Consider the following 144,179-nt stretch of genomic DNA (forward strand, 5'->3'; position numbering starts at 1 on the left):
TGTCTAAGAAAATATTTTGTATCTCTGGGATAATCAACTTTATCGCTTATATTTTTACCTAAAGTTTTATGATATTTTTAACACCTAAATTTCTAATCCACCAATAATATATTTTAATATATTTAATAATAAATATGCAATTTTTTGCAAGTTTTATTAAAGAATATGTAGAATATATTTTGTATAATATATTATTTATTATAAATTGAAAGTTCTTATTTCAGAGCTTCTTTTATTGTACCAGAAGGCTGTTCAAATTATTATAACTATATATTACACTTTAATATCTAGGGTGGAAAAACTATCCTCATCACTACCTTATTAACTCTCCTATTTCTTCCTTTCTTTCAGCTTCAGAATTCTAGTGGCATTTTTCTGGCATTTATATTTCATGATTATATTCCATTTCATTTAATCAAGCCCAGTGAATGTTCCTGTTGGGATTTGATAAAAATGGAATTAACTTTATTTATTAAATTAAAAATGATTTTCCTTTTTTTATATTGAAAATTGCCAATCATGGTTATGCTACCTGTTTCTCTTCTTTCGGGTCTTTGTTATATTTATATATTTTTTGTTATTGCAAGTGGTATCTCTTCTTGTCTGTATTAACACATAGTAATAAGTAATATAAACAGCAACAAATGGTAGCTATTCTTGTTAGATTATGAACACTGGAAGACAGAGACCACCTGAGATCATCTCAGAGACTGGTTACCATATAGTGTCAGAGTCCAAGAAGACTTAGTAGGGTGTTTATGCATAGGGGTGCCTGAAGTGGGTGCTCAAAAGAAGTGAGAACATGGATATTCTTGATGGCAGCCTGGGTCAGGGTGTCAGAGCCTGAGCAGAGGGCCCATATAGAGAGGGAACATGGCATCAGGAGATAGAACTCAAGCCAGGTGAGAAGCGCAATCATGTGAAGGGAGAGGTAGGCTGTTGCAATCAGAAGTTGGTTGTATAATGGAGACTGATTATATTAGTAGTTATATTTAAAACTACTGTAAAGTTATATTTAAAACTAGGAAAATATAACTATATCAGTAGTTATGTAGTTACATATTTAAAACTAGTTAAATATAACTATATCAGTAGTTATGTTTAAAACTACTGGAAAGTTATATTTAAAACTAGGAAAAGAGCAAGCACACAGGAATCAGGTTTCTGTCGAAAAAGGTATTAACAAGCAAGTAGACAATGGAAAAAAGTCCTCCTGTTGTGATGGAATTGAAAATATTGATGCAAATTTATAAATTATGATCAAGAAACAATAAATAGGTTATAGATAGATTTGAATATATATGTGTGTGTATATATATATATATACACACAAATATGTTTACACACATATATACACATACATTTCCTACTCTGTCCATGGAGAGTGCCTTAGAGTAGTAAATTCCTCATACCTAAATAGGCAGTTTAGCCTACAGAGCATGATGTATACTGTTCTTTTCCAAAAGTAACTAGGTTTCTTGAAGAAATGACTGAATTCACCAAGTTCAGTGAAAATAAGAGATGAGCCTGAAATATCTTTATGTACCAGAAAGTAAGGAGTGTTCAAAGAGTAGTGGGGACATGTCCAAAGGATATAGAAGTGAGCTTCAATGGGATCCTACTGACCAAACTTAGGGGAATGTGAGCCATTCAAATAAACAATGATAGCAAGAAAATGAGTCTATAAATATACATTAATATACTAATAAATGAAAGTTTGAATAGAAAGGGGATATTTACGTAACTTCAAATTACTTCTCTACAAAATATTTATTAATTATGTAAAGGGAAAAGTGTAGCCTCACAGGAAAGTCTAGAACAAAATAGCCTAAAGTTCCCCCAAATGCCCAAGTGTTGAAATAACTGCTATATATTATTGAAGGATATTATAATGACATGACAACTAAATGTAATACACAATTCCAAACCTGATGCCTTTACTATAAAGAATGCTATTGTGACAACTGGCAAAATGCAATTTAGATTTATAATTTATAAATTTAAATTTCACAATTGTTTCTTTCATGGCAATGTAGGAGAATGTCCTTGTTTATAGGAAATACACACTAAAAGAGTCAGGGGTGATGAATCATCAGATTGGCAACTTACTCTCATATAGCACATGAAAAAATGGAAAAGAAGTTCTAGGTATTGTACTTGCATTTTTTTTCTGTAAGTTTAAGATTGTTTAAAAATAAGCTTTTAAAATAAGTTCATAAGAAAGCTTTAAAATAAGTTTATAAGAAATAAAATATTGAACAATTAACCTTTTGCTATCAATTCTAAATTAACTGAAATTTGATCAATTATAAAAGTTTCATATGTATTTGAGCAGAATGGATGCCGTGTAGAGAGGTCTTTGTACAATACTTTTATACGACTTTTACTCATGTAATTCATATATTCTATATTCTTACAACTCTTTGTTTGGTCTGCTTATTATGTCTGTTTCTGATAAAGATGTGTTACTATTTTCCTTGAAATTATGTTTGTTTTGTTATATAAATTCTGATATTTTTAAAGTGAATACAAGTTCATGACTAAGATTCTTGGTGGATAGTTCTTTCTATTATTTATTACTATTAATGCATTTTGACATGCATTCTATTTTGCTTGTTGTAAATATTGCTGTTAATTAGCATTTATCGAGTAAAACTGTTCCACTTATTTCTCAGCTTCTGTGCCATGATATTTTTAAACAATATATAGATTTTTCCAACCTCTGTCTTTCATTGTCATCTTAGTTTTTTTTTCTTTTTTTATTCTGTACTTTAAGTTCTGTGGTACATGTGCAGAACATGAAGGTTTGTTACATAGACATGTGCCATGATGGTTGGCTGCATCCATCACCCTGTCATCTACATTAGTTATTTCTCCTAATGCTATCCCTTCCCAATCCCCCCGCCTCCTGACAGTCCCTGGTGTGTGATGTTCCCCTCCCTGTGTCCTTGTGTTCTCATTGTTCAACTCCCACTTTGGTTTTCTGTTCTAGTGTTAGTTTGCTGAGAATGATGGTTTCCAGCTTCATCCACGTCCCTGCAAAGGACATGAACTATCCTTTTGTATGATAGTATTCCATAGTGTATACATGCCACATTTTCTTTATCCAGTCTATCATTCATGGGCATTTGGGTTGGTTCCAAGTCTTTGCTATTGTGAACAGTGCTGTAATTGACATACATGTACATGTGTCTTTATAATAGAAAGATTTATAATTCTTTGGGTATATGCCCAGTAATGGGATTGCTGAGTCAAATGGTATTTCTGGTTCTAGATCCTTGGGAATTGCCACACTGTCTTCCACAATGGTTGAAGTAACTCCTACCAACAGTGTAAAAGCATTTCTATTTCTCCACATCCCATATTTGCTTTTTACTTTTTCACTTATGCTTTCTCTTTAACATGGTTTTTTCCTTGCCTTTTTCTTTTTTTCTTTTTTTTGTATCATGGGTTGATTGTATTTTATTTGTTCCCATTTATTTTCTATATTGCTTGAATGTAAAATATTCTACCTCCATTCTTTAATTACAATTAATTTTTCAATATTCTTAGTTGACTTAAATGACACTCTTCTATGGGCAAACATATCAAGTATTAATTTTGATTTCCCCCATTATATGTTACTTTTGTTTAATATTTTAAGTACAATTGTTTTTATGTAAAATTACTTATAATTTTTATGGTTTAGCAGAGCACTGACAAATTTTGGTAAACATGCCCACTGAATTTTTTGGTTAACATCTTTTTGTATTTTCTGTCTCCTTTTGATGTCAATCATCATTATTTGCCTATTAAAATTATTTATAACTTCAAAGTTAGTATTGATAGCACTTTTCCAATAAATTCTGGGCATACTCAGAGGGCTCAAAAATTGAGTCACTCAGCACACACGTTCTCAGCTGAGGTGGAAGACAATGCCCTTTCTCCCTGGTTTTGCTCTCAAACAGTAAACAAGTTTTCTTTTTGTGGTCAACTGAGTGAGAAGATTTTCATATTTTCTGTGTCTTTTTTGGGGGATTCTGGTTTAAAATGGTCTCTTATGCAAAGTGCTGAAATACTGCCTAGTCTTCCCAAGCACACGAAGGCTGTGATGTGCCATATGGAGAAAATACATGTGTTAGATAAGCTTCATGCAGTCACGAGTTCCAGTGCTGTTGGCTGCGAGTTCAATGTTAATGAATCAATAATACCGTACATCCAGAGAAAGGAAGAGAAAATTCACTGATCTGTATGTGAGACCACTCTGGAAAGTGCTAAATAACATCCATAGTCTGTGATGTAACTATTGGAAAGATGGAAAAGCAACTAAATATATGGATTCATGGGATGATGCTCTATTAAAAAGAGAAAAAGCACAGTGGACAGCATTATTGTGAGGCTGAAAGCCAGAGTCAAGAAATGTCAAACCCTTCTTGTGTATGCTGACTAGCTTCCATTTCTTAAGTTTCCGTAAAATGTTAAACTTACAAGAGAGGCAGTATCTACAGATCAGGAGGCTGTAAAAGAAATCTGAAAATACCTGCTAAGTATTATAAAGGAACAGATCATGTGGAAGTGCAGGTTGTTGACACTGATGAAGCTGGCTTGTTTTACGAGGATGTGGACAAACAAACCTATGCAATACAATCATGTTTTGGTTGATGAAACTGTGACCCGAAGCTCATAGGAACCTAACTCTGTATTTCCTCTTGGAGGAATAGTTCAATATTCACTTATTCAGTGTTCATAGCAATTTTATAGAATATACTGCAAAGAATGAGAAGTGACTATATTTTCTTTCCAAAGTAGATAAAAGAAAAAGTTAAACCATAATAATAGCAATTATTAGAGAGAATGATAATGTATACAAATTTCTAAACTCTGCCAGAGTTACAATATAATGTGATATAATCATGTTTGAAAATATTTTTGAAATATCTATTATAAAGTTGGAAAAGTACAAATACTATAATACAACATAGTTTTCTGTGAATTCCTATGTTCAATTTGTATACAGAGAGATACGGAATGTTTATGGTGCTTTTTTTAGTGGCAAAAAGAACAGCATAAATGACTGCATATAAGTGAAATAATAAATAAATATTGTATTTTTATATTTTATGGCACCTTGAAATAATTGAAATAAATATATGTTAACATATAAATGATTTATATATTATATATAGTAAATATATATTCCATAGAACTGCAGATTTAACTCAGTCAATTTAAGAAAAGTGCTGCCCCCTAATCAATGAACAATGCCATCTCTCATTGTTCAAATAATCAGGAAAATCAGCCTTACTGGTTATTTTTTTTTTTTTTTTAGATGGAACCTCGCTCTGTTGCCCAGGCTGGAGTGCAATGGCAAGATCTCAGCTCATTGCAATCTCTGCTTCCCAGGTTCAAGCAATTCTCCTGTCTCAACCTCCTGAGTAGCTGGGATTACAGGCGCGTGCCACCACGCCTGGATAATTTTTTTTGTACTTTAGTAGAGACGGGGTTTCACCATATTGCCCAGGGTGGTTTCAAACTCCTGAGCTCAGGCAGTCCGCCCACCTCAGCCTCCCAAAGTGCTGGGATTACAGGTGTAAGCCACTGCACCTGATCAGGCTTACTGTTTTTTTAAAATTCAAATCAACATGCATTTTATGAATCATTATAATTAACATCTCACTTCTGAAATCTAATTCTAACATAGATGCATTGAAGAGTGGCTAGGTACATAGATAGGCAGACAGACAGACAGATGGAATGGAAAGACAAGCATTAGTATATAGCATGCCTTAGATGAATAAGTGTTGGCCCTGTTATTATCTCATAACAAAGCCTTCCTCCTATTTGGTTCCTCTTACACTCTTTCAAGAGCTATATATTCTCCATCTGTGTCTTTGGTTGATGCCACAGAGCTTTATACACTCCATAGAGCAGTGCACCATCCTTTGGTTTAAGAAGAGAGGGAAGTGTGCATTCTTTTCTTTCTTCTTCTTCTTTTTTTTTTTTTTGTGAAGTGAGGTAAAGGTAATGATGAACAGAGTTGTGCTAAATAAAGAACAGACAGCAGAGTATATTTTTAGGAGGGAATGATTTTAGGAAAGAATACATATGGAATATTTATAGAATACTTAAAAATACTGAGAGACAGTGGAGGTTTGGGAGATTATTTTTTTAAAAAACGACCCTGACTGTATATTCTCTGGAAATCCAGTCTCTCAGAAATGAGAGTAACCTAATTCCTAGGGAATCAAGCTGATTTTAAGAAGTAATGAATTGATACTGAGACTATCTATAGACAATATGATAAAGGACACAGGAAAATAAAATGTTTCAATCAACCTCCCTTTAAAATGTTAAAAATTCAGGTGAAATAAACAAAGCACGAGCAAAGTATAGACATTGATGCCGATGTGCCTGTGTACTTTTATCCATCAAAGTGAAGTCATTTCATCTTAAAGAGGCACTGTACATCTTTACATGCATACCAGGAAATATAGATGGTAATATTCAGAAGGCAATTCGCTGGGCTAACTGTCAAATTACCTAACCTTTGTGTCTCTCCGTTTCATGTTGAATGATTTCCCTAAGGAATAAAGTGATACATTCACCCTCTTTCACTATTTGGAAGAAAAAAACTTCATCCAGGCTAATACTGAGTCTTAGAAACAAACATACAAGCAGGCAAATAAACAAAAACCCCTCATGTTATTTCAAAGCAAACACACTTTGGGAGGCCGAGTCAGGTGGATCACGAGGTCAAGAGATCGAGACCATCCTGGTCAACATGGTGAAACCCCGTCTCTACTAAAAATGCAAAAAATTAGCTGGGCATGGTGGCGCGTGCCTGTAATTCCAGCTACTCGGGAGGCTGAGGCAGGAGAATTGCCTGAACCCAGGAGGCGGAGGTTGCGGTGAGCGGAGATAGCGCCATTGCACTCCAGCCTGGGTAACAAGAGCAAAACTCCGTCTCAAAAAAAAAAAAAAAAAAAAAAGCAAACACCAAAAGTTTCACATGCTTACTATGCATAAGAGAGATGTTTACTGCTCACCATAATTCTCAGCAAACTAACCCAAGAACAGAAAATCACACACTGCATGTTCCCACTCATAGGGAGGTGATGAACAATGAGAACACATGGACACAGGGAGGGGAGCATCACACACTGAGTCTGTTGAGGGGGGCAAGGGAAGGACAGCAGGGGGTGAGAAGGTTGGGGAGGGATAACATGGGGAGAAATGCCAGATACAGGTGACGGGGGATGGAGGCAGCAAACCACATTGCCATGTGTGTACTTATGCAACAATCCTGCATGATCTGCACATGTGCCCCAGAACCTAAAGTACAATTTAAAAAAAAAGAGAGAGAGAGATATTTACTGCTCACACTCATATAATTTACCCTTTACTACTGGTACACTTGTAGACATGGTCAGTATCATCATCTTAAAAGTAAGGCATGCTAACAGAATTTGTATTTTTATAGCATTTTAATGATGAACACCATTTACATTATTTTCATTTGAAATATTTTTAAGTTCCAGAAAATAAAAAATTCTAAGGTTGAAAAATTAGTTAAAAAGAGATACATAATCAGATAAAATCTAATCAGCAACTACAATATGCAAGGCAGTGTGATAGGTCATTTGGGGATTCAAAGATAAATAAGATAATCTTCATAAAAATAATAGCTGTTAACTCTCAAGCACTTGCTCTGTGCAAGATATTTTTCTAGTGCTTTAAAAATATTCCTTACAAATAATTCTCTGATATAGTGCTCGGAAGGGTAATGTTACTGGCCCAACCACACAGCTAATTGTTGTTAGAGGCAGGGTTTGAACCCTGAGTTTTCACTGGTATGTTATATTGCCAATATCCCTAAACATGGAGAGCTTAATATCACATATTTTTTGATAAAACTAAATTCTCCAATACATTAGCAGAATTTAATAGTAGGACTAACAAAAGATGCCATTGATTCTAATTAGTAAAACATATGAACATATTTTAAAATATTTTTACTGTAAATGTTACAAAGTCAAACATAGAATTATGAAAAATCATTGGTACAATAGGATGGAAGAAAGGGTTGAATCAATAAACTCAAAGCTTTTTGTTGTTTAAAGCTTTGAAACTATTCAATTATTTTATGTTGTTTCCTATAGAGCTGCCTGCTAGAAATATCAAACAGGATTCAGACCTGCAGGCATTCCATTGATACAACTGTCACTAAAATTGCAAAGACTAATTTACATTAAATAGAAGTAGAATCATAATATTCAGTAGAATTTTTCTTAATGCCAACTCATGCTGGGAACTATGATCGCTTATTCAAATAATGAAGACAATGAAGAAGGGTAAGACTATCGAACATTTCTATTTCAGCATTAGTTTAAATGACTATTATAATTGAATATTTGTATGTATACTGAAATCCTTGGTGTTCTAAATAATACTAACATACTAATTTTTAATGAAACATGAAATGGTTAGGGTAAAAGTGCTGAGGACTCAAATTTTAGCCAAGATGTACACGGTGAACACATGCTTTGAGAACATTCTAAAGCAAGCACATAGCAATGATAGATACAAATATTTAAAAGAGAAAGTAACTGACATAATCATACTCAACAACTCAGTAAGTATCTCCATCAAATGTTGAACACTATGCAATCTGATGCTGGAACTCAACTTTAAAGGTAATGGGAGCTAAAAGTGACCTGCTGTACATACACACAAGTGCACTCTCTCTCTCTCATACACACACACACACACACACACACACACACACACACACACACTTTAAAGCATTGGTGGACTGGAACCAGGCTGTAACTTGAGAGTTTGGGTGTGCCTAAAAGCTATACTCATTACCTAGGACCATGGGGTATGAAAGCTGTATACAACAGGGAGGTTGGAGGGAGCAACATACCTTTTCAGCCAGACCTGGGATCTCTGATATTCTTAATATGAGTGCAGAAAAGTCACTGTGAACTGCCGATTTAACGTCAGCCCATAGCCAGACAAAGCCTCCTTCAAGAATGCAAGAGATGGAGGAGCGAGGCTTTGAACTGAGATTCCAAAACATAAACATAATCTGCCATGTATATGTGTTGCAAATATGTTCTCCTACTCTGTGGTTGTTTTTATTATACCCAAACTTCTGATTTTTGGTACAGTTAAACACTTCAATAATTTCCCTATAATTTGTGCTTTTTGTGTTTTGTTTGAGAAATTTTTCACTGCCCTATTCTATTTTTGTATTGATACATAATAGATATACATATTTTCAGGGTACATTTGATATTTAGGTATACTATATTGTGTAAAGATCAAATCAGGGTAACTGAGATTTCCATCACCTTAAATATTTATTTTTTCTTATGCTAGAAATATCTGTATTATTCTCTTCCAGATATTTTGAAATAGATTTTGAATAGATTATTGTTAATTATATAGTCACCCTACTGATCTGTCAAACACTAGGTATTATTTCTTCTATCTGATTGTATATTTGTCTCAGTCATACTCTATGTCTCCTTCCTGTTTCTGGTCTCTGGTAACCACCAATCTACTATCTCCATAAGATCTACATTTTTAGCTCCTACTTATGAGTGAGAACATGCTATATTTGTCTTTCTTGCCTGGCTTATTTCACTTAACATAATCTTCCTGTTCCATCCATGTTGCTGCACATGACAGGATGTCATTTTTTACGGCTATATAACATTCCAATGTGTATATATACTATATTTTCTTTATCCATTCATGCAATGATGGGCACTTAGGTTGATACCATATTTCAGCTATTGTGAATAGTGCTACAGTCAACATGGAAGTGCGGGTAACTTCGATATAGTGGTTCCCTTTCTTTTGGATATATACTCTGTAGTGGAATTGCTGAATCATATGGCAGTTCTGTTTTTAGTTTGTCAAAGAACCTCCATATTGTTTTCCATAGTGGTTGCAATAATTTACATTACTACTAATAATGCAGGAGGGTTCCCTTTTCCCCACATCCTCCTCAGCATCCACTATTCCTTGTGTCTTTGATGTAAGCCATTTTAAATGGGGTGAGATAATATCTCATTATGGTTTTGATTCGCATTTATCTGATGATTAGTGATGTCGAGCATTTTTTTATATACTTGTTGGCCATTTCTGTGACTTCTTTTAAGAAATTTCTATACAGATCTTCTACCCACTTTGTAATTGGATAATTATGATGATGATTATTATTGCTATTGAATTTTTTTGATCTCCATATAAATTCTTATTATTAACCCCTTGTCAGATGGATAGTTTGCAAATATTTTCTCCCATTCTTTGGGTTGTTTTTCACTTTGTTGTTTCCATTGCTTTGCAGAAGCTTTTTAGCTTGATGTAATTCCATTTGTCTATTTTTGCTCAAGTTACCTGGGGGTTTTCAGGTCTTATACAAAAATCTGTCCATACCAGTGTCCTAGAGCATTTCCCCCTTGTTTTCTTCCAGTAGTTTCATAGTTTCAGGCCTCAGATTCAAGCATGTAATCCATTTTGATTTGGTTTTTATATATAACAAGATATATGGGTCTAGTTTTACTCTTCTGCATAAGATCATCCAGTTTTCTCAGCATCCCTTATTGAAGAGGGGGTTATTTCACTAATGAATGTTTCTGTCAGCTTTGTTGAAGATCAGTTAGCTGTAAATACATGGATTTATTTCTGGGTTGTCTAGTCTGTGCTATTGGTGTGGGTGCCTATTTTTATACCATGTTGTTTCGCTACTATAGACTTGTAATATATTTGGAAGTTAGGTAGTGTGATGACTCCAGATGTTTTTCTTTTTGCCCAGGATTGCTTTGGCTATTCTAGTTCCTTTGTGGCTCCATACACATTTTAGAGTTGTTTTTTCTATTTCCTTGAAAATGACTTGGTATTTGACAGTGATTGCATTAAATCTGTAGATTGTTCTGGGTAGTATGGTCTTTTTAACTATATGTATATATGTATATATATATATACATACATATAACTCTCTCTATTTAATATGTTCATAATATACACATACATAGTTCATATATATTTAACCATGTATAGTTTACATATAAAAATATATATTTATTCAACAAACATTTATTTTATACATAATATAGGAATATACTATAATAGAAAGTTAAGATTTTAAAATGAGCAAAACAGAGTGTTAACCCTTAAAAAAGTCATAATTTACAGTTGGATGGAGGCTGGAAAAATAAAAACAATAATAATATGTTATATAAATAAATATTATAGAGTTACGTTCCTCAAATTTTTTTCACTATTGTTTCCTAGAGGAAATATTATTTTTATTTATTTTTTTATTTCTTTGGACTTAGGGGTACAATTACAGTTGTGCTACATGGATATATTGCTTAGCGGTGAAATCTGGGCCCTGCCTAGCTTGGTCACCCTCTAGAGGCTGAGCTGGGAGCTCAGACCATGGTGCATTCCACAGGACAGCCCATTGCTTGAGGCAGCAGAGGACTTCCCACAGAAAATAAAGATCAAGTGTATGTCCATCTGCATTGGTTGCAGCTGGCTTTTATCCCTAAGTGCCTCCTACTGGCCTGGAGGTTGAACGACACAACCCAATAGAAAATCCACTGACACCAGTGCACAGCATTAGGCAATGTACATTTTAACAATTATTCTTCTGATCTATGAGCATGGGATGTCTTTTCATTGGCATGCATCCTCTTCCATTTCTTTCATCAGTCTTTTGTAGTTTTTCTTGAAGAAATATTTCACCTCCTTGGTTTATTCCTAGATATTTTATATTTTTTGTGGCTATTGTAAGTGGCATTGCCTTTTTTATTTCTTTTCCAGCTATTTCAGTACTGATACATTGAAACACTACTGATTTTTATATGTTGATTTTGTATCCTGTAAATTTACTAAATTTGCTCACCAGTTCTAACAGATTTTGGTTGAGTCTTTAGAGTTCTCCAAATATAAGATCATGTCATCTGTGAACAAAGATAATTTGACTTCTTCCTTTCCAATCTGGATGCCCTTTATGCTTTCTCTTGTCTGATAAATCTAGCCAGGACTTACAGTACTATGTGGAATAAAAGTGGTCAGTGCATATCTTTATCTCACTCCAGATCTCTGAAAAAAACTTTCCATTTTCCCCCATTCATTATGATCTTAGCTATGGCTTTTTCATATATAGTCTTTCTTAATTTGAGGTATGTTCCTTCTATACACAGTTTTTTCAGGGATTTTATCATAAAGGGATGTTGAATTTTATCAACTGCCTTTTCACCACCTATTAAAATGATCATATGATCTTTGTTCTTGGTTTGTTAATGTTTTGAAAACATTATTCTACTGTCTCTTGGCCTGTATGGTTTTCAATGAGAAGTCTGTTTCTGGATAAATGAGAGCTCCTTTGTATGATATTTGCTTCTTTTCTCCTTTGTATGATATTTGCTACTTTTAGGATACTCTCTTTGTGCTTAATCTTTGAGAGTCTGACTATGAGATGCCTTGGGGTAGTCTTATATGGGCTCAATTTATTTGATGTTCTTTAACCTTCTTGTACCTGGTTATTTACAGTTTCCTTAAGTTTTAGAATGATTTTTGTTATTTGTTTCTCTCTCTCTTTTTTTTTTTTTTTTTTGAGACGGAGTTTTGCTCTTGTTACCCAGGCTGAGTGCAATGGCGCGATCTCGGCTCACCGCAACCTCCTGGGTTCAGGGCAATTCTTCCTGCCTCAGCCTCCTGAGTAGCTGGGATTACAGGCAAGCACCACCATGCTTGTTTTTCTATACGTTGCTTTTGTTCAGCTACTTCTTGAACACCAATAATGTTTAGATTTGAGATTTTGACATAATTTTATATATCTTGTAGGTGGTGCTTGTTTCTTCTCATTTTTTTTTTCTTCTCTGACTGTACATTTTCAAACAGCGTGTATTTGGGCTCATGGATTCTCTCCTCATCTTGATATGGTCTGCTGTTGAGTGTCTCTAAAAAATGTTTCAGTTCAGCAAATGTGTTTTTCAATTCCAAGTTTTCTGTTTGTTTTTGTTATTTCCATCTCTTTGTTACCTTTCTCTGCTCTGAATTGCTTTTCTCTATTATCTAGGAGATCACTGAGTTTCTAAGACACACTATTTTGAATTCTTAGAGAGACCACATTCCACCATCTCATTAGGGTCAATTACTGGTTCCTTGCTTTGTCTGCTTGGGGCACTCATTATTTCTTATTTGCTATTGTTTCTTGTGGATGTACATCTATGTCTCTGCATTGAATTATTATTTATTTATTTCAGTCTGTGTGGCTTGCTTTGGTTTTTATTGGATATATTTGATTAATTTTTGTTTTTTGTTTTTTTGTAATTTACCTGTTGATTTTTTTCTCACTAAGTTTCTGCCTCCTTTTTGGCACTGGATAATGCCTTAATCCCAGGTGTGCCTTAGCTCTAGCACACAATAGAGGGCTGCCTGTGTAGAATAGGAGAGGCTCCAAAGGGGATATCCAAGCAGTATGGAAAGGTTGTCTAGAGATTTGTGCCCAGGGATCTTGTGGAATGTATTTCCTGCAGTGTAGTGCTGCTGAACCACTACTGTGATTTGGCATCTCCTTTAGACAAGTTAAAGAACAGCTTCCAGGGCTGGAGTTAGTAGTTCTACCTCCCTCCTTTGTCTCTGACTGTCCTTAGGATGATTTCTTCCTTCAGGCACTCACAATGCTTCCCATGGGTTGAGGCAGGAACATATCTCCTGACAGGGAACTCAAAATTATAGGGAAGATGGTTGTTCACCTTGATCTCACTATTTCTAGTATAGAAATCATGACATGGGGGAATTTTCTACACTCTTGGTACCAGAAGATTAGAAGAAGACACATCACAGAAATGGAAGATTGATTTTCTTTTATCAGAGATTTTTCACTTCTCTGTTGTCCTGGAAACTGTCTCATCTTCATATTTGAATTCTGAGATATTTCTGGTCAAAATCTCGATAATGTATATTTGCTTTCCCTTATGGTGGAAGTAAAGCCAGCTTGCTTCTACACATCCATTTTGAAACCAGAAGTTTCCCGCCCTACTCTAATATGTTTTACACATAGAAATAAACCCACCTACTGTATCATATAAACTATGTAAAGAAAGTAATGACTAAAAATCAAACTATTGGGGATGTGGGGAGAGATTTTAGAACTTTTAAATAGTTCAGCAGGTAGAGAATCACTTCTTGCATAATTGGGATATGACTGAACAATTGAAAAAAAAGTGTAGACTATTTTCTCTTCAGGATACAGATGGCTAGCTTAAAGGGCACAAAAACCATGCACTTAAATCAATCTTTCATAGAATTTACCTTTTGGAATGATTTCAGCCTCTGTCCTTTCTAATATGAAAATTCACAAATAAATTACAGTTTCTACCCATTTATCTTTCATAAGGGAAGCCATTGGCTCAGTGGTATACAGAATTATTTTGAAATAATGCTGTTGGAATTGCAGTGTCTGAGAGTGCTTCAATTGCTGGATGCAGACATAAAAATGTCATTTAGAAACTGTACCTGTTTCGCTATTTTGGTTAATATTATTTAACAAATAGAGAATTAACTTTAAATTTCAAATAATATTTTGTAGCTATTAGAAGGAAACAAGGTTTTAAGAAATGCTATTTGTATTAAGAAAAATAAGAATTTAAGAAAATAAATATATTATTGCAAACTTTGTCCATTGAGGCAAACTGCCTGCAGTCTTCAAGACATATTTAAATTGCTAAGGCCCCTATCTTAATTATATGACAGTTCATAAAATCTTTTGAAATGTTTTAAGGCAGCTAAAATATCCAGCAGCTGCATACTACATCATAGATCTTAATCAGGTTGCTAATTCCTCACTCTTTTTAAGAATATGTTCAGTACTTTTACTCATATTCTTTCTTTCTTTTGCATACTTTTTAAATTTCATGCAATGGGACATTTTATTTGTGTAGTATTCTGCTAAAATCAGTATGAATTTATCACAAGAATAAACTAAAATGCATATTCATATGTAGGCTAATACTATCATGTTAAAAACTAATTAGTCATCTGTTTTTGCATGATGCCTACTTTATTCATTAGAGTGTTTACTATATTAATTATATTCCCTATCTAATAACTCCAACATGAGTATCATACCTCAGTCATGTTATGATGCTTGCTTTGTCTCCTTAGGCTGTGTTTTTTCTTGCCTTTTAGTATGCCTTGTGATTTTTGTTTTTGTTATTGATGAAAGTCAAACATAATAAATTAGAGTTAGGAACTCAGGAAAATAATCCTTTAGTACAGTGTGGACTTACAATAATTTGGCTATAAGTTGAATTGTATTTAATAATTATTAGGTTTGAGTCTTGAAATTTTTCTGCTGTCATTTTTGTTTCCTCTCTTGACTTTCGGCTTTGTTACGTACACCTACTTAGTCTTTGTCTTTCAGCTGTAATTCACTCTTACTGCACTTGAATCTGGTAGTTGTGACAATGAAACATGAAAGGGAAGGAGCACTCTGTAGCCAATTCAATCTGTCTTTCAGTGGACCCAATGAGTTTCATGAGAGTTTCCTCTTGTATAGTGTCCCCACCACCCATTAAGTAAAACAGAAAAGCTGGAAGAGCTAGAATAAGAGGGATGGCCTTCTATCACAGCCCTGGGGCAAGAAGCTCTAAAGCAAGACTCTGGTAAAGTCTTTTTCATTGAAGATTAGGCTTTTGCTATGAGGAATGTTCTCTGTATTTTAAAAGGATTACTCTTGCCCTCCCATGGTAGGATGTAAGTAGATATTTCCTGGATTTTCACTTTGAGAACCTGGTAAGATTCCTGGAGATTAAGATAAAATAGCAAATAAATATCAGAGCCAGGATTCAAATGGAAGTCTGTCAGATTGTAAAACATTTATCTTTCAACCAAAGGGGATAAAAAAGTCAACTCTCAGTGTATCTTTCTTTCAATAAAGCCTAGTTACACTCTTGAGAGGTCTCAGATAATTTCTTTATGTTAGTTTTATATCCCCAACTACAGTAAGTGGAAAGACAAGGTATTAGTATATTCTCATGTTGTTAATAAAGACATAATCAAGACTGGGTAACTGATAAAAGAAAAAGGATTTTTTTTTTTTTTTTTTTTTTTTTTTTTGGAGACAGTCTTGCTCTGTCACTCAGGCTGTAGTGTGGTATGCAATCTCGGCTCACTGCAACCTCTGCCTCCCAGGTTCAAGCAATTCTCATTCTTTAACCTCCTGAGTAGCTAGGATTACAGGCACATGCCATCACGCCTGCCTAATTTTTTTGTATTTTTAATAGAGATGGGGTTTCTTCATGTTGCCCAGGCTGGTCTCGAACTCCTGAGCTCTGGCAATCTGCCCACTTAGGACTCCCAGAATACTATGATTACAGACATGAGCCACCATGCCCAGCCAGGAAAGATGTTTAATTGACTTACAATTCTTCAGGGATGGGGAAGCCTCAGGAATCTTACAATCATGGCAGAAGGGGAAGCAAACATGTCCTTCTTCACACAGCAGCAGCACGGAGAACTGCAGAGTGAAGGAAGGGAAAAAGCCCATTATAAAATCATCAGATCTTGTGAGAACACACTCACTATCACGAGAACAGCAACATGGGGTAACCACCCCATGATTCAATTACCTCCCACCAGGTCCCTCCCACAACACAGGGGGATTATGGGAACTACTGTTCAAGAAGAGATTTGAGTGGGGACACAGCCAAACCATATCAGATTTAAGAAGAGACACATGCATACATGATTAACGTTCATCACTCTATCTTACAACTAGTTCCTATCTGTCTCTTCTTGATTGTTATTTAAGAAAATGAACTTTCTCTTATTGATTACAATTTCAAGACAATGAACAATAAGTGACTAATTTTCCTATCTCTATTAGTTGGATAACTGAATGCATATATTAAGCAATTAATTAAGAAATAACATATTATTGGCAAAGTAGATGGCTTTACAATAATGCTTCAACCTAGTATTAGGCAATAAATGCTAGCTGATTATAAATTGGTAAACAAAAAGGTAGAAAATTTTATTAAACTAGATATGTTATTTTGACATCTGAAAAAGTGGTAGTAATATTTTTAAAACAAAATTCCCATTTTTAATGTGTCCATGCATTTAGTCCATTTACACTTCTAACCCATTTTGGTGTCAGTTAGAGCTTTTTACTGGAAGAGTATCTGACTGATATGGAAAATAAATTTAATATTTAATATTTATGAATAATCTATTATATAAATCTATATTTATATATTATAAACTTAAGGATAAACATAATAAATATAAGTATAAATAAATGTCAAATGTAAATATACAATTAAATAAATGAAATTAAATCTAGAAAATAAATTATTTAATAAATCCAATATAATAAAGCTACACTGAATTTACCAACAGCTCAGTTAAGAATAGGAGCTTTTTAAATTTTTTAAATTATTATGTCTATACATACGAGGAACCTGTATGAATAGTCAGTCCTCTTAAAACATATTCCAGAAATGTGTTACCTAGTTAATTGATAAAGGTACAGCATGATATTATAACCCCAAATATTTACAAATACACCCTTATATTTGCTGTTTTTTTACAGAAAGAGGCAGACTAAAATTATGGCAAACTCCTCTCAGTCTTGGAATTTTGTTTTAAATCTTCAAATTCAATAAATGACTAAATTGAGTTTTAAAGCATGTTTATCTGTATGATTTAAACCTATCACTAAAATATGTACTTGAAAATTTGGACTATACAGAAAAGATTAATTCTCTAAAATGAATGTACTTTCATACTAGCAATAATGTAATAAAACAAGGTTTATTGCAATAGCATGGTTAATATGATTGCATACCAAGGAAAATTAATAACTAATTTATGAAATGTGTTTTGTTTTTATTAACATAAAGAAGATTTAAAATTGTTCTTAGCTTTAAGTACAACTTGTGGAGGTGAGTGATAAAATATTAGTGAAATATATCACACATCCAATCATATTAACTCTCTTTAAGGCCCAAGGTGACCACAAAGCAGCTGTTGTTTTAGAAGAAAAAATGAAACACTATAAAATAAAAACAAAAACAAAAACTTTGCTTTATGTTGGAGAGTCAAACTGAAGTGAGCTGCCTTTTTTGGAGACTAAGTTAAGGAAACAGGTAATTAATTGTGCACATATTAAAAGGCCAAAATAAATTTTATCATATATCCCAAAGATATAGAACTTTGTGCTTTCAGTCTTACATTTTAAAGTCAAGCTTCTTTTAGATTTGGGTAACTTATCAAGAAAATATCCACAAATCTCTAATGTTTCTTGTTGACATTTAAAACATTAATATGACTGAAGATGATAAGGAATACATGTTAAAAGGTGAATATGATTCTAGGAAGAATTTTATCAGTATTAAAAAAATAGTAAAAATTAACTTCTGTGGGGCTTTTGGCTTCCACTTGTGGTATATACATCTGGAAAGAGCATCATTCTCACTCCAGTAAAGAAAAGTTGGATAATCTACAAAAGCACAAATTTTCCTGAAGCTTTACACGGCAAATTACTATGAAATTTTGACTAAAACAAGTTACATGTAAATATGAAAAAAAAAAATTATGGATAAAATAAAATGCCCAGGGTCCATTGGGTTAGGGAAATAACACTAGACCCAGAAACAGGAGGTCTGTTTTGATCCAGGCTGTGTTCTAGGTGTGACCTTGGGCATTCTACAGCATTTGTGCCACCTTCAGCTGGTCCCCTTTCAGAGCATTCCTCTTTATTTTCAGGGAAGTTTTCCACTCTTCTCAGTTTTTCCATTGCTTTAAGATGCCTATATTGGCAATAATATGACTCTAGATTGTGTGTATATGCTAATGATAACACAAGCTGTAATATCCTAATTGATGCTTGCATTTGACTGCAATATATTCTAATTTGAATATTTCCCAAGTATATGGTTTTGAGTTTTTAACATTCTGTTGTATTTGTAGATTATTCAGAAAAATGTACGCCTGTATATCTTTCCCCAAATTTCATTTACTATATACCATTAGTAAATATTCATCCACTCGCCTCAGCCTCTCAAACTGCTGGGATTACAGGCATGGCCACCAAGCCCAGGTACAGATCACATTTTGATTACAGAAGAGCATATGATGAGGAAAGTGCTAAGAGATAAGTCTAGAGAGAGACTAGAGTATAACATACTCTTTTCTTTGACTAAATTAGAAATTGGAAATTTATCATAAAACATCAAAATTATGATAATGGCTTTAAGGCTTATAAAATTTGAATAACTTAACAAAGGAGTGACTGATGACATTTGGGACTCAAAGCTTATTTCTGTACTATTTTACGAGACTGGAGAAAATAATAATTAAGGTATGATAATTACCATATGTCCTTCATTGACATTCTGATAGCAAGGCCTGATGTACTTGATTATAAATTTTATATAATGTTCTGACCAGAAAGAAAGAGAAATCTGAAAGCTTTATCACCTTGGCTTTAGAACTGAGGGAAATAGATAACTTGAATGAGTTTTCTTCTTTAGCCCCTCTGCTGGCCCCATCCTAACACTAAACAAGTTGATACCACAAAATAGAAGAGAAATGATAGAAACATGCAGATAGATATAGATTTAATGTTATGTTCCATAAGAGCTAAAAGAGGAAGCCCACAATATTTTGGAAAAAAACACTATGAACAAACACTTTTAACATGTTAAGAGGCAATACTGCAATAGCAGCTATGTTGGGAGGTTGTTATCTGAGTTTGGGGAAATACCTCTTGTATGCCTTCTGATTTCCTATGCCCTACACATGGCATGGTAAGAATCCAGACATTCATGTCTGATCGAATGAATGAAACCAAAATTCCCTAGAAGACTTGATCACTGTTAAGAGAAACAATCTGAAACTTGGAAATAAGAAAAAAGATGATATGACTTTTCAACATTATGCTTAAGCATTGCCTAACATGTCTACCTAAAGATTATTTAATTCTCTAAAAGTATACCATTTTTATTACATTATTTACCATTTATTAGGACCAAGACTTTGTAAAGTTATATGTTCAATGGTTGACTTCTCTTCAGGAGAAAAGATAACAAAGAAAGGTTTTCATGCCCAGAAAGGCGATGAATAATTTTTATCTTAGAAAACATATTTCAGCATTTATTTTGTTGACTGTTTATATATAAACCTCCATTTATTGACTTTTTCTTTCAACAAGCTTTACTATGTTGCTGTTTCTCTCATTTGTGAGTTAAGACATTTTTAACACATTTACCATATAATTGGGTTGTATGTATGAGAATTATATTTTGAACTAATTGAAAATTATACTTTGATGGCATTAACAAAGGTCTGGGATCACAATGATGAAGCCAAAATGAGTGAAGAGTTAATAGACCAATGATTAGAAATAGAGATTACAGTTTCTGGTAAAAGTTTATTGTCTTCCCCACAGAAAACAAACAAACAAAAAACCTAATAAGACCATTTTATATCAGTCACTAGTCCAAGAAGAAGACTACATTATTGCCTTTACAGCAGAGACTAGTGAGGTCATATAAATAATGAAGTATTTAAATACCCATCTCTACCATATATACATATGCTATCTTGAAAATAAGCATAGTGAAAAACTCAAAAACAACATTGGTAGAACAATGAAAGTAGAACGGGGTCATCAGAAGAGACTGCTTAAATTACGGAATTGGACTGAGTTAACTAAAGTGGACCAAATTTAATTTTATTGAGTTATCCAGCTAGAGATGGTGGTGCTTATGATAAATATTAGATCAGTTATAGAAAAATTAAAGTCACATTTTCTTTGTTTATTTGAACAGCGAATGGTTTTGAGATATAACAGAAAAACCATACGGAGAAACAAAGATAAGTCTAAACTAAAGGGAATAAAATACAAGCTGTAGTGTAGCCATTAGTTAATTCAAATAAAAATTATTTATTGAGCACATACATCAGGCAGGACATTGTGCTTTGTGCTGTACAACAAAGATTAATGAGACCTCCAGCTTTCAACTAAGGAAATCTATTCTAGGAGATGTTCATGTAAACACAGAAATTAATATGCAGTGCACTGATAGAATTATGTATTAAGCAGAAAATAAGGAGTGATTAACTTTGTCATGTTACAGTAATAAGAAAAGCCTTCCTCAACAGGATGAGGTATGAACTGATTTCTAAATAATGAGTAGGCATATTTTAGAAAAATAGGGCACATGGTAAGGAGAAAATATAAGACCAAGGGTGTCGCCAATACTGGAATTTATTCCCTAATAACTATTTCTCCTGTGGTCTTGGGTAACTGTGGAAAGGAACAAAGGGCTTTTTAATCACAGCATCTTAGACTTTTTATAAATTACTGGTGACTAGGCTATGGGGGCCAGATAATTGCACTGTGTAGGCCCGAGTCAGAGAGTAAGACTTTCACAGAGTTTATATAATATTACCTTAAATAGACTCTATCTAGTTCTGTCTCTTCCCCTAATCCTGAGAACTGCCTCCCATAAAGGACAAGAGGAAAGTTTCTAGATAAATAGAACTTCCAATTACTATTATATTCCATGATTTTTGTCAACACTGTGCTTAAAATCATACTTTGAATATTAATATACCTACATACATATATCAGTGTTGTTAGGTTACTATAAAAAGTAGCATTTTACATTGTCAGAATCCATATGCTGTACAACACCAAGAGTGAATCCTAGCATAAACTATGGACTTTGGATCATAGTGACATGTCAATGCAGGTTTGCTGATTGTAACAAATATGCCACTCTTATGTGGGATATTGATAGTTTGGGATGCTGTATGTGTGTAGAGTCAGGAGTTACTTGAGAACTCTGTGTACTTTCCACTCAATTTTTCTGTGAACTTAAACTGTTCTAAAATATAAAGTCTGGAACAAACACATAAGATAAGTGAATAGAAGAAAACATAAAAAACTAATAGTAGATATATGTAAAGCAATTGATCAATGCTACCAAGAAAACAAAATTGTAGAACATTAAAATAATGAGCAACTAAATGCAGGTAATGAATCTATTTCACCTTCCTCCACCCCTCAGATCCAGATAGAAAGAAAAGCACTAGTATGAGCTAGTAGATCATATTTCTTCCAAAGATCTCATGCAGTCTTTCCACAAGGGGTTATATACAGAGTGAAGATAATGCAAAGACGACAAATAAAGACTTTTCTAATCATTTTTTAGGTTTTTAAAACTAAATACCTAAAGCTCCACCTCTAGCTCTATAACCGCATAGCATTTTTGAGCTTAATGTATATGTTTATTCTTCATAATTAGGGTGAAAGAAGTGTGAAGTTACTAGAATAATAGCATTTAGGAGAAATGTTAGCTTCTACAGTTGCTGTAAGACGTTCTTCGCCATCCACCCACAAAGCCTTATGTAGGCTTCTACTCTGATAAGTCAGTTTGAACCATGTAAAGTTGGAGAATTTCTTTCAGCTTTTTTGACTCCTTTCCAAAGACCTTTAGCATTTTATACTTTCAGTGGCAAGAAAGATGAAATATAAGTAAAAGACATTTTCTTTTCAAAGCCTAGAGCAACATGTGAAAAATACCAAATTCTCTTTTTCTCTGGGCCCGATCCTAGAATGTCTGGTCTTCCCAAGACAAAGTTCCCATCTTAGTAAAAACCTCTTCATCACAAACTCATTGTACTCACTAATTACATAGAGGGTTTAATACAAAGAAGCGATCTACTGAGGCAAGCCTTGTAAAAGTACCAATCCCATGAATATAACAGCCTTCAACCTCTTTGCCTCTGATACAAGTGACTCCTCCCAACCCTCTAATCAGATGCTTGCTTCAGCCTTGATTAATATCATTGAGCTAATGAAGAATAAAGGAAATACAGCCCTGAGCCCTCATTAGGCCAACAGTTTGGAGTTGATAGACTTACATTCTACTGCTGGTTCTTCAAGAAGCATACTTATCATTTAAGCATGTAGTTATATCATCATAAATAAACTAAATGTATTTAATCTATTTAATTGGAAATTGTAAAGCTTTATTATGCCATAAATTTGTCTGTAGTTTACTGTGGCTCTTAAGAAATAGCATATATATATAAAACATATGCCTTATTATTTGCAATGCCATTAAATAGTTATCTAATGTATTATGAGTCTACGGGTAATTTAGCATAATCTTTATTTTGCAGCATTGTTCCTTCACATTTTTTTCCAGTTACTTTTCTACATAAGCCAATAGGTCAAAATATTTTTCAAAATAAATTTTAGAAATGAGAATTTTTAAAATCATAAGAACTGTGGCATTTTAAATTTTTAATTGTAATTATCTGTTACGATAGTTGAACAGAAGAGGTAGCATTGCACAGATTTCTTTAACTTTTAATGAGCTTATGTATCATCAACATATTATTAACTTAGTAAACATAAGATATCACAGCATATATTAGTATTTTTTATGTCAACAGAAAATCTGTATTATAAAGCATATCTACATGCTCAGAGAGCAGATGAGCTTTCGAAGCATGTGTTCATTATTGAAATTCAAGAATATTTCTCCCAAAAGATTTTTTGGAAAATAATGTAATGCTGTAATGTGTTTGATGCCTCAAGCAAAAGAACATATTGTTTCAGAAAAACCAGATTATATTTGGGTTTCAGCAATCCTTAGAATGCATTGATTTGTATGCTGTTTATGCTTCAAAATCAGCCCATGAACTTTATTCCTCTGTAGTTGACATCACTACTGGCACACTCTTCCTCTGTGCTTCTGTTCTCTTTGCATGTAGAAATGAAAGGGGTTGGAAAAATATGCTAGGGAGCAAATTGTTTTTAGGAGAATATGTAATTTTTTTAGCACTCTCTTTGCTAAGTTCAAAATAATAAATAATACAGCTTAGTTTCTCATCTTCTCAGGGAAATGTGTGGCTTTCAACATTTTCTCAAAGAAATCTAATTCACAGCTTAGAAGACGAAAATTTCCCCTTCAAATATTTTCATATTTTATTATTTTTATCTTAGGAAGTAGGACTAATCATTTTTTACAAAAGTTTAGTGCTCAACCAATTTCATGGGGTTATTGGTTCATATCACAGATATAAAAGTGCAAGTGTTGGTTATTTCATCTTTTCTAAAAATACAAACCACTGTAGGTCAGATTAATGGCATTTGGTTTATCTCTCCAACACAAATACAGCTTGAGGACTACTGATGCATTTAAGGTTGGAGGTGCCAATTCTTATATAAAACCCTAAAGTTATTACTGTCTTCTTTCTATTGTATTTCCTCGAAATAAAATATTACCAATATTCACCAGAATGCTATTTTTTAAATTAAAAAGTACAGGTATTACTTCTTATGCTCCACACCTTTAAAGACTAATTCATTTATAGAAAAACACGGTGCTTATGACTGATAATAAAGCCATACCAAATCATGTTTTATTTATTGCAACTTATTTTACTCATGATTTCTATGTAATAAAATGGAAAAAGACATTAATAAATGTTATGACATCTCATGTTTACTAAGTTAATAACTGTGTAACTTATGAGAATTTAGTATACATCCCATGTTTGCACTAATAAGCAAAACAATGTAATGATTATAATTATAGATATTTTTATTAGACACTTACTTTCTGACCTTCAATTAAATATTTTACCCTGCACATTGTTGTATTGTTTACTTACAACCCTTAATTTCTTCTTTCCCTTCTATGTTTTACTGGGGGTGGAGTATATCTATGACACTTATTGATTCAGGCTTGGCCATGTGACTGCTTTGACTAATTGAATATGAGAAGACGTGACATTATGCCATGTCTCAGCAGAGGCATTAAAAATACATTTGTTTTGTTTTTCTACATCTCCCCTTCTCCTGCTTTCTATCTTGAAAACATCATGTTCTGAATAGTGACTACTCGTTAAGCTGGGGTTCTAGAGGGAGAAGACAAATGAAGCTTAGCTAAGCCCACATGAATTAATCTGAGCAAAACGTATTTTCTTATGTTAAGTCTGTGATATTTTGACTGCTTGGCACTCTAACAAAAGTTAAATAACATAGAAACTTATACTAGAAATTAGATGATGATAGAATAAAAAACGTCTAAAAATACATGTCTCTAGATCTGAACTTGAGACAGAATAGACATGGGACTCAGACCCATTCCCACTAATGTATTTTTTCATGCATACCCTCTAACCATCAGACCTTGTCCCATCACCCCCATACTCACTGAGATACTGTAAGTTATTAGAGAGACAGGATAAACAACATTCCATCACAAAGCTTACCCGGGACAGTGGACCCTACCACCCACAGGCACACAAGACCAGGAAGGTGACTGACCATATCCTTCCCCTCAGGACGAGATCACGATCCTTGCTCAGGGTGGATCTTATCTGTCATTTTCTGATCATACAACATATTGTTAGTATGATTTCTTACTGTGCCTGTGTACTCGGCACTCCACTCTGCACCTGTAATGATGCTTGCTTACCTCATAGATTATTCGTGTTATGCTCCCTAAGACACCACAAAGACCCACCCTTGGGGAGCCAGCCAGAGAACACTTGTCCGACACTGTTTCCCTTAAGCCCAACATTTCTGGGCATAAGTTTCAATAAATCTTATCTGGGAAAAATTTGTGTGGCCTTGTGTTAATTGCTATTATGTGGAGAGCCAAGAATCTCACACCAGTAAAAGTTGTGAAGTCACCCTCAATACTTCCCAGGTCTCCAAAGGGATTGAGACACTATAATCATTATCCAGGACTCAACTCCTATCCAATTTGTTGATGACCTCATACTTTGCAACCAAACTGAACAGAATGTTCTTATAGACTTCCTAATCCTTCTGAAGGTGCTGACCGAGCAAAGCTACAAAGCTTCCAAATCTAAACTTCAATGGGTACAAACAACTGACATATTTAGGCCACAAAACATCGCAGTATACTCAAAAACTCACACCAAAATGCCTTGATCCAATTTTGTCAATCTCTTTCTTAAGAACAAAGAAAGAAAAAATGAAAATTTTTAGAGGCAGCTGGCTATTGCCATCAATGAGTTCTTTATTTTGCCACCCTAGCAAAGCCTTTATATTTTCTCCACTCAAGTAAAACCTCAGAACACATTTTTTGGCCATCTGAGACACTGGCCTCCTTTGAAGCATTAAAATAAGCATTACCTGCACCCCCAGCTCTCGGTTTATCAAATTTTGACAAACCTTTTCAACAATTTTGCCATAAAATTGATGAGACTGTTGCTAGTATTCCAGAATAGTCTTTTGTCCCTCAAATACATTCTATGGCATATTTCTCATTTTGATCAACCCTGTGACATCTGGCATGCCTCCATGCTCGTATGCAGAAGCCACAGCTGCCACTCTGACAAAGCCAGTATTCTTATGTTAGACCTCCCTACTCACCTCTATGTCACCTATGCTGTGTCAGAGTGATTGCAAGCTCATAAACCACAGCACTTCTTTATACAATAGCAGACCACTGATGAACAGGTCCTATTAATAATTATCTCTCTCATATCATTGTAACACCCTGAACCATGCTATTCTATTATTCCTCCCCGATGATGGAAAGCTCATTCTATTCTATACAATTGCCTTATAGCTATATAAATGGTCTGAAAATTACAAAAAGATTTCTAAGGTACCTCCTGAGACAGTCCAGACTTCTGTTTTGTCATGGCTGTTATAAGCAGAATTCTCATAGAGACATAACTGGCTATGCCATAGTTTCCTTACATGAAACACTTGAGACAAATTCTGCCTTCTATTTAATCAGCCTGAGCCACTGGATCTAGACCTTATCTGAGCCTTGGCAAAGAGAACACTGATATTGTTCACACTCGAGATGTGCTTTGGAGTCTGACACTATTGAAAAGTCTCATTTCTGACCTCTGCTGATACCCCTATTACCAATGGCCATATAATTGCTACCCTCTTATGGCTTATTCATCTTCTTACTGAGGTTGCTTTTGTTTATTGCTGGCACATGCCACAGAGACTGACACTATATCTCTGGCGGACAACACGTCTGACAAAGTTGCAAAAATATGGATCCCCCACTCTGGCAATAATCCTTTTTTCACCCAGCTTACAACCCTGCCTTTAATACTGACTGATATCAATAATATTTGGCAGATGCCCTACATTGAAAAAAAAAGGCTCAAAGAAGATGCCAGACAATTGTTAAAAGGATTACGCATTGAACCAAATGGACTTCCTATAGACCCTTATCTTTTGATGTTTTGTGCTTCTATTTATTGCACATCAAATGGAACATATGTGTAAACAAGGGAAAATCAAAGAGCTAAATGACTTTTGATTTTGGGAAAATCAAAAGAGCTGGCTTTTCCCTGGAATCCACAAAATTTCTGATCAATGATTAGAAATCAATAGTTACTTGTAACTATTTCTAATTTTACTTGTAATTATTCTGATCAATGTATAAATGTATAAATGTTGCCAGAGTTCTGGGTATAAGCAGCATACCCCAGGAAATCCTCTGAGACCCACATTCCCCTTTGCAACACTCCCGGTGGAGTTTTTAGATTTCCCTCAGGCTTCAGGCTGCTCTCACTATAGGTTGACTATATCTAATCTGAAAATCCAAACTCCGAAATGATACAAAATCCAAAACTTTTTGAGTGTTAGCATAATGCTCAAAGGCAATGCTCATTAAAGCATATTGGATTTAACATTTTTGGATTAAGAATGCTCATCTAGTAAATATGATGCCACTATTTCAGTGTACAAAATGATCCCAAATCTGAAACTCTTCTGGTTCCACCCAAGCATTTCAGATAAGGAATATGCAATTCATAATTCATGATTACCTGCACAGTTAGTAGATGGACTGAATACTATCCAACTAGACATGCTGATGCCACAGTAGTAGTAAGGAATCTGATAATTGAGATAATTCTTCATTTTGGCATTACTTTATGGATTAAATCAGACCAAGGAACTCACTTTACAGAAGAAGTAAATCACATGCTCACAAAAAATCTAGGCTAGTCATTAAAACTCTATAGTCTTTACCATCCTCAGTCCTCATAGAGGTGGAACATGATCATTTAGACAGTAAAAGAATTATAAAAAACATCAATACAATAGACTTAAGTGGCCAGAGCATCACCCCGGACCCCTATCGAATCTGGAAAGCCCCAAACAAGGGACATGGATTAGCTGCTTTTTGATAGCTTTATGCCTATTTGCACCTCCAAACTTTTTGTTCCTGAGGTGACTGAACATTATGGGGACCTGGGTGAAAGGTTCAATTTTATGACTAGGTAACTAAAACAACTTGGAGCTTACCATAAACAGACAAAAACGTTATGGCCATTGTCTACCAACAAGGCTTGCTATCCCTTTTGACCAAAGTATACATCAAAATTTTGACACGAAATCATGCACTGTCATCTTGCTGGGAAGTACCTTATGAAGCACTACTGAACACCTACATTGCCATCAAAACAACAAAGAAATCTTTCCTGGATTCATGCAAGTCATGCCAAGCTAGACCCAGATCATCACTTCAAGGAAAATGCAAAGGCTATTCTTAACAATTGACTTCAAACTAAGATTTTCAGGGCCAATTCACAGGATCCCAAAGCAGATGACAACACAAAGTGGACTATTTTTTCCAATATCTTGGATCAAGAACTACCTTTCTACCTATTTTCCATTGATATCTTTCTCTTCTCTCACCAGAAGAAAAAAATGTAAATTAAAAAATTCAAAAACCTCATTGAGCTTTAAACAGAAACCTTCCTCTCTTATTTATTGATGGACTGTCTGGAGATTGCTACTGTATTTTTCTTCTGTTTCTCCACAATAAGATGTTTTCCCAACTGTGTCTTGCTTCAACTAACCCTTATGGCTCTTTTGACAATTCTAACACAAATCCAACACCTACCTGCACCAGTCTTCTAAACACTGACAACTTTAATCAATCTGAATTTTTGTTATGTTAACATATAGGTATACAGAAGAAGCTAAAAGTTTATGTTTCTGCCAATGTGAACACCTGGTGGACACAGATTGGACTGTACAAAAGGGTATGGCATCTACAAACAAGAAGACAAAAATCACTCCACATCTTTCTGGTAAACTGATTTGGCACTTGGAAACTTCTCATGAAAGCTCAAGTTCTATTCTTTGTTCAGGTGACGTTACTGAATGGACAATTTTCCCTTTCATTGAAAACAGAAATGGTACTGGAGCCTTTCTAAGTAAGATACCGTGACAACATTGGAATCAAAGCACAGGGTAATTTTAAGCCCTGGACAAAAGTCATGGATGGTTCTATTAGTAACTTTTAAGATACAAGCATTTGTCTGGTCACTGGGTGTCACTCTTGGATTATGGGCCATGCTAGCAGGATCTGGAATAGCTTAACTGTTCCTCTGATCAGGCTGCTTATTATACAAAATCATATGTGGGTAATCCAAAACTTTTTATTAACTTGGTTAGATAATAAAATTAATTTTCATTTCTGCCAAGATCAGGCTGTAGGCTTTCTCTAGCAAATATTTCACAACTTATTTTGCTCTTACATCCTGACAGAGACATATGTAAATATAGAAGCACAACTGATGACAGAGGTTGTGAAAGGCATCAGATCCCAACTTCATGAGTCACAGTTTCCCCTTTGATCTTGTTCATAAACAACACTAGTCTCTGTATTTTAAAGGGCAACAAAGTATACGTTAATAAAGTGTTTCTACCTAAATCCTGAGTGCAATGTGAATTTGGATACCTGGCACCCTCCTTCATCAGAATTCTAACTTAAATACAAGCCAAATAACAAATCTGAGCTCCTTTGTTCATAAGATAACACCACATGGATGTACTCAATGAAACATCATAGAAAATCCACTTGTGTATTATAGCTCCAACCTCTATTTAGTGATAAAGACCTTTTTTCCAAGTTTGGGAACATATGATTTGGATAAAAATGATGGTAGATATTTCCAAAGTACTAGAATCAATATTCAATAACACATAAAGTCTCTAGAAGCACTCCAATTGGGAGTTAATTTTACCTTCTGTTGCGCTCCAAGATTGTCCTATTCTGGATACACTGAATTATTCTGAATGGGACAATTTTGGAGTGTAACATAAGGTGGAACTTGTGCACTGATAGGAAAACAATGCTGCTTCTATATAAATCAGGCAGGAATTTTGTCAAATTCACATATTTTTAAAAAAAGGTTAATATTCTCCATCAAATGAATAAGGCATAGTCTTTAACTAGGCTGTCCTATTCCCAAGATGGGAAATAGGTTCAGTGGGGTATGAGGCAATGTGCTCAGATTTGTTATTTTCTGCTTATTCATCCTTGTTCTAATCTACGTTCTTCTCTCCCTTTGCAGACCTCTTGCTTCACAGCTTTTAATCAAAATCTTCTCTCTATAGCAATCAACACAGGTTCTCATTCGTAAAACTTCTCAAGACGTTTCAAAATGGAAGAAATGCTGAAACCCACAAAGAACCCTCGGGTTGGTATGATTGTTTTTAGTTGAAGACATTTGAGATTCAACAGATGCAGAAAAGAACCTTCTCAGAGCTTCCTTCATCTAACTAAAGGCAGCCACTTCTGAGAAATAAGGCTGCCATAAATTCTCTCTTGAGGGTGGCTTTACTCCCAGAAACAAGACCAAGGATAAATCTACCATAAATCCCCCTCCAGGGGGAAGATGAAAAGAGCATTCACACCTGCATAAACAAACGTTATCACAAACTTTCTTATCTTGTTTGTTCTTCTGAAAACTTACTTGTCCTTCCTAAAGAAATCCATTTATTTTCCTTATAGAAGCCTTTTCTCCCAGCTTTCTTCCCTGTTAAATTAGACATATAAACTTCTAACTTTAACCATTTAGGAAACTACTTCTTTTGTAAACTCTTTTATGCAAATAAACTGTTTTTTCTTTATCTTATTAATCTATATTTTCACAGAACACCCCTCCACCAAGATCCTGAATTTGAAACAGTGGAGGAAAAATTTTCCTCTCTAACACTTTTGTTCTGTCAGTGGCTTAGCTGGATTGCTAGTCTTCCTATTAGAAATAGCATTTTTCTTCTTCCAAAGTTAGTGTCTAAATAATATCCTGTAGAATTTTCTTTTTCAATAACCAGATAATACCTACCTTGACATCAAGAGAGCACCATGATCAGTAATTTTAATGACTTGGGAACATACTTTTAAGTATACATTGTTTTTCAACCAACATTGGAAAGGGAAAGTTCCAAACCATACTAATTGGACCTACATTGAACATGGTAAATTCCTCCTCACATAGTCGCTAATGGTTTGCTAGGACAGTAATGTCTACCTGTAATAGCTCTTAAAATTTATTTACTAAAATCTTTGGATTTTCTGGACCATCTTTTACTTAATATCTAAAAACCAGATTGCCAGGTTTTTTTAAATGCCTGGGTAAAATTCTGAAATAATAGCTTATTTCAATATCAGTAACTGCTGAGATTCACACTAACTTTTCTTCAGTTGACAAAGTAAACAATATAACTTCAGCAAAACTGGAAAAGAGAAACACCAATGTATAGGACCCAAAAGGATCCAGAAGGTTATAGAGTCCAAATTCCTTATTTTGTAAAGGAGGAAACTAAGGACAAAAGCACCAATGTGGTTGCTTGAAGGTTATAAAATGGCAGAGATTATATATAGTCTTTCCTTAGAATGTAGAGTGTGAAAGATTAGAGGATTTGAATATGTTTACATGTCAAGTGATTTTCTAAAGCTTTGGCTACTGATTTGGCTCTGGGTCAGCGTGGCCCTTTGCCATATCAAACAAGAAAAATCACAAACAGATGACTAACTTACATAATGCATTTCTTTGGTAGATAGGTCCTTGACAACTGGAAAGAGTGAATAGTGATTTTAAACATTGAATCTTCAGTGAAGAAGGTCACTGTGTGGATGCAGATGAGGAGAGTAATAAGATAATGTTGATAGCTTTTCTGACTTAGCATGCCTACAAGAAATCAGAATTCTGGGTGATGACACAGTCTGTCTATCTTAAGTAATCTTAACTGGGCATCAGGCCATGAATCTTGAAAACATAGGTTAAAGCTCTTTGAACATTGATTATAACTAAGAGCAGCTGACTTTCACTGCGCCATAAACTTCTTATGACTTTGACTCATCAGATGATTTAGAAAAGGTGTAGTAATTGAAAAAGAAAAAGAGGAAATATCGGTGAGTTAAGTCACTTGAGTCCCAGAGGAGAACAACTGAGCATTAATCAAATTTTACAATTTACATTTTGCATGCAGTCAAATGACCAATTTTTGACAGGATTTCAAATTCTTTTTTTTTCAGCATGGCAGAGAAAAGTACATCAGAACACCAGCAGAGCCTGAATACTTTCAACTCAGTTGAATAGTTTATGTAATTAATTATAGCTCTTAATAGAAATATATTCACTTTTATCTTGAAAAGACATCCTAGATTAAGGGTCAAAGTCCTATACCCAACACCTACATGATAAATGACTTTACAACATTAGGCATTTAGTCCCTAACTTGGCATTCTAACTCCTTCATCAGCACTCTTTCTCAAACCATTACTCAATGACAATTCAAGCCATATAAACTCCAACTTTTGTGATCTGAATGTCTATGCTTTGAGTTCCACTCTTTTACCATTCTGTCACTTTAATAACTATTATTATAGCATGCCCAACCCAAAGTGCACATCTTTTGAAACTTTGACTAAATGGGTAGTATGACAATATTTATAATAAACAATTAAAAGAGCATACTACCAACAATTGTATTAGAGCAAATTAGATAATAAAGAACAACTGGAAAAAATCTTGAAAGCACATAAATTAGGTAAACTGGCTCAAAAAGAGATGGAACATCTTAGCAGACCTATACTAAGTAAAGAGATTGAATCAGTCATTAGAAACCTTCCAACAAAGAAAAGCCCTGGACCAGATGTATTTACAGGTGAATTCTAACAAACAGTTGGAGAAAAATTAATATGCACCTTTCTTAAACTTTTCCAATAAGTAGAAGAGGAGGAAACACTTTCTAGTTCATTATATGAGGCTACCATTACTTGGATACCAAAGCCAGATAATAAAATAATAAGAAAATTAAATTATAGACCAGTATCTTTCATGAATATAGATGCAAATATCAATCCTCAACAAAATATTAGCAAATCTAATCTAACAACATATTCAAAGTATTATTCAACTCAATCAAGTGGGATTAATATCAGAAAACCAAGCGTGCCTCAATATAAGAAAATCAGTCCATGTAATACATTACATAAATAAAATAAAGGTAAAAAACAAACAGATGAACATTTCAATTGATGGAGAAGAGATATTCAGCAAAATTGAGAAAAATTTCATGATAAAAACTCTCAGAAAACTTAATAGAATAATTAGTCAACATGATAAAGGGCTCTTATGAAAAACACACAGCAAGTATTTTATTCAATGGTGAAAGTGAAGGCTTTACCCCTAAGAGTAGGAAGAAGACCAGAATGCCTGCTTTCACCATGGCTATTTAGCATGGAACTGGAAGTGCCTGCCAGAGTTATTACAAAAGAAAAAGAAAACAAAAGGAAAAGCATTCATGTTGAAAAAGAAAAAAAAAGAGGTGAAAGGATCCCTATTTATAGATGGCATGGTCTTATACCTAGAAAATCCCGAAGAACCTAGTAGAAATCTCCAATAGCTAATAAATGAATTCAGCAAAATTACAGTATAAAATTCAATAAAGAAAAATCAGTTGAGTGTCTATATGATAGCATGATGACCAATGAAAGAGAAAAGTAAGAAAGCAATTATCCTTGCAATAGAGTCTAAAGTAATTAAATACTTAGGAATAGCTCTAAACAGGTAGGTGAAATACTTGTATATTGAAAGCTATGAATATTGCTGAAATAAATTAAATACGACATGAGTAATAAAGACATTTGTGTTTATGGACAGGAAGACTTAACATTGTTAATGTGTTAATACCACATAAAGTGATCTACAGATTCAATGCAATTCCTATACAAATTTTAACAGACTTTTTCATAGAAATGGGAAAGAGATTCTCAAATTCCTATGGAATTTTGAGGGGCCCCAAATACTGAACTATATAAAGAAGAAAAATAAATCTAGAGGACTTATGTTTCCTGACTTTGCAATGTACCACAAAGCTATAGTACTTAAAACAGTATGGTGTTGACATAAAGACAAACATGTAGACTAATAAAATACAACAAAAAGCACAAAAGTAACCTTTGCATACCTACTCAAATAATCTACAAGGATGCCAAAACCACTCAAAGAATGAAAGGACAATCTTTTCAATAAATGGTGCTGAGAAAACTATATGTTCAAAAGAATGAATTTCGACCCTTACCCTTAACAACATATATAAAAATTAACTCAAAATTATCAAAAACTTTAATGACTGAAATTGCAAAAATGGTAGAGGAAATCATTGGGGAAAATCTTCATGACATTGGATTTGGTAATGATTTCATGGATATGACACCAAATACACAGGTAAGAAAAAATACAGCAAAGTTGAACTTCATCAAAATTAATAATTTTTGTTCATCAGAAAACACTATCAAGAAAGTTAAAAGATTCTAGTTGCTAGTATTTTGTTGAAGAATTTGCATCTATGTTCATCAGGAATATTGGGCTGAAGTTTTATTTTTTCATTGTGTCTCTGTCAGATTTTGTTATCAGGATGATGCTGGCTTCGAAGAATGAGTTATGGAAGAATCCTCCTCCTCAATTTTTTGTGAATAATTTCAGTAGGATTAGTATTTGTTCTTTTTTGTACATCTGGCAGAATGTGGCTGTAAGTCCATCTGGTCCAGGGCTGTTTTGGTCTGTAGGATTTTTTTTTAATTACTGATTCAGTTTCAGAACTTGTTATTGGTCTGTTTAGGTTTCTACTTTCATCTCAGTTCAATGTTGGTAGGCTACATTTCCAAGAATTTATCCATTTTCTCTAGATTTTTGACTTTATGTGCATAAAGGTGTTTATAAATGTGTCTGAAGATCTTTTGTGTTTCTGTGGTATCAATTATAATGCATATTTCTTCTATAAGTTAGAGTTGAACATGGGGTACACATAAAAATAAAAATGGGAAAGTAGACACTGGGTAATAATATAGGGGAAAAAGAGCAAGAGGAGCAAAGATGAAAAACTACCTATGGGGTGGGCATTATGATCACTACTTGAGCAATGGGTTCAATCATAGTCCAAGCCTCAGCATCACACAATATACCTTTATAACAAACCTGCACATATACAGCCTGATTCTAAAATAAAAGTTGAAAAAGAAAAAAAACGATGCTTACCATAAATTATTTAAATATTTTGCAGAAAGTTTACACAACTTATTTCCTACAAGTTTACTGTGATTTTTTTAGAGCCTATGATTGCTATGAATGATGGCAACTTATAAGGTGGTCACAGGAATAGAAGTGGATAAAAGGTGATGAAATTGAGACATGGAAGCCAAAACCAAAAGGATCATTTATTGGTGTGGTTTTGAGAGGTTAAGAGATGACGAGATTGATTCTGGCTTCTGCTAATGGGAAAATGCTTGTTTTTTAGTTTGTTTATAGAGAACAAGAGGAAAAAACAAAAATTAAAAAAAAAAAACGAGGATTTCCCCAACCCTGCAAAAAGTTAAAAGAAAACCTGTAGAATGAGTTAAAGCATGACAAATTAAATAAATGATAGAAGATTAATGTGTAGGATATATAAAACTCAACAATAATTACAACAAACAACAACAACAAAAGCCAAAATGGTCAAAGCACTTGAGAAACATTTCTTTAAAGATACACAAATGGCCAATAAACACATGAAAAGATGCTCAACATCATTAGTTATTAGGGAAATGCAAATCAAAACCAAAATAAGACACTACTTCATACCTACTAGGAGAGGAACTACCAAAAACCGTGAAAAATAACAAGTATTGGCAAGGACGTAGAAAAATTGAAACCCTCTTGCATTGCTGATGGGAGTGTTAAATGGTGCAGCCACTGTGGAAAACAGTTCATCACTTTCTAAAAAAGTTAAAAATAGAATAATCATATGACCCAGAAGTTTCACTACTAGGTATTTATTCAAAGTAATTGAGGAAGAGAACAGAAACCCATACACCAATGTTCTTAGCAGCATTATTCATAATAGGCAAAAGGTAGAAACAACTCAAGTGTCCATTAACAGAAAATAAATAAGCAATATGTGGTATAAAGACACAATGGAATACTATTCAGCTATAAAAAGAATTCTGGGAAGAAGTTCCAAGATGGCCGGTTAGGTGCAGCTCAGGATAGCAGCTCCAAGTGAAAGTGCAGAGGGTGAGTGGACGCTGCATTTCCAGACGGATTTTGATTGCCCACAGACCAGGAGATTCTCAGGAGGAGGAGCCCCACGGGTCACCAGGGAGGCTGTTTTGGCCAGCGTGGCTGTATTGCCTGCGCCCTGGCACAGTGGTTCCCGGGGCAGAGTAAACGGGACTATGTTCCCACTTTGCCAGCAAAGGGAGCTGAAACAGGGAGTCAGGCCAGGAGATTCCCGGGCAAAAAAGCGCCACAAATCTCAGAGCTGCGGTTTCAGCCAGCGCAGTGGGTTGCTGCATGAGAAATCACAAAGATCCTGGCACCTATTCAACAGGTGACCAGAACACCTGGGAAAGAGCTGACCATTCAACTAAGAAACAAAAGGCTCTGAGGCAGGGAGCCAGGTGATCAGGCCTGGCTGGTCCCACCCCCACAAAATCAAAAACAAAAACAAAAAAACAGCAATTGGAAACGCTCTGGGTTGAGAGTTTCACAGCAAGCACAGCTGAACCCGGGACAGTCCAGCTCTGACATTTGGCAAGGATCCTGCTGGGACAAAGCAGAAGAAGAAACTGGTAGCAACTTTTAGTGTTCAGCAGCTGCTGCAAGTGATCCCTAGGCAAGCAGGGCCTGGAGTGGACCTCAGCAGTCCTACAGCAGAGAGGCCAGACAGTTAAAAGGAAAACTAAGAAACAGAAATAATTTCATCATCAACAAATAGGATGTCCACTCAGAGACCCAATCAGAAAGTCAACAACTACAAAGCCGACAGGTGGATAAATCCACAAAGATGGGAAGAAACCAGTGCAAAAAGGATGAAAACACCCGAAACCAGAACACCTCTCATCCTACAAGGGATCACAACTCCTCACCAGCAAGGGAACAAGACTGGATGGAGAATGAGTGTGATGAAACGACAGAATCAGCCTTCAGAAAATGGGTAATAAGAAACTTGTGTGAGCTAAAAGAACATGTTCTAACCCAATTCAAAGAAACTAAGAACCTTGAAAAAAGATTTGACAAAATGCTAACGAGAATGGACAACTTAGAGAGGAATATGAGTGAATTGATGGAGCTGAAAAACACAACACGAGAACTTCGCGAAGCATGCACAAGTTTCAACAGCCGAATTGACCAAGCAGAAGAAAGGATATCAGAGGTTGAAGATCAACTCAATGAAATAAAATGAGAAGGCAAGATTAGAGAAAACAGGGTAAAAATGAATGAACAAAGTCAACAAGAAATATGGGACTATGTGAAAAGACCTAATCTACGTTTGATAAGTGTACCTGAATGTGACGAAGAGAATGAATCCAAGCTGGAAAATACTCTTCAGGATATTATCCAGGAAAACTTCCCCAACCTAGCAAGGCAGGCCAATATTCAAGTCCAGGAAATACAGAACTCCACAAAGATATTCCTCAAGAAGAGCAACCCCAAGGCACATAATTGTCAGATTCACCAGGGTTGAAATGAAGGAGAAAATGCTAAGGGCAGCCAGAGAGAAAGGTCGGGTTACCCACAAAGGGAAGCCCATCAGACTCACAGCAGATCTCTCAGCAGAAATCCTTCAAGCCAGAAGAGAGTGGGAGCCAATATTCAACATCCTTAAAGAAAAGAACTTTCAACCCAGAATTGCATATCCAGCCAAACTAAGTTTCATAAGTGAAGGGAAAATAAAATCCTTTGTGAACAAGCAAGTACTCAGAGATTTCACCACCACCAGACATGCTTTACAAGAGCTCCTGAAAGAGACACTACACATAGAAAAGAACAACCAGTACCAGCCACTCCAAAAACGCACGAAATGGTAAAGAGCATCAACGCAATGAAGAATCTGCATCAACCAACAGGCAAAACAGTGGGCTAGCATCAAAATGGCAGGATAAAATTCACACATAACAATATTAACCTTAAACGTAAATGGACTAAATGCCCCAATCAAAAGACACATACTGGCAAATTGGATAAAAAGCCAAAACCCATCAGTGTGCTGTATCCAGGAAACCCATCTCACATGCAAGGATACACAAAGGCTCAAAATAAAGGGATGGAGGAAGATTTACCAAGCAAATGGAGAGCAAAAAAACAGCAAGAGTTCCAATTCTCATCTCTGATAAAATAGACTTTAAAGCAACAAAGATCAAAAGAGACAAAGAAGGACATTACATAATGGTAAAAGGATCAATGCAACAAGAAGAGCTAACGATCCTAAATATATATGCACCTAATACAGGAGCACCCAGATACATAAGGCAAGTTCTTAAAGACTTACAAAGAGACTTAGATTCCCACACAATAATAGTGGGAGACTTCAACACACCGTTGTCAATAATATACAGATCAACGAGACAGAAAATTAACAAGGATATCCAGGACTTGAACTCAGACCTGGACCAAGCAAACCTAATAGACATTTACAGAACTCTGCACCCCAAATTCACAGAATATACATTCTTCTCAGCACCACATCACACCTACTCTAAAACTGACCACATAATTGGAAGTAAATCACTCCTCAGCAAATGTAAAAAAACGGAAACCATAACAAACAGTCTCTCAGACCACAGTGCAATCAAGTTAGAACTCAGAATTCAGAAACCAACCCAGAACCACACAGCTTCATGGAAACTGAACAACTTTCTCTTGAATGGTGACTGGATAAACAATGAAATGAAGGCAGAAATAAAAATGTTCTTCAAAACCAACAAGAACGAAGAAACCACATACCAGAATCTCTGGGACACATTTAAAGCAGTCTCTAGAGGAAAATGTATAGCACTAAGTGCCCACATGAGAAGCAAGGAGAGATCTAAAATTGACACCCTATCGTCAAAATTGAAAGAGCTAGAGGAGCAAGATCAAAAAAACTCAAAGGCTAGCAGAAGACAAGAAATAACTAAGATCAGAACAGAACTGAAGGAGATAGAGACATGAAAAACCCTTCAAAAAATCAATAAATCCAGGAGCTGGTTTTTTGAAAAGATCAACAAAATAGACAGACCACTAGCCAGATTAATAAAAAAGAAAAAGAGAGAATAACCAAATAGATGCAATAAAAAACAATAAAGGGGATATCGCCACAGATTCCACAGAAATTCAAACCATCATCAGAGATTATTACAAACAACTCTATGCACATAAACTAGAAAACCTGGAAGAAATGGATAAATTCCTGGACAGTTGCCTCCTCCCAAGCCTAAACCAGGAAGAAGTCGAAACCCTGAATAGACCAATAACAAGGTCTGAAGTCGAGGCAGCAATCAACAGCCTACCACCCAATAAAAGCCCAGGTCCAGATGGGTTCACAGCCGAATTCTACCAGACATACAAAGAGGAGCTGGTACCATTCCTTCTGAAACTATTCCAAATAATCCAAAAAGAGGGAATCTTTCCCAAATCATTTTATGAGATCGACATCATCCTGATACCAAAACCCAGCAGAGACTCAACAAGAAAAGAAAACTACAGGCCGATATCCATGATGAACATAGATGCAAAAATCTTCAATAAAATACTGGCAAGCCGATTACAACAGCACATCAAAAAGCTTATCCACCATTATCAAGTAGGATTCATCCCGGGGATGCAAGGCTGGTTCAACATATGTAAGTCTATAAATGTAATTCACCATATAAACAGAACTAAAGACAAAAACCACATGATTATCTCAATTGATGCAGAGAAGGCCTTCAACAAAATTCAATAGCCTTTTATGCTAAAAACCCTCAATAAACTAGGTATTGATGGAACATATCTCAAAATAATAAAAGCTATTTATGACAAACTAACAGCGAATATCATACTGAATGGGCCAAAAATGGAAGCATTCCCTTTGAAATCTGGCACTAGACAAGGATGCCCTCTCTCACCACTCCTATTCAATATAGTACTGGAAGTTCTAGCCAGAGCAATCAGACAAGAAAAACAAATAAAGTGTATTCAATTAGGAAAGGAGGAAATCAAATTGTCTCTATTTGCAGACGACATGATTGTATATCTAGAAAACCCCATCGTCTCAGCCCAAAATCTTCTGAAACTGATAAGCAACTTCAGCAAAGTCTCAGAATACAAAATCAATGTGCAAAAATCACAAACATTCCTATACACCAATAACAGACCTAAAGAGAGCCAAATCAAGAACGAACTGCCATTCATAATTGCTACAAAGAGAATAAAATACCTACAAATACAACTAACAAGGAACGTAGAGGACCTCTTCAAGGAGAACTACAAACCACTGCTCAACAAAATAAGAGAGGACACAAACAGATGGAGAAACATTCCATGTTCATGGTTAGGAAGAATCAATATCGTGAAAATGGCCATACTGCTCAAAGTAATTTACAGATTCAATGCTATTCCCATCAAGCTACCAATGACCTTCTTTACAGAACTGGAGAAAACCACCTTAAACTTCATATGGAACCAAAAGAGAGCCCACATAGCCAAGTCAATCCTAAGCAAAAAGAACTAGGCAGGAGGCATCACACTACCGGACATCAAACTATACTACAAGGCTACAGTAATCAAAAGAGCATGGTACTGGTACCAAAACAGAGATATAGACCAATGGAACAGAACAGAGGCCTCGGAGGCCATCTGATCTTTGACAAACCTGATAAAAACAATGGGAAAAGGATTCCCTGTTTAATAAGTGGTGTTGGGAAAACTGGCTAGCCATATGCAGAAAGCAGAAACTGGACCCCTTCCTGACACCTTACACTAAAATTAACCCCAGATGGATTAAAGACTTAAATGTAAAACCTAACACCATAAAAACCCTAGAAGAAAACCTAGGCAAAACTATTCAGGACATAGGCATAGGCAAAGACTTCATGATCAAAACACCAAAAGCATTGGCAACAAAAGCCAAAATAGACAAATGGGACCTAATCAAACTCCACAGCTTCTGCACAGCAAAAGAAACAGTCATTAGAGTGAATCAGCAACCAACAGAATGGGAAAAAATTTTTGCAGCTCACCCATCTGACAAAGGGCTGATATCCAGAATTTACAAAGAACTAAAGCAGATTTACAAGAAAAAAACAAACAAGCCCATTCAAAAGTGGGCGATGGATGTGAACAGATACTTTACAAAAGAAGACATACATGAGGCTAACAAGCATATGAAAAAATGCTCATCATCACTGTTCATTAGAGAAATGCAAATCAAAAGTACATTGAGATGCCATCTCACGCCAGTTAGAACGGCGATCATTAAAAAATCTGGAGACAACAGATGCTGGAGAGGATGTGGAGAAATAGGAACAGTTTTACACTGTTGGTGGGAGTGTAAATTAGTTCAACCATTGTGGAAGACAGTGTGGCGATTCCTCAAGGACCTAGAAATAGAAATTCCATTTGATCCAGCAATCCCATTACTGGGTATATATCCAAAGGATTATAAATCGTTCTACTATAAGGACACATGCACACAAATGTTCACTGCAGCACAGTTTACAATAGCAAAGACCTGGAACCAACCCAAATGCCCATCGATGATAGACTGGACAGGGAAAATGTGGCACATATACACCATGGAATGTTATGCAGCCATCAAAAACGATGAGTTCGCGTCCTTTGTATGGACATGGATGAACCTGGAAACCATCATTCTCAGCAAACTGACACAAGAACACAAAATCAAACACCACATGTTCTGACTCATAGACGGGTGTTGAACAATGAGAACACATGGACACCGGGAGGGGAGCACTATGCACTGGGGTCTGTTGGCGGGGAGTGGGGGGGACAGCGGGGGGTGGGGAGTTGGGGAGAAATAGCATGGGGAGAAATGCCACATATAGGTGAAGGGGAGGAAGGCAGCAAATCACACTGCCACATATGCACCTATGCAACAATCTTGCATGTTTTTAACATGTACCCCAAAACCTAAGATGCAATAAAAAAAAAGAAAAAAAAAGAATTGTTTTCCTACTTTATTGAAATAGAGTTTGCAGTTAAAAATGTTATGCATACACATATATATAGTGTATAACTAGAAGATTTAGTGTATGAATGTAATATATGAATACATTCAGAAATGTTCATCACAATCAACTAAACTAACATATATATAACCTCACTATATTTACTTTTTCGTTGTGAAAACAAGATTTATCTTAGTAAATTTCAAGTACACAATATTATGAACTATATTCATATTGTTGTACATTAGATCTTTAGAACTTAATTATCTTGAATAACTAAACCTTTGTACCCTTTGATAGGCATCTCTCCATATCCCTTTCCTCCAATCCCTGGTGAATACCATTCTAATTTTTGTTTCTATGGGTTTGACTTTTTCAGATTCCACATGTGAACCTAGGCTGTATTTTGTTTTTCAGGCTTGTTTCATTTAGCATAATACCCTCTAGTTTTATGCCTGTTGTCAAAAATGGCATGAATTTTTTCTTTCCTAAAACAGAATATTTCATTGTGTGTATATGTAGATATACATATGTATATCTACATTGTGTGTATATGTATATATATTTATAGAAATGTGATTATTTTTGTATTTTGATTTTATAACTTGCAATTTTACTAAAGGTATATTAGTTCTAACAGTTTTAAAAAATCTTTATAGTTTTCCACATATCTGATTATGTCATCGACAGATAGAAATGATTTTACTTCTATCTTTCAGATTTGGATGCCATTTCTTTCTTTTTCTTGTCTAATCATTTTGGCTAGGTCTTTCAGTGCTATTTTGAAAAGAATTAGCTAGAGTGAAAATCTTAGAATTTATCTATAAAGCCATCTAGTCTTAAGTTTTTATTTGTTAGGAGACATTTGATTATTGCTTCAATCTTCTTAATTTCTTTATTTGTTCTTGTTTTTTTATTTCTTCTTTCTTTCTTTCTTTCTTTCATATTAGGTTATATGGTTCTAGGTATTTATTCATTTATTCTAGCTTGTGCAACTCATTGGCATATGATTATTCATACTGTCTTTATCATCATTTTTATTCCTAAGACATCCATTGTAACATCTTCTCTTTCATGTCTGATTTTATTATCTGAGTGGTCTCTCTTTTAGTCTAATAAAGGGATTCTTTTTTCTTTTTCTATTTTTTTTTCTTTTTATTGTACTTTAGGTTCTGGGTACATGTGCAGATCATGCAGGATTGTTGCATAGGTACATACATGGCAATATGGTTTGCTGCCTCCATCCCCCTGTCACCTATACCTGGCATTTTCCCCCATATTATCCCTCCCGACCCTCCCCACCTACCGCTGTCCCTCTCCTAGTCCCCCCCAACAGACCAGAGTGTGTGATGCTCCCCTCCCTGTGTCCATGTGTTCTCATTGTTCATCACCTGCCTATGAGTGAGAACATGCAGTGTTTGATTTTCTGTTCTTGCGTCAGTTTGCTGAGAATGATGGTTTTCAGATTCATCCATGTCTCTACAAAGGACACAAGCTCATTGTTTTTTATGGCTGCATAATATTCCATGGTGTATATGTGCCACATTTTTCCTGTCCAATCTATCATTGATGGGTATTTGGGTTGGTTCCAGGTCTTTGCTATTGTAAGCAGTGACACAATGAACATATGTGTGCATGTGTATTTATAATAGAACAATTTATAATCAGTAATGGGATTACTGGGTCAAGTGGAATTTCTATTTCTAGGTCTTTAAGGAATTGCCACACTGTCTTCCACAATGGTTGAACTAATTTACACTCCCAACAGTGTAAAAGTGTTCCTATTTCTTCACATCTTCTCCAGCATCTGTTGTTTCCAGATTTTTTAATGATCGCCATTCTAACTGGCTTGAGATGGTATCTCATTGTGGTTTCAATTTGCATTTCTCTAATGACCAGGGATGATGAGCATTTTTTCATATGTTTGTTGGCTGCATAAATGTCTTCTTTTGAAACGTGTCTGTTCATGTCCTTCCCTCACTTTTGAATGAGTTTGTTTATTTTTTTCTTGTAAATCTATTTTAGTTCTTTGTAGATTCTGGATATTAGCCCTTTGTCAGATGGGTAGATTGCAAAATTTTTTCCCATTCTGTTGGTTTCTAGTTCACTCTAATGATTGTTACTTTTGCTGTATGGAAGCTTTGGATTTTAATTAGATCCCATTTGCCTATTTTAGCTTTTGTTGCCAATGCTTTTGGTGTTTCAGTCATGAAGTCCTTGCCTATGTCTATGTCCTGAATAGTTTTGCCTAGGTTTTCTTCTAGGGCTTACTTTTTCTAAATGCCCACTCTGGAATTGTTTCTTCTTTGCTATTTGTATAAGCAACTTCAGCAAAGTCTCGGGATACAAAATCAATGTGCAAACATCACAAGCATTCCTATACACCAATAACAGACTTAGAGCCAAATTAAGAACAAACTGCCATTCACAATTGCTACAGAGAGAATAAAATACCTAGGAATACAACTAAAAAAATATGTAAAGGAACTCTTCAAGGAGAACTACAAACCACTGCTCAATGAAATAACAGAGGACACAAACAGATGGAGAAACATTCCATGTTCATGGTTAGGAAGAATCAATATCAGAAAATGGCCATTCTGCCCAAAGTAATTAATAGATTCAATGCTATCCCCATCAAGCTACCAATGACCTTCTTCACAGAACTAGATAAAACCACCTTAAACTTCATATGGAACCAAAAGAGAGCCCGCATAGCCAAATCAATTCTAAGCAAAAAGAACAAAGCTGGAGGCATCACACTCCCTGACTTCAAACTATCCTACAAGGCTACAGTAACCAAAACAGCATGGTACTGGTACCAAAACAGAGATATAGATCAATGGTACAGAACAGAGGCCTCAGAGGCAACGCCACACATCTACAACTATCTGATCTTTGACAAACCTCACGAAAACAAGCAATGGGGAAAGGATTCCCTGTTTAATAAGTGGTGCTGGGAAAACTGGCTAGCCATGTGCAGAAAGCTGAAACTGGACCCCTTCCTGACACCTTACACTAAAATTAACTCCAGACGGATTAAAGACTTAAACATAAGACCTAACACCATAAAAACCCTAGAACAAAACCTAGGCAAAACTATTCAGGACATAGGCATAGGCAAGGACTTTATAACTAAAACACCAAAAGCATTGGCAACAAAAGATAAATATTGTACGATTCCATGTGTTTCACGCATTTATAATTAACAAATTCATAGAAACAGAAAGGAGATTATAAATTACTAAGAGTTGAAACGATTATTGAGGGGAAAAAAGGAGAGTTATTGTTTAATGGGTATGGGTACACAGTTTACCTTGGGGATGATAAAATGTTTGAAATGTTTGGGGGTATAGATAATAGTGAGGGTTGATGGCATTGTGAATAAATTATTATTATACTTTAAGTTCTGTGTAGATTGTGCGGGCTTGTTACATGGGTATACGCATGCCATGGTGGTTTGCTGCATCCGTCCCCCTGTCATCTCCATTAGCTATTTCTCCTAATGCTATCCCTTCCCAATCCCCCCACACCCTCCTATCCCTCCCCCAGAACCCCACCCCCCAACAGGTCCCAGTATGTGATGTTTCCCTCCTTGTGTCCATGTGTTCTCATTGTTCAACACCCACTTATGAATAAGAAACTATCATTAGAGTGAACTGGCAACCAATAGAATGGGAAAAAGTTTTTGCAATCTACCCATCTGACAAAGGGCTAAAATTCAGAATCTACAAAGAACTTAAAGAAATTTACAAGAAGAAAACAACCCCATCAAAAAGTAGGTGATGGATATGAAGTGACACTTCTCAAAAGAAGACATTTATGCAGCCAACAAACGTGAATAAATTTAATGCAACTAAATTGTGTATTTACAAATGGCTAAAATTACATCATGTTATATATACTTTTCCACAATAAAATGTAATTTATCAGTTTCATAAATATTGTGAGAAAAAATAATAGGGGGTACTCAACTTCAGTGAATAATTGTAGATGGTGTCAAGGTTATTTCTATTTTGTTCTTACCTTTAGGGATCTTCAGTCAAGTGAGGAAGATAGTTATATGTTAAAATAAAAAAGGGGCTTTTTTCTTTTCTGAACCTTGTTAATTCCAGACAATTCTACTATCATATCAATATCTCTATCCTTTCATGCTACATATTCCCTGCTTTATAGTTGAAACAAGGAAATTGGCATGTCGTATTCATTTGTGTATTAGACCCTTAAGTTAATCCGTATTTTGACTTATCTTTCCCCATTCAAATCTTGAAGTGATTATAAAGACTGATCTTGGAAATATACTGTAGAGGGTCCTTAGCTTATCACATCAAATTAAAACTGATAGCACTGAAAAAAAATTTGACTCCATACTGTACCCTAAGTTAAAATGTCTTATACTATCAGATAAATAGTTCAAAAAGAGTTATAGTCATACTTTAATTAGTAATTTTTCTGTCAACTATACAATATCACTGTCGTTACTCAGAAAATGGTCTCATAGTAACAAAATCCATAATTTCATAGCAACACTTTCACTTAAGTGTGGCATTCATTTTCTCCTTCTCTAAGGAATGGTATTACAGACTTTGAAAGTTCAACATAAAACTATCTTTATGTTTTGTGAACACTGGCATAAAAATTATCCTAATACGATGCCTTGTGAATATATAATCTGTGCCTATACACTGTGCCATCACTATATGCTTATGTGTTTATAAAATCTTTTCATTTATAATGACATATTATGCTCTAGAGATCATTACAAACCATGTAAGAAGATATTTTGCACATATTACTAACTTCAAAATAATTCAAAAGTACATTTTATTTTCTGGCAAAACATAGCATTTTTCATGATAAAGTAAAATATCTTATTATGCATATGTAAAAAATAGAGAAATACCCTGAATTTTTGAATAAGTAAACAAGACATATGTGCCATTGGCAAAAAGTATTCTGTTTAAGTTTTGGTTTATTATAATCAATGAATTAAAATAATTTTTAGCTCCCATATACTGTGCCTTATTTTGATGTTCATAATAAATCTTGAGGAAGACACAATATGTTGAATGCCTACTGAGTTGCTAAATCAAAATTAGATTTGTTTCAGTGTATTGTTATTGATAATTGTATTTTTGTACAAACATTATATAACTTCTGAAATCTTGTGGGAATTCATCATACATCTGATTTGCATCTTAGTAATTTACCATCAGATATTGACAAGTGTTTTAGTTGTGAATATTTCTTGTCTGATTTTTAATGTATTCACTAGAATAGTTTTGTGTACATGATGCTGACTACACAATAGTTAATCAATAAGTGGTTGCTGATTTAAATTCACCTTCTAACTCTAATCACCAGAATACCTATAAGAAAGCTCCATTCCCCAGGCATGTAAGAAAATATCAAGGTTACATTAATTTTGAAAGTGCTAATCTGGAATTGGTTTTCAGTTAATGAGGAAATACTTTATTTCTCTAGGCTTTCTAAGGTATTGGATAGTTTAAATTTGTTCAATTTACATATTTGTATATTTGATAATGTATTTATTTTTTATAAAAATGGGCTATAGATTTTCCTTCTAGAAGTAAGTTACATTATAACAGTAAGTTTATTTTCATTTTCACTGTTATATATCTAGCACCTATAGGAGGAATGAGTAGACATTCAATAAGATTAGCAAAATGAAAGTCTTAAGAATATATATTAAGAGTATAATTTCATGCTTTCTGTTTAAAAAACATCAGAAATATATTTCATACCATTCAAATAACTTCACTATGAAATGTAGAACACTGGACATCCAGACAAATTTATGCGCCCACACACACACATGCATGCACACACACACATTATTTTAAATAAATAAAGAAAAAAAATTAGATAGTGTCATATATCCTTAAGTAAATATGAAATTAGTAGAGGCTTCAATCAAAATTCCAATGCAATTCTTTCAGGAATTGACCACATTTTTGTAAAGCTCAAGGGGAATTTTCTTTTTTTCTTTTTTTTTTTTTTCCTAGAAAACAGAAAAGGCCCAGGGCCAGATGGTTCCACAGCTTATTTATTATTATTTTTGGAGAAAGAAAAAAAAAGAATGAAGGAGAGGAAGAAAAAGGAAGAGAAAGAGGGAGAGAGAACGGGAGTATTGCTTTATTGCCCAGGCTAGAATGCAGTCTAAAAATGAGAATTGAAAATCTCTTTTATGCCAATAATTGTACTTAACAATGGAGACAGGAAGGAATAAGAGAATGAATAAGGGAAGGAATTTTCTGGCTCAAGATCACTCTTTAAATTCATTTACGTCTCCTTTCATCCTAGATCTCATTAAAATAATATAATAACTATTTAAAGAATAAGCATAACAACATAGAAACATTGGAAGGATAAGAATAAACCAGAAGAAGAATGGAATACTGAAGAATTTCAGATAACTATGAATTGCATAAATTAATAATGAAACTCATTAGAACTGAGGAATTAATTTTACATAGGCAAAAAGGCAGACATCTAAAACAACTAAAATATCCCAAAATAACCTTGGAATCACAAGATCAAGTATCAGATAAGGACTGAGCGATTTGTCAAGGATGAGATTAGACCAACCATTGCCTGACAATCTGAGAGAATAACTTGGGTACTGTTCAGCAGGTAGCTAGAATAGTATGGTGGTGGTTAAAAACACTGACTTGGGAGTCAAATTAGGGGATTAAGTACTACATCTTCCACTTGTTATCTGTGTAAACTTGAGCAAATTGTATGATATAGCAAATTTCAATTTATCCATTGGTATATAAGGGATAATAATTGTTCATATGGAATTGTGAATATTGAAAATATTAATGAATGGAAAGTACTTAGAATGGTACCTGAAATAATTAAGTGCAGTATTAGTGTTTGTTCATGTTTTTATTTTAATGGGATTTGAGTTTAAACTACAAGCATGGCTCTCTGCAGCAAGAATTTTAACATAAGATACACCTAGACGGATCACTTGGGAAAGAAAACACAATACAATACCACGTAATTTAGGACTGCCAAGAGGGAAAGGATCTCAATCACCTAGAATTTAAAAAAACACCCACACGCCTTGCCCTAGTGGCACGATGTGCACCCTAATTATTAGGAACAAGTTTTCTGTAGCAAACACTTGAACTTCACTAAATGGTGAATAAAAATTCCTCCTCATTCAAATTCTCATCCATACATTTTAGGGATAAATATTATTCTGCTTATATGACAAAATATATTTACAATAAACAAAAACAAGCATTTTACTCTGCCTAGCACAAAGAAACTGAAATAGCAAACATAGTAAAGAGAAAATTAGCCCATGCAAATAAATAAAAATAAAGAAAACAGAATTATGTTAATAGATTATTGTGAAAAAAACCCACCAAATACTATTTTTAGAAAAAAGTGAATAGCACATTTGACTCAATCAATGTTAAAATAAGTGAGATAAAGAAAGATCTTAATTATTTTTTATAATCACCAGAGAAAAAATAAACAGAAAATGGCTAGTTCAAGAATTCCAACTATTCTTTAATATAATAACAAAATAATTGAGTGAATGGGCAGAGAAAATCATCAGTCTAACAGAAGGACATTTTCCATAATAAAATCTCCAGTCTTTGGAAAAAAGTTATTGTTTGACATTCAGGATTAACGAAATAAAAAAATTCTGCAAGAAGTCATATCCTAGTAATAGCAAAACTAAGAATTTGAAAAAAAATGAACATCATAAAAGCTTTTTCAGGAAAGGGGTGCGTTTACCCTCTAAAGGCAATGGTCAGTAAACTACAACTACAGACAACAGGCTGTATATTTTTGTAAATAAAATTTCACTAGGACACAGACACACCCTTGAATTTACTTACTGTCTATGGCTATTTTTACACTGCAAAGGCAGAATTGAGAACTTGCAACAGGGTCCATTCAACCACCCCTTAAAAATTCAAACATAGCAGATTTACCACCTGACTCTGAAGGAAAGTTTACCTACAGGGTTCTGAGGAAAGATAAATTAGGTGCAAGAAGATAATGAAGGAAGGCCTTTCAAGTTCTACAGAAAGCTTTGAAACTAGGGCAAAATAAACACAACATAAGTTGGAGATACATAAAGAAAAATTGACAAAGCCACGGTAAATTTGAGTGATATTAATAACTCCCTGAAACTAAAGGAAATCAGGGAAAATAGGTCAGTCTTCTCTATTAGATTCACTTCTGACACATGCCTTTGGTATGATGGTCTCTGATTACTTCTTGCAAACTACTGATATTTTGAGAATGAGATATTGTGCAGGACCTCAGCCATCTAATCCAAGTCTGTTGATTCTCTCTCCTTTTTTCTTAATCCCTATTTCTGGGGCATCTGAATTTTTCTTCTGTCTCTATTGTTATGTTTGGCAAATTTCACCAAATAACTGGATTTCTATGAGTGTCTCATGATGATTTTACCTCTATGTATATATAATCTATTCTGCTCACCCAAGAACAGATTCTCTTTGTTTCTTAAATATTATTTGGACACAAGTGGGCTAGAAATACCTATAATAGTCTAAGAACTCACGCTTAGTTCGTTCTTGAGAAAGTAATATTATTCTGTTTCAGTTTTCTGGGTCTCTGCTCTTTTTCCTTGCATTCCCTTCTCTACTCGGCCTTGTCCCTCAATGACACTCAGCACACTAAGAGGCTGATGTCCCCACATATTGTGATCTCATGTCAGTCATGGGTGCCAATCTTAACAGAAGTATAGGGGGGAAGGCAGGGAGGCACCATGTATTTACTGATTAACTGTGCTTTTTTAATAAAAACCTAACCCTTTGGAAAGCTTAACTTATGTCATTAAAAATCAATGAAATGAACTTTTGAGTTGTAAAATTTAATTTTCTCTTACTATGTAGTGTTTCTGAAATTTTGTTTTAAAAAAAATCCTATATAAAAATTGAGTCTATTAGATTGAAAGCTGGCTTCGAGACTATAAAGAAAACATAATAATAATTTAAAGTTTTAAGTTATAGGTCTAGCAAATCTGTGGTCTGTTTTTCCTTGGCCTCTTCATTAATATTTTACTGTATGAAATTTGAAGTGCTTTATCACATACCATAGGCTATATTGAAATAGGAGGTGTTTCAAGCAGTGTAAATGAGAGGAAAATAGTTAGAGAACATTAAGTATAAGGCAAAATGGCTAAATTTTTTTTAACTTACCAAATGGAGTAAAGGACCATTAACTATTGCTTTGAAAAGATTATAAAAGTAAGCTCCACTGAAAACCTTGGGTTTACTCATGGCTTGCAGATATGTGATGTATGAGATTTATTATAATTAGAGCTATAAGTTTATATTTTTTATAATATGGAATACATGCTGGATCTTATCTATTATATGGTTTATCCTATCTGTTTCTTATAACAACCCTAGGTAAAACCTTTTTTAATCTCTATTTTACCAATAAGTTCAAACAACTAGATAAAGATAAAACCAGAAATTGAATTTTAATGGTCTGAATCCAGAGCCCACCTTTTTAACCAGTGTTTATATACCTAGTATTAGCTCATATTATATGCATCACAGTTAATCCTTCTATGAAGGCAAACAAGTTTCACACCTAATTTGCTGCAATAAGTTATAGGTGTTGATATGGACTGAAATTTTTTGTCTCCCTAAACGCATACATTGAAATTCCAACTCCATTGTGATGAAATTAGAAAGTGAAACTTTTTACCAATAATTAGTTTGTGAGGATGGATCCCTTATGAACAGGATTATAAAAGGGACCCCAAGAGCCAGGCATGGTAGCTTGTGCCTATAATCTCAGCTACTTGGGAGCTTAAGGTGGGAGGATCCCTTAAGCCCAGGAATTCTAGGCTGCAGTGAGCTATGATTATGCCACAGCTCTAGAGCTTGGGGAGGCAAAGCGAGCCTGTCTCAAAAAAAAGAAAAAATAATAAAGACTTTAGAGAGTTTTCAACCTCTCTTCTCCTCTTTTTACCATGTAAGAACTTGTAACAAGAAGTTGTCAGTCTGCAACTGGGAGGCCCTCACCAGAACTTGGCCATGCTGTATACTGATCTTGGACTTTGAGTCTCCAGAACTGTGAGAAATATTAAGTCGGTACAAACATAATTGCGGTTTTTGCATCAACCTAATAAAAGAATGCAATTACTTTTGCAGCAACCTAATATATTTCTGTTGTTTATAAACCACTCAGTCTATGGTACTCTGTTATATCAGCCCAAACTGACAAAAACAGGTGTACAACAAGATGTTGAACATTGAGGACAACTTGAAAGGTTTCCAGTTGTCAGACTTCCTGGTAATGTATTCTGTCAATGAGAAGTACCCCATGGGTAGCAGAGCACGGCACAGGCAGATGAACACTCCATGATCTTTACAAACAGTGAGCAGCATAGGTACTTGCTGATACTCATTAATATTCTGGGCTTGGCCAGGGAAATGCTCTATTACCTAGATAGCTACTTCAACAATTGTAATAGATGCAGAATTCACTACTGCCCATTATTCACAAGGAACTGGTGATGCTGCTGAAGGGGTTTGGGTTTCAGGGCTCTGTAGAGCATAACAAGCAGGCCAACTGTCTCATGACACACATGGCTATGAGTGGAACTTCCAAGTCTCTATCTTTAAATATTGTGGACTGAAAATGGTGGGAGTCTATGCTCCCTCTTCTTGATTCTGGGTGAATTTGTGACTGTTTCATCAATAGAATAAAACAGAAGTGATGCCTAGTTTCTAAGCCCAGGTAATAAAAAACTAGCAGCTTATACTTTCCTGTCTCTTGGAATACTAGCTCTTGGAACCCAGTCATCATTCTGAGAGAAGTCACAGGATCTCTATGAAGTTGCCTACATGAATATAAACTAAGGACCCTGACTGACAGCATCTGGATGAGCTTCCAGCCAGCAACCAGCATCAAGGTGTCAGCATGTAAATGGTCTTTCTTGAAAATGGATCCTTTAGTTGCACTCAGGCTATTGAAACTGATACCACTGGGGTGGGGGGTGGGGGGGTGGGGGGAAATAAGCCATTCTTGCTGAACCCTACCCAAATTGCAAGTTTGTGAGAAAACTAAATTAATATTATTGTTTTAAGTTGCAAGATTTAAGGGTGGTTTGTTATGTAGCAATAGATAACTGGAACTAATAGTGCTGTTTAAACTCGCTCCAGAGTTAATTGCTCAGAAAGTATACAAAACTTTGCAAATAAAGGCTTCATTTTACTGTAAAATCATTTATATAAAAAAATTCAGTTATATTTAAAATACATTCACAATAAAGGCTTCATCTTACTGTGAACTCATTTATATGAAAAATTCGGTTATATTTAAAATACAGTCACATTATACCAGTACATTTGATATTATATTCATTAATAAAAGAAGAGTTATTCAACTCTAAATACAATTCAGTTGAACAATTTTGCATGGTTCTAAAATGATGTGTGTGTGTGTGTGTGTGTGTGTGTGTGTGTGTTTTGTTTATATTTTGAGATGGAGTCTCACTCTGTCACCAGGCTGGCGTGCAGTGGCCTGGTCTTGGCTCAGTGCAACCTCCACATCCCAGGTTCAAATGATTCTCGTGCCTTAGCCTCCAGAGTAGCTGGGATGACAGGCATGTGCCACCATGCCCAGCTAATTTTTATATTTTTAGTAGAGACAGTGTTTCACCATGTTGGCCAGGATGGTCTCAATCTCTTTGACCTCATGATCTGCCGGCCTCAACCTCCCTAAGTGCTGGGATTACAGGTGTAAGCCACCACGCCTGACCAATGCTTTATATTTCTTTATGCACTTGTGCAAAGTTACATATTCATGACAACAATATTTGGAAAGATTATGAAAATGTAAGCAAACTTATGAAACTATTTGGAAGTATTATACAAACTAATACAGTATTTTGCCCAAGACTTGAATTGTATTTTTCTAATAAATATGTAATATAAAGATTATATTTTGCCAAGCTCCACATAAATACTCACACATTGCCTCTTATTTAATCTCATGTGCCATACATAAAAAAGCTTAAAAATCTCTAACGTAAATAATGTTTTTCTCATTTTAAAGCCGAGGAAACACACCAGAAAATTTAAGTGCATTGCTTCAAATCACATAAAGGGTAGGTTGTAAAAAGAGTTTGAACACAACCAGTCTGTTTAAATTTCAAGCCTATGTTCTTTCTAGTACATTTTCCTTTTCTGAATAATTTAGCTTTGAGAAAATATTTTGACCTTTATGTTACAGTAATATTTAATAATATGAGTATACAACTGGTTTTGAGACACTCATGTATCAAAATTAAAAATGATAATACAAACATTTTATCTTGATGAGCCTAGATTTAGTCAGTATCTTTGTAGATTTAACAATATCCTGTTCCAGGTTGACCTGATACTCATTAGGCAGAGGAGGATTTGCCTCTACTTTAGTTTTGATCAAAGCCAGTCACAAACACATTCAACCCAGGGATATAAGGTAAATCCACAAGGTAATGCCTCTGAGTTTACACTGTTAAACCCTGGATCGAAAAAGCTTTTGTGTGAGCTTTGTTAACCTTAACAAATAGCATTTATTCTGAGTATGCAAAAGAAAAAAAAATAAAAGCCCTTCGTGCATTCTCTACTTGCAAATTCATTATAAAATATACTCCTGCATAATAACACAAAAATCATATTTTATATTTTCTTGTTCTCAAAAGTATCAGCTAATTATGAGAGTCAATATAATAGCTATATTAATTAAAATAAAGTTTTCATTTTCAAACATCTAATCACTTTTACACAGTTTTGAAAATGTGATATTTTTCTAGATTTATTCCCTTTCATCACTCCAATTTAGGATTACTGTTTGTTGGTAATGGTGGTAGTGTTCATGATTCATGGTGACAGCTGCAGTGTGGCTGTGTATTTGTGAGTCTTTGTGTGTATGTGTGTGTTTCTGCTTTCCAATTTAATTTACCTGTCATTTCTTTGTATCTATATTTTCTCTAAATTACAAGTAAGATCTTAGAAAATAATAAGCAACAATACATGTTGATGAATGATTTACAGAAAAGCAGGGTGAAGGGTGAGGAATGTATTATGGATTAAGCCCAGAGGTTTCGATAGTTCAGCATGAACTAGTCATCAAAGTCATTACCTCTACAAGGACTGCTCTTGAGAAGAGCCAAAATCAGAGCATCTTTTGCCATCAGGTAAAAGTTGAATGGGAGAGGCCTTTACTCCTCTCATTCTAACTTAACAAGTCCTTTTGTAAGACCAAAATATGATGAACCTAACTTATGAAAATCCATTCTTATTGGCTTTCTCTTCTGAGGTAAAATCCTGATTGCCTTCAAATATTATCATTACATAGAAATCTCCCCACCATTAGCTGAGAGAGGTAAAGAGGTTTTGCACTGAGGAAACAAACAACCAAACAAAAAACCATCATCTTTTTTTTTAAAAAAGTATGTATTGAACTATAGTCAGGTTCAATGAGGAAATGCATTACATTGTCACTAAACCAGCCTTAGTTAGAGAAAGAATGCTGGCAGGTTAATTAAAGTTATTAGGGCTTATGGTAGGAAAATGCATGATATATGTGAAAGATCTTTTAGGGATTGGAAACATAATATAAATTCAAACTACTCCCAAAACTTTAACAAGACTGGATGAAATCAAAGGAGTTTTATGACTTATACAATTGACAATGGTGTCAAGCATGCCGTGAATAAATAAAACCTTTTGATGAAGTAAAGTAACTGCTGGACAAAGTATAATTGGTTACAGGTAAAGAAATATGTCAGCCAGGCAGATATGATAGTTTATAGGAAAATATAATGTTATGATCTAAAAAATGCAAACCACAAACATTTTGCCCAGGCAATAATTAGCCTAAAATTGGGCTACTAAGGAGCTGGCTAAGCAGCAATGGTAACACCAGATACTGGAAGAATCTGGTGGTTCTGTGATCAGAAACGAATTCAACTAGTGAATAATTCACAATATTTCTAAAGATGGACACCAAGAAAGTTGTTTGAGAAAAAAAAAAGTTGTTTGGTTTTTCATCATGGAAGCCAGGAACAAATAGATCTGAAATGTGTGATAATGATTATCGGGCAGAATATCTAGACCATTATGGTAGGTGCCAAGATTTGCATCTAAGACATTATCAACATAGAAACTGAGGCATCAGTTATTGGATTTACACAAAAAAGCATTATATAAATGATACACATAATGTATTAACAGTTCAAAAATGAAATAAACATTTATGAATAGACTACACAGATTTAAAATAAAATATTACCTGTTCATTGAATGCTTCCTGAATTTTACTTTCTAATTTTATACCTATCTTTCTTTTTTATGATTATTATCCTATATATTTGTTTTGCACTGCATATACATAAAATTATATAATATGTATTTTATTAACTTTATAATAAAAATACTTTGTTAAATACTGTATTGAGACTAATCCCTGATGAAATGTGCAACCGTATTTCATTCATTTAAACTGCTTTGCATTTGGTTCAATCCATATACAATGTACCCAACTGTTTTACTGGCAATGATACATTTTCTAGATTTTTAAAATGACAAAGTAGCAACGAACATTGCAACTTCTAAATTTTTGGACCTGTCTCCTGGTTCACATGTGTTAAGAGTTTCTTCAGGGTGTGTGCCTTAAAATGGAATTATTGGATCATTTTATCTTCGCATGTAAAACTTAATTACATATTGTCAAAAGATTTTCAAAAATAATAGTGCTGAGTTGCATTTAAGAAGTCCCATGTGAAGAGACCTAATGCATGTACATACAGCATTTGGTGTTGTCAAATCTTTTAATTTTTACTGTTCTAGAAATATTCATTCTTCTTCTTGTATATTTCTTTGTTTTTTAAATGATATTTGCTATCCTTTTAATAGGGCTTTTTGGCCATTATACAAAATTGACTGCTTATATATTATACTCATTATTCTTTTCTTTTTCAACCTCTGCTTTCTGGGTTCAAGTGATCCTCCTGCCTCAGCCTCCTGAGTAGCTAGGATTACAGACGTCTGCCACTACACCAGGCTAATTTTTGTATTTTTAGTAGAGATGGGGTTTCACCATCTTGGCCATACAGGTCTTGAACTCCTGACCTTGTGATTTATCCACCTCGGGCTCCCAATGTGCTGGGATTACATGCTTGAGCCACCACACTGGCCAATTTTGTTCATTTTTCTATAGTATTGATAATATTGTATTATTGATCTGTAGCACTTATTTGTTCATTCAACAATGTTGATCCATTGTTAACTGGGTTGTGGTTTGTCAGTCTGTGGCTTGATGTATTACACCTTCAGTGTCTTTAGTGTTTAGTGTCTTCAAATGTACAAATTTCTTTGTGTCTTTTTGAAGAAGTACTGTCTACTTCAAAGTCAGAAAAAATTTCCTTGATTGGTTTATTAAAGAGTTATGTCATTGTTTTTAATATGTAAGTCTTCATTCTACCCTAATTTGATTTTTTAAAAATGATGTGACATAGAATTAAATTTGATTTCTATATGGATGATCAGATGTATCAGCACTACCTATTGAATTAGTCATTGTTTTCTTCTGATCTCTAAAGTCTATCAGTAGAAGTAAAATTTTTGTATATGCATGAGTAAGTTTCTTGGTTCTCTACTTAGCTCCATTGATCTAATTGTTTATTCAAGTACAAAGGCTAAAATTACTATGACATTGTTGTAAGTATTAATAACAAATATTGTAATTCCTCCTCCTTTTTTTTTTTTTTTTTGAGACACATACTTGCTCTGTCACTCAGGATGAAGTGCAGTAGTGCAATCTTGGCTCACTGCAACTTCTGCCACCAGGTTCAAGCGATTCTCCCGCCTCAGCCTCCCAAGTAGCTGGGGTTACAGACATGCACCACCATGCCTGGCTAATTTTTGTATTTTTAGAAGAGATGAGGTTTTACCATTTTAGCCAGGCTTGAACTCCTGACCTTAAGTGATCCACCTGCCTCAGCTCCTAGTGGCCATTTCTTGTGTAAACCTCTTCTCTTTCAATTAATATTGAAATTACTCATTTATTCACATTTTTCCCAAATGCAACGTGAAAATATTAAGGACAAGAATCCTATCTTATTTTTTTATTTTTTATTACCATTACCTAGAATACTGCCTGATCTATGATGCATTTATTAATTGGAAAGATGCCTAAAAAGGTATCCACAGCAACTATCATAATTAGAATGTCTACTTTTATCTGTGAAGCTTGGGATGATATTTATGTCTATTTATGTCAAAATGTTATTCCCTAATGAAGAGGAACCTGTATATATTCAGTTCACCAGAGGCAGAAGGCAGCTCTGTTAGCTAGCACATTAAGAGACATCCAATAATAGAAATCACTCACAGAAACATAATACCAAGTTGATGGATAAGACACAGTGACTCCATTTGAAGAAGTACAATGATGACGAAGACTAATGAGAGACAGTTTGAGCAGTCAGAAATTAAGCTTAAGTAAACAAAAAGAAAAACTGTATTTATGTTATGGTTGTCAGATTGAACAAATCAAATAAAATACAGAATACCCAGTTAAATTTGAATTTCAGATATGCAATGAATAATTTTTTTTTCTTTTGAGGCAGAGTCTTGCTCTTTCACTCAGACTGGTGTATAGTGGCTCGATCTCAGCTTACTGCAACCTCCGCCTCCCAGGTTTAAGTGATTCTTGTGCCTTAGCCTCCCAGGTAGCTGGGATTACAGGCATGCGCCACCATGCCCAGCTACTTTTTGTATTTTTAGTAGAGACGGGGTTTCACCGTGTTGGTCAGGCTGCTCTCAAACTCCTGATCTCAAGTGATCCACTAGCCACAGCTTCCCCAAGTGCTAGGATTACAGAACAATGATTAAATTTTTAGTAAAGCCATGGCTTATATATCATTTGTGACACACACAAAAAATTACTTTTTAAATTTGTAATTTGAATTTATCTGGGCTTTCAGGATTTTTATCTGGCAATCCTAATCTTTATGCTGGATCAGATTTAAATGATAGGACCCAAGGAGGGCCTTTGAGATACACTTAAAGTCTGGTTGTTAGCTACTCATTAAGAGCTAATTAAAGTGTGACCAGAACCTCCCTTTCACTGTTATATTAATAATAAAAAAGACAGACAAAAAACCTCACCACAACTGTTGCTGAGACTCTCAACAAAGCATCCAGAAGTTTCATGGGCTCTTTCATCTTGGACTTCCTACCTCTTTGGAACTCTTGTTCTCTGCATTTTGTCTGATGGCTATTCTTTTATTTTTTTTCCAAATGAAGCTAAACTTTTTTTTAATCATATATACCCACATATTTTTGTCTATATTGTATATTTTCTAGTTGATTGGATTGAAGGATGCAAAATATTGTTCCTAGATGTGTCTGTGAGGGTGCTGCCAAAGGAGATTAACATTTGAGTTAGTGGACTGGGATATACAGACCCACCCTCAATCTAGGTGGGCACCATCTAATCAGTTGCCACCATGGTTAGGAGACAAACAGGCACAGACACATGAAAGGACTAGACTGGCTGAGACTTTGTCTGTGCTGGATGCTTCTAGACATTGAACATCAGACTCCAAGTTCTTCAACTTTTAGACAGTTGGAGTTTCCCCAGTGGTTTCCCAGGGGCACTGGAACCTCCAGCCAGCAGCAGACTGAAGGTGCACTGTTAGCTTCCCTACTTTTTAGGTTTGGGGACTCAGACTGGCTTCCTTGCTCCACAGCTTGCAGACAGCCTACTGTGGGACTTCATCTTGTGATCCTGTGAGTCAATATTTCTTAATAAACTCCTCTCTTTATATACATCTATCCTTTTAATCCTGTCCCTTTATAAAACCCTGACTAATATAAATGTTTAGGGAAACAGAAGGGGTTTTAGTTTTTTAGCTTTTCACATCACTGTAGAATAAACTTAAGTCCTTGTTTTAAACATCCTTTGGTTATTTCATTTCCTTGCTTGACCTTCTCTTACTCTCTATTTCAAGTGGCCGTTTTCAGGGCAGGAGAAAGAAAAAAACCTTCCTTTTGTATGCGAAGGTATTTAGGGTTTTTCCATGTCCTGTGTCTGGAAATATAGCAAGGGATTATCTTTTGCAATTGCAAAAACTCAGTATTGATATTAATGTTATTGTTTATAAAGGCCTATCTAAACTCTTAGACAAAGAGCCTTCTTTCTACACAATCTAGTTTGCACGGAGCTTGTAGTTGGCTTCCTCTGTTTCTAACAGACCCATGGGAATTTTGATAAGGTCAATAAATATTTTCTCTAAGCAGTACCACCATTTCGTACTAACAAGTAGAACTCTTACCCTGGCCCTATGTCTTAGAATGCTTTCCTTGAAAAATATTAAGCTTTCCTCTAGTGTCCATGATCTACCAACTCTGCTAATGTCACCTAGGTGCTGACCTATGTGAGCCCTGTTCTTGTTTTTCCCTTTAAGTTGATTTCCAAAACTCCTTCTCTTCCCCATGCAGGATTAACTAGAGGCTTTGAAAATTTCCATGCCTTACACCTATGAGATTTTGCAGGGACCAGTCAGTGGTTATGCCCAATTTGGGATGTCAGCTGAGCAAGGGATTGCTGCTGCTGCTTTCTCCTTCTTCCCTAAAGTATTTTCCTGGAGTCTATAGATGTCTTAGAAGCAACTCTGCCATCAAGTTTTAGATTTAAAAAAAAAAGTATAAAAGTTTTGAAGATTTCAAATATTCTGACAAAATGTTAATACTCAATTGTACGTGACACTGATATTTTGAGGATTAATCAGATGTTAGAAGAATCCAGAGTGTCTAATTAGACTTCTACTGTGTTTTAATGGATGCCAGATTTTTGGAACAAGATAGAAATTCAAACTGTGTTCACTCTTCTACACACTTTGAATAAAAGAGAAAAAATAAACAGGTAAGGTCTAAGAAGGGAGTAATAAATCATTGCTATCTGTGAGCTGCACGTATCAAAAATATTTTTGAAGAATTCCGAAGGAAAGACAGATACTGTAATGCATTCTTGGGAATGCTGAGGATATGGAATGCATAGCTTTTAGCCAAGTGGACTTTCCAGCCTTGATCCACCCATACAAGTCTCTGACATTATGATATTCAGAAGAGGAAGTAAAGACTAAGTCCAGGGACCCCATCATTCATAAACTTTTCCTTCCTACATACATGCGTACATTCACATTCTACCAACACCACTCACAAAAGCAGTACAAAGGTTGCACAATTCTGGGCCATAGAAAATGTGCAGAGAGTTCGTAGGACACATTGATGCTTCATCTCTTCTAATCCAAATGACATAATGAGAGCTTTAGGTTAAGTCAAGATGTAAGATCCATCAAGAACTGACTTTGGAAGTCAATTTTAATGCCCACTGAAACAATAAAAAGCTGTACAGATAGAGTATCTCTTATCCAAAATGCTTTGGGACCAGAAGTGTCTCACACTTTGAACATTTTTTAGGGGGTTTGGAATATTTGCATATACATAATAAAATATCCTGGGGATGGAAACCAAGTCTGAAAACAAAATTTATGTTTTTTATATACTTTAAACATACAGCCTAAAGGTAATTTTATATAATATCTTAAATAATTTTGTGCATAAAACAAACTTATGACTGCAGCATATCACATAAGGTCCAGTGTGGGGTCTTCCACTTGTGGCATAATGTTAGCCCTCAAAATGTTTTAGGTTTTTGAGCATTTCACATTTTGAATTTTTAGATTATGGATGCTTAACTTGTATGTATTATTTACTTTTCAATTCAAATTTAAATATCCAAGGACTTTGATTTCATCTGTTATATGGCAAAATTAACCTTAAAATTATCTCATATCTAAAACAACATTCTTTTCAAAGGTTGTATTTTTGTGTTACATTCTAGGAACTGAGCATGTAATTATAATAAATCCAAAACAAGCGAAACAGTTTCACATAGATAATTGTAATTGCTTAACTGTAATAATGCTTACCAATTTTATAGACGAGGAAGCTAAAACTCAAAGAGCTCATCTTTAGTAAGTCACAAAGGTTGAGTTAGAGTCTAGTTCTTTAGCCTCCTAATTTGGTATATTTGTTTTCCTACCAGTCTTTCTGCAATGTTATAAAATAGAAAGTGACTGAGTTGTTTCTGTTTGTGATTTCATAATATAGTGTTTAATCTGTCGTTTTTCACTAGAGGACAAAGGTTTTTGTGCCTTTCTTATTCCACATTATGATTTTTTCCATGCTGCAAGAAACTATCAGACATTTCCTGATAAAATCATTAATTTTTCTTACTATCATACTCTCCAATAAGTTTTTACTTTATAACACGTTACGTAGAAAAATAGTTCGTAAGGTTTCTACAAGCATATACATTAGGAAATAGATATTCGATCACAGAAAAAGTCTCATGTGTGAACTAAAAAGAGAAATCTAACAATAAATCAAAATTTCATTGTTACGTATTTTTTAGCATTTTAAAATATTTTATGTGAATCTGTGTGTCCCAGTTCGTTTAAAGGAAAGAGTTTATGTCTTATGCTTCCTTACTCTTTACAAATCATTAGAGATGCTGTTATATACATAATTGATAGATGAGATTTATAGATATATGTGAAACATAACATGACCTGCGGTCCAGATACCAGCCACACACAGAAGGCAGGAGCTCTCTATTTTAAATGCATTCAGTTACATGGCATTTGCTACTGATTTTTTTTGCTTTAGTCTACCTCAACTGGTGCTAAGAATTTATTCAGCAGGGTCCAGAGTTTTCTGTGAGGATGCACTATCCCTTGGGAACATGTGACTTTATATCCATACAAATTTTTTAGTGTATTATTTCACCGCCTTCAGAAGGACAACATTTGGTAAAATGATTTAGAGAAACTGAAATGATTATAAGTCTAAAAATTCAATATGTGTTCCAGATTTGTAGATTGAGTCAAAAAGAGTGAGGAGAGAATATTTAAGTCACTTAATTTTATCTATATTAATTTCTTAACTCCCTTGCTTCACCCATTGGCTCTCTCTGGCTTTTGTTCTGACTTCTTTTGTGAAATTCACAAAAGGAACATCAGCATCATCTATACTATGACGTGGTGGTGGCAAGACATAGGATTCTTGGAATTGCTGAGAGAGTGGATGTAAAGGAGTCTCACCATAACAATGACAAGTTTATGATGTAGTGCATATGTTAATTAGGTGGATGTATTCATCCATCAGCACATTTATTTCAAAACAATATGTTGTACATGGTAAACACACAAACTTTTATCTGTCAATTAAAAAATGAAAATAAGTAAATAAAATGCCTGAAGCTCACTTAGATGGCTTGGGTAAAAGTGTCTTTCAATTGTTGAATTCACTGTTGGTTTTTATTTTCTCAAGCTGAATAGCAGGCCACCTACTAATGGAAACCAATTTGCTTATTAGCTTGGAAGTCATATTAAATTTGGAATTTCATTCAATCTTTTTTGTGAATGACCAAAGCTGCTTCTGTGGCACACATGAAACTGGGTCAAGGCTGAATACTACATTCTTCTATGTATCCTTTTGCAAGTAGTTAGATGTTTTCTCTCTCTCTGTTCCTTTCTTTCAGGGGCTTCTTATGTGATCTCAAACCATTTCCTTTTAATTCACAATTTTATATTTGACCATCTAAGTATGAATCATGGATGTATGCTGCATATATTCCTGTTTCACAGACATTCATTAATGACTCTATGATGGCAAAATATGAACAGAATGTGCCACCATAAAGTATTCTTTTACAAGCATCTGTATACTATCAATGATGCATTTGTTGCCAGTTTGATGCAGAGTTAAGCTGTAATGACTTGGACTAATGAGGTTCCCCGCAGTTAAAATGTTTAGTAACTACTTTTCAGAGGAAAGAATATTAGTCACACTTTTTTCTGACCAACTCTAAGAGTCTAGAGTTTTTTTTTCAAATGAAAGTTGAAATTTAATCTGGACCTAGAGGGAATCTATTCATGCTTGTACTCTTGCAACCCTTAAACTGCCTCCTCTGTTGTCACTGGCAACTTAATGAAGAGAAAGGTCTTTTTAAAGGTTAAAATGCTGAAATTTATTATAACTCTTTCTCTGCAATATTAAATGATAGCATTAGGATATTTTGTTTTTACATGCCATTTTTCTTTTCTGGAGCCTAAATGTGTTGCCTCATTACAATCTCTCCCATCCATTACTATACAAGCATTGTAAAGTAGATGAGCAAATGATTATTGCTCTCTTCAACATCTAGGGTAAAATAAGCACTTTCTTTAAGTGACTTGTCAGAACCACAGTCACTTAGTTGTCAAATCTGTACTGAAAAACAACAACATGATTTCCATTTCTGTGGTTGTCAATTAAACTGTGTAACCTAGTAATTGAAGCATCAGTTTGTATAGAAACTTGTTAAAGGGTCTAACAAGACTTGGCAAAGAACTTTTTACTCTCCATAATATCCATGTTAGGAGAATTTGATCTATTAGCAAGGCACATTATTATGAAATTTATCTCTTATCATGCTTATTTTGCTACAGTGTTAATCCTGTTTACAAATCTAGAGGAGCTTGTAATGATTCTGGCCTCTTAAGGAAACTGTATACTGGTGCGCTTTTTTTTTTTTAAGCATCTCATGGCATACTATTTTATTCTCCATGATCACACATCACTCACATCATAGTGTTTAATGCTATTAATTGTTTGCTTGTCTATTCAAATTTGAAGGTCTGATCTATTATCTAGCACCCTATTCCCAGTAGTTAGCCTGGATCACAGATGCTGCTCACTAAGTGTATTGATGAACAAATAAAAATAACCCAACATTCTGGAGAGTAGACTGTAAGTTTCATGTAAGTGAGAACAGAGTCTGGCTTTTGCCCCTCAGGCTCTTCCTCAATAACTTGTACACAGCACATATTTGATAAATTCTGTTGAGTTTATTTCACACATATGCACAAAGAGGTAGTTTTGACCATGCCATGCTTTGCTTTCCCTCCAAATCTCAAAACTTGTAGTATCCAGTTTTCATGTGATTACTAAAGGATTTGGAAGTTCAGACGAATATAGTATTGGCAGTGTCAGAGTTGTTTCACAGAAAAGACAGCTAAAGAGAAATGGCTCTTTGATGTTTGTTTACAAACGGTCAGCAATATCCTCCTCTCTGATCTTACAGGACTGAACATATCATCATAAGTGACTTTTGTTTACGTTTGTTCTGTGAGTATATGTTCACTTGCATGCCTGGACACAGACTTATGGTTATTGTTTAATCACTAGGCAGGCTGTATAGTCAAACATGACAGGCAGAAATGTTCAAAATTATTCTTTATAGAAAGATCATTGTATATAAACCAAAAATATTCTTTTATGGTGGGTTTTCATAAAACCTTCTTATTAAGTATAAAATGCTTTCTTATTTCTGAATGATAGCATCTATTGAGATAAGATATTGACACAGGATTTTTTCATTGTTGCTTCACCAGCCAGAGACGTCCATGGCCAGTAGCACCTCTGCTTGAGTTTTGCTTGCACCTGCTGGGTTTTGTTCCACCCACTTGGTCTGGCAGACTGCACTTAGCTCATGCTAGCGGCCTGGATCTAATGCCGGCTAAAGGCAAGCCAGGCATGTTGGCTGCTGTTGTGGGGCAGGCAGCTCCAGGTGCTGGCTCTGTGTGAGATTGCAGCTGGATCAGGCGTACTGCAAGCAGCTTCTGCCTTGGGTGCTGATGTTTGGATGAGGGGTATGCAGTGGGACCTGAAAAACTCAGAGACACCAGGAACTATGGAGCCACAAAGCGGGTGTTACAGCATGTTACCACTCTGTCTTGGGGAGTCCTGAGGTCTGGGCCCCAGAAGGGTCGCAGCTCATTTGTGTTACAGTTCATTGGTTCCTGCAGAGTGTCACAGCTTGTTTGGTCCCATTGCACCACTCCGACTCACTACTCCTGGGCTGGTCCAGTTCTGCCACTGCTTCCTGTTGTGTAAGGTGGTCGCCAGACACCAGCAGAGGACAGAAGGGCTACAGTGTTGCAGCTGGTTTCACACCCACTGTTTGGCGGATCCCTCGTCCTGTATCCAAGAAGAACGACGTTATGCGGACAACTGAAGAGTGAGCAAAGCGTAGAACAGTTTTATTGAATGACAGAACAGCTTTCAGCATAGAGGGAACCTGAACTGGATAGTTCCTACCTGAAGGCAGATAGTTCCCCTGTATGGCTGAGTCTGGGATTTTTACAGGCTTATAATGGGTGAGGGTGTGGGCTGCAGGTAGCCTTGGAAAAGGCAACATTCAATTGGTTAGAAAGCACTGTTTAGAAAGAACGAGTCAGGAAAGAGTGGGTGAACAGGAACAGAAGTTCTCACTACTGTTGCAGACTCCATCCTAAACTGGCAACCCTATTTTCAGGCTTCAGGCTGATTTTGGCTTAAAGGTCAGGTTTCATGGGGACCCACACCATCTGCCTAAGAATTTGTTTGCTTCTTGCTACTATTAATATTAGTTGTTAGATATGATTATAGTGAATTTCAAGAGACAATCTAGGTCATTGATCATATTGTACATTTACTGCTTAAACTACTTCCAAAGACATAAATTATAAACATATAATATAGACATGTATATGTGTGTGTGTGTTTGTATGAGTATACATGAAGGCATGTGCATATGTGGGTATGTATATGTATATAATATTAGTCTCTGAATAAGGTATTCTTTGAATAAAGTGGCTATGAGAACAGTTTACCTAAATTTGCAGAGAAAGTTTGGGTCATAAAGACAAAGGACAATGATGAGCATACACTGTGTGTTCTATGAAAGGCATCACCTATAGTAAGATATTGTGAATTAGACACATAGGTCATAAGATAAAATTTTAAAAAGGGACATGCTATGAAGCTGTTTGTCACAAATATTATATATATCTTAAATAGTTGAAATAGATAATTTTTATTTTCATTTGCATGCTTGCTGTCTGCTTCCAGTAATAACTAATTGTAGAGGAGTAGCCAAGACATGCAAGAGGAAGAGTTCTTCTGAAGACACTGAGAACACTATTGGAAATGGCATTCTGACTCTCTACTATACACAGTGGAAATAGAAATTTGAGGAAGATTAAATATTCTCTCCAGAAAATTTCCTTCTGATAATATGTTTTTTGTGTAAAATCCAATATGCTGCTATCAGCATAACTTTTTAGCAAAACATTGTCTTTAATTCCAATCTTGTTAACTTTCCTATCCTCAGAAAGTATATTTCATATATTATTGTATAATATTCTGTATATATTTTAAAAGTATTTTTTCTTTTGTGTTTTCAGTTTATCCCTATACAAATTTAAATATGGGAAGATTATCATGTTTTTAAAGAAACTGCATGAATATAGCATAGATATTTATATAAAATTTACATTAAAATGTAGAATGCTTTTTCTATTTGTAGATTTCATTTTACATTTGATAATGTTGAAGTCGTCAATTTGGCCTGCTTTTTTATATAGGAAGAAGGCCTCAATGAGAATTCCAGAGATCTCAAACTTAAGCAGATATATTGATTTTCAAGGTTTCACTCCACAGGAAGTAGACTTAATCTCAATGCCAAGAAAAAGCAATTTAAAAAGTAGAAACAGGAATTTTTTTAGCTTTCTAGAAAATTTAAGACAACAGTAAATAATCTTTGAGTGCTTAATGCAAGAAAAAATCTGGTTTCTTGCTCTCTAAAACTTACTTCCATCATCTATAAGACAGGGACAGCAATAATTTCTGCTAGTTAAGGATGTTATTAGGATAAAGTGGGATAGTGCATTTAAAGTACTTAGACAAAGGCCTAGTGCATGTTCAGTATGTAATAAATGGTGGTATTTTTATTATAAGTCAGGAGGCTTATTTATCTTCTCTTTTCTAGGTTATATATTTTAAAGTAACATTGCTTGCTTACATACAATAAAAGTCCCCAGTTTAAGTGTCCAGTAGAATAAATTTTGACAAATATATCCTCTGTGTAACCACCACCACAATAAAAGTATGAAAACTTCTATCACTTCAAAAAATTATTTCTGCTTTTTTCAGCCTCAGGCAACCATTGATCTTCTTTTAGAAATATAGGTTACTTTGGCTTTTTCTAGAATTTCACATAAATGGAATTCTACAATGTGTACTTTTTTGTTGCCTTCTTTCATTCAGCATGTTTTAAAATTTGACAACAATTTGCATATCCTAAAGTTCTTCCTTTTTATTGCTCAGCAATATTCCATTATTTTTAATATATCATAGTTCCTTATCCATTAATTCACTTATGGACATATGGGCTGCTTTTCATTTTTGGTTATGGTAAATAAAGTTGTTATGAACATTTTCACACAAATAATTTTTATGTAAATATATTTTAATCTGTCTCTTGTAACTATCTAAAAGTAGACTTTCTATGTCATATGGTAATTGTTTAGCTTTATAGGAAATAACCAGTGTTCCGAGTCACTGCACAATTTTTCATCCGTATCCACAATGGATGAGAATTCAAATTGCTCTACATCTTTACCGACACAATATTGCTGGTATGATTTTTTATTGGCATTCTAGTGGTTATGTAATAGCATCTCATTACAATTTATTAAAATTATATAAAAGCTTTCTTGGTTATTGAGTATCTGTTCCTGTGCTTACTGATAATTTTTATACTTTGTATGTAAAATATTTGTTCAAATCTGTTACCTACATTTGTTGGACTGTCCTTTTATTGTTGAATTATAAGAATTCATTATTTATTCTGCATACCAGTTTTTTTCAGATGTATGTATATTTTCTCCCAATCTGGACTAGGCATTTTTATTTTGGGGGGAATCTCTTTTGAAAAGAAGAAATTTATTGTATTAGACTTTTTTCATGCTGCTAATAAAGACATACCTGAGAGTGGGTAGAAAAAAACGATTTAATGGACTCCGCGTGGCTAGGGAGGCCTCACAGTCATGGTGGGAGGTGAAAGGCACATATCGCATGGCAGCAGACAAGAGAAGAGAGCTTGGGCAGGGAAACTCCCCCTTAAATAATCATCAGATCTGTGAGAATTATTCACTATCTTGAGAATAGCACAGGAAAGACCTGACCCCATGATTCAATTACCTCCCACTGGGTTCCTCCCACAACACATGGGAATTCAAGATGACATTTGGGTGGGAATACAGCCAAACCATATCATTTATGTTTTGGTAATCCCAAAATTATTTATTTATTTTTTTACAGTTCATGATTTGGGACATTCTTATCTAAAAATTACCAACAACAAAATCACAGAGATTGTAGATTTTTTTTCCCTTTACGCTCTTTTAAGAAGTGAAATACTTTGAACATCATCTCTGCTTGATTGATTTCTATGCCTATTCTTATACCGATATAATATAATAAGGCTATTTATTAGAATAGCCTTATTACAGTTCTCCAGCCTAGGCAATAATGGTGAGACTCCATCTTCACAAAATATTTATTAGAATAGCCTTATTAAAGTTTTCCAGCCTGGGCAATATGGTGAGACTGCATCTTTACAAAAAATAGAAAAAACTATCTGGGTTCATGCCTGCAGTCTCAGCACTTGGGAGCCTGAAGTGGGAAGAGTGCTTGAACCCAGGAGGTTGAGGCTGCAGTTAGCAGAGATCACTCCACTGCATATCAGCCTGGGTGACAAAGCAAGACCCTGTCTCAAAAAGAAAACAAAAAAAGTCTTGAAATAAAGTCTTTAAATGTGTCTTTTATTTTCAAAATTGTTTTGGCTATTAAAGATTCTTTTCATTTCATTCTTAAAATTTATGATTGACTCATATTTTTTAGTTATACATATTTTTAGTTATAATGTGTGTTTTTACATGTACACATTACACAATGACCAAATCTGGGTAATTAACATATCCATCACCTTAAACATCATTTCCTTGTAATGAGAACATTAAAGAACTTGTTCCAGTTATTTTGAAATATACAATACACTATTGTTGAGTCATCATAATATACAATAGGATAATTGAAATTTTTCTAACTGTAACTTTGTATCGATTGACCAATCTCTCCCCATTCCCGCCTCATCTTTATTCTCCCAATCTTCTAGTAACCACTATTCTACTGTCTATTTCTAAGAGAACAAATTTTGTATTCTACATATAAACATGTGAAGTGAGATAATGAGGTATTCGTCACTTTAAAATCAATATGACAATTTTTACTCAAACCAAACCAAAACAAAGAAAACCCCTGGAGATTGTGGCTGGTATTGTATTGATTCTTTAGATAAATTTTAGGATAATATAAAAATATTGTATTTTCCATTTATCAGCTTGGTATATCTCACCATCTGTTCACCTCTTTTGCAATTTCTCACAGCAGAATATCATATGTTTCAATTGTACATGTCTTGTATATATTTTGCTAAATTCATTACTATTTGTTTTAGTGCTATTGTAAATGCATTTTAAAATTTTTGTTTTATGTATTATTTGCCAGTATATAGAATTATAATTGCATTGACCTTGTACTTTGCAACCTTACTAAATTCATAATCGTGTGTCTGTTTAATGAATCCTTGTAATTCTCTCCATAAGAAATCATACCCTCTGCAAGTAAATTTTTGTTTTTCTTTTCTACTATCTATCACTTTTCTTTCCTCCTTGCTTTATTTCACTAACATAAAATCCAGTCAACTATTGACTAACAGTTGTAAATGCAAACTTCTTTGCCTTTTTACTAATTTTAGGAGGAATACATTCAGTGTTTCTTCTTCAGTATGATTTTAACTGTAAGGTTTTCATGGATACTCTTTACAAGATTGAAGTGACCTCCTTATATTACTCTTTTTCTGGTTGTTTCAACATGAATATGTATATAATTTTGTTAAATGCTTTTCTAGCATCTATTTAAATGACTGTATTTTTTCTATATTACTATATTAGTATAATAAAGGTATAAACATGCTTTGGATAGAATCAAAATAGAAATGGGCACTACTGAAAGACATTTGTATTCAGGTGACATGAATTTTAGTTTGTTTTACGAGTAATTTCAGATAGATTTTATAGCTATCCACGCCACTACTTCCTAACAGAGCATTGGGATGTAAGGAACAAAGAATTGTTAACAATGTCTTCCAAGTTCTAAATAGTTTAATGATGACTTTAAGGTACTGAGTGTGGATGAAGAGTCACTTACTGAAATAAAGAAGACCTAGAGTACATTAAATTTTGGCAGGACATGATAAATCTTAGATACTTATGAGGATCTAAGAAGAATAACTAACCTGCAAGTTAAATAAATGACTGGAGCTGAGAGCAGAGGTCTGAGATTGAATTCACATTTAAGACATATAGAGTATGGCTGATTTTCTAAAAATTTATTTTTAATTGATAAATAATAATTGTACATATTAATGGGGTACATGATGATATTTCAAAACATATCATGTATCGTAATCAGATTAGGATAATCAGCATAACCATAATCTCAAGCATTTGTCATTTCTCTGGGATGGAAATGTTCAGTATTTCCTTTCAGGTTATTTGAAAGTATATGTTATTTTTAACTATCATTACCCTGCAGTGATAAATACCACTAGAACTTTTTTCTCCTATGTAGTTGTAATTTTGCATCCTTAACAAATCTTTCTATCCCTCCCTTCCTCCTAACCTTTCCCAGCTTCTAGTACTTTCTGTTCTATTTTTTACTTCTATGAGATCAACTTTTTAGCAGCTAGTATTTAAAACCAAGAACTTTCTAAGACTTTCCTTCTGTCTCTAGGGCTTTAACTCTTTCTTTCATTTTTAATGTTAGCATATAGCTGGCATATAAAGCCAGGTAAAGAGCCTAAGGTGAAAATGTAGAAAATGGACAAAGAAGGGCTTGGGACAAAGCCTTGAGAGACTCAACATTTAGGAGTCCGGTCAAGAAGAGGCATTCATCAAAGGACATTGTGGTATTACAAAATCCATGAGAAGTAACTTGCACAAAGGCAATGTGTGATTGTTCTACTGTGTCAAATGCTTCTTAGAAGGCAAATAAGAGTAGGATTGAAAAGTTTCCTAAACTCTCTTAGTTAGCTCTCCTAAGCTATACCTTTTGCAATCCTCTTGAAGAATCTTTGGCATTTAGTATTTTAAATCCAGGATCTGTAACAGATACAAGTGCGTTGTTTTCTTTATGGCATTAAAACAAATTCCAAGTAGCATTGTTTTGGATTATGATAATTACATGCCATGTTAACTTAATAATATGAAAAAAGAGACTTGAAACTGCTACATAACTATGTAATGGCATATCTAATCTATTCTGCTTACTGAAAGGTATTTTGTGGGTGATATTCAAAACTGAACATTTATATAACTCTTTTCTGGAAGGAATTAAATATGTGACGGCAAAAGTACTGATGCACAAAGAAACCACTATTAAGATAAATTTAGAAAACTGAATAAATCAATAAAAGATTTACAATTTCATGTATTATATTTATTTATTCCCTTATTGTGGGAACCTAAAATCCAATTTTTCTTCTGTAATGAATACATTTTAAATAAGTCATGAAAATTCAAAGTGAGAGTCAATCCAGAAAACACCATACTGTAATAGAGAGCTTTATATTACAAATGAATCTTCAGGCACTCTATCTTCTGCTCTATGTTCAAAATATTCAGACTCCCTAGAGCCATAATTTTAAATCCCACATAATTGACTCGACTCTTTATCTTTTCACAGATAGATACAGAGTACAAGCAGTTTTACTGTCCAGGAGGCTATTTGTGAAAGTTTAAATATTCTATAAATGTTTAATTTACTTAAAGATGAATTGACAGTCATTTTACTAGGCATTGCACTGGTTTCAGTGTTTCTGTTTCAAAAATAAAAGGCATTAGCACCTTGTAAACTATGTCCTCAGTGCTCCTGTTTTTCAGTGTCTCATGTGTCATATGAATCAAGGTAAATAGATTAAAGCTTTAGAACTATTTTTTCCTGAAAAGAAAAGGCATGTACTAACTGTAGTTCTTATTGATCTCTCTATATTTGTCTTACTAATTTAATGACATCTGTTTATAATCTATAACTACCCTCTTAGGTCCTACTGGGACAACCTCGGATTGCTTATGTGGTAATATTTGACAAATACTGGAAATTCTGATTAGAATATAAAATATAGGACTTTTAGGAGCCCCTTTAGCAATATTATAACTAATATTTTCCAGAGGCCTCATCAACTTGTTGATATATTTAGAATAAAATAATAATGCTCTGGGGAAAATTGTTTCTCTATACCCACACAAAATACATCTGAGACCAGATGTGTGAATTTTTTTTCTCCAAACCAATTAATTCTCTAACACCAGCTAGTATTCTGCAATTTGATTGCATTTTGACACCATCTAGTTGGATTTTGCATCAGATTCCATAATAAACGGCTTGGTCTCACATGACACTCCCACTTCAGATCAAACACAAGTCTGGGCCTCCCATTCTTCTGACAAATCATCTGTAGGGAGGGTCCCTGTGACCTCCTCCTCAGGTTTGATATTTTGCTAGAATGGCTCACAGAATTTAGGAAAACACTTATGTGTTCTGGGTTATTATAAAAGATACAGATGAACAGCCAGATGAAAAGGTACCTAGAAACAGTCAGATGAAGGCTCCAAAGAACAGGAGCTTCTCTCTCCTTGGTGTCGGTGTGCACCACTCTCCCAGCATGTGGAAGCATTCACCAACTGGAAAGCTCGTCAAATCTCATGGTTTGAGAGCTTTTATACAGCTTAATCTCCAGACCCTACTCCTTCCCACTCTGTTCTCTGGTTGGTGGTGGGTGAGGCTGGATTCATCCTCTAATCACTTGGTCCACCTTCTAATCACTTGGTTTTTTTTTTGGTGAGGAGACCCATCCTGAGGATATCTGGGGCCCTACACAAAACCACCTTATTAGCATAAACTCAAGGGTGATTAAAAGGAGCTTATTATGAATAAAAAAAGACACTCCTGTCACTCAGGAAGTTTCAAGGGTTTTAGGAGCTGTGCTAGGAACTGAGAAAAAAATACCAAGTATATTTTTTATTAAACCACAAATGACTAATTAGTATTGGCTGTTATTTTCTTGGTATTTCTCTTGTTTGCTTATTCACTTACTTTCCCCACAGTCAGTCTTCCAAAATTGAATGGACAGAAAGTGGGCTTCTTTTTGCTTTCAAGTGAAGGATTCCCAAAGTGTTTCCTGGTAAAAGGTAGTCTGTCAAATTTCATAGATCTTCTTGGTTTCTGTGCACTAAATGTTAACATGTGGCACCATAATCACTTTTTTTTTTTTTGAGATAAATTCTGGCTCTTTCCCCCAGGCTGCAGTGCAATGGTGTGATCTCAGCTCACTGCAACCTCCTACTCCCGGATTCAAGTGATTCTCCTGCCTCAGCCTCCTGAGTAATTGGGATTCCAGGTGTACATCACCATGCCTGGCTAATTTTTGTTTTTTCAGTAGAGATGGGGTTTCACCATGTTGGTCTGGCTGGTCTTAAATCCTGACCTTCGTGATCCACCTGCCTCGGCCTCCCAAAGTGCTAGGATTACAAGTGCTAGGATTACAGGTGTGGTGACCTGGCCCACAATCACTTTTTTGATGATACATGTGACTCTTGAAGAATTCATGTACTGATCTCCTCTCCAATGGAAGCCCCTAACTGGATATCCTCCGGTTATCTCCCCCACATGCAAAGGATTGTCAGCCTCCCTGCTAGGCATGAGCCAAAGAAGTCATCCATTTCTACTTTCTGCTGATTGATACTGATGTCTCTCTCGTTTGTATTATTGTGGTACTCATGTTTTGTTTGTGTTTGTAGTTTTAGCTTTCCCTAGGAAATTAAACATTTTCTGGTCCCAAATTTTAGGTTTGATATCAATCTAACATAAGTTTGGTTATGATATTTTGAAACCTAAGTCATGTTGTCCTATATGCTAAGCATTTCAACAGATAAATATAGACTTCAGAAAAACCAATGGAAGGTCATAAATTGGAAAACATAAATATAGAAATCAAAGGATTAAGAAAAGAAACATCAGAGAGTAAAGTGTAAAGACAAGTGGAACACACTAAAATGTAAAATTAGACCAGTCTGGCCAACATGGTGAAACCCCATCTCTACTAAAAATACAAAAATTAGCTGGGTGTGGTGGCACATGGTCCCTGTAATCCCAGCTACTAAGGGGGCTGAAGCAAGAGGATCACTTGAACCTGGGAGGGAGAGATTGCAGTGAGCTGAGATTGTGCCATTGCAATCCAGCCTGAGCAACAGAATGAGACTCCGTCTCAAAAAAAAAAAAAAAAAAAGTAACATTAATATTATTACAGAGAAAGAGAGACTGGAACAGAGAGATATTGAAATAATAAAAACAATTTTAAAAAATGTGAAAGAAGACATCCATCTATAAATTCAGTAAGATCAGTAACTTTAAACTGGATAAATATAAGGAAAATTATGCCTAGGTACTTCAAAATCATTCTGTTAAAAATAAAAATGGAGAAAAACATCTTCAAAACAGCAAGATAAAAATATAAATATCCAAGAAACAATACAAACTATAAAATACAAAGGAATGTAAAAACATCTTTAAGTTTTGGGATGAGGGTGGGGGTAATTGCCAACTAATGCTCTCTATGTAGCCCCCACACTAAACATTATTCAAACATAAGTGTGTATTAAATATCTATTGTTTCATAAGAAACTACCACAAAACTTGGCCGGTTGTGTTGGCTCACACCTGTAATCCCAGCACATTGGGAAGCCAAGGAGGGAAGATCACCTGAGGTCAGGAGTTCAAGACCAGCCTGATCAACATGATGAAACCCTGTCTCTACTAAAAATAAAAAAATTAGCTGGGTGTGGTACACCTGTAATCCCAGCTACTTGGGAGGCTGAGACAGGAGAATCGCTTGAACCCAGGAGGCAAAGGTTGCAGTAGGCTGAGATCGTGCCACTGCACTCTAGCCTGGGCGACAGGGTGAGACTCCATCTCAAAAAAAAAAAAAAAAAAAAAAAAAGGAAAGAAAGAAAAGGAAGAAAAAGAAAAAATTTTTAAATTACCACAAAACTTGGTATCTTACAGTAATCCAGATTTTTTTTCTTACAATAATTATGGTTCAGAAATTTAGTTAGTGTAGCTGGATTCTCATTCAGTGTCTCTTATATGCTGCTGTCTTATTTTAAAGCTCCAGTAGGGAGAGTTCTGCTTTGAAATTCACTCACCTGTTTTTGGCAGTATTCAGTTTTCTGGGCCTGTTATAACCAAAGGCCTCAGTTACTCACTTGGTGATAACCAGAGTTTGCCCAACATAGCATCTTGCTTAATCACAGCTAGCAAGAGAGGGGCCATCCCATCTAAAACGTCTACCAAATAGGGAAACATAAAGACTTTGTCATCACCTCGTTCCTACCCCACAAAAATGGGAGAATTGGTTAAATTATAGTTAAAAAAATAGAACATAATGCCTTTTGGATTACAAATAATAAAACAATCTAAAAGAGGTTTTAGAATAAAAATAAATAGTAAAAATGTTTCAAAACATAAGAGAAGAAATGGAGTTAATGAGATCAGGGAAGAACCTTATGAGAGAAGAGAGCAAGTACCTGTTTCTGAATAAAAATTACCTTTTGATTGAATAAATCAAGTATTGTTTTAGACATTTTATATAAATTATCTTTATGGTGATCAAAGACACTTAGGAATGAATACAACATGAATAGATATAAGGTCTATAAAAGAATAATGATATAAATTTTGGATTAACTTGAAGATGCATGAAAGTTATATTAAAATGATCTGAAATTGAGTACCTTAGAGTAATATTAAATGTTAAAGAAGCCAAAGAATATTACATTTCATTCATGAAAAGTAAAATAGTGATTATTTTTAATGCATAACTCAAGAATTTTGGGATTAAATTGACCCAAAAGAAATTGGCAAGCCATATGAAGTTGATTTAATTATTTATGAAGTGCCTATATTTAGGCTAGGCATAAAAGTGCATATAGAAAATATGAGAGAACAGTAATTTAATAAACATATGATCAAATGAGAGAATGTCTTATTTCCTATTGCCTAGAGAAATAAAACAATATTTAAAGATGTTCTGCAGAGCCAATAGCAATTACCTTTGTTTTTAAAATGCTATTTCAGTTGGATTTGTCTCATCAATCAACACAGTACTCTCTCTGCCATTTAAACATCCATTTCATCATTCATCAAATATTTATTGAATGTCAGAAACCATTTTTAATCATTTTCTTGTTCACCAGTATTGAATTTAATCCATCTTATTGAACCCAAATCCCTTCTTGTGTATCATCAAGAGAAAAACCAAAGACTACTTAGAGATAAAAAAATTACATTATCTCTATTTTATCTCTCTAGATATTGTATCCATATCTATGTTTAAACATTTTTACTTCCAAAATGAGGAGCATTATTTTAAGTGCCAAATTTTTAAAGGTGGGTATTCAACTAAATCTAAAGTGACATTCATAGATTAGGTGTGTTTTATGGACTGTTGGAATCAACTCATCCCCAAGTTCATGTATTATCTAGAATGATTGTTAAGAGTCTTTGAAGAAGTGGTTTATACACAGATGCTCAAATTTTTAACTTTTAAACACTGCTGCCTGAATTTGTTCATTCATTCATCATTAAGTTTAAAGTATTACAAATTATGTGAAATAAGGTGTTCTTCAAATTAAAAAAAATTCAGTAATAGGAAAAGTTATCACATTGCATTTGTTAAAATATTCATGAAAAAAGGCCTGAAATGCACAATGTATTCCCAGTGGGCAGAACTTCAAGCAGTGTACCTGGTTGTGCACTTTGCATGGAAGGAGAAATGTCCAGATGTGCGGTTATATACCAATTCATGGGCTGTAGCCAATGGTTTGGCTGGATGGTCAGGGACTTGGAATAAGTATGATTGGAAAAATTAGTGACAAAAGAATCTGGGGAAGAGGTCTATAGATGGACCTCTCTGAGTGGTAAAAAAAAAAAAATTACAATATTTGTATCCCATGTTAGTGCTCACCAACAGGTGACCTCAGCAGAGGAGGATTTTAATAATCGAGTGAATAGAATGACCTGTTCCGTGGACACCACTTAGCCTCTTTCCCCAGCCACCTCTCATCCCCAATGGGCCCAAGAACAAAGTGGCCATAGCGACAGAGATAGAGGCTGTATGCAAGGGCTCAGCAACCTGGACTTACACTCACCAAAGCTGACCTGACTACAGCAACTGCTGAGTGTCCAATTTGCCAGCAACAAAGACCAACACTGAGCCCTTGATATGGCACCACTCCTTGGGATGATCAGCTAGCTATCTGGTGGCAGGTTGATTATAATGGAATTCTTCTATCATGGAAAGGGCAGAGATTTTTCCTCTCTGGAATACACACTTATTCCGGATATGGATTTGCCTATCTGCACACAATGCTTCTGCCAAGACTACAATTCATGGACTCACAGAATGCCTTATCCACTATTATGGTATTACACACAGCATGGCATCTGATCAAGGCACTCATTTTATGGCTAAAGAAGTGTGGCAGTGGGCTCATGCTCATGGAATTCACTGGTCTTACCAGGTACCCCATAATCCTGAAGCAGCTGGACTGATAGAATGGTGGAATGGCCTTTTGAAGTCACCGTTACAATGTGACCTAGGTGACAGTACATTGCAGATGAGGCAAAGTTCTCCAGAAGGCCAGTATACTCTGAATTAGCATCCAATATATGGTACTGTTACTCCCATAGATAGGATTCATGGGTCCAGGACTCAAAGGGTGGAAGTGGAAGTGGCACCACTCACCATCACCCTTAGTGATCTAGTAGCAAATTTTTTGCTTCCTCTTCCCGTGACAGTAAGTTTTACTGGCCTAGAGGTCTTACCTCCAGAGGTAGGAATGCTGCCATCAGGAGACACAGCAACAAGTCCATTAAACTGAAGTTAAGACTTCCCCTTGGACGTTTTGGCTCCTTTTACCTTTAAGTCAACAGGCTAAGAAGGAAGTTACAGTGTTGGCTGGGGTGATTGACCTGGTGTATCAAGATGAAATCAGCCTACTACTCCACAAGGGAGCTAAGGAATAGTACACATGGAATACAGGAGATCCATTAGGGGATCTCTTAGTATTACCATAACCTGTGATTAAGGTCAATGGTAAACTGCAACAGCCCAATCCAGGTAGGGCTACAAATGACCTATACCCATCAGGAATAAAGGTTTGGGTCACCCTACCAGGAAAACAAAAAACAAAAAACAAACTCCCCCCCACACACACATACACAACTTGCTGAGATGCTTACTGAAGGCAAAGGGAATACAGAATGGGTAGTAGAAGATAGTAATCAACACTGGCTATAGAAACGAGGTGAACAGCTGCAGAAATGAGGACTGTAATTGTCATGAGTATTTCCTCCTTCTTTTGTTAATAATGTGTTTGTTCATGTATACATTTGTACTAAGGAAAAAAATCTTCATTTTCTTTTTCCTTTATCATGTGACAAAAGGTTTACTGTCTTCATATCAGCATTTGAGTATTGTTAACTTTATGTATTAGTATTTGGGTTGGGGACTGGTGCACTTTCAGTTGTACAAAGGATAATCATATTATGTTAGACAAAATTATGACCTTATTATTGTCTTTATTTGAAGCTTATGTGTTATCTCGGGAGATGTGTATGGGTTCAGGTTGACAAGAGATGGACTTGTGATGATTAATACTGTCCACTTGACTGGATTGAAGAATGCAAAATATTGGTCCTGGGTGTGTCTGTGAGGGTGTTGCCAACAGAGATTAATAGTTGAGTCAGTGGGCTGGGAAAGGCAGACCCACCTTAATCTGAGTGGGCACAATCTAGCCAGCTGCCAGCATGTCTAGAATATGGAGCATGGAGAAAAACATGAAAAGATTAGATTGGCCTAGCTTCCTAGTCTGCATATACATACATGGTGCATATATATATGTCCTATTAGTTCTGTCTGTCTAGAGAACCCTTACTAATACAGCTCTCTTTTATGTTGTCTTTGAAGGACATGAGTTGCTAGAGATTCTGCAATATTTAATATGAAGCTTCTCAGGTCTCACTGGAGATAATCTTCATTCTAGCCAGGCAGAAGGTAAAGGAGGATGGAACCAGTTGTTGAAGGTGTGGCCAGCCACTTTTGTTTACATTCCTTCGTATAGAACTCATTCAACCCTATGAGAACATCTATACTGATATTCTGGGAGGATAGGATATATATTCTGGGAGGACTGATAAATGTAGTCACCTTTGTTGATAGCTGCTTCTCTATGCTAACTCTATTCTTAGGAAGGATGTGCCTGGCTACTGGTGAGCAGTTAATAAACTGTACCCCAAACATGAAGAAATATTACAATTTTAAAATATTATTAATATTTTACTTATCTCATTACTTCTATACCCAAAGTTAATCACTCCAGTGAGCACACTATATGACAGGCTTTTTGATTTTTTAAAAAAAATTTAATATGTAAATATTGGTATATATCTTTGAAAATTACATTCAAGGTACTTGAACATATACAGAATTATGTCTATTTTGGTGCAACTGACATTAAGTATTTTTAATAATGTAAAACATGACAAATATAGTTAATTCCTTTTACCATGTGCTTTATAGTATAAGTATACTACATTTTATATATTCTTTCTTGTGCTGATGGGCATTCAAGATGCCTCCTTTTAGGAATTTTAAGTTATGATAATATGAGCATGTTGTGCACATAAGCCACATAATTCTTGGGTATACACCTGTAGGACAGAGCCTCTAGGTGTCCCTTAAAAATTGGGACACAGAAAACTTTCTCAGGCCTCTTGTATTTATGTATGGTTGTATCATTGATTTCTAGCCAATTAATTCTTAGTGAATATTAAGAGTACTCTATCCAGCTCAAGATGGTTAAGAAATATGTTATAGCTGTACATATTTTTGGAATAAATATGACATTTTGATACCTGTATACAATGTGTAATAATAAAATCAGGGTAATTGGGATATTCATCACCTCGAACATTTACCTTTTCTTTGTGTTGGGAACATTATAATTCTACTTTTCTAGCTATTTGTAAATATACAATAAACTATCATTAACTATAATTTCCCCACTGTACTATCTAATACAATAACTTATTTATTCTACCTAACTGTATTTTTATACTTCTTAACAAAAATACAGCTCAAGGGTTTTAAGACGCATTTGCTGTCTTTTTCCTCTTCCTCTAGTTTAAAGCAGACAATGACAGGTTGCAAATAAAGCACAATATGGACAAAGCCCAGGTTACTCAATCATGATGCAGATGAGAGCCACCTGCCAATGAGAAATTTCTGCTTTCAAAATATCCATGAATGAGAAAAATAAATTTTACTGTATTTGGAGATCCATTCATTAGAGCAGTTGAGCCTACACTAACTCAAACTAGATGTGATTTATTGGCCATAGATATGTGCAACCTTAAGTAAATTTAATAATGATTTATACTTTGGTTTACAAAGTATGTATATCTACTTACTCTCTACAAATGTGCTTGAGAGTTTTACTTGTCCTAAAACGTCACCAACACTCAAGTTCTTAGTTTTAGCTATTTGTCAATGCCAATGCCAATGTATATATTAATAAGTGGTTGCACTAATTTGCATTTCCCAGATAAATAGTGAAGTTACACATTTTTTAAAATGTTAACTGGGCATTCAGTTTTATTTTTCTAGAAAAACATCTTTATGTATTTTGTCATGTTTTATTTTGAATTTTTTAATTGCTTTAATGACATCCATTTTATATCCTGGTTTTGATTTATCACTTATATGCATACCACATATCTTCTGTAAATATTCAGCATATTATTTAACTTTTACAAAAATAAAATGCTTTCTTAATATGCAAATCAGTTTTTAATTTTGAATATAGTAAAACTAATCAGTCTTGTCCTCTTTAATTTTCCATTTTTTTCTTATGAGTCTTTCCTACTCCAAAGTCTTGTAGCTGTTGTTCTGCATTCCACTTTATGTTAAAATTTTGCATTTTATAATTGTCTTAATATAAATATATTTTTGTGTATACTGTGAGTCAAAACTGTATTTTAGTTTTTATATGTGGACTATGAAGTGTCCTGAGTATTACATTGATAGTCTGTTGCTTCCCTATTGATGTATTGTGCCAATTTTGTTGTATACTAACTTCTCATTTTTCCCCCCATTTCCATATGGGAACACAGTTCAGATCCATTAGCTATCTACCTATACTTGGTCAATAAAATAAAGAAAATATTATCTTATGTACAATAGCTTCATCATTAGCTTGACATCATGTTGATCATGTCTTTCTGAGGGTTATATTCTTATTATATATATTGTTTTGGTTATTTTTTGATACACTTAATTCCATATAATTTTAAAGATGAATTTGTGCATTTATGTTAAAACCTTTGATTGGGAATTTTATTTAATTCTGAAAGTAGTTTGCAATGAATTGTATTTTTGATCATATAGAGGCTTTCTACATGCTAGATTGAATAGTATATTGGCTTAGGTATTCTTTCTGTTTCTTCAGTAAAGGTTTATACGTCTCTGTACAGATTTTACACAACATTGTTAGATTTATTTTGGAAAAAGTAAATGTCATAACTTTTGTTATAACTGTGGTTAGTATTATTAATAACATTTTAAATTATTTTTCTGTCTTTTAAATTGGTTATCATTCTTCTGAAGAAACACTGTTGATTTTTGTATGTTGGTTTTCTCTTTATGAAGAATCTTAGACCAAGTCATGTTAATATTGATATTTAGTCTTTAGCATATCTTACTTTCTTTTTAATCATACTCTTTAGCAATAATTAAAGTTTAGCCATTTCTCCTCTGTTCCCTACTTAATCTTTAAATGCCCGAAGAACTTGCAGTGATGTCAACTCTCCGATTCCTGATAGTGCTAGTTTATGTTTTCTGTATTTTATGATAAACTTGGCTAGAAATTTTTCCATTTTGTTGATCTTTTCAAAGAATAAGGATTTCTAACTTCATTGCTTTTCTGAGTATCTGTTTCATTGACTTCTGATTTTATTTATCATTGCCTTTCTTTTGCTAACTTTGGAATATATTTTTCTTTTACTAGTTTCAGAGTTTATTAATGTAAGACTTTTCTCCTTTTAATATAAAAATATATTGAAAACTTTTGCACTGATGTTCATCACGGATATTGGCCTGAAATTTTCTTTTTTAGTTGTGTCTTTGCCAGGTTTTGGTATCAGGATGATGTTGGTCTCATTAAACGAGTTAGGGGAAATTCCCTCTTTTTGTGTTATTTGGAATAGTTTCAGAAGGAATGGTACCAGCTCCTCTTTGCATGTCTGGTAGAATTCAGCTGTGAACCTGATCTGGATCTGGACTTTTTGGTTTGTAGGCTCTTAATTGCTGCCTCAACTTCAGACCTTGTTATTGGTCTATTCAGGGATTCAACTTCTTCCTAGTTTAGACTTAGGAGTGTGTAAATGTCCAGGAATTTTTCCATTTCTTATATATTTACTGGTTTATGTGCATAGAGTTCTTTGTAGTAATCTCTGATGGTAGTTTGTATTTCTGTGGAATCAGTGGTGATATCCCCTTTATCATTTTATATTGCATCTATTCGATTCTTCTCTCTATTCTTTTTTATTAGTCTGACTAGTGGTCTATCAATTTTGTTGATCTTTTCAAAAAACCAGCTACTGAATTTATTGATTTTTTTGAAAAGTTTTTGTGCCTCTAGCTCCTTCAATTTTCCTCTGATCTTAGTTATTTCTTCTCTTCTGCTAATTTTGAATTTGTTTGATCTTACTCCTCTATTTCTTTTCATTATGACAAAAATGTCAATTTTAGATCTTTCCTCACTTCTCATGCAGCCAATTAGTGCTATAAATATCCGTCTAGACACCGCTTTAAATGTGTCCCAGAGATTCTGGTATGTTGTGTCTTCATTCTCATTGGTTTAAAAGAACATCTTTATTTCTGCCTTCATTTCATTATGTATCCAGTAGTCATTCAGGAGAAGGTTGCTCAGTTTCTATGTAGTTGTGTAGTTTTGAGTAAAATACTGGCAAACCGAATGCAACAGCACATCAAAAAGGTTATCCATCATGATCAAGTAGGCTTCATCCCAGGGATGCAAGGCTGGTTCAACATACACAAATCTATAAAAGGAATCCATCACATAAACAGAACCAAAGACAAAAACCACACGATATCTCAATGGATGCAGAGAAGGCCTTCGACAAAATTCAACAGCTCTTTATGCTAAAAACTCTCAATAAACTAGGTATCCATGGAACATATCTCAAAATCATAAAAGCCATTTTATGATTTACAACAAACCCACAGCAAATATCATACTGAATGGGCAAAAACTGGAAGCATTCCCTTTGAAAACTGGCACTAGACAAAGGAGCCCTCTCCTACCATTCCTATTGAACGCAGATTTGGAATTTCTAGCTAGAGTAATCACACAAGAAAAAAACATAAAAGGTATTCAGTTAGGAAAAGAGGAAATCAAGTTGTCTCTATTTAGAGAGGACATGATTGTATATTTAGAAGACCCCATCATCTCAACTTAAAAGCTTCTTAAGATGATAAGCAACTTCAGTAAGGTCTCAGGATACAAAATCAATGTGCAAAAATCACAAGCATTCCTGTACACCAATAACAGACAAAGAGAGAGCCAAATCATGAGTGAACTCCCACTCAAAATTACTACAAAGAGAATAAAGTACCTAGGAATACAACTAAAAAAGGACGTGAAGGACCTCCTTTAAACATAAGGCCTAACACCATAAAAACCTTAGAAGAAAACCTAGGCAATACCATTCAGGACATAGGCATAGGCAAGGACCTCATGACTAAAATACCAAAAGCATTGTCAACAAAAGCTGAAATAGACAAATGGGATCTAATTAAACTTAAGAGTTTCTGCACAGCAAAAGAAACAATCATTAGAGTGAACAGGCAACCAACATAATGGGAAAAAAATTTTTGCAAGCTACTCCTCTGACAAAGGGCTAATGCTCAGCATTTACAAAGAACTAAAACAGATTTACAAGAAAGAAACAACCCCATCAAAAAGTGGGCAAAAGATATGAACAGACAATTTTCAAAAGAAGACATATATGAAGCCAACAAACATATGAAAAAATGCTCATCATTACTGGTCATTAGAGAAATGCAAATCAAAACCACATTGAGATACTGTGTCATCCCAGTTAGAATGGCAATCATTAAAAAATCTAGAGACAACAGATGCTGGAGAGGATGTGGAGAAATAGGAACACTTTTACACTGTTGGTGGGAGTGTAAATTAGTTCAACCATTGTGGAAGACACTGTGGCGATTCCTCAAGGATCTAGAAATAGAAATACCATTTGACCCAGCAATTCCATTACTGGGTATATACCCAAAGGATTATAAACTGTTCTGTTATAAAAATACATGCACACATGTTTATCGAGGCACTGTTCACTATAGCGAAGACATGGAAGCAACCCAAATGCCCATCAATGATAGACTGGATAAAGAAAATGTGGCACATATACACCATGGAATACTATGCAGCCATAAAAAAGGATGAGTTCATGTCCTTTGCAGGGACATGGATGAATCTGGAAACCATCATTCTCAGCAAACTGACACAAGAACAGAAAACCAAACACCACATGTTCTCACTCATAAATGGGTATTGAATAATGTGAACACATCAAACAGGGAGGGGAATAACACATACTGGGATCTGCAGGGCGTTAGGGGGCTAGGGGAGGGATAGCCGGGGGTGGGGATATTGGGGAAGGATAATATTAGGAGAAATACCTAATGTAGGTGATGGGGGGATGGAGGCAGTAAACCACCATGGCATGTGAATACCTATGTAATAATCCTGTAAAATCTGCACATGTACCCCAGAACTTAAAGGATAATTTAAAAAAAGTATATAATGCTATAAATTTTCCCCTAAGTATTGAGTTATTTGTACCCCAGATTTTCATTTGTTGCTTTATAATTTTTATAATATTTTCAAAATAGCTTTATAATTCATTTCTTTTTTGATATATGGGTTAATAATAAATGTGTCACTTGATTTACAAATACTTGAAAATCATTGCTATTAATTTCTAATTTATTTTCTTTTTTTGTCAGATAATATACTTTGTAGGATTTGAATCCTTTTCCATTTGTAGGGACTTGTTCTGTAGCACAGAATATAGTCTAATTTCATAAATGTTCTGTGTGCATTTGTAAAGAAAACACATTTGAAAAAGATAAGCTATTCTTAAATTGAGTGTCCTATCATTATCTATTAGGTCAAGTTGTTGGCAGTATTTCAGGGTTCTTAATGATTTTTTTCCTGCTCTTCCTATTAATTATTCGCATATTGGTATTCATAACTCTATCTTTAATTGTAGATTTGTTTATTTCTCTTTCTAGTTCCATTTGTTTTTGCCTAACATATTTAAAATTCTGTTATTAGTGACCACTTTTTTAAGGATTTTTATGTCTTTTTGATTAAATGAATCACTGCTTATTAGTAAATGACTCTCATGAACTCTTGGTTTTATTCTTGGCCTTGACTTTTACTTTACCTGATATCAATATAGGCACTACGACTTTTTTTTTCTTAATATTGTTTACATAGTGTATCTTTATCGGTTTACTTTTAACCTATTTCTTTCTATTTAAAAATAATTCCTTTAGGTGGCATAATGTTGCCTTTTTAAAAATAAAATCTAACAATCTCTGCCTTTCAACTAATATGTTTAAGCTATTTCAATTTAATGTGACTATATGGTTAAGGTTAGGGTTATGCTGATTACCTTGTTGCTTGTTTTCTTTTGGTATCCGTTCTTCTCCTTTTCTTTTTCTTCTTTTTCTTTTTGGTTTATCTTTTATAGTTAAGAATGTTTTTAGTTCTTTTTTTAAAATTTATTTATTTTACTTTTGAGATAACGTCTTACTTTATCACCAATGCTGGAGTGTAATGGTTTTATCACAGCTCACTGCAGCCTTCATCTCCAGAGCTCAGGCAATCCTCCCAACCTCAGCTGCCCTAGTAGCTGGGACCACAAGCGCACGACATCATGCAGAGCTAATCTTTTGTTTTCTATATAGACAAGGTCTCTTTATGTTTCCTGACTGATCTCTATCTCCTGAACTCAAACACTTCTCCCGACATAACCTCCCAAAGTACTGGGATTACAGTGTGAGCCACAGTACCCATCTTCAATTAATAACATTTTATTTCATGTTTTTCTTCTTATTTTGGCTTAATAATCATGATAAAAATGAGCCATCTTGGACACACTAGAGGGAATAAAATGGGTTTGGAACCCTTCCAAAGCAAATATCCCCAGAGAAGAATTATTATGTGAACGATTTGGAAGTTCTCTAGGAACTTGAATTCACAGAGGCTTGTCTTCATTTGACTTGACCCAGAGCTTGCTCAGTGACAACAATCTTTTTCCCAATTGGGGGAGGAGTATCAAAAACAATTAGTGGCAAAGTCAAAAGCAGTAAGTGTCAAAGACAAAAAGTATTTAATAGCATAGCTACCTGGAATAGGGATAAGAATTGGGAAAAACTAGAAGCTGACCAAAGCAGGGGAAAAAACTTAAAAGGAAAGCCTGGAGGATAAAATAAAGTCATATAAAATATGTTTTCTGATCACAGTAGAATGGAATGTTAGAAATCAATAGCAAAAGGACATAAGTAAATTTACAAACATATGAAAATTAAATATTGTACTCTTAGATAAGCAATGAGTCAAGGAATAAATCCAAATGAAAATTAGAAAATGCTGTGGGATGAACAAAAATGAAAACACATTGTAACAAATCTTAGGAGACACAGCTATAGCAGTGCTTAGAGGAAAATAGATAGCTGTCAATACCTATATTATAAAAGAAGATAGAGTTCAAATCATGAACGTAAATTTTTAAGAAATTAGAAAAAAAAGAGCAAACTAAACACAAATAAGCAGAAGAAAATAATAAAGATTGAAAACCAAAGCAAAAATGACAAACTGCAGTGGTTCTTGGGAAAAAAAATCAATACAATTTATGTACCTATACTCAGATAAATAATAGAAAAGTAAAGTCTCAAATTACTATAATGAAGATTGAAACGGGATCATTATTATTGAACTTACAGGAATTTAAGTTATTACAATAAAATACTATGGAAAATCTTAATGTCAATAACCTGGATGAAAGAGACAAAATATTTAGAAAGATACAAACTACCAAAACTGACTCAAGAAGATATAAGCATCAGAATACATCCATAACTAGCAAAGAGCATGACTAAGTAATACAATAATTTCCCACAAAATATCCAAACTTATATAGGTTGACTGGTGAATCCCACAAAATTTTCAAAGCAGAATTAACATCAACCCTTTGCAAACTTTGTCAAGTAATAGAAGAGAAGGAAACACTTCACTTTTCATTTAATGAAGTCAATATTCTCTTCATATCAAACCCAAACAAAATCATCACAAAATAATAAAATTGCAAACCATTAATTTAATGAATATAGCTAGCCACATCTACTGTCTACGAAATACTAGCAAATCAAATCAAACAACCTAAAAAATGGATTACATACCATGATCAAGTTATCCAAGGAATGCAAGATCAGCTGAACATAAGACAAACATCACATGATCATCTCAATAGCCATAGAAACAACATTTGACAAAAATCTAAAACCTTTTCAACTGATTTCATTTTCCTCAGCCTGAAGGGCATTGTCTTAGCATTTCTTGGGGTATAGGTCTGTTGATAATACGTTTTTTTAGTTTTATTATGTTCAAGAATGTAATCAACTTAAAAATTTTAAAGAGATTTTGTTTCTGAAGAATTCTAGATTGGCAGTTGTCTCCCTTTTACTTTAAAAATGTTTCTTTGCCATCTACTTGTTTAGATTGTTTCCATAGTATATCTATTGCAGTTCTTATATTTTTTCTCTGTATGTAATACATATTTTTATTTCTGAATGCTGTTTTATATTTTCTCATCTTAACTGCATGTAGTTGAATAATTCTGCAATGTAATTACAATGTGCTCCAGTGTAATTTTCTTCATTTTCTTTTTTTGGGATTAATTAAGCTTCTTGGAACAGTCCATAGCTTTACCAAATTTGAAATCATTTGGCCAGTACTTTACCCTGTACCCTTGTTCTGCCCTCTTTCTCTCTTATTTGAGAACTCCCATCACTCCTGTATTTGTCTGCTTAACATTTTCCTAGAGTCACTCATGCTTTTTTGTCTTTCCTCCCTCTGTCCCCGTATTTCAGTTTTACTATTTTCATTGTTAGTCTTCTACCTCACTAATATTTTCATCTGCAATTTTTTAATCTCATGTTATCCTCATCCAGTGTAATTTTTCTACGATATATTCATTTTCATATTCTAAAGTTTGATTTGGGTCACTCTATTTTTTCCATGTCTCTACCTAACATTTTCAGCATAGAAAATATATTAATAGTAGTTTCAGTTACCCAGGTCAACTGCTGTCTAAAATATTAAATGGAAAAATCCAGAAAGAATGCATAAATTTCAAATTGTGTACCGTCCTGAGTAGTGTGATGAAATCTCATGCTGTCCTGGTCTGGCCTGCCTGGGACATGATTCATCCCTTTGTCCAGTATATCCATGCTGCCTATGCTACCTACACATTAGCTGCTTAGTAGCTGTCTTGGTTATCATGTTGACTGTCATGGTATCACAGTGCTTCTATTCAAGTAACGCTTATTGTACTTAATAATGTCCCCAAAGTGTGAGAGTATGAGATGGAAAATTTGGATACGCCAAAGGAAACATTTAAAGTGCTTCCTTGACGTGAAAAGGTGAAAGTTCTTAATAAAGAAAGAAAAAAATGCACGTGTTAAGGTTACTAAGATCTATAGTAAGACTAAATATTCAATCTGTGAAACTGGGAAAAAGAAATTTGTGCTTGTCTTGCTGTCATACTTCAAACTTTAAAAGTTATAGCACAGTGCGTCATAGTCGTTAAGACAAAATTTGTAAGTGAAAGATATTAAAAGAAAATGTGTTCTGATTGTCAGTAATATATCTCGCTAGATTAACTTAATTTAAATTAAATTAAATTTGATTATAACTATATATGTATAAGAAACGACATATATGGAGGATTCAGTACTATCTGCAGGTTACTGCCTGTCAGATAATTCTGACATTTATGCCTCCTCTTTGTGAGTTTTCATTGTTTGCTGGATTATGAGTCTACTTTCATGTTTCTTCAAATGCTAATTATGCTCTGATTAGAAGACTGACATTGGAAATTTTATCTTTTTGGATGATTGATATTTTGGTGTTTCTAACACCTGAACATCGTTATAGAATTCAGTTAAGTTACTTGGTAAACTTCGATTCTCTAGGACCTTGCTTTTAAGAATTTTTTTAGGAGACACCTGAATAGAATTTAGTCTCTAACTAATTTTTATTAATTATTGGGGAATATATTTCGTTGTTTTCTATCCAACATCTCTCTATGAATTTTGATACAAATAGTTAATATATTTAATTCTTTGTGCTGCATGAGTGTCAGATATAGTTTCCTCTAATTCCTTCAGGGAGATTTTACTTGGCTTCAGACCCTTTCCTCTTATTTATGAGCTTTTTAATATTTCACTGAGTACTTAGGAAGACTCTGCACATTTCCTAAGTTTTTTCTATATGTAGCATTGTGCTCTCTGGTATTCTGTCATGTAAGGACCCTAGCCACTTTGATTTCTCAAATTGTCAGTTTATTCTCCTCAATTTGGCAAATCCCTGGGCTTCACTTGAGTTCCACCTAACTTCTCTGGCCTAGAAATTCATTCAATGAAGTAATATGGGGCATTTGTTTCTAAGTTTTCAGATATCATTGACCTTTGTTACCTAATATCCAGTGTCTTGAAGTCATTGCTTAATATATTTTGCCTTGTTTCTTGGTTGTTTGAAGTGGAAGAATAAATCCTGTCTTTTGTACTACCTTAATTTACATTTAAAAATTATCTTTTTTTCTCTATCGATACCAGATTTCATGTGTTGCCTTTAATTTTCATCTCAAAATAGCTCATGTTCTGTTTGTTACTGTTTAGGCTTTGAATATAATCCTTCTCTAGGATTATTATGTAAAAGCAGTCCAGTTTCTGTTTTATGTAATTATTTGAAATTTTATTATAGGCAAAATTGATTACTCAAGTTTATACTTGTTCTTAGGGTGCAAAATGGATGCTTATTTTCTACTTTTATGATAGTTTTCATTCAATTTCAAGTTCCATTTGTTACAGTTTTTGGTTATCATTACTATTATGAATACAGTTGATTTGTAATTGACCTATTAGCATTTGCTAAAGCTCTTTATTTTGTATTTCTACCAATTTCTCCTTACATATGCAATATTTTAAATTTATATATTGTGGTCCTATGTTAATGAAGATTACAGTTATATCACTACTTATTGTCTAATATGGATTTATCTTTTGTATCCCTACTAGTTCTTATATTGCACATGCAATGTATTGAAGAAAGAACTTTAGAATCAATTTCTAATTTTCTTAATCAGCCATAAAATTAATTATAAAAGATTTTTAGAAGTTTGTGGCCATGATTTTATATAACTCGTAATTTTATTTAAAGCAGTAATTGTCTTCTTAATCACACTGGGTAAGAGACTTCTACACAGTCCTACTAATTGATTAAAATGATATTTTTGAATAGCCATATGTCATATGGAGTTTTTCAGTTTACATTAAAAAAGTTGAATATACTTTTGGAATTTTGTTGTTATAAATAGAATCAATAGAACTTGAAAACGTTGCTTAGGATTTACTAAGATTCTAATAACTACAAGTAAAAAAATAGGTTCCTCACAATGTACTAATAATGTGTAAAAGATAAAGGAGTGGTTATTGAAAAAAAGGAGATTTGCCTCAAAATAAGACTTGCAATTGTTCTGTATGTTCAACCTGATATGTTCTCAGACAAATACCATAAGTAAAAATAATGGCATTATTCATCACACTGAAGTAACAACTTAGAGAACTTAGAATTAAGCTGCATTTTTTTAAAAAAAACACTAGCATATGCTCATTTATCATGAAAATTATTTCTACCCAATATTGAAAATGATGAAGACTGTATGCTTTGCAAGGAAAAATATTCATTGGTGCCATCTTTCCATATAATCTCAAGCAAACATTTCCTCCTTCACAGCATTTGATATATAATAAGAATCCCTTCCATTTTGACAAAAATCTGAAAACCATAAGAAAGATAAAGCTATAAAGGTCTATCAGTAGGCACTGCCCATTACTTACTCAGAACTATAGCAGTGATTGATGTCCAGCAGAGTTACTTTGACCTATACCTTCAGAAGGGTCTTAGTAACCTTAACCAGTGTAGCTTTTATCTTTTATCAGAACATACACACCATGTTTACATTTACTGAAGAAGCAATTGACTCTCAATGAGTATTCTTTGAGGAATTTCTCCCAAAATCTCAGTAAGGCCTCATAAAACACTAACATCCTTAGTCAAAGCTGTTTTAAAGACCTCACTAAATGCATGGATATAGACCTCATGTGTCAAAATGAAAATATTGCTGACTGAGGGAAGTAAGAAGAGGTCCAAAAAAGAATATGAGTGATTGCACCACGAAACATTATAAGTTGATTTATAGCAAATTGCTCTGACTTTTCAAGAAATGAATTTAACTTTCACTCAACATTTTCCCTTTTCATAAAAGAAAATCCTGTCACATTGTGTACTTGACAGTACTGGACAAAGACATGCTTTCACTTTTCTGATTTGGGAGTTGGGGGAAGGAAATATAGAAAGCACATGAAACAAAGTACAACTGAATTTGGAGAATGTGAAAGACATAAAAACTGTTAGATATTTTTCTACAGAGTTTTAAAAACTAATCATTCAATGAAATGCCACAATTACTTATAAGCATCAACATTGTAGAATCATTGTGCATCATGTCAGCAGAGAAAGTTTGGCTTTTTCTCTTCCATCTTATTTGATGATTTTACAAAATATATTTATTTAAGTTCATTTGGAACTGTAACATCACATAGGGGAAAGGTAAAGTAAACTGTTATTATACATCTATTCTATCCTTCCCTGCCTTATCACCTCCTCCTGAATTACTACTTTTAACAGGACATTACTGCAGGCATCATTCTAGTATATTTCTGGGAAGCTATTAATGATAACAAGCCCAGGATAGTCAGGGAAATTGACAGTTTCACCTCTTTTGTATTCCATTTCTTATAACTCGTGTTGTAAGTTCTGAAATTTCTATAGCCTATACTTTTAATTATTTTTACATATGGCTTAAAGCTAGATTACTGTTAAATGTTCCATTTGCTTATCTCAAGTACATGCAAAATAAGAGGCAAAACAATGAATCAATACAATTGTGATTACCTTGAATAGTCATAATTGCAACAATTATCCCCCACAATATTAAAAAGAATCAGCTTCCAAAAGTACAATTTGCTTTTATATCTAGCCAACTAGAATGTTACCATTAAGAAATATTGCTTACATCTGTTTCTCCTTTAAATATATTGTGCGATTATATAGATAACACCTTACTTTAAGTAGGTGAACATAATTATTTTATATATTTCTTTTTCATTTACCATAATTGGGATATATTGGGTTGGAGTCAAATCACATTGCTCTGAAAACATTTTTGAGTCATTTTTGATCCCTTGACTGAAACAAAAGAAAAACCTTTCTGGCATTGTTTTAAATCATTTGACAGATACACAGCAGGACAAATCCTGCCACAATTAAGGATGAATGCATTGTAAAATGAGCTGTAACCAGCCATCTGTAGGTAATAAACATTACCTATTCTCTAGAATAATTAGCCCTTCAATTATCCATTAAAACTTGGACTTGAGTATCTTTTCTCCATAATATGCCTGCTACTTGTCACCAAATCATTCCAAAAATGTTATTTCTATAACAAAATATAAATGTGAAAAACAGAAATTAGACAAACAGTTGTCATTCCTTCTGCAAAAATATTACTCCTCTTGGAGAGTCCTTCTGAAAATTTTTCTAAGCCTAAGAAGTCTTCTGCTAGATGATTTTGAAATTAAAAGGGGATGATAGCCTGTTGTAAATATTGAAGCCAGTGTTTCTTTGGTTTGAAAAGAAAGCCTTAGATGGTAGAGTCATTAGCATTGCTATTTTCCTAATGACGCTTTTGCAGTCATTCTGAAATAATTATTTTGATAGACAAGTACTCTGCCTCATATGCACCCTGCTCTTAGTTTATATTCCAAGCACTGTTAAAACTAAAGGTCTGTTAATCTCATTCTGACTTCAAATTCCTGGTATTTTCATGAGCTAAGGGAAATTGTAACATATGGTACACTTTGTCACACTCTTTGGTGATTTCATCTGATCTTCATACTACTTCCCAGTAGTCTCTTGCCATTAGCTTGTGATATTGAATACTGTGGTAGGCATGGCACTGAACTCAACACTGTGGAACGAGCGAATGCTAATCTTGAAAGGCTGTTATTTGTGCCAGAGGAAATATATTCCAACGTCACTGCTTTGAAACATACTTTCTTATATTATCTTAGTATATGGTAATAGAGGCAAATGCAGAAGATAAACTGATATTTAATTAAAAATAATGACATTTAAACTTTATATTTTTTATTTCATAGCATTTTATATTTTGCAATAGAAGTTAATATTATATAAAGTAAAGGAAAAGATTCATTTCCTTTCTATTTGCTCAAAAACTAGAATATTATCAATTGTGATTGACATTTATATTCTTAATTAGGCATTTGATATACAATAGACTTTCTTTGCATTCTACAATCCATAAAATAAATGGAATAAAACCTGAACTTCATTCATAAAGCTCCTTGCTCTAAGGTTTGTGGGTACACCTAATGATAGATTAGTTTCTTTCTTAATAAATTATACATTCAAAAATTTCCTTGAGCATTTATTGTATGTCAGGCAATATGTTATACACTGCAAATATAATGCTGAACAAGAAAGACCCAGTTGCTACCACCATGGAGCTAATACACAGAGGAGAATGGAGGCATAAATACTTACAATTATGGCAGGCATTATCTAAATGAAAGTGCTGCTTATTGATATTTAAAAGGAAGTAAAAATTTTAAATACAATAATCTTTTATTATAGAAACTTCAACAACTTTGTATCTAAACCAAGAGACTGTAATGATTATTAAGACCAAGAATAGAGTTTATTAAAATAATATGTATCAAAGGAAATTATATGAACACTACAACATCATCTTAACCTAACTAATTATATCTGCAACAAACCTATCTTCAAGCAAGTTCACATTTTGAGGTACTGGAGTTTAGGATTCCAACATATGAATTTTGAAGTGGCATAAAACAACCTATGACAGTTATTATATTTGCAAATATCATTAAATTATGGCACTGTTAATATCTAATGTTGGCAAGAGTATAAAGAAAGTCACTCCCATAGATACTGATGGAATTTTATGTTAGCAAATTATATTTATGGAAGGATTTTTGGTTGAACGTATCAAATATTTAAAATGTGCTCAACTTTTGCTTCCACTTCTAGAAATGTATTTTTTATAAACACAAAGGTGAACAGATTATTACACAAATGTAACCACTGCAGCAAGATACTAAAAGAAAAAAAGCCCAAATAGACAAATGGGATCTAATTAAAAAGCTCCTGCACAGCAAAAGAAACTATCGTTAGATTGAAAAAGCAACCAGCAGAATAGGAAAAAAAATTGCAATCTATCCATCTGACAAAGGGCTAATATCCAGAATCTACAAAGAACTTAACAAATTTACAAGAAAAAAACAACCCCATTAAAAGGTGGTCGAAGAATATGACCAGGCACTTCTCCAAAGAAGACATTTATGCAGCCAACAAACATATTAAACAACTCATCATCATTGGTCATTAGAGAAATGCAAATCAAAACCATATTGAGATACCACATCATGCCAGTTAGAATGGCAATCAAAAAAGTCAGGAGACAACAGATGCTGGAGATGATGTGGACAAATAGGAAGACTTTTACACTGTTGGTGGGAGTGTAAATTAGTTCAACCATTGTGGAAACACTGTGGCAATTCCTCAAGGATCTAGAAATAGAAATACCATTTGACCCAGCAATCCCATTACTGGCTATATACCCAAAGGATTATAAATCATTCTATTATAAAGACACTTGCACACATATGTTTATTGTGGCACTGTTCACAATAGCAAAGACTTAGAAGCAACACAAATGCCCATCAATGATAGACTAGATAAAGAAAATGTGGCACATATACACCATGGAATACTATGCAGCCAAAAAAAGGATGGGTTCATGTCCTTTGCTGTAAACCATCATTCTCAGCAAACTGACACAAGAACAGAACAACAAACACCACATGTTCTCACTCAAAATGTTCTGAAACAAGAACAGAAAACCAAACACCACATGTTCTCACTCATAAGTGGGTGCTGAACAATGAAAACAGGGAGGGGAACATCGCACACTGGGACCTGTCGGGGGGTGGGGGCTAGGAGAGCGATAGCAGTGTGTGGAGGGGATTGGGGAGGGACAGCATTAGGAGAAACATCCAATGTAGATGAGGGCATGATGGATGCAGCAAACCACCATGACACGTGTATTCCTGTGTAACAAACCTGCACATTCTGCATGTGTACCCCAGAATTTAAAGTATAATAAAAAAAATAAAAGAACAGAACTATCTCTTTTTGAATTCATTTCTAAGTCATATTTTGTAAGTCATTATAAATAATATTAAAATGCTTTAATTTCTACATTTTTACTATTAAAAAGAGAAGGGCAGTTGGTCCTTCTATGTTGACCTTTTATCCCGAAACCTTGCTAAACTTATTTAATATTGCTTGAATACTTTTTTTTTTACATGTCTTAGGACTTCCTACAGAGTAAATAAATCTGAATGAAGAAAGTTTTGTTCCTTGCTTTCCGATAAGTATGTATTTTATTTTAAAAAGAATTTTTTTACTGCACTTGTCTAAAACTTCCAGTAACATACTGAGCAAAATATGTCAAAGCAAACATGCTTTTTTTCTGTCTCCAATCCTAAAAAGAAACATTTCAGTTTTCATCATTAGGTATGATGTTAACTAGTTTCTTGGTGTTTTTTTTTTGGGGGGGGGGTGGTAATGTTTCTTTTTTTTGTAGATGCTCTGAAAAAAATTCCCACAAATTTTTAATTTGCCAAGAGTTTTTAAAATAAATGGGTGTTAAATTTGGTTAAATGTCTTTTCTAAGTTATTGAGTTCATCACTTTTAACATTTTCTCTTTTAAAAAATTTTAATATAGTGAAAGACATAGATTGATTTTAAAATGCTAAGCCAATCTCGTACTACTGAAGCAAACCATGCTTGATCATGATGTAACACTGTCTTGTGTCACTAAGTTCAGTTTATTAAGGATTTCTACATCTATATTCAGAAATGATATTTATTTGGACTTTTGTATTCTTGTAATGTTATTTCCTGATTTCATATCAGGATGATGCTAGTCTCATAGGATAATTTATAAAATGTCTAGGGTAGAATTGAGAGCAAATCTTTCTGAAATGCTGAATAGAATTTACATATGAATTTACCTAGAACTACTGTTTTTATGTAGAAAGGTTTTTACCTACAAACCAAGTTTCCTTGTTTATCTATTTTCAATTGTATAAATTTGGAACTTTATGTCTTTCAAGGACTTTGTCCAATTTATCTGAGTTGTTACAAATATTGGCATAAAGTTGTTTATCATATGTCTATCTACTACGTGTAACAGTCTAGTGATGCACTGCCTCTCATTTTCACATTTATAATTCATGTCTTCCCTATTATTTTCTAAAACCCAGATAAATCTGTTTTAAATCAATCTTCTCCAAGAACAAGACTAAAATATTTTTAAAATCACCTTCTGTTTTCTACTTCATTGATTTATATTCTTATCTATATTATTTCTTTCCTTCTGTTTACTTTTTATATAATCTATTATTCCTTTTCTATCTTAAGGTGGAAACATGGGACATTAATTTATTTTATCTATTCCTAATATTTGTGTTTAATGTTATAAACTTTCTTCTAAGCACTGGTTTAGCTGTATTTCAAAAGTGTGCTGTATTAGGTTTTTTTGTGTGTGTTTTCTTTCAGCTCAAAATGTTTCTAATTTTCTTTATGATTTCTTCTTTAAACTAGAAGTTATTTAGAAGTTTGTTGTAAAATTTTGAGACATTATAATAAATTTATGTTTTTCCAATCATTGATTTCTAATTTGTTTTAGCTGGAAGACATGCATTGTAGCACAATCCTTTTAAAGGTATGAAGACTTGTTTATGGTACTGTAGTGTGTTGAATAGTATCTCCCCAAAATGCATATCCATTCAGAACCTCATAATATGACCTCATTTAGAAATGGAGTCTTCACAGATGTAATTAGTTAAAGATCTTGATATGAAATAATACTGAATGCAAGATGGGCCCTAATCCAATGATGTGTTTTTATAAGAAGAAGGAGTACGGTCCTGCTTACACCTTGGTTTGGACATCTGGCCTGCAGAACTGTAAGAAGGTACATTTTTTTAAGCTACCTGTTTTATCATAATTTGTGATAACATCTCTAGTAAACCAATACAGATTTTGGTATTAGGAAGTTCAGTGCTACTAAAACTAATATCTAAAAGCTTGGATGCATATATTTTTCAAATATACAATTAAGTGGATTTTATTGTATTAAAAGCATACCTAAATAATGCTGACAGAAAAGTTTTATAACAGATATCCACTTCTGGAAATATAAAATAAACATACTTTTCCTAATTTGTTTCATTAAATGGCAGTGAGAACACTTATTAAAAAATATGGGAAGACTGTGAAGTATATAGCAAAAACAGCACATGACACAGGGATTTCAGGATCCTAGAAACAAAACATTTTCAATTCCCTGATTTGTTCCCCTTTTCTTTTATTATCTTTCTTTTCTTTTCTTTTCTTTTCTCTCTTTCTTTCTCTTATAAATGGGAAAGGGTAAAATAACATAAAGGGAAGTAAGCTATCTGAACTTCACTTGAAGTGGTAAAATTATTGATACTAATATATTGTGGCAAGTTACATTTATTTAATGTATAATAATACTTAGACAACTACTATAAAACCCACTGTTGAACAAAGAGGAATACTCACAACAACAAATACAAATGGAATCCTAAAAAAATATTCAACTAACCTACAGAGGATAAGAAAAAGATACATAAATAATGAAAAATAGAAATAACAAACAGTAAACAAAAAATAAAATGAAAGATTTAAGCCTTGACATACCAATAATTATACTAGTAAGTGGTCTCAGTATACCAATTAAAAGACAGAAATTGACAGAGAGGATAAAAAACATGAGGTAACTAGATGCCATTTATGAGAAACACACTTAAAATCAAATATACAGGTAAGTTGAAAGTTATATTATATAAAAGTATGTATCATGAAAACATAAAATAATAGGAATGACTATGTTTATATCAGACAAAATAGGTCCCAGAAATGAAAAACAGGCAAAAAAACAAAGCTTTTCCTTAACTCCATACCTTATAAAAAATTAACTCAAATGGGTCATACTTAAGTTTGTAATGTAAACTTATACAACTGTTAGACAAAAACAGAAAGAAAAATCATTGGAGCCTGGGGCTAAGCAAAGAGGTCTTAGATTTGAACTAGAAGCATAATTCATGAAAAGTTTTAAAAGTAGATTGTACATCATAAAAATTAAAGGCATTGCTATGCAAAAGATCCTTTTAAAATGGCGCTGTTATCTGAATGTTTGTGTTCCCCACAAATTCATATATTGAAATTTAATTCCCAGTGTGACAGTATTAAGAGGTGAGGCCTTTAGGAGCTGATAAGGTCATGAGGGTTTTTCCATCATTATTAGGATTAATGCCTTTATGAAAGAGGCCTGAAAGAGCTTGATTGCCCATTCCACCATGTGAGAGCCCAGCAAGAAGACACCACTGATGAAGCAGAAAGTAAGTCCTCACCAGACACCAAATCTCCTGGCACCCTGATCTTCAACTTCCCAGCATAAAGAACTGTACAAAAGAAATTTCTGTTGTTTATAGATTATTCAGACTAAGGTATTTTGTAATAGTAGCTTGAACAGACTAAGACAGATGACAAAAAGACAAGGAGTGGAAGAAAATATTTGAGGCCACATATCTGACGAAGGATTTTTATCTACAATATATAAAATAGTCTCAAAATTCATCAGTAAAATAATAAGCAATCTAAAATGATCTATATGGCATGTTGTTATATTTAAGTGAATTTATAGATGGTAATAAGCACATGAAAGGGTGATCAATATCATTAGCTGTTAAGAAAATATAAATTAAAACTACAATGTGGTATCACTACACATTTCTCTGAATAGATAAAATAAAAAAATTGTGACAATACCAAATGCTGAAGAGGATGCAGACAAACTGGGTTACTTATACATTGCAGGTAGGAATGTAAAATGATACAACTACTCTGGAAGAGTATAACAATTTCTTACAAAATAAACAATGTGCTTACCATGATAACCCAACAATTGCACTGTTGGGACTTTATTTCACAGAAATAAAAAATTACATTCATACAAAAATTTGTATAATACTTTTTCCCAATAAGTTTATAATAGGACAAAATTGAAAATAGCCTACAAGTTCATAGACATTCAAATGGATGAGCAAATTGTGATACATCCATACCATGGAAAGCTATTCAGCAATAAAAACGAACCAATTACTTACATATACAAAAACTTGAATGGATTTCAGGGAATCACGCTAAATGAGAAAACAGCCTCAAAGGTTACATGGCATATGTTTCTGTTTATATAACATTCTTGAAATGACAAAATAATAGATGTGAAAAACAGATTAGTGGTTTTATAAAGGAGCAGCATGAGGGAAGTCTTCATGGCAATGAGATAGTTCTACATCTAAGCTGTGGTGCTGATTACACAGATATAAACGTGATAAAATGGCAGATAACTTTTCACAAATATTGCACCTGTGTCAATATTCTGGTTTTGATACTGTGCGATTACTATGTATACTATAATCATTGGCGGAAACTGGGTGAAGGGCAGAAGGCATATCTCAGTCCTATTTTTGCAGTGAATCTGTAATTATTTCAAAATAAAATGTCTTTTTAAAAAGGACTAGAATAAGCAAATAAAATATCTGATTCTAAGAACAAAATTCCTATATCATATTAACAAAAGTGTTGATTGATTAGTGGTAAGGAAGTCAGTGGTAAGCTAATTTTTACAAATTTCATAAGGAGAAGTAGCTTCTTTGATGAATAACAGAAAGCAATATGTAGATATGTCAATATTTTATCATCATTATACAGTTTATTACATTATGTATCAGGAAAATATATTTTTAAAGATTTTTAAATTAAAAAAATATTATAAGGAGAAATGACCACCACCCAATTTTTTTCAGGAAAACAAATTTTTTCAGTTTAACATACTACTTTTCAACTTTCGTAAGTCATGAAGTCAAAATGTTTTTAATAATACATTGTCTCTTTCTCTTAATTGATAAAAGTGGGGTTTTGTAATCCTCTGTTTAATACTTCAAGTTATTTCAACCTATTGTACCTTCTTCTCCCTCCCTCCATCCCTGTAATATCTAGGTACCTTCTGAATTCTAGACACCTTTCTCTACTTAGCAGATTATATACCATTTGGGCAGATTATTCTTAGTTAAGTATCCAACCAAAGGTCTGAGGGTGAAAGAGGCACAGTTTTAGGCTCAAGTATGACATAATGTCTGGTCCCTAATGGATCTTTACTAGTGTGGAGAAGTAAAAAGCTAGAGGAGGGCCAGAGCACACCCTCTAAAGCAAGGGACCCAGGGCAGAGGTCCCTATTTTCTTGGTCTAAGGGTGGTATTATTGGCAGGTTTTTAGTAATGTATATGACATAAGGATAAGGTTAAGGGAGTAGTCAGGTGTTGAATTTGACCAACTGAGCAGATAGCATGCAATTCCTTGAAAAAGGAGATTAGGGGTGGCTAGGAGATGACTTCAATTGGGCTATGTTTATTTTGAAGTTTTGGAACATCTCTGAGTGTATAGTAGATAAAATTTATTTAGTGCTTTAGTACACTATTCTGAGCATCTTTACATACAGTAGCTAATTTGATCTTTACAACTGTGGGTATGAATATATCAGCTCCATTTTATACAGGCAGGGACTAAGGCATGGACTATTTATGTAACTTGCTTATACTCCCACAGCTCTTAAGTGGTAGAACTATGTTTTGAACTCATGCATTCTGGTTCCAGAATCTACAGAATTAACCCCAGATTTGGATGCCAACGGAACTAAGTATTAAGTTGTAGAGGTCCTATTCCTAGAGATAATTCACATTTGAGATTATGGTTGGAGGAGTTTTAAAAGGAGGCAGCTTGAGACTAGTGAAATGTGCATAAAATCAAGAGATTTACCTTAATTGAAGGCTACAAATATGCTACAAGTAGAAGGGGTGGAAAAAAATATTAAATGTTCCAAAGATTAAACAAACAATATCGGACATACATATGTGTTTATCATGTTAATCTTCTAGTAACTCCATGCTATCAGTAGTGCATTTTTTCCCTTTTTATGTTGAGCAATCTAAATTAAAGAGAGGTCAACAAAATCTCTTGAGTTTGCATAGATCATAAGAGTTGGAATCAGGATTGAATTGCAAGCAATCTAATTCCTAAACCTGTGTACGTATCTACTATACTCTACTAACTTTGTCATGTATACATCACAATTAGCAATGTGTAAGTCCTTAGTAACTAGTGAGAAGAAGTGAAGAAGCAGAGATAATAGCCATGGTCAAATGTTGATTCAATATATTTGCAAAGGAAGTAATGGAAAGAGGTTGTTGACCTGAGGCAGATTTATTTTTCTTTAATTTTTTTGCTTTGATTCTTACAATTGGAAAAAAAAGGAGATAAACTGCTTAAAAGAAGAAATCAATAAAGAAACCATGAGACAAAGGTGGTAGTAGTCTTTTGAGTAAGCACCCTTATCAAGTTTCTGATGAAAGCATCATCCTTCATTAGTGAAAAGGAGTATGTTCACTTTGCACAGTAGAAAACAAGAAAGAAAGGTATAGATAAAGGTAAAATATTCAGAAAGCTAAATAGCTTCAGAAAAATAAGGAAGCAGTCAGAGCTATCGCTAGCAAAGAAGGAGATGATGTTCTAGGCTTAAGAAGAGGCAAGCGGGTTTTAACTAGCTGCTGCATCTAGCAGAATAGAGTGGTGACTGCAGAGACATGGCGGCCAATGGAGAAGCATGAGGAGCCCAGCTGTAGTTTGAGTATAAAATTATAGTTAAGTTGCTATACTCAATTATAGTATTGTTATACTCAATTACAGTTATATATATACATGTATGTGTGTATATATATATATATATATATGAGAAGGTGGGGTTTTTTAATCTTCTGTTCAATAAAGTAACTGTAATTGAGTATAACAATACTATAATTGAGTATAACAATCATTATATATATATATATAAAATATGAGGAACACTTTGCTAAAATTCAGAAAATTTCCCTTTTTTCCTCATATCTACATTAACCAGTGACTTCTTTTTGCAAGGCTAAAAGGAAAATATTCAGAACAGATGAAGGTACATTGGTGAGAGAAGTTTATTCAAGAAATCACCTTTTATTTTCTACTAAAGATGGTATTACATAATTTGAATGATCAATACTGGAGTTTAAGTCTTCCAATAGTGGGGAAACTATTCATAAATTATTTTGAATACTTGAGCAGAAACGGGAAATGCTGCATCACTTTGCCCCACTTTCTTGTTTTAGCATGGTTAGAAAAAATAATTAAATTAATCTGTAGTCAAGCTAAAAGGACTTGCTCTTGTCTTTGTTTTCTTTGGCCCAAACAACAAAGCTGTACAGCTATATGACACTCCCACTTCTGCCCACTAACAACTCCCAGAACTAGATGAGTCCAGATTAACCATGTTACTTTACTGTTGAGTTTTGCAACTTCATTATGTGTTAAGTAAGAACAACAGGATATAAAACTATATGACCAGATATTTGAAAGAAAGACTTGGAGGAGGTGAAGAGGGAAAGGAAAGGGAGACAGAGGGAAAACTGAAAGGGAGGTGTGTGTGTGTGTGTGTGTGTGTGTGTGTGTGTGTGTGTGAGAGAGAGAGAGAGAGAGAGACGGAAAGAGAGAGGGAGAGACACAGAGACAGAGAGGGAGACAGACAGAGAGAAAGAGAGAGAGAGAGAATAGGCCTTCAAGAAATACATTAATATTTCAGCATTGTTCATCTGTAGGTAGTAATAAAACAATGCTTTATATATTTGCACTTTTCATATATTTTTATTTCACGATCAGGAAAATACGAAAGTTCTTATTTTTAAAACTTAGGGGAGGCTGGGTACAGTGGCTCACACCTGTAATCCCAGCACTTTGGGAGGCCAAGGTGGGTGGATCACGAAGTCAAGAGTTCAAGACCAGCCTGGCCAACATGGTGAAACCCCATCCCTAAAAAATACAAAAGTTAGCCAGTCATGGTGGCGTGTACCTATAGTCCCACCTACTCAGGAGGCTGAGGTAGGAGAATTGCTTGAATTCAGGAGGCAGAAGTTGAGTGAGCCAAGATCGCACCACTGCACTCCAGCCTGGGTGACAGCAAGACTGTCTCAAAAGAAAAAAAAGGAAAAAAATTTAGGGGAAATAATGTTTTCCTCATTTTTGCTCTATTATAATTTGAGCCAAAAGTAAAAATTAATATAAATTCAACTTTCAACATTGTATAAATATATTTGACAAATAAGAAGTGTATATATGTAAGGTACATAGCTTGATATTTTCATATATGTACACATTGTAAAATGATCACTACAATCAAGCTAATTAACATATCCAATACCTCACATAGTATGTTTTTTCTTCCTCGCTTCCTTCTTCCTTCCTTCTTTTCTTTCTTTTTAAAGAAGAACACTTAAGATATTCCCTCTTAGCAAATTTTAAGTATACAACACAGTACTGCTAACTATGGTCACCATGGTGTATATTATCTCCAGAATTTACTCATCTTGCCTAAATGAAACTTGCCACAGTGAACATACGTGTGCATGTGTCTTTATAATAGAATGATTTATAATGCTTTGGATATATACCCAGTAATGTGATTGCTGGGTCAAATGGAATTTCTATTTCTAGGTCCTTGAGGAATTGCCACACTGTCTTCCACAATGGGTGAACTAACATGCACTCCCACCAACAGTGTAAAAGTGTTCCTAGTTCTCCACATCCTCTCCAGCATCTGTTGTCTCCAGATATTTTAATGATCGCCATTCTAACTGGAGTGAGATGGTATCTCAATGTGGATTTGATTTGCATTTCTCTAATGACCAGTGATGATGAGCATTTTTTCATATGTTTGTTGGCTTCATATATGTCTTCTTTTGAAAAGTGTCTATTCATATCCTTCACCCACTTTTGAAGGGGTTTGTCTGTTTGTTTGTTTCTTGTAAATCTGTTTTATGTTCTCACTCATAGGTGGGTGTTGAACAATGAGAACTCATGGACACAGGGAGGGAAGCATTACACACTGGGGTCTGTTGCTGCGTGATGGGGAGGGACAGCAGGGGATAGGGAGGTTGGGGAGGGATAACATGGGGAGAAATGCCAGATATAGGTGACGGGGGGATGGAGGCAGCAAACCACATTGCCATGTATGTACTTATGCAACAATCCTGCATGTTCTGCACATGTACCCCAGAACCTAAAGTGCAATTATATATATATATATAATTATGTTTTTGTTCTCATTTTCCTAGCAAGTGAACAGCAGAGAATTAGAACTTATAATGTAAAGCCATACTGTAATAAGAGTTTATCTTCTAAGTCCTAGCTAAGGAAAACAAAAACAAAGCCAAACAAACATGTTCCAGAACTTTGGGAAGACAAGGCAGGTGGATCCCAGGAGTTCGAGACCAACCTGGGCACGTGGGGAAACCCTGTCTCTACTAAATAAATAAAAATACAAAAATTAGCCAGACATGGTGGCACACGTCTGTAGTCCCAGTTACTTGGGAGGTTGAGGAAGGAGAATCTCTTGAACCAAGGAGATGGAGGTTGTAGTGGGCAGAGAACATGCCACTGCACTTCAGCCTGGGCAACAGTGAGACCCTGTCTCAAAAACAAGACAAAACCATAAAACAAAAAAACTTCTGTCTGCTCAATTCCATACAGTGTATTCAAATAGTAGGATATAACATAGAGCTTGTGAAATAATTATACTAGGAAATGTGTTAGACTGCTAGGTTATGCCTTATATCCAATAGGTTCATACTAAAGTGTTTACAGACTATACACTTATTTATTTATTTTTTTTTTGAGACAGAGTTTCGCTCTTGTTACCAGGCTGGAGTGCAATGGCTCGATCTTGGCTCACCGCAACCTCCGCCTCCTGGGTTCAGGCAATTCTCCTGCCTCAGTCTCCTGAGTAGCTGGGATTACAGGCATGTGCCACCATGCGCAGCTAATTTTTTGTATTTGACGGGTTTCACCTTGTTGGCCAGGCTGGTCTCGATCTCTTGACCTCGTGATCCACCCGCCTCGGCCTCCCAAAGTGCTGGGATTACAGGCGTGAGCCACCGCGCCCGGCCCACAGACTATACACTTATTAAAAATATACTGGCTGGGCGCGGTGGCTCACGCCTGTAATCCCAGCACTTAGGGAGGCCGAGGCGGGTGGATCACGAGGTCAAGAGATCGAGACCATCCTGGTCAACATGGTGAAACCCCGTCTCTACTAAAAATACAAAAAATTAGCTGGGCATGGTGGCGCGTGCCTGTAATCCCAGCTACTCAGGAGGCTGAGGCAGGAGAATTGCCTGAACCCAGGAGGCGGAGGTTGCAATGAGCCGAGATCGCGCCATTGCACTCCAGCCTGGGCAACAAGAGCGAAACTCCGTCTCAAAAAAATATATACTAACAGGCTGGGCGTGGTGGCTCATGCCTGTAATCCTACCACTTTGGGAGGCCAAGGCAGGCGGATTGCCTGATCAGGAGTTTGAGACTAGCCTGGGCAACACGGTAAAACCCTGTATCTGCTAAAATACAAAAAATTAGCTGGGCATGGGGGTGCCTGACTTTAGTCCCAGCTACTTGGGAGGCTGAGGCAAGAGAATCACTTGAACCCGGGAGGCAAAGGTTGTGGTGAGTCATAACTGCGCCACTGCACTCCAGCATGGGAGACAGAGTGAGACTCCACCTCCAAATAAATACATAAATAAATAAAATAAAAATACACTAACATTTTTATTTTTCCCATAGCATTCATAAATGAAACTACTTTATCCATGAATTTGTTGCCAAGAAAATTGCCAATATATGTCCTTGAATAATCAGTATTTTGGAAAACATTGTTATGTAATAATTTCATCCTCAATACTACACTGATATAAATAAATAAATAATAACATAAAATAAATAAGTGCTGCCTCATTTTAGGATCTATTCTGAACACCCAATCTAAGTTAATTCCCTCACAATCTAGACTGCTTATTTTATTATCTATATATTTTTCAGTTTATTTGTTGAACATTTCAGTGAGTTATTTAAACTGTGCCTAGAACTTAATGTTTTCAGTTATTTCAATTTTTAGAAAAGTTTCTTATTTACTTTTCCCACAAATTTTTGTGTTCTAGAGAAAAATTTTTATGCTCTGTGTGTGTGTGTGTTAGGGTACCTAAATATTTCCATACCAATGTGTAGACTCAAGAAAATAGTTGTAAAAATTAATGTGTTATTGCTGACAATAGAAAGTAACACCATATAAAAAGATACTAATCATTAAATCTAGTTCACACAAGTCTCTTATACTGCAGCACAGCCCTCAAATGTAATTAGATACTATAATCCACATAACTTTTACTTCTAATTCATACAATATGTTTTGTTTACACTGATGTTGTAGAGAAATCACAAACTTTATAAATATGCATTCGTTTAATAATTCACTTATTAACAAATATTGAGCTCTTGTAAGATATAGGCTTCGTTTAGGTTTTCATGATATAATGGCAAAAAAAATGAACAAGTGTCCAACTCTCAAGAACTTAAAAACTGTGGGAAAAGTAAATAGAAAAGGTTTTAACATTACAAATAATTTAAAATATTAACTATGCTCTAGACACAGTTTAAATAACTTTTCCTGAAATGCTCAAAAAATAAAATGTGATAAGTAATAAAAATATAGCCAGGCGCGGTGGCTCAAGCCTGTAATCCCAGCACTTTGGGAGGCCGAGGCGGGTGGATCACGAGGTCAAGAGATCGAGACCATCCTGGTCAACATGGTGAAACCCCGTCTCTACTAAAGATACAAAAAATTAGCTGGGCATGGTGGTGCGTGCCTGTAATCCCAGCTACTCAGGAGGCTGAGGCAGGAGAATTGCCTGAACCCAGGAGGCGGAGGTTGCGGTGAGCCGAGATCGAGCCATTGCACTCCAGCCTGGGTAACAAGAGCGAAAGAAACTCCGTCTCGGAAAAAAAAAAAAAAAAAAAGTAATAAAAATATATAGGCTATTAAAATCATAATAAGCAGTCTAGATTATGAGGGGATTCCTTTAGATTGGGTGTTCAAAATGAACCCTAAAATAAGCCAGCATTGACTGAAGCAAAGGTGAAAAAACCATGCTAAAAGCAGTAATTATATTCTAGACAACTTTATCATCACAGGCACATAACTTGATAAACAAAAGAGATTAGGATTTTCAAGGACAAAGGGGCAGAGGCTTAAGAAAGCATGGGAAACATTTTAGCATGTGCTTGGTATGTGCAACACATAATATTGCATTATTTATATAGGTTATCTTATTTAAACCCTATATCCACAGTATGTGGGTTTTTTTAAAAAAAAAAAAGGTGACTATTTCAAAGGCTACATCACTTCCTAAAAGCCATCAAGCTAGTTTAAGTGATTCATCCAGGATTCCAAACCAGCAGTTTAATCATCGCAATTATCATATCATCACAGTGACTGTCATCATTTTATTACTATCAACTGCAGGATTTCTATCTAAATGTTTTTGACAATCCCTATGTTTTAGAACTCTCTTGAATCACTTCAATGGAGATTCTTCTAATATTTCTATGTTTTAAAAATTTCAGAAAAAAATTGTTGAGATTAATTAGTAAGGACCTGGGAGGACTTGGCTTTGACAACTAACATTAAATAAGACAAAAAAGAGAAAATTAGCAAATTCTATAAACTCTCTCAAGGAAAATCTTTTTTTTTTTTAATTTGTGGGTGATTACACATCTGTTTATCAGTGAAGAGTCAGAATCTACAAAGCATATTCTGGAGTTTTCAAACTAATTATTTTTCTTCTTTGTTTTACTTTTTTAGCAAGAATTTTAATTGCCTTGAATAATAAGTTTTCCAAACCTTTATGTATGACTGAAGCAAGCTTGTCTAAATCTTTCAGAATTTGAACATGCTGGTCTCATGTAGAAATAAATAAACAATTGTCATATAACTATTTCTTTTAGGTAGAAACCAAAGAACTCTGACAGGAGATTTTCTGTTTTGAAGAATTACTATAATTTTCTTTTTAATTTCTATTTTGATTTAGAGATAAAAGACCTTTGAAAAAATTCTAAACAGCTTCACATAAGCTTCAGAGTTTGAAAAAGTTTACCTCACTGAATTAAACATTAGATCCTTTTGATGTGGGAGTGTTTCTTCCTCAATCTTCGAAAGAGCCTTGCTTAAATATTTAAGCCACAGTATACAGTGTCAAGTTTAAAAAGAAGAGCTTTTAAATCAGACTTGAAAATAATAAATTCAAACTTCAGTTAGCACTTGGATGGATTTAGGAAGTGTCACAGGGACTCATGCAGGTGATGGTCAGGTAGAATTAGAAGTAATATGTTTTCCTTCATACATGGGCTTTGCAATTAGCATGAAGCAAATGCAGACCATTTTTCTCCTAGGATTCTTCACAGTTTCTGCCATTGGTCATACAAAGCATATGGAAATAGAAATATAAATTTTAATGTAGCATATATATTTCCAGAGACTGCAGGGGTATGATAGAGGAAGCTCTCTTACTATCTATTCTTAAGTCATTAAGCAACATGACTATCATGGTGTTCAGTACATTCACATTTCCAGCCTGATCTCCCTCCTAAATTGGTCATCTCACATATTAACTGGGAAGGGCAGTTCCAGTTTATCTCAAATTCTTGAAATAAATTAGATATCATCTTAAACTATTTCATTTGCACATTCTATTTTCCCATGAATATAACAAACTAGAGAATTTAAAGACATTTTTAATATTCCTTTCTTTCAAATATACATTGTCATCATTTCTAGATATTATTCTTTATATAAATGTGTTGATTCATTCATTCTGACCCATTCTCACCATAATCAAGAGTCCTACCACATCACAACAGTTTTATTGGAATATCCTATTAGCTAGGCTGAGATTATTTTACTCTTTTCTAAATGACTCTAAAAGTATTACTGATTATTTTAGTAGTTATTTTAAAATCACTTTGTAAAATAGTGCAGTCTAAGCTTTCATTCCATATTCATGAAAGCCTTTTCTAACTATTGTAACAAATACTAAAACTGTATCTCTTACAAACTAATATTTAAGGTATTCATTCATTCAATAGACATTTGTTTACACCTTCTTCCCATCAGTCATAGGCATGATGTACCCTCAAACTATTTATTTATGTGTCCTTCACAGAGAATGTTTGTGTCAATCTTATCCCTGTGGAGTTTAACCAGGGTGCCACAGCAAAGTATAACTTCAGTGCTTAGCACAGGGCTATACACATATTAGATACCCAATAAATATTTGTTGAAATAATGAATGAATGCATAGAGAAATAATAGTGAAATAATTTGAAAAAGGTAACAACAGAAAGCTGTGTGTACAAAGGTGGCATGAAAAACTGCATTATTGATTTTCCTAGGTATTTTAGAAAGGCTTCATTGCTTGATATTGAAACTAAGTCTCAAAGAGTAATAGATGCTAAGGACATCAGGCAATGGATATATGTAAAATTCCAAATTGTGAAGTAATCTAGAGGTTTGAGAACCAGTAATTATTCTGCAATTTGGTGTGCTTTAGGGACTGCAACAGTCAAGTAGTGGTAGGTGAGAATTTAGTCACCAGAGCTCAATATGGCTGTAGCTTTTCAAGAAAGAATAAAAGATAGAGATTTCCTTTTTAAAAAGAAAATTCAGGCTGCAGGGATTGGGTTGGTGGGGCTACATTGGAGTGACAATAAATTATGGGCAGAGGAAACCAGTAAAACACATATGCATGTATCCAGTCAAGACCTAATGAGATGAGATGGTGGCATTAGTATTAGAATGGATGAAGCAGAATTAACAGGTTTATAAATTAGAAAAAAAAAGGGAAAGAGCATTTGGCAATGGAACTTAAGAGAAGGGGTTACATATAGGAAGAACTGTAATTTTCTGCCTTGCATAACTCAGCAAAGATTCATGCTCTTATAAATAAGTGGATAGAACATGTAAAATGTATTTAAACATTTACCATGGAATTCATTGTTCTAAATTGGATTATAAACCTAATGAAAGTTTAAATCAAATATTATTCATGTTTTATGTGGATTAAAACTGACATTAACACAAAACTTGAAACTTTCTGTAATTTTACATTCTGGTATATACTAGGTGGCCAACTCAAAGAGTATATTATATATTAATTATAAGTATTTAAGAGACGAGGCTTAAGAATAATAGGAACATAGATTCATATTCCAGCCTCATTACTCATTAGATGTGACCTGAACAACATGCTTACATCCTGATTTCTTCATCTATGATTGCTGATAACAATAGTAACTACTTGTTATAATATTTGGGTGGGCTAAATGAGAAAATAGATATAAAATTATAGTAGCCACTCAAAATATTATTTAGCATAAGTATTAATGAGTAATAATATTTATATTAGTATGATATTAATCTTTTATCAATAATAATATTGTATAATAAAATATGATATTTACATTTTTGAGCACTCAAGTTATTTTAAAAAATAACTACAGTTTTTTATTTTTAATAATGTACATACATTTTCTGCTTCATAGTACAAATACAAGCATTTTTAGAAACTAAAATGTTAATCTTAATATTTTCTCCAAAATTATAGTTTGCCAAACATTCTCTTGAAAAGAAATATTGACTCATAAAATTGCTATCTAAAAGGATTGTTTAAATTAATATAAATGCTTGCATAATGCTTTCAATATAGAAAAGGTTAGGGAGATTCACTACAGATAATTACATTTGCATCACAATTTTAAACAAAACTTGAGGCAAGAAAGACCTGTGTTAACTCAAAAAGCCTTTTCTAAATATTGGAAAAAAGGATTAAGTTTGAGGGCCTAGATACAAGAAACCTGTTTTAATAAGTTGCTTCAGAAGTTTATCATGAGCATCTCTATAGTGTAGAGGAAGAAATTACATGGTAGAAGTTTCAACACCTTGACAATCAATGTAGGAGTGTCATGGAAGATATGAAATATCAATAATTTTGGTGCTTTCAAGCTTACCTTCAAAGCAGATTAAAACACATTACAAGGAAAAAGATGAAAATTAACACTGCATAACACAATACTTAAACGCAGAATCATTGGTGTGAGAAAATTTTAAAAATTCTTGAATTTTTAAAACTTAAATTCTTGCCCTGGAAATAAAATACTATGATTATCTTTAATCTGGAAAAGATACGGGGTAAAGGGAGGCACTGAAGAGATAGCAAATAACCAAACATAGTAAAAGTAACCTCAGTAAAAGTTAAATTCAATAATATATTATATATAACATATATATGTATGAAGATAATGAATTAAGGCAGAACATTTAAAAGTATTAACTAGTTCAGGTGTATGTTGTTTTAACTGTCACAGATTTTAAGGTGATTGAGAAGCAGTGGTAAGTATTGCAAACTACTAAATAGAAACTTGTGAAGCTATTTACTAAATTCATTCATCTTTCTAACTTTTGAGTAATATCTTTGAAGCAGATGATAATGAGACTAATTTGTTTATTTTTTCATTTCCTCCTCATATTATAATGTTTTATGAATTGTTGACACAGCTGTAAAACACAGATTATTATGAAAGAAAAATACTTAAATACCTATGAATGCAAGTAATTATAACTATTAGTATGAAAAATAAAACATAAATGAGTTTCAGAAAGCAACTTACAAAGACATGGAGAAGGGGTCATCTCCTGCTTTCCTTGTCCACTGTTTCAGACACAGCAGACACTGTTCTCACTGGGAGTAGTTGTATGCACTGGGAGAAAGTCATTCCAGACCTTCTGGGGCACTTCTATGACAACTGAAAGTGAGCCTGTGCAGCTGGTTCTTGCATGAAGGGTGGGGCTCAATTCCTGCTTCCTACACAGAGCATCCCAGCAACAGAGGCAAACAAGCCACAGAGTAGTCAGTTCTGGACTCAGGGAAAAGGCTCTGCCCTGAGCCATTTGGGTGAAAGCCTCTAGAGGGGCATATTTATAGTCCATAGCCACGCTGTGGCTTGGAGCCGAAGGACAAAGTCTGTATAGACTGAAAGTCCTGAGCCCTGTGACAGGAGTGTAAAAAGGAAGTGGATCGCATTCATCTTCCCACAATGAGGAGGTGTTGCACCCCCCAAGTCCAGTCCAGAATATCTTAGAGCACCCCAACAAAATCTCCCACCACCACTGGTCCCATGAGAGCAAGGGCTTCTACCCATCATTGCCTACCCGAGGGCAAGCAAGCTCTTACTATTAATCGCCACCTACTGAACTGAACCTTGAACTGCATAACCACATAAAAAACCTGCTTCCAGAAGGGCATAGTGCTAGTGCAGTGGATAAGCAACCTGATACCTGCACATGCTCAGCCCTGAAGGAGATAGTTGTAGGTTAATGCATCCAATATACTGTGAAAACAAGTAGTATCAATGAAAACACCAAACAAAAAAACAACCACAACCAAGGAACCCATACAAATACTTGTCCTTCTAAAACAACCTAGAAATAAAGGTAAACATTCATACCAAACATACACTACAGTCATACCCTCATGGAAAACAAGAATTCAAAAATATAAAAGTCCCATTCAAACAATAGGCATATTCAAAAATAAGACGCAATAGCTCCTTCAGACGAGATGGAATCAGTGCAAGAACTCCAGCAGTACAAAAAACAGGGTATATTGACACCTCCCAGGGATTACACTAGCTCTCTAGCAATGACTCTTAATCAAAATGAAAAGTCTGAAATGACAAATAAATCAGTCAAATTATGGACTGCAAGGAAACTCATTGAGATGCAAGAGAAAGTTGAAAGCCACTACACACAAAAACATAAAAACAATTTAGGATATGAAAGATGGATTAGCTATATTTAAAAAATAGAGTTGGAATTGACAAATTCACTAAGTGATTTTCAAAATACAGTTCGAAGCTTTAACAATAGACTAGACCAAGCAGAAGAAAGAATTTTAGAGATTGAAGAGTGGTCTTTTGAATAAGGTCAGTCAGAATAAAATAAATAAAAAAGAATTTTAAAAAATAAATATTGACTTCAAAAAATATGGGATTATGTAAAGTGACCAAATCTTTGACTTACAGGCATTATTGAAAGAGAATAAGAAAAAATAAGCAATGTGGAAAACAAATTTGGAAGAATAATCTAGGAAAATATCCCTAATCTTGTTAGAGAGGTGGATATCCAGATTCAAAAAATTCAGAGAACACTTGTGAGATACTATATAAGATAACCATCTCCAAAGCATATGGTCATCAGACTATCAAAAGTCAATGCTAAAAAAAAAAAAATCTTAAGGGCAGCTAGAGAAAAGAAATAAATTACTTATAAAGGAAATGCTATCAGATTAATAGTAAACTTTGCAACAGAAACCTTAAAAGCCAGATAAAATTGGGAGCCTATTTTTATCCTTCTTAAAGGAAAAAACAAATGCCAGCCAAGAATTTTATATATGGCCAAACTCAGTTTCCTAAATAAAGAAATAATAAAGTGTCTCTCAGACAAAGAAGACATTTATGTGGCCAACACACATATGAAAGAATGCTGTCCGTCACTGGTCATTAGAGAAATGCATACGAAAACTACATTGAGATACCATCTCACGCCAATTAGAATGGCAATCATTAAAAAATCTGGAGATGACAGATGCTGGAGAGGATATAGAGAAATAGGAACGCTTTTACACTGTTGGTGACAGTATAAATTAGTTCAACCATTGTGGAAGACAGTGTGGCAATTCCTCAAGGATTTAGAAATAGAAATACCATTTGACCCAGCAATCCCATTACTGGGTATATACCCAAAGGATTATAAATCATTCTATTATAAAGACACATGCACATGTATGTTCATTGTGGCACTGTTTACAATAACAAAACCTGGAATCAACCCAAATGCCCATCAATGATAGACTGGATAAAGAAAATATGGCACATAGACACCATGTAATACTATGCAGCTACTAAAAAGGATGAGTTCATATCGTTTGCAGGGACATGGATGAATCTGGAAACCATCATTCTCAACAAACAGATGCAATAATAGAAAACCAAACTCTGCATGTTCTCACTTACAGGAGGGTGTTGAACAAAGAGAACACATGGACACAGGGAGGGGAACATCATACAATCAGATCTTTGGAGGGTGTGGGGATAGGGAAGGGATGGTAGTGGGTGGGGAGATTGGGAAGGGATAACATTGGGAGACATACTTAATGTAGGGGTCGGGGGGATGGAGGCAGCAAATCACCATGGCAAATGTATACCTATGTAACAACCCCGAAAGATCTGCACATTTACCTCAGAAATTAAAGTATATAAAAAAAAGCAACTCACTGTCTGAAATGTTGGATAAGTTACTTAACCATTGTGAGCCTCGGTTACTTTTCTGGAAAATGAGAAAGGCATCCATAATCTATATAATTTCTCTTACGTTTGATAATCATTTAGTATATGTAAGGAATCTAGCATGGTATTAGAAATCAGAACTATTTTAACTCCCACTTTTTCTCTTCTTTGCCTAACATTATTAATTAGTACAGTTATATTAATTAATTAATTAATTAATCCAACAAAAATATATAGTTCATTTTTGCCATGGGGATGAAAAACAAGTAAGACCATCCTTACCTCAGGAGTCCTGAGGTATACAAGGAATAAGACCTACAAATGCCATTCAATACATTGTTATAGATACTAGAATGGAGCTGTTCATAAGCATATGGAAAAGGATATGGTTGATTTTATCAGAAAGATTGAAAAAGTAGAGTTTAAATAAAGATTAATTGAAGCAGTGATATAAAGATTGTGAATTTGGAAACATTGTGGACAAAAATGTATGAGTCTATAGTTCTGTAAAGTTGGAATTTAAAAATATTGGCGAATAGTAGAGCATAGGAAGACATGCAAGCAAAGAGCTCTCTACAGAAATAAAATCTTAGAGAATATCTTGTTTTATGAAGAGTAAATTTAATGTGGTAGATAAAAGAAAATTTCTGTAAGAGTTCAAACAGGACATCAACATGAACAGATACATACTATGAAGAATCAGTGCTGCTCTTATTTGCAAGTGTTACATTGAATAGTTCCAGGGGTGTCATTTGTCTCATCCTTATAAGATTTGGGACTTCAATTTTTCTCATCCTCCAAATCACCCCAAACAAAATTACAATCTAAATAAAACTGTAGTTATTATGTGAATACAGTATGAATAGCTATCTTTAACTTAATCTTCTAAACAGTTGCCTAACATAACCCTACATTCCCCCATAGAATTATGGACTCGCAACTGTAGATAGCCAAACATAGATCAGGATTGGGTGTAACAAAAGGTGATTTTCAGCCTTCTTCATGGTGTGCCTTATCTTGCTTCTACGGTATTTATAATGTGCATTCTTGCCTCATAATTTCACAAACATTTCTGTCCCTAATTCTCCCATAAGGTGATATGTCCGCTTGAAAGATAGTTATTACTTCTGCTTCAAGTCTTTCCAGTTCCTGGAAATAGTTCTACTTTAACTTATGAACAAAATTATTTTTAGATGTGAATAAATGATTAAATATTTACACAATGCCTTAGTCTTAATAAAATAATAACTTGGAATGGACTGTGAGAGACAGAAATAAAAACAATATAGAATACAATAACTTTTCGAATTTGGTTAATTTTCTCATCTTAGAAGAGACAAATTTCACAGAAAATTTGTAAGAATTAAGGAAAATAATGTCCACTGCCATCCTTAGCAAGCTCTTAAGTGTTAAACAAATGTAAGTTATCGTACTAGTATTGTAACTTATTGAGAGAGACACAGTATCTCATAAACGAAACCCTGACTGTTTGTTCTAGGAGTTCTGGGTTTTAATCTTTTCACTACCATTCAGTTTTGCAATCTTGTGCAGTCCCTTAGATAGTATGAAAATAGGTGGTTGGACTGTAAGATTTCTACAATGTCATTAGTCTCTTATATGAAGAGTTGTATATTCAAATTATAATACAAAACTAAATCACAAAGCAATCTATCACTTCTGTGATATTATCTGATGTAGGTATTTGGTTCCTACTCCTACAATAAATTTTTCCATAAGATGAGATTGCTTGCATGAGAAAGAAATTAAAATCAACAAAGGAAGATTAAGAAGAGGAATGTGCAGAGCTCTGATATGTACAAAATAAAGTCTATTTCTACTAGACTAGATCATGAGTGAATGTACTAACACATCTAGAGAAATAATATGTCAAGTCTAGTAAGAGTGGTTCCTTCTGGAAGCATAGGAGAGAAATATTAGAAAATCTCATATTCAAAAAAATCCAAGGGTAATTAAGCATTGGTAAAACCAAAAAGTAAAACAAAACAAAACATATGCATTTATATGGACATTTATTCAACAAATACTTTAAATACCTGTTATATGCCGTGAACTGAGACATGGTTCATGCTCTATAAGCACTTAACTTCTGTCTGGAGATGCATGAAGTGCTATAAAAGGAAATTCTAGAGGTAATAGATTTCCAATAACAGGAATAGGTACCTGAGAGTGTCAGGTGAGACCTCAGATAGAGAGGCTATTAGTATCATAACTAAGACAGTAAGCAAAGGAGGTTGGTAAATTTGTAAGACAACAAAGGGAAGGCTTAGTATTTCCTTGGATATAGGTAACTCAAACTCAAGAGAGAAAGCTAGAAATTACCATTACGTAGATAACAATGGAAGCCATGGTGAATGTAATCAATGATTGTCATAGAGTCACAGAGTGAGAAATAACCACAAGGAATACAAAGTCTCCAAAAAATAGCAGGGAAAGAATCCACAAAAGAAATGGATAAGCATTCAATGAGAAGGGAGAAATGGAAGTAAGCATGGAATCAATTAAGTATAAAGAATTTTCGAGAAGAAATTTATAGTCAATATTCTTAAATTTTATAGAAAAGTCAAGAAAGATTATATCTGAAAGATACATTTTAGTAGAGTTGAAAGAATTCAACTTTTCTTTACCTTATTGCAACTAAAACAAGAACCATTCAGTCCCACGTTGTTGTCCATTAACAATGAACAACTTTCTGATAATAGATTTCCCATATGTCATTTCTCTGGAGGGAGATAGCACTGCTTATAGCACTAGTATTGCCCAATAATAAGAGCAAGGTTATCATTATATTTTAAAATACTTTTTTTTTCTAAGCATGGACTGATCTTTGAGTACTTGCTTAAAGTGCTAGCTAGATGGCTAAACTCTGGTCCTTTTTCTTAGAGTAAACTAAACAAAAGTATATTCTTATATCATAAATCAGTTTAGTATGTCTTTTTTAGAAAACTGTTAATATGGAACACATTAAAGTTTATGAGACAGTAAGACTAATGGAAAAATGTCAAACAATGGCAAATTTACCAGCATAATTCCATATTGTGAGGCTTCCTGGGAGACAGTCAACTTGCTTTAGCCAGATAATTAATCTAAGCATTGAAATGTAAACAATAGTTTATTTTTTTGAACTTCAGCACTTTTTATAACTGAGACCCCAATTTAAACCAATATCTCATAAAGTATATTTGAATAACTCTCTTTAATATCAACTCTGTCTAGTTACTTAGCAAACACATGCAAAAATAAATCCATAGAAATTTGTTCATCTTTAAATAACTTCCTTTGCTGCCTTACTTATACACTGATTATAATCTATAAATACAGAGGAATTCTAATTTTTAATAAATACATTTGTTAAAAAATGTTGTCCATAAATATGACTATATCTAAGGTAACAAAAATGAACTTGGAGAACATAATGAACCCTCTTTAAGAGACAATAAATGAAATCGAATCTAAAACATTATATAATAGTATACTTCTGAACTTTCAAAATCTCAAAATAATGTTCAGCTTTACATTGATAACTTCATTTAAAATGCTCAGCACTATGAGTTGAAACATTGATAAATCTTTGTTCAGAAAAGATGCTTTCTAGCAAGGCTGACATTTCTAATTCTTGATTGTTTACTGTGACATAAATTAGATACAAGAATATTATAAACAAGACATTTGATTAGAGGCCTAATTTGGGGCACAGAATTTTGAGTCATAACTTACCTTGACATTTTCTTTTGAATGGAGAAGTTTAAAAATTTAACCCAAGTACTATGGGGCTTAAGTTTCTTTTAGCAAGTAAAGTTGTATTCACTTTATTTGGTGATTTGTAGGTAGATTTAATGTTTAAAAACAATTTACATTTTATAATTAAAAAACTGTCTTCCAGAGACTAAACTTTAGTATCTGTTTTACTGAAAAACATAATATTTCTTCTACTGAAAAACATAATATTTCTTCTACTGAAAATATATTCAGTTTTTGTCCACATTCAAATGCAGGGCATGCACATTTATGAGAAAGTTAATATTGAAGAGATCAAATTGTGGATTCCTCTATCTAAAATTTTGGGACAGTATTCTAGTTTACCCCAGTGATTCAGTCTGCTTAGTGTTGTTAATAACAGAACACCTGACTCGAGATTGGGTAGTTTATAAGGAAAAGATGCTTATTTGGCTCACAATACTGGTGGCAGGAAGGCTGAATATTGGGCAGCTGAATATGGTGAGGGACTCACGCTGCATTGTTTCAGAGAGGGAATTCATGCTGTACCCAAGCTGCTCCAGCATGGCACCATTTTGAGAGCAGAGACAATCCTGGACTACATCTTTCCCTAGGATACAATATCCCCTGTATCTCCACATGCCTGGGGCCCTACTAATATCCCCTCACATCCACTCAGAGGGCTGCAGCATTATTGTGCTGACTGGAGCCAGGGGTAGTCACGTCACTGGTACCCAAGCTGCTTGCACATCACTTACACCCTGGGGAACAGGCAGTCCAGCACATCAGGGAGTCTGCCCTCAGGACATAAAGAACTGAAGTATGCACTCCTTAGAGCCAGAAGGATTTTCCAGGGACACTTCCACAGACAGTGAGCCCACTCCCTTCTAGCAGCAAGGCCAGGGGCCAGAGGTTGGCTAGCCCATGCAACCCACTCAGGTTCCAGGGACTGGCCCAATTGCCCTGACATGGTCACTGCTGATGTCTATTCACCCCATGTAGAAGCCCTGGAAGCAGACTTCCCAGCCTACTGGGGCCTTTGCATGTCACTCACAGACTCAGAAGTGGCCCACCCAACCTACTCTTGCCATCACCAGTGCCCATACACCTTGCATAGGGCCCAAAGACTAGCCCACCTGAGGCACACACCACTGCCACTGCCAGTGTCTGCACATGCCACCTAGATGACTGAGGACCAGTCTACTCAGTGCCCCATTCCTCATCTCCCACAAAGTCTCACCACAGTGTCTACAAACAACCACACAGTCTGAGACACAAAATTAAAGAATTCACTGGAAGACAAAATACACAAGGGAGACAGATAAAGGAATCAAACAGTATCACTGAGGAGAGCCACCATATTTCAAAGATAAGCAATAAGGCAGGAAGAAATGGACAAAGCATATACAATACAACCAGAAAACAAGAAACAAAAGGATAAGAGTAATTCTTCACTTACCAATAGCAAGCTTCAATGTAAATGGCTCAAATTTAAAAAACAGATCTGCTGAATAATAATTTTAAAAAGACCTATCTATAACTTGCCTACAAGAAACTCACTTCACCTGTAAAGTCATACATAGACTAAAGTGAGGAATGCAAGAACATATTCTGGGCAAACAGAAGCCAAAAATGTGAAAAAGTAGCTATATGTATAACAGACAAAATAGGCTTTAAGATAAAACCATAAAAAGAAACAAAAAAGTCATTAAATAGTGAAAAAGGAATTGATAGAGCAAGGGAATATGGCAATTGGAAATAATATATGCATCCCAAACCAGAGCACCCAGAGGTATAAAGCAAATATTATTAGAGCAAAAGAGATACACTCTATTGCCATAATAATTGGGGACTCACCAAAAACCAACATGTTAACATATGAAGAGATGTTCAACATCATATATCATTGCAAATTAAAACAATGAAATACCATCACATATCTATTATCAGGTTGGTACAAAAGTAATTGTGGTTTTGCCATTAAAAATAATGGCAAAAATTCAAAACATTGACAAACACCAAATTCTTATTACAATGTAGAGTATCAGGAACTCTCATTCAATGCATGTGGAATGAAAAATTGTACAGCTACTTTAGAAGATAGTTTGGCAATTTCTTATTAAATATGGTTTTACTATGTGATCTGGCAATACTACTTTACCCAAAGGAGTTGAAAATTTATGTCCAAACAAAAGTTTGTGTATGGATAATTATAGCAGCTCTAATTGCTAAACTTGGAAGCAATCAAGATGTCTTTCAGTAGATGAATGGATAAATAAACTGTAGTACATTCAGACAATGGAATATTATTTCATGCTAAAAATATAAGCATAATATTACAGGGACATTATAAGACACCAAAATATATGGAAGAAACTTGAGTGCATATAGCTAAGTGAAAGTTAATCTGAAACAGCTACATACCATATAATTCCAACTATATGACATTCCGAAAGAGTTGAAATTATGGATAATAAAAAAAATCACTGATTTCCAATGTTTAGAGTGAAGGACGAATGGATAGGCAAAGCACAGCAGAGTTGAGGGTGGTGAAACTATTCTGTATAATGCCAAAATGGTACATATATGTCACTATATATTTATAAACCTCATAAAATATACACCACCAAGAATAAACACTAATATACACAATGGTCTTTGAGTGATAATGTAGTTTCATTTATTATAACAAATGTACTACTCTGGTGCAGAATGTTGATAATGGAACTCCGTATTTCCTGTTTAATTGCTATGAACCTAAAATTTCTCTAAAAATAGAGTTTATTAATTTAAACAATTAAGGAAAAATAATGACCTTTATAAACAAAAGAAAAATTAATTGATAGCAAAATAAACTATAAGAAACAATAAAATTTTTTTGGCGGAAGTAATATCACACCATACAGAAACATAGATTGAAACAAAGAAATAAAGAACACTAGAAATAGAATAAATAAAGGTAAAATAAAGTTTTTAGAACATTTTTAATTGTTCTAAAGGGCCAGTAACTACATAAAGAAAAACATAGCAATAATGTATTGTGTTTTTATAGCATACGTAAGATCAAAATATATTACAATAATAGCTCAAGAAAATGAAGATAATAATGAGAATGTACTACTACATTCTCTACATCTGATGTTGAATAGTAGTTTAAATTCTGATTATATTATATATGTTATAATATAATATTTTATATATATACACATATATATTATATATAATATCAGAATCATAATATATATAAATATATATAAAATATATATTGCATTCTGATTATATATTATATATATGTACACATATTATATATATATGTGTACAAACTATGGTATTGCACAAACTATGGTGCAACCTAATTGTCTAATGCTATAAATAAATGACAACAAAGAAGATAAAGTAGAATTATAAAAATCCTCAATTAATCTGAGAAAACAGAAAAAGGAAATACAAGAAACGAAGACCAGATGGAACAAACGGATAAAAGCTAGCAAGATGGTAGATTTTAATTTAGTCACATCAGTAATCATCTTATATTTCAATGGGCTCAACACAATCAATAAAAGACACACTACTAGGTTGGTTTCAAAAAAGAAAAAATCAAGAAAAACTAAATTTTGCCTGCCAAAAACAACCCCAAAACACTTCAATAAAAACAGGCAGGTTAATAACAAAAAGATGATACTATATAAACTATACAAACAGTAACTAAAATGTAGCTGAGGTAGCTTCATTAATATCAGACAAAATAACCATCAGAACAAAGAATATTATTAAAAATTTAAAAACACATTACATAAATAACAGGGTCAGTTCTCTTAGAGGACAAAATAATTCAATGTAATCACCAAATGGTAGGGTTTCAAAATACATAAGAAAATAACTGCTAGAAAAGAGAAAAAATATTTCTTAATTATAATAAAGTTCAATATTCATTTATCAGTAATTAATACAATCAGTAAGTAGAAAATCAGAAAGGATATATGAGTGTTTTTAAAAAGTATCAACTACACTTAAGAAATATTTTTTTTTTTTTTTTTTTTTTTTTTATTGCATTTTAGGTTTTGGGGTACATGTGAAGAACATGCAAGGTTGTTGCACAGGTGCACACCTGGCAGTATGATTTGCTGCCTCCCTCCCCTTCACCTATATCTGGCATTTCTCCCCATGCTATCCCTCCCCAACTCCCCACCCCCCCCACTATCCCCCCTCCCCCCAACAGACCCCCGTGTATAGTGCTCCCCTCCCTGTGTCCATGTGTTCTCCTTGTTCAACACCCGCCTATGAGTGAGAACATGTGGTGTTTGATTTTGTGTTCTTGTGTCAGTTTGCTGAGAATGATGTTTTCCAGGTTCATCCATGTCCCTACGAAGGATGTGAACTCCTCCTTTTTAATGGCTGCATAATATTCCATGGTGTATATGTGCCACATTTTTCCTGTCCAGTCTATCATCGATGGGCATTTGGGCTGGTTCCAGGTCTTTGCTATTGTAAACTGTGCTGCAATGAACATTTGTGTGCATGTGTCCTTATAGTAGAACGATTTATAATCCTTTGGATATATGCCCAGTAATGGGATTGCTGGGTCAAATGGAATTTCTATTTCTAGGTCCTTGAGGAATCGCCACACTGTCTTCCACAGTGGTTGAACTAATTTACACTCCCACCAACAGTGTAAAAGTGTTCCTATTTCTCCACATCCTCTCCAGCATCTGTTGTCTCCAGATTTTTTAATGATCGCCATTCTAACTGGCGTGAGATGGTATCTCAATGTAGTTTTGATTTGCATTTCTCTAATGACCAGTGATGATGAACATTTTTTCATATGTTTGTTGGCCTCATGTATGTCTTCTTTTGTAAAGTATCTGTTCATATCCTTCGCCCATTTTTGAATGGGCTTGTTTGTTTTTTTCTTGTAAATCTTTTTTAGTTCATTGTAAATTCTGGATATCAGCCCTTTGTCAGACGGGTAGGCTGCAAAAATTTTTTCCCATTCTGTTGGTTGCCGATTCACTCTATTGACTGTTTCTTTTGCCGTGCAAAAGCTGTGGAGTTTGATTAGGTCCCATTTGTCTATTTTGGCTTTTGTTGCCAATGCTTTTGGTGTTTTGGTCATAAAGTCCTTGCCTACGCCTATGTCCTGAATGGTTTTGCCTAGGTTTCCTTCTAGTGTTTTTATGGTGTTACGTCTTATGTTTAAGTCTTTAATCCATCTGGAGTCAATTTTAGTGTAAGGTGTCAGGAAGGGGTCGAGTTTCTGCTTTCTGCATATGGCTAGCCAGTTTTCCCAACACCACTTATTGAACATGGAATCCTTTCCCCATTGATTGTTTTTTTCAGGTTTGTCAAAGATCAGGTGGTTGTAGATATGTTGTGTCGCCTCCGACGTCTCTGTTCTGTTCCATTGGTCTATATCTCTGTTTTGGTACCAGTACCATGCTGTTTTGATTACTGTAGCCTTGTAGTAGAGTTTGAAGTCCGGTAGTGTGATGCCTCCTGCTTTGTTCTTTTTGCTTAGAATTGACTTGGCTATGCGGGCTCTCTTTTGGTTCCATATGAAGTTTAAGGTGATTTTTTCCAGTTCTGTGAGGAAGGTCATTGGTAGCTTGATGGGGATAGCGTTGAATCTGTAAATTACTTTGGGCAGAATGGCCATTTTCACGATATTAATTCTTCCTAACCATGAACATGGAATGTTTCTCCATCTGTTTGTGTCCTCTCTTATTTCGTTGAGCAGTGATTTGTAGTTCTCCTTGAAGAGGTCCTTTACGTTCCTTGTTAGTTGTATTCCTAGGTATTTTATTCTCTTTGTAGCAATTGTGAATGGCAGTTCGTTCTTGATTTGGCTCTCTTTAAGTCTGTTATTGGTGTATAGGAATGCTTGTGATTTTTGCACATTGATTTTGTATCCTGATACTTTGCTGAAGTTGCTTATCAGTTTCAGGAGATTTTGTGCTGAGGTGATAGGGTCTTCTAGATATACAATCATGTCGTCTGCAAATAGAGACAATTTGACTTCCTCCTTTCCTAATTGAATACGCTTTATTTCTTTTTCTTGCCTGATTGCGCTGGCTAGAACTTCCAGTACTATATTGAATAGGAGTGGTGAGAGAGGGCATCCTTGTCTAGTGCCGGATTTCAAAGGGAATGCTTCCAGTTTTTGCCCATTCAGTATGATATTGGCTGTCGGTTTGTCGTAAATAGCTTTTATTATTTTGAGATACGTTCCATCGATACCTAGTTTATTGAGGGTTTTTAGCATAAAGGGCTGTTGAATTTTGTCGAAGGCCTTCTCTGCATCAATTGAGATAATCATGTGGTTTTTGTCTTTGGTTCTGTTTATGTGGTGAATTACATTTATAGACTTGCGTATATTGAACCAGCCTTGCATCCCCGGGATGAATCCTACTTGATCATGGTGGATAAGCTTTTTGATGTGCTGTTGTAATCGGCTTGCCAGTATTTTATTGAAGATTTTTGCATCTATGTTCATCATGGATATTGGCCTGTAGTTTTCTTTTCTTGTTGAGTCTCTGCCGGGTTTTGGTATTAGGATGATGTTGGTCTCATAAAATGATTTGGGAAGGATTCCCTCTTTTTGGATTATTTGGAATAGTTTCAGTAGGAATGGTACCAGTTCCTCTTTGTATGTCTGGTAGAATTCGGCTGTGAGACCATCTGGGCCTGGGCTTTTTTTGGGTGGTAGGCTCTTAATTGCTGCCTCGACTTCAGACCTTGTTATTGGTCTATTCAGGGTTTCGACTTCTTCCTGGTTTAGGCATGGGAGGAGACTACTGTCCAGGAATTTATCCATTTCTTCCAGGTTTTCTAATTTATGTGCATAGAGTTGTTTGTAATAATCTCTGATGATGGTTTGAATTTCTGTGGCATCTGTGGTGATATCCCCTTTATCATTTTTTATTGCATCTATTTGGTTATTCTCTCTTTTCTTTTTTATTAGTTTGGCTAGTGGTCTGTCTATTTTGTTGATCTTTTCAAAAAACCAGCTCCTGGATTTATTGATTTTTTGTAGGGTTTTTCGTGTCTCTATCTCCTTCAATTCTGCTTTGATCTTAGTTACTTCTTGTCTTCTGCTAGGTTTTGAGTTTTTTTGATCTTGCTCCTCTAGCTCTTTCAATTTTGATGATAGGGTGTCAATTTTAGTTCTCTCCTTTCTTCTCATGTGGGCACTTATTGCTATATATTTTCCTCTAGAGACTGCTTTAAATGTGTCCCAGAGATTCTGGTATGTGGTGTCTTCATTCTCGTTGGTTTCGAAGAACATCTTTATTTCTGCCTTCATTTCAGTGTTTATCCAGTCAACATTCAGGAGAAAGTTGTTCAATTTCCATGAGGATGTGCGGTTCTGGGTGGGCTTCTGAATTCTGAGTTCTAACTTGATTGCACTGTGGTCTGAGAGACTGTTTGTTATGGTTTCTGTTCTTTTGCATTTGCTGAGGAGTGATTTACTTCCAATTATGTGGTCAATTTTAGAGTAGGTGTGATGTGGTGCTGAGAAGAATGTATATTCTCTGGATTTGGGCTGGAGAGTTCTGTAAATATCTATTAGGTTTGCTTGTTCCAGGTCTGAGTTCAAGTCCTGGATATCCTTATTAATTTTCTGTCTCGTTGATCTGTCTAATATTGACAACGGTGTGTTGAAGTCTCCCAGTATTAATGTGTGGGAGTCTATGTCTCTTTGTAAGTCTTTAAGAACTTGCCTTATGTATCTGGGTGCTCCTGTATTAGGTGCATATATATTTAGGATCGTTAGCTCTTCTTGTTGTATTGATCCTTTTACCATTATGTAATGTCCTTCTTTGTCTCTTTTGATCTTTGTTGCTTTAAAGTCTATTTTATCAGAGATGAGAATTGCAACTCCTGCTTTTTTTTGCTCTCCATTTGCTTGGTAAATCTTCCTCCATCCCTTTATTTTGAGCCTTTGTGTATCCTTGCATGTGAGGTGGGTTTCCTGGATACAGCACACTGATGGGTTTTGGCTTTTTATCCAATTTGCCAGTCTGTGTCTTTTGATTGGGGCATTTAGTCCATTTACATTTAGGGTTAATATTGTTATGTGTGAGTTTGGTCCTGTCATTTTGATGCTAGCTGGCTGTTTTGCCCATTGGCTGATGGAGATTCTTCATTGTGTTGCTGCTCTTTACCATTTCGTGCGTTTTTGGAGTGGCTGGTGCTGGTTGTTTTTTTCTATGTGTAGTGTCTCCTTCAGGAGCTCTTGTAAAGCTGGTCTGGTGGTGATGAAATCTGTGAGTACTTGCTTGTTCACAAAGGATTTTATTTTTCCTTCACTTATGAAGCTTAGTTTGGCTGGATATGAAATTCTGGGTTGAAAGTTCTTTTCTTTCAGGATGTTGAATATCGGCCCCCACTCTCTTCTGGCCTGTAGGGTTTCTGCTGAGAGATCTGCTGTGAGTCTGATGGGTTTCCCTTTGTGGGTAACCCGACCTTTCTCTCTGGCTGCCCTTAGTATTTTCTCCTTCATTTCAACCCTGGTGAATCTGATGATTATGTGCCTTGGGGTTGCTCTTCTAGAGGAATATCTTTGTGGTGTTCTCTGTATTTCTTGGACTTGAATCTTGGCCTGCCTTGCTAGGTTGGGGAAGTTTTCCTGGATAATATCCTGAAGAGTATTTTCCAGCTTGGATTCATTCTCTTCGTCACATTCAGGTACACCTATCAAACGTAGATTAGGTCTTTTCACGTAGTCCCATATTTCTTGTTGACTCTGTTCATTCCTTTTTACCTTGTTTTCTCTAATCTTCCCTTCTCGTTTTATTTCATTGAGTTGATCTTCAACTTCTGATATCCTTTCTTCTGCTTGGTCAATTCTGCTGTTGAAACTTGTACATGCTTCGTGAAGTTCTCGTGTTGTGTTTTTCAGCTCCATCAATTCATTCATATTCCTCTCTAAGTTGTCCATTCTCGTTAGCATTTCGTCAAGTCTTTTTTCAAGGTTCTTAGTTTCTTTGCATTGGGTTAGAACATGTTCTTTTAGCTCACAGAAGTTTGTTATTATCCATTTTCTGAAAGCTGATTCTGTCATTTCATCACACTCATTCTCCGTCCAGTCTTGTTCCCGTGCTGGTGAGGAGTTATGCTGCCTTGTAGGGGGAGAGGTGTTCTGGTTTTGGGTGTTTTCATTCTTTTTGCGCTGGTTTCTTCCCATCTTTGTGGATTTATCCGCCTATTGACTTTGTAGTTGCTGTCTTTCTGATTTTGGTAATTTTAAGTCTGCAGCAGCTGAACTCATAAACCCCCTTTTCTTCTCCCCAGGTGTTCTGGCCCAGGGGTTTAGCACTTTATGTTTTTCAGCTGTGTTGCTGCCGTTTTCCCTGCCCACAAGGTGGCAGTCTAGTCACACTCAGCCTGCAGAGGCTTCGCTGAGCTGCTGTGGGCTCCGCCCAGCTTCCGTGTGAGCTTCCCAGCAGTCCTGTGGGTGTAGTTAGAACTGCTTCCGCTATGCTGGCCCGCCCCTGTAGTGACGGAGTCTCTGTAGTGGCGGGTTGTCTTGGTTACGGAAAATTGCCCCGGGAACTGCAGGGTGTTTCCCGATGGAGGACGCCCCTCCCCCACAGAGCTGAACCGTCCCGGGTTCAGCCGTGTTTCTAGAGGGGCCCTCTTTGTCCTGTAATCTCTTGGCTTGCCTCCTTGCCACAGTTCCCCTTGCTGGCCCAGAGGGGAGACAGTCTCGTTCACTTTGTTCAAGGAGCCGCTGCTCCCCGCCCCCCGTGCAGGCCGAGCGGCTGCTCCGGTCCAACCAGCGGCGCTGGGAATGCGGGGAGCTTCTCCGCGCAATTAAAATCCGCTGCCCTGTGTGCCGCTGCGTCAGCCGAAGCAGCGGCTCTGAGATTCGTGGCACTCCCTTGCCCGGGGGTCTCCTGGCTTGGCTCCCTGCTTCAGCTCCCCTTTCTGGCTCAGAGGGAACTCTGTCTCTCTCGCTCTGTGCAAGAAGCCACTGCCCCCCGCTCCAGGGCGTAGGCTGAGCGGCCACTCCGCTCAAACCAGCGGCGCTGGAGACCCGTGGGGCTTTTCCTCCTGTGAATCTCCTGGTCTGTGGGCAGTAAAAGTCCGTCTGGAAGTGCGGCATCCACTCACCCTCTGCGCCTTCTCTCGGAGCTGCAATCCCGACTTCCTCTTAAGTGGCCATCTTGGATCGATCCCCAAGAAATATTTTTAACATTCAGTACCCAATAACAGCAGAATTAATATGTATTGCAAGAGTACATGAAACTTCTACCAAGGTAACCTTTACAATGGGATATAAACTAAACTACAAATTTGAAAGAACAAAATTTATGAAAAGTATGTTTTACAACCATGATGGGATTAAACATAATTTATTTTCTTTGACAGCGTAGGTCTAAAAGATCAAGTAGACATGCCAAAATACTGAGGATAAACATAAATAGATAAAGAGAAAACAAAGAAACATTTGATTGCCAGTAAACATAGAAAGAGAAGCTCATCCTCACTGGTTGAGGGAAATGTACCCGTTTAGTTAGCAAAAACTAAGAAAGCTGACAACACTGAATGAAAATAGATGCAAATAGGTAGAATTTTCATGAATGGCTGGGGTAATTGTTTTTAACGGTAACCACTTTGGAAATTTTAATATTCACATTACCTGTAACATAACAATGCCTTTCCTACTTAAACATCTTAGAAATACACTTTCATATGCATATCCAGAAACATGTACCAAGAATGTTTGTAACAGCAAAAATATCAGTGTAAAAGCAAACATTTGGGATAACTCAAATGACTGTAAGTAGGAGATTGGAAATAATATAAACTATTTATACAATAAAAAGAGTATAGAATAGTGAAAAATAATTATATCTACAACATCATGGATCAATCTTAGTAATAATCAATATGATACTATTAAGTTTAAAATCAAGCAAAATAATGTCATGTTTAAGCAGGTATATATGTACATACAATATATGTATGTGTATGTATGTATAATAAACCAGTATCATTCTAATGGTTTGGATAAAAATATGCAGGAAGATGTAATGTGAACAAAGTGATATGTTCACAAGTTATTCCTTAATAAATTAAGGAATTTATTTCTTGATAAATTAAAGAATAAATACATACATAAGTAAAGCTCTTTCATTCTTTCATGGATAGATTATAATTTCATAGTGAGAACTGTAAAAATTCAGCATTATGAGTATTCTAATTCTGTGCAACTGAATTTCATTTTTAAAAGAATAAACAACAAAAGAAAGAATAAGGTAAAAAATGATGAGAGAAAATATAAGAGATTTAGAGACATATAAATTAAAAATTGAGAAGGTACTTGTAAACAATAGGAATTTCAGGGGAAACAGAAAATAACAGAAAGAAAAAGGGCAGCCAATATAATAACATAACTTTCCAGTCTTCTCTACGTTAACTTTTTTATTCAAGTTTTCTATTTCTCCTTGAACAATTCATTTATATACTAGATTTCCATCAACACACAGATCTATTTTGAACTCAACTGTTGTATTTGTTTATCTAAGTTAAAACATGCTTTGATCACAGTGACTTTAGAGTATAAAGTATTAGCAGTTAAACTGAGTTTCACCAATCTTCAAATTCATAAATTCCCGTATATTTTTGGAAACATATCTCCTCATAAAAAATTTAAAATCCCAAACTTAGAATTTTGTAGAAATTGAAAGAAAATTTATAACTGAGAGAAAATACAAAGAAACGTGAATATTAAACATATTTATAGCTTTGACACAGTGTCATTCCATACACTATTGCCTCTTTTCACTTTTAAGTGAAATTATCTTCCATTTGATTTTTTGCTATGATTTTTGTTTACTAACCTTCTGATTGCTTGTTTTTACAAGGAAATATAATCTCAAAATGGCCAGGTGGGAGGCCTAGCCTAGAGTTCAACTAAATCTAAGTATTTTCATATTCCCCAGTGGAAGCATTTTCTTGTAGGATTTTAATTCATTGGAACTAATAGAGCTGAGAAGCAAGTTTTGTGATTAGGTCATTAAGAAAAACAATTAGAAGTGATATTTTCACATCTACTTCCTCACCGATTCTGAAGACTAAATACTGTAGCCATGAGAGAAACTGATTCACATGAGTGCGTGCACGCACATGCACCCACGCAAACACACGCCCATGTATACACACACATTTGATTCTGCAAGATAGCATTCCAACCCACCCCATAGACATTCTCTTCAAGATGGTATTATTATACTGAATTATAATAAGGTATACTACTATGCATTAAGGCCAGCTACTTCTGAATAATGTGCCCAATGGCATTGCCTGTTAATCCAGTGGGCATTGGTTTATTGTCCTTTTCTTTTAACTGTCAAGTTAGCTCTTGGTCAGAAGCAATATGTTGTGAGCTATCTTGACAGTATTTGAAGTATTTGGTTATTTAAAAAATGATAGTTCTGGCAGAAGCATAACAAGTATGAAAAGAAAATGACAGTAAGAAAAGTTATAATTTCATTGTGGGCCTGTCATTGTACTTTTTATAACAAAAGTGGGACAGAAAAATCAATCTCTGGTTTTTAAAATAGTTTATATATTTTTTTATTCAATCTCTCCTCTAGGAGAATGGAAATCAAGAGACGGCATTTGAAGTTTTGTAAGCATAGGAGGGCTTCTCTAAGAATGGGAAGTAATGTGGCAGCAGTGTGATTCTGATGGGTCATTTTGTTTCATAAAGTTTCATTCAAAAGCCAGGCTTGAATGTTATTTTTTTTCAGTTAACTCGTCATGCAGAAGCCACATGAGGCCACAGATGTGGTGTGAGGGATGATGAGCTTTGTAACATGGGTTCCTCTCACAAGAAGATAAACTGATCTGAGGATGAGATTTGTTTGCTCAATCGATTTTGCTCATGCACAATTCCATATATTTTACTCCCATTCAATGATATATTGGTACTAGATGGCACTACTTCCAGATTGGGAAGTAGCGAGTTCAACAATATCCAGTTCACAATTGGCAGTTTTGGCTGTGTGATCATTCAGTATGCCATGGTTGGATGTTCAATAACTGCCAGGGCATGGCAAAAAGCCAAGATCTACTTCTCATAAAGCAGATGCCTCAGTTGGTAAAGATGACACAAATTTGAGGCTTCTCCTGTGATTATTGTATTAGTGCTTAACACAGGCTCAAGTTATACCTGTGATCTGATAGGGTCATATCTAGCAGCACTGGATATCTTGGATTATATGAGTAGAGGAATGCAATTTTATTGAATCCAAGGCCACTGCAGAGTTTCCTCTTGCTTTGGGCCCCATTCAAACTGGAAGCCTTTGGTCTCATCTGGTAAATTAGTCATATATATATATATGTATAGCTTATTAGTCATATATATGTATATACTATATATGTATATAGAGAGTATATATGTACTATATGTGTATATATAGTGTATATATGTATATCTGTACTATATATGTGTATATATAGTGTATATATGTAGTGTCCTATAGCTTGAAAGCTGACATTGCCTAGAAGCAAGAAAGTAAGGATCTAATACAGTCTTATTAAGCAAAAATAAGTAGATCCTAGATAGACAAACCTATTAAATGTTCACTATGCTGTATAATTATATATTTAGTTGTTAAATAAAAAATAAATGAGGGATGAGAGAATTCAAGTAAAAACAAATTAAAAGGTTTCAGAGGCTGAAAAATTAAATAATTCACAGTATCTTTAATGTAACTAATCATAATGACAAAACAACCAAAATAGCATAGAATTATTTTTAATCCAATTGAATGAAATAAATAACACAGGCACACACACACACAGGCCTGTGTGGGCACCCTACATTTACATATATACATATATACACACACATATATATACACACATAAATGTATACATACATAAATGTGTATATATACACGTATATGTAAATGGAGAGTGCCTATACTTTTTTCAAAAGTAAGATCTTAGGTGACATCCAGTGGGATCAGTTAAAACATTCCTTAAATAAGATTCTTCAAATAAATCTTCTTTTCCATCTACATAATGTGTAAACTAGAAGTCTGCTAGTATACACATATAAGAGATATCAGAGATTGATCTATAGGGAAACAATTTATTTGGTGGAGATACAAGGGTCATTATGCCCTCAGCAAAATAACCATAGATCATGTTAATACTTTTTCCATTAAGGATCACCTAATATTACTTGTTTATCCTCTTTGTTTCATAATCAGCTTGTAGGTAAAATAATATAATGCATTTCACATTCATTTCAACGTTATTCCATATAGTCTATTTAAAATTATAGTTTTAGCCATGTTTCTTGAGGATTGCCACTTTGAACATTTACTCCAACTAACCAAATGAATGTTGCATCTAACTTTATGCAATAAGAAAGTTTATGTCACAACCTTTTGAAAAGTATCTCCAACTATTAATGTATTGTAAATGACCTCTATTAATCTAGGGTCCCTACATCATGATTCACTTGCTATGTACATTCTCGATTTATTATTTTTTTTATGATGTAAGACTTTGGGGATAGGCTTTGAATATTGTGTGCAATTTCAGACCAAAGTGGCTTTATACAAGACGTGAATTCATATGAGGTAGCCTTATGATGAATGCTTTAAATCACTATGAGCTCTGTAAATGAGAAGCCCTACTTTCTTTGCCATCTCTTGAGAACTTATTAAGATAGCAAACATGTTTTTTAGAGCAACCCAAATCATATGCAGAACACAGTAGCCCTTTTACCAAGAAGATCTACTGCAGAAGAAAATACTATAACTTTTCAGTTAGGAAGGGTTATTAGAGGTATATTTAAGTATAGTGGTTCTTTCCACTAGGACTGCCAATTCCTTGTGCTGGTTTGGGGTCTAAGTTAATTGATTCCCTGTATTGGTTTAATGATGTGTACATCATTATAATCCAGCTCACAGAAAATGTTGTGCTATCAGGAGATTTTACTGATGTATACTGAAGCAAAAAGATGTTACAATCGAATTTTTCTCCAAATCCATATATTGTGAATAGGGCAAAACAAATGCTCTCCAAGCATTAATTTAAATTTATTTTCTTGAAACCTGAAAAAGGAATATATCATCATTTCAAGTGTTTCAGACATATTTAAGCTTTACATTTATTTTCAAAATCTCTAAGTTGGTTAAATAGTCATATTTTATGATATTCAAATTCAAATAGGGCTTGTTGATGTTTTCATTAATCAAAAAATTTGCCAAATGTTCAATAAACTAGTCAAGACAGGTTAGCGAATATATGTCTAGAATTGTATTCAGAAATTGGATCTCAGGCATAGATTTAAGTTATAACATCAGAACTTCTCTAGACAAGTTGATAATTTTAATGACTTTGCAGTATTTTACAGAAGGAACATGAGATAATGCATTTGAAAACTCCTCTATGAATAAAGGCACAGAAAATCTTAATTGCTCTCACTCAAATAATATCATATAAATGTGTTGCTGCATAGAAATGACGAACAAATGATATAATCCCGTTAAAGTGTTTAACAAATCATAGTGCTTCACTAAATATGTTTGTATTTGTGTGTTCATATTCCCTTATTCATTTGATAATCAATTTAGAAATTCCTATATATATTCAACAATTTTACACATGTAATAAATGGAAGGTCTCAGATAACAAAGCAGTTTTATCTGACTCCATACATTTCTTTGATTCTCTAAATCATGGTAGACAAAGGAAAGAATTTTTTATTATCTTTAAAATTAATTTAGCAGGCAATTGTTTTTGACTAAAGATTAGTTTTCCTTGATCTGGGAAGGTAATTTTTAAATAAGTTAACCTTTTTAGGAGGGGATACACATAGAAAATCTTAGTAATCTTAGTGATGTCTACCCACATACTATAATCAGCTGAAAATGATAAATGGAAGATAGATGTCAGAGAAAAATTACCTTCATATCTGGGCAGATCACTATATGTGACCAGGATGGGTGAATATAATTTTATCATCTCAAAAGTATGGAACTGTGGGATAGTGCAAATGACAGAGTGAGGCCTTCTAAAAATTTGTACCTCAATAAAAACAACGTGAAGAATTGGCAAAGACTGTCAATATTTGATTAAACATAAGCTAAACAGACTATAGAAAACAATGTAATTATCTATTAAACCAAAACCTCATTCTTTGAAAAGATCAAGAAAACTGACAAACTTTTAGCTAGCTGGACCAAAAAAGAGACTATGACGAGCAACTGTATGCCAACAATTTAAATAACCTAGATGAAATAACCAATTTCTGAAAGACATAAGAAATTGTCACAAGAATAAACAGAAAATGAGAAAGCCCTGTTGCAGATGAAGAGATTGGACAAGTAATCAAAAACTCAGGCCATAAATAACAACTTAGACCAAGAGTGGCTTCAGTGTTTATTTTGACCAAACATTTAATGAAACAACCCCTCACAAAACTCTTCCAAAAAGTACAAGAAGAGGAAAGAGTTCCCAACTTACATAAGCCTGTATTACCCTGACACCAAGATAGACTAAAGCATTACAGAAAGCTACAGACCAATATCCTTTCCAAATATAGACACAAAAGCATTCAACAAAAAACTAGCAAACTTGATCCAGCAGCATATAAAAAGGATTTTATACCATGATCAAGTAGGACTTATCACAGATATGCAAGACTGGTTCAGAATAGAAAACTTGTTTAATGTAACATACCATATTAATTAGAATAAAAGACAAAAACTGCATGACCATGCCAAGAAAAACGCAAAAAATATTTGAGAAAACCAACACTCTTAATGAAAAAACATTAAAAAAAAAAAACTAAGGAGCAGAAACACATTTCCTCAATTTGATATAGGGCATCTATGAAAAACCCAAAGCTAACATTATACTTAATAATGAAACACTAGATGTTTTCTCTCTAAGATCACAAACAAGACAAGGATATCCACCCTTGACACTTCTATTCACACTGTAGTAGACACAATTAGGGAAGAAAAAAACAAAAACTATTTCTATTTACAGATGCCATGAACTTGAATATAGAAAATCTCAAGGAATCCCTGAAAAATTACAAGAACTGAAACATGAGTTTTGTAAGTTTGCAGGTACAGTATCAATACATAAAAAGTAATTGTATTTCTATTCACTTACAATGAATAAATAGAAAATAAATAAGGCAATTCAATGTATAAAGAATAAAATGCACAGAAATAATTCCAACATGTAAGTGCAAGAATTATACAATGAATACTACAAAACATTCTTGAAAGAGTTAAAGAAGATTCATACAAATGGAAAGACATTTTGTGTTTATGGAGTATGAAACTTAATTTTGAAGTACTAATACTCCTCAAACTGGGCTTAAAATGTAGCACAATCAGTATGAAAAACTGTAGCTGCCTGTTTTTGCAAGAGTATTAAGCTGATTTCAAAATTTATATAAAAATAAAAGGAATACAAAATAGCCAAATGTTGAGAAAAGAAGAACAAAGTTGGAAGATGCACATATCCTGATTTCAAAACTTACTAAAAATCTATAGTGATCAAGACAGTGTAGTAATGGGATAAAGACAGACATATAGATGAATGGGTTAGAATTAAAAGTTTAAAAATAAACACAATTATGATTGCTATTGTTTGAGTGTATCTCTTCCAAAATTAAGGTGTTAAAACTTAATGGCCAATGTGAGGATATTAAGAGGTGGGGCCTGTAAGAGGTAATTTGGTCTTTTAGGATCCACTGTTTGTGAATGAAAGTAAGTCCTTTATAAAAGAGGCTTCACACAACACTCAGCTCACTTGCCCTTCCTTCTGCCATGTTAAGACACAGTGTTACTTCCCTCTGGGGATGCAGCAACAAGATGCCATCTTGGAAACAGAGGGCAGCCTTTACCAGAAAAGGAAACCTGTTAGCACCTTGATGCTGGACTTCCTAGTCTCCGGGATTGGGAGAAAATTAATTAACTAGTTAATCTCTGTTCTTTATAAATACTGTTTACAGTAGTATAAACAGACTAACGATAATTAAACGATTTTCTACAAGGATGCCAATACAATCTAATGAAGGAAAAAAGTAACTTTTCTACAAGGATGTTGGGAAAGCTGGATAACTGCATGCAAAAAAAATGAAGGCCCTCTATCTCATACTACATAAAAAAATTAACTCAAAATAGAGCAAAAATCTAACTGTAACAGCTAAAACTATAAAAATGTTAGAAGAAAATATAGATTTAAGTCTTTGTAACCTTGAATTTGGCAACAGTTTTTTTAGATATGGAAATTAAAACACAAGCAACCAGTAAAAACAGAAAAACATTAAACTTCATCAAAATTAAAAATTATTGTATATCAAAATGAACTATCAATAAAGTGAAAATATAATCTAAAATGAAAGACAATATTTGCTGTCAAGAATCTGATGAGACTTGAATCCATATTATATTAAACACTGTTGCAACTTAACAATAAAAAGACAACCAATTAAAATATGGGCAAAGGACACAGGATTAAAGATACACAAATGGCTAATATCATTAGCATCAAGGAAATGTAAATCAAAATTATAATATCTTACTATTTCACATCCACTAAGATGTTCATAATTAAATGTACGGGCACTAACAAGAGTTAAAAAGGAAGTAGAGAAATAGAAAACATTTTATATTAGTGGTAGAAAGGTAAAATGAGGCAGGAATTTTGGAAAATAGTTTGGCAGTATCTTCAAAAATTAAACATTCTTTGACCGTATGACCTAGGAATTCTATTCCTACTTTCTACACAAGAGAATTGAAAATATATCCCAATAAACATGTCCTCAAATGTTCATAGTAATATTATTCATAATAAGCAAAAATGTAAACAACTCAAATGTCCATCAATGGATGTATTATTAAACAAAATATGACTTACCCATGCAATAATATATTATCCATCCATACAAAATAATGATACACTGATAGGTGCTACAACATAGATAAACCTTGAAAACATTATGCTAAGTGAAAGAAGACAGAAACAAAAGGCCACATAATGTATAAATCAATTTATATGAAATGTCCAGGATAGACAAATCCATAAAGACAGAAAGTAGATTAGTGGTTTCCAGGGCCTAGAGGCAAGAAGGAATGTGATCTGGACATGGAGTTTCTTTATGAGGTAATAAATTTTCTCTGAATTAGATAGCGGTGATGGTTATATCAGTTTGTAAATATACTAACCCACTAATTGCACATTTTAATAGCATACATTTTATGGCATGTGAAATATCTCAAACAAACCAGCTGGGAATGCCATAGGCTTTGCAAATATCTTTTAATGAACTTTGAGTCATTGATATTCTAGGATATATGGTAAAGTAGAGAGCAGTGGAACAGAAGCTGGAAATACAAATTAAGGTTAGATTTTGAAGTATCTTCAATATCACAATAATTAATTCATGCCCTTTTCTGTATAAAATTATTAACTGTCAAAGATTTTTAATTGGAAAAGTTACATAAATAGATTCATATGTTAGATAGACAATTTTCTATAACATTTATGGTGGAGTAAAAAAGAAAATATCAGAGGACAATTAGAACACTAAAAATGTTAATGTAATAGTTAAATGTATAATGATATTTTAATCATAATTGATTAATATGGAATGTGTTCAAGAGCTGATGTACTACCAAGGGTTCAGGAATTCAAAGTGCCACTCTTTGGCTGGAAGGAAGCTTAGGCCAGGAACTAAGCTTTGTTGAGAATAGTACCTCAGAGAGGGAACACTAATTACTTTCATGAAGACACTGGGCAACCTGGGGTGACCTTTGTAGAGTTACTGAAACAACTTCATCTAAAAATTGTTAACATATGAAGTTAGTGCCGGCCAAGCTGCAGAGAGCCGTTGCTATAAGAATTACATCCTTCTACTATTCTCTGCCTATATTAGTCTGTTTTCACGCTGCTAATAAAGACATACCCAAGACTGGATAACTTATAAAGAAAAATAGTTTTAATGGACTCATAGTTCCACATGGCTGGGGAGACCTCACAATCGTGGCAGAAGACAAACGGCATGTCTTACATGGCGGCAGATGAGAAGTGAGAACCAACTGAAAGGTGAAAGGGGTTTTGTCTTTATAAAACCTTCAGATCTCATGAGACTTATTCACTACCGTGAGAACAACATGGGGGAAACCGCCCCCATGATTCATTATTTCCCACAGAGTCCCTCTCACAACAAATGGGAATTATGAAAGCTACAATTTAAGATGAAATATGGCTAGGCATAGACTTGGCCAAATTATATTACTGCCTAAACTAGTAAGAAAATTAGGTTATAAGAAAAGTATGTTATACTACAATTTTATTCAGAACCTGGAATTCTTTGAATCCATTTAATCATTAATTAAACAAATATTCTTGCTCTTATTTTTGTGAGACACGATGTCAATTGCTGAGTTTCCAGTGGGAGGTACAACGTCAAATTTTATTCTTTCAGATAACTTATTTTTTGTAGAAGAGACAAATATTAATTAAATAATCACACTGATGAATATGCAGTTAAAAATTGAGATAAGTAACTCTGAAGTACAAAAAAAAGGTTCTCTAAGAAGAATAAGAATCTAATATAGTCTAGTCTTATCAGAAACATTCTCTGAGTAAGCGTTGATTGAATGGAGATTTAAAGAATCACTAAGAGATGTTGTAGTCATATTAAAAATGGGCCTACAAAGGAAGGCATGTACCAAATCATTAAGGTGCTCATTTACTATGTAAAGGATTTGGGCCTTTTTTTTCTTTAAGAACAGTGAAGATTAAGCAAAAGGTTTGTGTGTGAGTGTGGGTGTGTGTTTCTGTGTATGTCTGTGTTTTGGGGAGATAGAGAAGTTAAAATGAAGAATAAGTTGAAGGTAGAATGGGATAGAAGTAGTGGGCCATCAGAGAGCTGGCAATGATAGCTTCAATTTGGATGGTGGCAGTACAGGTTGCACCAGTCTTTACATTGCTGTCTTTTTTATAGGCAACACCTAAAACACCAAACCTTCACTTTCATATTTCTTTGTACTGTCTGCCTCATTTTGTCCTCCCATTCCTGATTTATCCCAGAATACTTTGGTGCTTACATTTCATTTCATTTTAAACATTCTCCTCCAGTATGTAACTGTTTCCTTGAAATACTGACTTTAATTGCTGTCAACTTCTCCTCTAAAGATTATATTTTCCCCACAGTCTTCTTAGGAAGAGACTGCATCTTTTTTTCATATCCAAAAATATCAGCAGGGTTAATTTCTTTTGAGGCCTCTTTGCTTGGCTTGTAGCTGGCTATATTTTCCTTCTGTCTTTATATGGTCTTTCCTCTGTCATTATGTGCCTATTACCTAATCTCCTCTCCTTATCAGGTCATGAGTCATATTGGGTTAAGGTTCACCAATATGACTTCATTTTACCTTAATTATCACTTTAAAGGTCCTGTCTCCAAAGACAGTCACATTCTTAAGTTGGTGGCTAGAAATTCAATGTAATAATTTTTGCAGAGATGCAATACAGCCCATAACATCAGATACATACATACATACAGATACATACATACAGATTTTGGCACCTGGAAGTGAGGTGCTGTCATAGAAAATATCTAATATGTGGGAATAGTTATGGAAGCAGGAAGCAGGCTCTGAGGAAAGTACTAGTGAAAACCTAAAATGCTTTAAGGTAGCTGTATTAATCCATTATCATGCTGCAGATAAAGACATACGTGAGACTGGGCAATTTTCCAAAGAAAGTAGTTTACTGGACTCACAGTTCCATGTGGCTGAGGCCTCACAATCATGGCAGAAGGTGAAAGGCACATCTCACATGGTGGCAGACAAGAGAGCTTGTGCAGGGAAATTGCCTTTTATAAAATCATCAGATCTTGTGAGACTTATTCCCTCTAAGGAGAATAGCATGGGAAAGACCTGCACTCATGATTCAGTGATCTCCCACCAGGTCCCTCCCACAAGACATGGGAATTATGGGAGCCACACAATTCAAGATGAGATCTGGGTGAGGACACAGCCAAACCATACCCATAGTCTGTGAGTCTTTTATAAGGCAGGGCATGAGCTTTAATAATGCCATTAGTAAGGGTTTATGGGAAAGTGAGATAAAAGTTACTAAAAACTGAAAGAAGGGGGAACTGTGTTGTGTAGTGGTAGAAAGTTTAACAACCCTCTTACTGCAGTTCTGTGAAAAGTAGAAAATATGCCTAATTAACCAGGTAATATAGCTAAAGGGATTTTCAACCAGAGTTTTAAAAGTTCCATTGGGTTTCTTTGTGGTGCTAACAGTAAAATGTGAGAAGAGAGAGATAAACTAATGAAAGTACTATTAAAAAAAAGTAAGCCAGGACTTGATGATTAAAAAAAAAGATCTGCGGTGGAAAGTGATGAAAAAATGAAGAAATTACTTCTGAGCAAATATCCATTTTCATGGACTGCCAGATAAATATGATCCAAAGATGAAGTTAAAGGTGTGACTGTAAAATCTTTGGTTAATTTCTTGGTTTTGTTTTGTTTTGTTTTGTTTAGTAGTGGGACAGTCTTGCTGTCTCTTGACTAGACTGGAGTGCAGTGGCGGGATCTCGGCTCACTGCAACCTCTGCCTCCCAGGTTTAAGCAATTCTCCTGTCTCAGCCTTCTGAGTAGCTAGGACTACAGGCTTACACCACCATGCCCAGCGAATTTATGTATTTTTAGTAGAGATAGGGTTTCACCATATTGATCAGGCTGGTCTTGAACTCCTGACCTCAGGTGATCCACCCACCTCAGCCTCCCAAAGTGCTGGGATTAAAGGTGTGAGCCATCGTACCTGGCCAAGCCACCACACCTGGCCTATTATTTTGAAAAGACAAAATTTAGTCTCAAATAAACACAGCAGAATGCTAGTTGGTTAGATAAAATAATATGCCTCCAAGTGTCTCTCAATCAAATTCTAGGGCTTTTAGAAAACTTCTTAAGACATTTTAGCAGGATCCCAACAAACAAGCAGGCTTATCTTGAAGAGTTTTGTGGCTGTGACTTTTATCTCGTTGATTGAATACCAATAACATTCATAGAATACCCACAAAATTTTAAGAGTAATTGCTATGGTTTTAATATTTGCCCCTTCTAAAACTCATGCTGAAATTAATCCCCAAAGTGCCAATATTAAGAGGTGGGGCCTTTAAGAGGTGAGTGGGTCATGAAGGCTCTAAGCTCATAAACTGATCAATCCATTAATGGATTAATAGGTTAATGGATTGTCACAGGAGTGGGACTGGTGGCTTTCTAAGAAGAGGAAGAGAGACCTGAGCCAGCACACTCAGCACCCTTGCCTGTGATACTCTGAGCCACCTTGTGACTCTGCAGAGAGTCCTTCCATCAAGAAGTCTCTCAGCACATGCAGCCTTATGACCTGGGACTTCCCAACCTCCACAACTGGAAAAAATAATTTAAAAAAATAATTTAATGTTAGGTACTCTGTTATAACATAAAATGGACTAATACAGTTATAAATGCAGATCATTACCAGATTAAACAGAAAAAAGAAGCAAGAAAAAAAATATCCAAGAGTCCTTTGGTTCCCAAAACTCTACTGACAGGACGGTGGCTGATAAAACTCTTCAGCTGGAAAGGCATCCTGTCTTTTTTTAAAAAAAGGAAAAAATTTATGCAATCTGGTGTTTAGAATTGTTATGGATCAATGACACCTTAGTGAAATCCATTTTTCTCCTTTTTGAACACAAATATCTATAGTGAATATCTTATACTTGTCTTATCATTAATTGTTGGGTAAGCAGAAGACAGATAAATTATCTCTTCATTTCACAGGCCAAGAGGAACTGTACTCAAAGAGCTGCACTTAAGGAACTACACTTTAGTTGTCTTCTCTGCACCTGGACCTTACTTAAATAATGAGATTTTGAACTTTGGGCTGATGCTACAATGGGATAAGATTTTGGAGGCTTTAAGAGACA

Source organism: Aotus nancymaae, unplaced genomic scaffold (assembly GCF_030222135.1).
Source record: "Aotus nancymaae isolate 86718 unplaced genomic scaffold, 86718_ANA_hifiasm-v0.15.2.pri h1tg000036l, whole genome shotgun sequence".
NCBI classification, from domain to species: domain Eukaryota; kingdom Metazoa; phylum Chordata; class Mammalia; order Primates; family Aotidae; genus Aotus; species Aotus nancymaae.